The following is a 144,179-nucleotide window of genomic DNA, read 5'->3' as shown; positions in this document are numbered from 1 at the left end:
GGTGGACAACAAGCTGCCCATGAGCCAGTAGAGTGTCCTTGTGGCCAAGAAGGCCAGTAGTGTCCTGGGGTGCATTAGGAAGAGCATTTCCAGCAGGTCAAGGGAGGTGATCCTGCCCCTCTACTGGTGAGGGCCTGGTGAGGCCACATCTGGAGAGCTGTGTCCAGTTCTGGCCTCTCTAGATGAGGACAGAGCCCCTGGAGTGGGTCCAATGGAGGGCAACAAAGACAATTAAAGGCCTGAAGTATGTCTGTTATGAGGAGAGGCTGAGGGAGCTGGGTCTCTTCAGCCTCAAGAAAAGATGACTGAGAGGGGACCTCATCCCTGTCTGTCAGTATCTAAAGGGACTGTGCCAGGGGGATGAAACCAGGCTCTCCCTGATGGTGACAAGCAATAGGACAAGAGGCAATGGGCAGAAACTGATGCACAGGAAGTTCCACCTGAATAGGAGGAGAAGCTTCTTTACTGTGCAGGTGACTGAGCACTGGATCAGATTGCCCAGAGGGGTTGTGGAGTCTCCCACGCAGGTGTGAGCCCGTGGCTCACCCTACCACCCCTGATATAGTACTGTACCTCCATGTAAGTTCACACAGCAGCAGACACCACTGAAATGCTGCAGAACTCCTCCCATGCATTCCAAGCAGTTGCTGTAGGACCAGATTGTTTCTTTTCTCACTGCTCTGAGCAAACAAAGTCATCCCTGCACCTTCCCCCACATTACATGGTAGCAAACAGCTTCTCTGTGAGAAGCTGTCCCTCTGAGCAGCATTGTTCCCACTCTTCTGAGCTGCATCCATGCCACCATGCTCACCCACCAACCCCAGGAGAGTGCGAAGTGATTCACCTCAGTTTTGCAGAACTGTAGAAAACTCTCCTCTGCTATGCTGCCAGTGTTCTAAGGCCCTCAAAAGTCCAGAAAAGAAAGGATGAGGAGGGATTAGTATGACCAGGTGATATCCAAGCCCTGCTTCTCGCTGTTTATTCTTGCTCAAGGACAATTCCATGTCTGCCTTCAGGGCTGTGATGTACTGCAGCTGGAATAACACTATATATTCCTGTATATACCAATGTATACCTAACTTTTTATTTTAATTCATTGTCTGACTATACCTCTCTAATAGAACATGAGAAAACAATCTATGCAAATATGTAAGTAACATTTACTGAGGAGTCAGTAATGATAAATGCAACTCAAGCAGTGTAGACATTCTCACAATCAATTATCACAATCAGTATGATAGATGTAACAGCACAAGACAAAAACAGAGAAATTAACAGTAGCTTCTGCAAAATTTTAATAGAAAATAAAGGTTCCTAAAATATTATTCAAATCTCTATTAGATATTTATGTTTTAGAATAGTCTTTAAAAAGAAACTCAAGGCATATTTCACATTCCCAGCTTCTAATCACCTACTTATCAAAAATGTAGAGAGTACATTTTAAATTTGGGATGCCAATGAGTTGCAAAATTATTTTCTGAATACTTTTTTTAAAATACATGTTTAAATAAATAAAAATATATGTTTTGTATATATACATTACACCTGCATACATGCACATTTACTGATTTATGTTATGTCATAGATAAAGCTTCTTTAACCTAAAGAAGCAAATAGAAGAAAATCTCAAAAGTGTGGAAAGCACAAAATGAATTCTTTATCTGAAATTAGAAAGTGAGTTGATACTGGCAGCTATCTTTGAAACTGTTATTCTTGGCAGGTTATTTTATCTATTTATTTTCTTTGTGACTGGAGATAAAAACACTAAATCATCATCCATAGTTTAGTTGCAATCTGCTACTGATAAGCCTTTACACATCTTTATTTGTTGTAACTCATTTAGAGCTCTTTAAATCTTGTACCTTTCAAATAAATAATATTTTTACTTGGGGTTTAGTGTATTGGGTTTTTTTTTCCCCACCCAAGGTATTTCCGCCATGTAATTCTGAACAGAAATACAGTATTAATATTTAAGTGAAAAAAACCTTTCTCCTCCCTTATCATTATTTTTGCCATTTTGAAAAAAAATATGGAAACCAAAAATCCCAACAGAGTACCTCTACTTTTTGAGACAAAAATGAGTATGTTAAAATTCAAATTATTCACTGGAAATATACTCAGTGAATAACAGTCTACCTTTCTTCCCTGAAGTAATTGGTTTTGACTGGGTAGGGTTATTTGTACTTGAAAATTTCATAGCAGGCAGAGTCTTTTAAAAACATTACTTGCAGTTGTATACAAAGAGAAAATTTGCAGCAACAGAAATATATTCAAAGTGATTTTTCTGAGAGTCACTATTTTAAGGAACTAAAATCTGGGTCTAGCATGAGTTGTTTGTACATAAATTATTCTGTGACTCCTGCCATCCTTCCTTTCAGTATACATTCCCATACCCTTTTTCATTATGAGCACTATATTTTCATGCTGTAGTCAAGATAACTTTGAAACCTTGAAATATAGCCATATTTATATGTCAGGCACATACCTAACTACCAAAACCATTGATGACTAACTCCATGCATCTCCCTCATTAATAGCTACTCTAGGATGTCTGACAGAAAAGTTGAATGGGAGAACAGAAGCAATTACAAATTTCTCTTAGTTCTTCCCGAAAGATCCAGAAGTCACCTTTTGGCTAATCACATCATTTTGAAATAGAAATCTGAGATTTTGTTATTGAAAGTGTTTTGAAAGAAGTTCGCTGCAAAATGAGAGAAATAGCCCCCTTTCCACCTCAGGATGGAAAGCAGAAATAATGAACTCCAAAGAGAATAATGGAAGGAAGCAATAGTTTCCGCTTATGCATTCTTTCCTTCTTTCATGTGTCCTTCACAACCAGACCAAACATTTCACCCAGGTACCTTATTCATCATCTGACTCCAGCACTCCAGAGTTTCACTCTTTCTTTTCACCCTTTTATCTCACATTTAATCTGATAAAATCTAATTTTATCCATTAGAAATCTTACTATGCTAGCACTCCTTTTTCAGAATGCAAAAAACCTCTTTTTGTTTATCTCATCAGAGATCACATTCAACCTGCTAAAAATCTGAGTCTCTTCTGGCTTAGAGAGGGAGAGAATTAGAACCAAAGACCCTTCTTTTTATGGCTCTATTTCTTCCACACCCTTAAAACAATGCTTTTCTTCTACTCAACACTTAAAAGTATCTCTACATTTGTTTGGGAGTGTGGGCATGTGCAATTGTGCAAATGGTGTTTTATTACTATCATGGTGTATTTTTCATTAACCTTTCCCCCTTAAGACAATGTCTTTTTCCATCTCAAAAACAGTTTAGGAGATAGAGGTCATAGCCTCATAGGTGCAACAAAAGGAAAGAAAAGTAGAATGGATTTAAATATCTTCAATGTCTTTGGAAAAGTTTCAGTGTTGTCATTAATCACCACCTGAAGGATTTGGTTACCTGCTGGTGGGACAGGAATGTTTCAGGCTGAAAGCCTTGAACACTTCAGTCTGTACATTTAAATATCCAGTGGGAGAGGATCATCTCATCCTAACCTGGTATTAAACCTGGAGTAGATTCAGCAGTGGAGTTCATGAGCACACTGACTACCGCCACCAACTCCAACCGCACTACCCTGTAGCCTATACTAATACGAGTTTTCTTTTGAGAACATTGCATGAATATAAAGAAATTAAAATCCATGCGTGACCCAAGCTCAAGTAGCTGATTTGTTGAACAAAAGTGAGCTGGCACACCCACCCCCTCTGCTGTTCATGTTTGTCATGCTATTTAAATTGGATAACCATGATGTAGCCAAGTCAGGTTCCCCACCTGGCAAACATAGAGGGAGAAAGCTCCTGCAGGTAACGTGGTTCTGGTCAGTGGGAGACAGCTAAGTCCAGTGCTGTCAAAACTAAGGCAGATTTTATGTCCATCCTCTATAGGCAGCCATTTCTGTGGGGCATTTGAGGATTACAAGTTTCAGGTCTGGTATTTTGAATTATAATTTGCTTGAGTTCTAACATCTAATACTTCTGTGTCTCTGCTTCATCTCAACCAAGCTGTCAGGCTGTTCCAGCCCCCTCAGTGTGGAGATGTTGCCAACATTCTTTCCCACTTCTTCATAATTCTATTAGCTGTCTGTAAAAAAATGAGGTTTGGAATATGAATTTGGTTTAAAAAAAATCATTCTTATTTTTCTTAGAGTAGGAGGTTACACCACAAGCTGGCAATGAAGATGAAAAAGGAAGCAGGGTGTCTGGTTAGAAACAAGTAGTTTGCAGGGTTGCAATACTGCCTTGCCAAACTCCATTCCTAACACCAGAGGGAGCTGAGCAAAGGGATAAATTCTGAAAACCCCCTTCTTGGGAAGCCCAGATTTTGTTGGCCCCTGAGGCTAATACTGCCATTCATATAGATTCAGAACAGAAAATAAAATTATTACTTATCTTCATAAGGAGACCATCCATTTCCTTCTGTTTGAGGAGGAGTAAAAAAATATCTTCACAATGTTTGCCCAAAAGTTTTCTTCCTTTCTATTGTTTTACTGAGAACTTTATCAAACTCCTTATTTTTTTGACATAGCATCCATTTTTAAAAACTAAAGCTTTCACACATCTACTTCTTGGGCAGTATTGGTAGTCTGTAACTTATATTTATTTCATACACAGTTATATTTTGCCCAATCTTAATTACTGCTTTTATAATAAGCCACAAATGTTTCCTTTTGCTTCTTCAACTTTTCATAGTTTTGCTATATGGATATTTTCATAGGTTTAATATCATAATCTTATTTATCAACAGAAATCTTACCTCTTCTGTAGTTAATGGTGTTTGGCTTTTTGTTTTTGTTTGGTTGATTTGGTTTGTCATTCATTTTTATGTTTTCCCCACAGTTTTAAACATATACTGTAATATAAAAACCTGTATGATCAGTATTCAAAACTCTTGAACTAAAAATGTCTTAAAAACTTTAAAAAAAACCCAAACTACCACATTGTCTTTAGTTTTGCTATAATTCTTCAAGAAAAATAAAGGATCTGCTGATCTATCAAGCTTGCATATACACAGTCTGTGATTATTTCAGTGCTTGTCATCAGCATAAATTATGACATGGGGTATCTCTATTGGCAGATGAAAAACCTCAATCCTTTCCAGGCACATAGCTGCAAAAAAATGTAGAGACTCCCACTGTATTCAGAACAAGTTCAACACACGTAGTTTGAGCCAGTAGTTGGGTACTAGCCTATAAATTGAACTTTAACATCCAATAGTTCCGTTTGGGGGATTTTTTTATTTATTCAAAACTCACTTTTTTTTATTTTTTAATATTTCCTATTGACCTGAGCACTCTGTCATTGCTCATTGTGATATCCTGCTGGATGGAGAACTTTCATTTTTGGCTTCACTTGCAATTACTATGCTGCAATAACTCTCCTTAAACATTTACCTTTTATTTTCTGCTCTGACATTTATGTACATCACACCTCATTTGCTGCCCAGGAGTCCAATTAATTTTAAAAATTACCTTTTCATCTGCATTCATCTGTTGCTGATCATTTCTGTGCAACAAGTTCAGGTCTGTATGAAACACCACCAACTTGATTTTAAGCAAGCTCAGCCTGCAGTTAAATTACTGATGTGTATGCTGTGTTTCTGAATGTGAAAGTGGTCATCATCCGTTTGCATTTGCAATTATCCATTCCACATATACCATCTGCAGGTGAAGGTTTCAGGGGCCACAGTGGTCATTTCACATCCAAATTAGATGTTGACTGCACTTGCACATTTTACATGCAATTACTTACTTAAGGCACCTAAAAATCAAGAGATAAAATTGCTTTTTACAATAAAGGCAATGATCAAGTCGATCAGCCTGATGAAGTTCTAATAAAGATGTAACAGTGTGAAATCTTGAGTCATATTACCATTGTGTTTAAGTGTTATGCCAGTTATGCCAAAGCTGCTGCTGCAAAGCTTTGTAGCAAATCTGTGGATGGATTAGGGCATTTGAAGAAACAGTAGCTGATAAATGGAAGGCTTTGATGCAAAGTTTGACTTTGTGAAAGAAGTTGAGGTTCTGTCGTGAAGAATGCAAAATGAGAGCATAGGTTCAGTTTTAGGGGAGGGAGATGTAACCCGTTGCTGAGTTGTAGAAGAGCAAGTCTTACAGTGTTAAATCCATTGCAGAAGATGTTGACCAGCTAGTCTTGAACATGTGGCTGTTGGGCCACTGACATTTCACTGTTCAAGTTGCCTATATGTCAAGTTTAAGCATCAACATATATCAATGACATTGATGCTAAAATCCATCAGTGAGTGAGGTGAAATAAAGGGTTTTATCCTCACTCAGAAGAATTATTTAATTTTCTATTCATAAAAGAATGTCTTCATCAGGACCTGCAAAAGCAGCAAGAGTGAAAAGAAAGGATCAACATAGATGCCCTTGTGCTTTGCTGAAGGAATGGGAGTTTGTCCTACATTAACCCAGTGAAGAACTTAGCTTCTTCCATTAAAATCCAAGGCTAATTTGGAATTTGTTTGGTTCCATTCATTGGAAACACCCTCATCAAACTGTTATCCCATTTGTGACTGTGAGAATTCCTGTCTTACAGATAAGTCTCTTGTAAAACATTTCATATTGAGCAGTTTTATTTCAGTCAAATTATAATGCACATTTCAACATCCTCTTTTCCATAATAATAGTCACTGACATTCCAGAACTTCGTGACTCTTCTTTTGTTAAAGGACAATATGGTGCATGTTTTTGCTGACACCAAATTTATCCTTGTCAGAGTGTTTAAATTTTTTCTGTGGCAAAAGAAATTAAATTTTCCTGTGGTCACAGAGAGCCCCTGAGCTACCCAGCAAGCTTCACTTGTACAGACATAACCTAAGCAGATGGGTCTCCTGAAAATTGAATTATGTTCCTAACTTATTGAGTAGGAGTACTTCTATAGCAATCTAAGGTCACGAGAGAGACAAGGTTTATAAGGAGAAGCAGTATTTTCAATCAAAAGATTTAATGCAATGTTGTAAAGAAGTGATACATTTGGGGTTCAGAATGCCTTAAAATAAGCATCATTGAATGACCAGTTTAAAAAAAAAATAGAAAACTGTGGGATAATGAATTGTAAGAAAATAGAGATGATGCTGCAGGCAACCTTGCCCCCAGTGAGTTGCAGTTGAGCTAATTACCAAAGAGTGGAAGCAGCCCTGCCCTTAATAGGTCACAGCTATGACCAATAAGGATGGGTACTATAAAAGAGCGGGTTAGCTGATCAGGAAGGAGTTGGCTGGTCATAGAAGAAGAAGGAAGAAAGAGCAGGAGGAGGAGTTAGTGTTGCATGGTGCTGCCCATGGGAAATTCACAGAGAAAAAGAATAAATGTTTTACTGTAGGATAGTAAAGGGCTGACACTTGTCACCACCTCTGCCATCAGTCATTTGAGTCCACTGTCAGAAAACTATAAAAAATAACAACTGTTATTAAGAAGAAATACTTGATTTTAAAAGAGGACTAAAACAGTTTATCTATGTATAATCTGTCCTTGTATATTCTCCTCCATTACACAGTACTCATTTTTGTGATGTATTGGAACGGGTGTTTAGTTTGTTAAAAAATAAGACTACAAAATAGAGGTATGGAACTAGATCTGTCCGGGTCACCAGGTCCAGTCATCATTTTGTCAGGTAAACCCTTTCTTAAATGTATTCTGCTTAAAACTGATTATGCTCCTTGCTTCCCCTTTTCCCATCACAAAAGTGTGGTTTAAAAACACACTGCCCCAAATCTTTGAAACTTGCTCCTAAATTGTACCTCAAGCTGGTTGATGGGTCATTTGTCTTGTGGCTGAAACAGCACAGCTGAAACAGCTTTTAGCTTTCCCAAGTTTGTAGTTGACCTTCTTATTTTACTTGTCCAGAGTAATCATATCTGGTAGGGGTTTGCTCACCTAAATAATCCAGATTTTCATATTTTTCTTCTTGGAAGAAATAAATTCATTTCCCTGATTGTCTCACAGCCTGTGTTGGCTGCATTTTAACATAACCTTTGTTAACATGGGGACCAGAACTGGGTATGCTACTGCTGCCTCTATCGGCATACTACCTATCTGCCCTGAATTGCTACATCTTTTAACTTTGGTTGTCTTTTTTTTCCTGACCACATCCCTTCAAGGGCTCACAGTCATCTTGTGATTACTAATGCACTCAATATATTACACATTTGTCATGTGGTGTTTGCTCATTCTGCTCATTCTCTGAGTCTTTTTCCGGAAGGAGAAGCATGTCCAGGGATGTGTCAGTCTTTAGTAGCAATTTTTTTTCTCACTCTTAGCTCTGTGGTATGTGTCGCTGCATATTTTTTATTTCCTGTCTTTTTTTCCATTTGAAAGAAAGTGTGAGGACATTGGTAATTTTTAATAGTTCCTGAGCAGCTAAATCCAGCGCCTCAGACCAACTACACAGATTTTTGTCCTTCACGTAGAAAAATTTTGTCCCTAGAGCAAAATGTTCAAAATGCACACTTATTGACCATGGTCTTACCCTGATATTCTCTGATGGCTATTCAGGTAATTTGGCAACAAAAGAGCTTGTCACCAAAATCTTGAAAATTAGACAGAAATCTAGCATGAAATAAATACTGTTAACAGCCCAGATGACAGCTATGAGCTGCTTACAGAAACCTTTAATAGTACAGAAAACATTCTGCAGTATTTCATAGCACCCATGAAGACTTCATACCTTGTAGCCCCATACAGCTATACTGCCTGGATACTGTCAAGAGGAGAGGAGTGCATAACAAACTACAGTTAAATAATTCTGAGACATTCTGAGACCATCTGCAGTCTCTTTAGTGAGAGCTAATATAGATGGTCATGCTTAGAGAGGTAGATCATTGATTTTAGCATGAATGAGAGATACAGAAAGAGGACTCTGTTATCCACAGAGAACAATGGCAGACAGAAGAGTCAAATGGTCTGACTCCTGGAAACTTGACTGACGAGGAAAATAAAATATTAGTTTCACTTTTTTTTTAAATTGAAACCTCTCTTTTCAAGAAACATAAAACCAACTGAAATTTTCAGGTTGTCAGTTCTGGGAACTTGAATTTTGATATTGGTAATGAGGATATCTATGCATAGAATTCTTAATATATTTTTATCCAATGACTTTTAATTTGTTTCTTGGCAGAAAGAAGGGATTCACTCAGAACCTCAAAACAAGTTAAAATATGCAAAAGAGTAAAAAATACAATGAAATGCAAACCTCAGATGAGATTATTTTAAAAATAATGAGTGAGGGGGAAAAAAAGATCACTTTAAAATGCCTTGATGGGTTTATTTTAAATATTGGGTGAATGATGCAGCCTGTTTTCTTGTTTTGTTAATGAAGCATCAGGACCTAAAATATATTTAGTGTTTCATGAATATGCAATGAATTGCTAAATATTTGCCAAGAGTTTTGGCAGTGTGAACTTTCCTGAAAACTTACCAACCTGAACACTTAAAAATACTTTGAAGCAGCAAGAAGTCAAACACAGGAGCAGATCAGCTGCTCTCTTTCCTTAAGGAAATTTCTAGTGGCTTTTGGTTTTGGTCAGGGAATGTAGAGGAGCAGCCATCATGGATGAAATCTTGACCTCATTCAAATAATGTCTTGATCAAATTAGAGATGGAGCTGTTCAAAGGTTCCCCATGTAGGCTGATAGAACTGAATTGTAGTAATTATTATTATAAGACACAGTTGCTTGTTTTGCAGCTGTCACCCAAAACAGAACCTTTAGTACACTTGGAGAGTTTGAAAACATTTTTTGGCTCTATTAAACACCAATTTATTTATAAAAGACCAGTAATAAGTAGAACTAGACTAATTACAAAACACTGTAAAATGAAAGCAGTTTTGCCAGACTGAAAAAAGAAAAAGAAATCAGCTTGGAGCTCTCACTTTACTTGGAGTTATGATTGTAGAATCAAATAATGGCTTGAGTTGGACTGGTCCTTAAAGATCACTTAGTTCCAACTCCACTGCCATGGGCAGGAAACCTCTGGGCTTTGTGGTTTTCTGACCCCTAACCCTAGGCAGAGCAGCCAAAGCTGCATGGCAGTGGGGCTGGTGCCCCTCAGGAAGATGTGGAGGAAGCCATGTATTGGAGGTCCCTTGGCATGCCTTTTGTGGCTGCAGTGTGCTTGGAGCTCTGGGCTTTGTGGGTGTTTTGAACCCTTACCTTGTTTTTAAGCCTAACCCTAGGTGGAGCAGTAAAAGCAGGTTTGGGCTGAGGCTGGTGTCAAGCAGAATGGTGTTTCCTCACTTGATTTCAAAAATGGTCAGAAAATTATCCAACCTCCCCCTCTCTCCTTAGTAAAACTGTAATCAAATACTTCCAACAGTATGTATTTTTAATTCATGCCAACTCTATTTCATTTCTGCTGCTGGTAGCAGAGTTTTAAATGGGGCTCTGAGTCATATGAGGGCCCTGTGTGGCTGCTCTCCTTGAAAGAAACAGGCATAGCTGCATTAGGTGCCCTTCTGCTGCTCAAGTGTGCAGGCTGTCTTTTTATTCCACACTCCTCACAGTAGCTGTTCATGCAGAAATCACAGACTGCAAACTGCAGGAGCTAAAAGGCAGATATTCTTCCTACTTAGATATGCTGCTGGGAGGGTGGCAGCACTGTTTAAGGAGAGCTGAAGTGGAGAACAATAATCCTACCATCCATTCCAGCCAAATTCCTCTGGGCAATGCAGCAGGACTGGAGATGTGATGCCACACAGGATAGTGGGATTGCTTAAATGACTTGGTTACAATTAGAAAGTTGCCAAAATAAGATGCTCAAATGGCTTCAGACTGTGCACTACAGATCCAAGATCAGTGTCCACCATTAGAGAAGAGGCAGCATATATGCCTCCTTTTTTTGTGCTGATGTCAAGTGCTCACTTGGGAAATCTCAGGGTTTTTGCTCTTGTGGCCAAGGGAAAAAGAAAAAAATTGCAATGCTTACTACAAATTTCTAATTTAATTTTTCCTTTTTTTAAGATTTTAAGATTCTGTGGGTTAGCAAGTGTGAAAATATTAGGAGTAAACAAAAAGTTGGAGGCAGCAAGTCTAGGCCCAAATCTGTTAAAATATACACTTCTGTCATTTCTGTCATTCAAAATCAAAAAGGACATACAACTTAAGAAGCCAGGCCAGAGTCACAGGTATCTGCTCTATGACAAACCTAACTAATGTTTTCAAGCACATATTAAAAGTACAGAGATTAATCCCTAGCAAATCCAAGGGATTAATGCAAAACCTGCTGAGTGTCACTGTTCACACTTGAACCTGTACTTTGGTAGCCCATTGAAGTTTGTGCTGCTACATTAGAACAGTTTTTATAGAAAATAGCAAACCTATGGTGAAAAATTCAGCATACAGTGACTGGTAGTTAATTAAACTTTATTTATTCTCAAGTGTGCTGTGCTGGCTCTAGAGCTGTCAGTCAGGCTTTTAGGGTACCTACATTCAAGCAAACTGCACAATCTATAATCTAAGGATATTCTTTGATGTATAGAGAAAACACACAGAACAAGCTGACTGGAAAAGTTAGAAAATTGTGAGGATGGTATTCTAAGCTATGGTTGCAGCCTTTTGCAGGTTATATTACATCTTATCGGACAAGCATAATTTCTAATAGCAAAAAATATATAGCATGCAAATCCCCCTTGAAAATGATAGATGAAAGATAGCTGGTTTCTCTTACATGCAAAGAGGATTTCAGGTTGTTCCTGCTTGAGTTACTAAAAGTTAGGTTTCTTGACACATGGGAAATCCTGACAGAAGCCAATATTAAAGGCATTCAAGTGAAACTTTTAGTGCTTTCTTCTTCTGAACAGGCAGGGCAAATGGTTCTTTTCACATTTTCTGAGACCATTTTAATTGTATTTAGAGCCGCCAGCTCAGGTCTCCTGAATTCAGAAGATCCAGTGGAGGAGAAAATACCAAACGCTTTCAGACTGAATGAATTATCAGCATAGACCCTGATCCCTTAAAATGTTCAGTGACATTGATTCCTGTTTTAAATCACAGTAAGCTGTGATTGTTCAGTGTAATTGGCCCCAGGTGTCTGAGGCACAAGGCTGCCCTTTAGTATGAAGTATTTCCATCTTGTTAGCACTAGAGCAATGCTAGAAAGCTGTGTAATTCTGTAACAGCTTGATTCTGTATACAATGGGACAAAGAGAATGCTAAATCATAGGAACTTATAGACATTCAGGAACTGTGTAGTGGCTTTGGAAAAGCATACATATCAGGGTGATAATATTTGCAGGAAGTATCTAATTTCAATCTTCTTTTCCTTAAGACAGTCTATCAGCATAAATTACTGGGTCCCAAGATTCATCCAGGTTATGTGCTCACCATCTAAAGGAATCCAGGAAAGATTATGCCTGCTGTCCCCAAAACTGTGAACGAGGAGGAAATATTAGACCTGTTTTTAATAGCGTGATTCAAAATGTTTTTCAAATTCTGAAATTCCTAGTGTAACTTTAAAATATTCTCATGCATGAATCCATAAGCACTGTAAATATTTCAAGTAGCATTCCATGTACAACAAACCACCATTTCCTCAGGTTAAGTAAGGTTTATTTGCAGCTCTGAGGTCCAGTGGTTGACAGACAGAGTACCAAAGGATTAGCTTGAAAAATAGCATTTGAATACATGCAGATTTCCCCAAATAATAGGAATAAATACAGTCACTTTACCACAGGAATACTCCCTTCTTGTTTTCAGCTATGTCATAAATCTTTCTATGGTACAGAGGCTCATTAATCAGAAAAAAATCCAATAACTTCTATGAGCATAGCCACTCCCCCTTGAATATCTGAGTTCAGATGTGATCAGGAGTAAAATTGATGGTCTTCCTCTAGAAATGGTGATGCACTAAAATAATCAATAGAACAACAGGGTGGTATGATGATGGCATGCTTGTAATATGTTGTTTGTACCAATCACACCTGAGATTTAATTGCATCAATTTAAAGGTATGAGGAATCTCACTGTCACTAAGGATGAGAAACGTGCTAATCACTAGCTGACAGCAGAGCCACCCCAGCTGTCTGCTGTCATAGTGCTGCAGCACTCATTGAGCCATGTACTCACTTGGAAAATCTTCCATTTGTTGTTGTAGTTCACTGTTTCTGATTATGCTCTCCCTTAAAAATGGGCTTTGGGGTAAAGCAGGTTTTACAAGCAATACAGCTGGACTGTGTTCTCCATGGGGCATCTGACCTGTGTCTCTAGTATTGCTGCCAGGGTTGTGCAACCCAGTCTCTGAGGCTGCTGGGTGTGTGACCAACTGCCCCATGCCCTGAGCTCCTCTGTGCCAGACTGGCAGAGCTCCCACCTGGGATGAGATGCAATGCCTAGGACTGGCAATTTTGGAAACTCCTTCTACGCCAAAGTCAGATGTGGCCTCAGGCTCTGAACAGTATGGTGGATTGCTGTAGGTTTTTTCCATGTTCCTGGTGTCTCCTGGTGCCTTTCATCAACTTTCCCCTTGTCCTTTGACAACAGAGTCTGTTTGTTTCACTCTAAGGTAAAGTAGCACTTCCATAGGGCACCATCTACAGAAAAAAATATTCCTCCTTGTGGTGTGGTGTATTATAGTAGTCAATACATTGTAGCATTCAGGGACCATTAGGAAAGATGTATGTCCCTCTTATATCTAATTCAATGCTTTGATTTCTAAAAGGTGCCAAAACCCTGCTTCACACAGGGAATTTAAAAGAACTATGACCTGCAGGGGAAAAAGAAAAAAGATTAGATGACAGAAATTTAGGGGAAAGAGAAAACCAAAAAACCAAGCTAAACATGGAAAGGAAATTTTATGTTAGGTTTTACAGTTTAAGTAGGGACAATATGCATAATGGATTGTTTTTTTCATTTAGAGGCATCTTTTAAGAATGGCACGCATCAAGCAAAGCAAGAAAAATAAATGCAAACATGGCTAAAAATTAAAGTGCTAGCCTGAGTGAATCAGTGAGGAACAATAATCCAGGATAATGGGCAAATATTGCACTTGGGTCTGAAGATCATACAGGGTATTTTGTCAAGCATAAAGAATCCATCTTAAAAATGTGCAGATTAGTAAGATTTCTGTCCAAGCAGAAATAATTATCTGACAAGAGCAGGACAGGCCTGAGTGAAATACTTATAAGTATTTAATATTATCAATCAACAAAACCAATAAAAATGACTGCTTCCCAGCAGGTGGCACTGAAGCTAATGAGTTCTAATTCACCTCAGCATTTTTCTCCAATCTTCATAAAAATTGGTAGATTTTCATACTGAAAGTGTTCCTCATTCTCTTTCTAGAAGGTCCCTATTGGAGATCTTAAGGAGTCGGAGAACAAAATAGGGGCCAACAGAAAAATTTCAAGTATCACAAAATGCTGCCATTAAAAACTGTCTGGATAAATAGAAGGAGCCTTTTTCTCTCATAAATACTGGAGAAGAAAATTGAACAACACTGCAGAAACTTGGCTGTATCATCTTTGCTTCAGAAGTCATAGATCATGTTTTGCAGCCTAAACCTCTAGCTAGTCCCTTCAATCTACTTTTCTTGAAGCTTTGCAATTCAGACTAATATTCACCCTTTATATTTTAAAAATTATAGGCAAAATACTAACATGACAGCTGACAAAGGCCCATGAATGTGGTTAGTGTGAGATATATGGTGCAGCCCCGTGGAAGCGCAGTGTGATAGATGGATGCTGTGCAGGCTTATCAGCCATCCTGATTTGTATGCAGCAATTCTGCCCTCATTCTGAGACTCCCACATTATGCCAGGGATTATGATTGTTCTGAGACTCCTGATCCCTAGGAGAGGCATGCAGAAAAATATCTAAAAGTGCTACAGTGAGGCAAAGTTGTAAAGGAACAGCTGGAGGGACCAGTCATTGACAACAAAACAGGGAAAAGACAATCCCATAGGCCTTAGAGAGATAATTGAATGACATCATCTGTCCCTAGCATTCCAAATATCCTACCATTCTTTTCCTTATCTATTATGTCACTGCAAATAATAACCCTGTCTTTAATAATATAGAAAAGATATGTGCTATGACTATTTTAAAGTTTTATAAATCATCCTACCTTCATCATTTGTCTACTGCATCCTTGAAATTCTACTGAAGAGTGAAAAATCCTGTTAGCTGACATGGTCTGTTGTAAAGAAATCTTGGTTTTTTCCTTTTAGTTGTTTAAATTTTAAAATATATGTTTTTAAATGTTATCTGTATTGCTGTCCCATTATATAAAAATATTTAAATTTTAAAATCAATTTACAAATTACTCTTCTGTACTCTCTGCATTAGTTCATTAATAATGGATTTCCATTGATGCTTTCTTATTGCTTTTTTTAATGGAAGAAATTTAGCAAGTTGCTCTCCTAATTGTGACTTGATTATGTTCCAGTTTTTACAATAGACTTTCCTAAGATGAACTTAAACACAATTAGCTCTCTCCAATGTCAGCTCCTCTGAAAATGTATATCTAACTGGTACAGGAGGACTGCTGCTTGTGCATTCACACAAGAAGCTGTAAGCAGTCCAGCAGAGAAATTGTGAATTTGGGAGGCTATGTTTGTGAGAAGTGAATGCAGTAGTGAAGCCAAGCATGCCTGCAAAGAATAATATTTCAATCACAAAACAGGTCAGTGAAAAAACCTTTTTCAAGGTACTTTGATAGAGAAACAAAAATCTCAAAAGAATACAGAATTATTTTAATTAACGGAGGAGCGTAAAATTCATCTATTTGCAAAAATGAGCTAAGGCTAACTTCAAAGAGAATACAATTGCACAGATATACATATATTCTGACCAAAATTGTTGCTAAAAGTATTGAAACTGTAAATCAGAGTTTCTCAAAAGCCTGGAAGTGATGGAAATAAGGTTTCCTGTGGAAACCTGTGTATGTATTATTCAAAGTGTTTTCCTAAAGGAGCCTGGTTCATGAGCCTCCTCTCCTCTTCACAGGATCAAGGAGGGATTCAGATACACAGCACAGTGCAATCTAATGCTTAAAAGGAAGGATTAGGCCATCCCTGCAGGAAGTTGTTCTCTTCTGTATGGATCACCATGCAGAGGGACAGAACCATGTAGCTGGCAGCTTGGCAGAGTTTGCTTTATGGCAAGGGAATGTCCAGCACTGTGATCAAAGAACCACTCAGTTTCTGAAGGAGAGTGGGTTTGAACTGTTCTCAACTCATCTTCTCTTTAGCTTATCTTTATTCCCCTCCTGTGTTTCTTCTGTCTCTCCCTTTCCTCCTCCTTGTCTAATCTCCTCCTTTCACTTTTTATTAATCTATCCTGTCCCTTCCTACCTTCTCTGTATCCAGTCAGTTAAACCTCTTTGCTAGAACTTTTCCTCATTAGTTGGAGCTGATTGGAAACATGGGAACTCAGCTGCAGAGTCTGAAGCCACAACACCTCTGAAAAGGCAAGAGCAACAACAGACACAGGAATATTCTTGTAGTCAGGAATATCCTCCTAAACATCTGAATCCCCAGGATGGATATTTGGGGAGGCAGGGACAGGGCTATAGTTCAGGAGGCAGCTACGAAGTAGAAATAACAGCATCTTCAGAGAACAGAAAAAATTAGTTTTATCAAGTCATACATAATCAAGTTAATAATACTTCAAAAGCTTTATAGTTTATTCAAATCTGGAGAAATTTTCCTAGAATCAGCAAAAAAAAATCTCGTTCTTTTTTACCTCAGAAATCAACCTGACAAATGTCAAGTTCTTGCTCCATAGAACAGAGACCTAATAGCTACCTTTAAGAAGACTTTTAAAATGTGTAAAATAATATTAGCCCTGACCCCTGAAAATTTCTGGATTATTTCAGCTAAAACTCTCCCAAATAAAGAAACATACAAACCAGCCCACATATAATATGAACACAAATATTTCAAAAGTTTGATGATATTTTCAGCAACTAGAAAGGAGTCATAGGCTAGAAATTACTGGGGAACTTTTATCATTAGCAGATGTATTACCTTGTCAATAGGGTTGAGGGAAATGACCCATTACTAAAACATGCAAAAATTACAAAAACTCTGTAATATCTGCCTGTCCTGCAGGAAATTGCCTAACCTGCACCTCTACAAGTAGCAAATAGAATTTTTTGCTAGCTAAGCTGTTTTTAAATATTGATTGATAAAGACCTTTCTGCTATTGATGGTAAATTGTCTATTCTGTCTACTCTGATGATTCTCAAGCTCTAGCACAAAAAATAAGTTTGCCATAGGGTTTTGTATGGTACAAATTACAAAAAAAATACAAATAATAAAATATCAATGCATCTTTAAATTGTGTACAACATTTGCCAGCAATACTTCACTCTTTAGTAAGTGTCATAAGGATAATAATTTTTTTTCCTGCAGATTTTTTTCATAACAACAAAGATATTAATGTAACTCACCACAAGAAAAATACACTTTGTTCCAACCAAAGCACTGGAAGAGCCCAGCAGAGGTTGGTAACACGTACTTTATGGGTTTGGTTGGCTGTGGTTTCATAGCTCTGATCAATAAACTAATTGAGCTGTATCAAATTGGTCTTCTGGGCTTTTACTCCTATTAGAAGTAATTCATACTCAGTTTTGGAATAAACACATAGAGGAGACAGGCACAGTGATGAGTCCTCTGTGAACAGCCTAGATGTACTGCACATCTTCTTTCTGTTTTCTCCTCATAGCTCATTCTGTTAGGATAAATACAGTTTCCATGTCCCTGAAGTTCCTTAAACTTTTACTTGATTGTAGTGAAACTCTTTTTAATCCCACACAGTTTAAACATGCTGTTCTGCTCTGCTAGTGTTCATCACCCACTTTTCTGATCTAAGTCCTTCACTGCCTTTCTGGGGCTGTGCCACATTTTTAACTTTCATTTATCAGGCCTTGCAATATCTTAGTCCTGTGTTGTTTTCACTGTATGTTATCTTTGCTATACTATGCATGTGAAATCCAAGAGTGAGGATCAATAATCTTTGCATTTTGATTAAAAGCTCAAGGGGAGATAATCAGGTACATGACTTTTATTTATTTACTTATTTATATATTTTTCTGGTGACTTTCAGTTGCATTGAGATATCTCTGGACTACATTTCGAAGATTTACAGGAGTCTCTGCTTCAGGACTACTGGGACCTTTCAGCTTCACTCTTGACTTAATAATGTCTCCAGGGTTTTATTTCAAAACAAATTCTAGCAGGCATGCACAGATTGTCAACTTCCAGAAGCATTAAATGCAACAATGTCAGGGAGGGAATTCCTATGTACGATGCTGTACCTACAGTTACTCCAGCATCTCTCTGGTCTTAACAGGTCCTTTTTTATCCCACCTACAGATCCTTCTCATATTACTACTTATAAATGCACAGGTAAGTTTCTCTGGAGATTTGCAGTCCTGAGCACAGTAGTGAGGAATTTCCTTGAGAACCATGTCTGCCAGAGGGGTCAGGATCTGGGTTTGTGCTTCCCTTTTCCTCTGGTCCTCTGCTGTTTTGCATTAGATGTACACAGAGATATTTTCATGCCAAAGAACCTTGTGCAGCAGTGCAACAAAGAGGTATGGACAGATCCTCCTTAAGTAATCAAAATAATATCAAGATGGAACTTAACTTTAGGAAAAGTTCCACTAGCATTTACTCTATTAACAGGAAAAAGTTTAGTCCTTCTGATCAGCTAAGGCTTTAAAATATTTTAATTTTAATAACTACACTAAACTTTTTATGCTGTCATAACTGAATGATCTGTATCATTCAGTATCTGTATGGTCTAATGCTTCAAGTTGTACAGACCTTTGAGTATAATATCATGATTCTTTCATAGAGATATGGGTATTAAGGAAAGGAATTTTCTTTGTGTTTGCAAAGTTCCCTAGGATTTGGTGGTCCAAAAAAGTATAAAATGTTGTGACTTTCCTGGCAGCAAGAACAGTTTCTCAAATTGTTTTCTTTGGGTTTTGGGTTTTGTGAGATTTTTTGGGAAAGGAGACAATCTTTTCCACTTTGCACACTTAAGAAATGAATTTTCTAGTAATTCCTTTTAAGGTCAGAGGTAGGAAGTAAAACTACTTTTGTGACTAATTTATTTCTAACTGCACTTTTTTGGAGAGATAAATGTACCATTTAGCAAATTCACCCTGCCAGTTTTACTGTTCTGCCCACACTTAGTGATTCCTCCACTGAAGAGTTAATTGGAGCTTTTGCCCATCAGTACTACTACCTTTCCTATCAACAAATAATAACCTTTAATCTGCTTTTAGAAGTGATTTAAACCTGCACTAACTGAAACACTAACTAGGAAGGTTGGGATGGGAAGATCCCTGAGTTATTCTCTGAGAGATGCACATTTACTGTGAACAGAGGACATGGAGAAAATCAATCAGCTGTCATTACCTCTCTGGAAACATCCCATAATTCTTGCAAAGAACAGATATGTTGTCCTGCGATTGACCCAATTGATGGGAAAGAGTTCATAGGACATTTAACACAAAAAAAACCTTTCACTTGACCATCAAGGCATATAAGCAGAAGCAAAGAGAATATGGAAACAATTTCCTGAGGAAGAGTTCAAACTTAGAATAAAGTAAACCCTGTGGGTGCCTCTCACCCAGGTTACTCTGCATAGGAGATGGTCTTGTGGACTGGCTGGCTGTGCTACCCTTACTGGTGTGTCAGCATCTTAGTAAGTATTTGCCAACACTTACCAGACTTAGCTCTTTGAGAACCCAGCAGGAGCTGCTTAAAATGACAGAAGACCAGTATCTTAAAGTCAAAGTAGCATGTAATTCCCAAAGAGGGCATCTAGGAAATTTAGGAGTTTATTTTCACAACAAAGAGACCCAATGCATCTTTTTCTGTATGAGCTCAGAGGGTTTATCTATTCCTCCAGTGTGGTCCAGCCTGTTTTTTCCCCTGGACTGAGAGAGATAGAATGCTTGATGGGAATAGATAAGATTCAGTTGTGAATGTTTTGTCATCTATTAAAGACTCAAGTCAACTGATAACTAATGCATCAAAGAATTTTAAAGTAGTAAAATCTATATAGAATAATTCTTGGAAGAATAAAATAAAATTATGAGGCAAAAAAAATTGATTGTTACATATTTTGCATCTAAAAAAAAAAATCATATTTTGTTTTCCCAAAGAACATGGTATTGCAACATTGATTTATGTGGAAATGTCTCACATAAGTTTAAGAATAGAACCAGTCTCCACTCTCCAGCTCAATAAATCTATAATGAAAACCAGTGTAATGCCCAAAGTATTAGTAAAGCCATACTTCTATCCCTTCTACATGCCTTCATTCTTTATTAATGCACAAAAACTTTTCCCCCACAAATTGGAAAAAGACCAATAATGAATAAATCATTCAAATAAGCCTTTTAGCAGAGCTTTATGTTAATGATAATCGTCAATATCTGACATTCTCTCAGGAAGAAAGTCAGTATTTAAAGTTATTTGCTTTGGGAAATGTTTGGGCAACAGGCATTCTTGTTGCTTCAAAACGACAGCAGGGAGTCTGAAGCATACTGTTAACACCCTCTTGAGTAGATGTGACTACATTTTCAACCTATTGAAATTCCTGCTGCGTGTCTTTGTATTTAATCACAGTCTTTATTGGCACTTATTCATTGTAACTGTACTTTATTCATTTATTCACTTAAATGTTTATACAAAATTGAACATCTAAAACTGTGGCAACATCTTTCATGGTCAACAAATAAAAATTAATCCTGCTTGCATTGCATGTGCACGTCTATTCAACAGATGCCCTGTTATTGTTTGATAGATGCCTGTGCCAGAAAAAGAGCTAGAAGCATATTCTGTTTAGTTTAGAAATAATTGGTTCTTAAAAGATTTTCAGTTTTCTATTTATCAGATACACGAACGTATGTTTATGCATACACTCATTTTATAGTAAGACTGTCATTTGTACTTTCTACAGAAAGAATTCTGATTATTTGCCACAGTCAGAATTCTGATTAAAAGGAAGCATGACATATCAGAGTCTTCATTGCTAAAAGTCACTTTATTTTCATTTTTCATAGATAAAGACTGAGGCCAGTATGGGCTGACTGAAAGCATGGCCAGTGTTTCTCATAATGACATTTAAAAAAGAGTAAGTGCTTAATATTAAATTACTTTTGTTTTCCTTGTAATATTTTTTACCATTTTTTGCCGAGAAATAAAACCAGAAAGGTTTCCAACCTTTGACCACCACCATGCAACTAAACCATAGCACTAAGTGCCACATCCTGTTGTTTCTTGAACACCTACAAAGATAGTAATTCTGTGCTGCCCATTCCAGTGCTTAATCACCCTTTCAGGGAAAAAATTCTTCCTGATGTCCAGCCTGAATCTCCCCTGGTCCAGCCTGAGGCCATTTCCTTTTGTCTTGTCACTTGTTGTCTTTGAGAAAAGGTCAACCCCCATAAGCAGTCAGAATCAAAATTGTTATCAGATGAGGGAGAATTGGTGCACTACTGGCAGGACTAAAGATTCCCAAAAGGAATGTCTCACAGCAGAAAGCCTTTTGTTCTGAGAGCCAATGTCTCAAACTGGGTATTGTAAAGAGAGAACATGTTATATCTTCAGTAATGAGACCCATGAATAATTTCTCTGCGTGTAACTGCAAGGCTTTTTCTCTAACTTCTTTCATCTGGAAGGCTGTGTCTGGGAATTGTTTCTAGCACAATTGTTTCCTCTTTGTACCTGCAGCACTCTGGGCCCTCATCAGAACTGAGCTGCTACAGGTACAGTCTTTATCTCACATTTTAAATGCTGATCCTAAAAGAGAATTTCTGGGCGGAAAAATAAGTTCAGGAATCAAGAACAGGGATTTTGGTCAAACAACTGCTTCTTCAGGCATTTAATATTTAAATTGCCTCATGAAAATCACATAAAGACCTTCCTTTTTGTCAACAAAACCCCTATGGTACTTAATTACTTGATTCTGGGCTTCAATGAACAGTTCTATGTTTCTTTTGTGCCTACATCTCAGTGTGACTCACAGGTATCTTTACTCTTCCTTAGCTGTGGCACTGTGCTCTAGAGCATATGCTCTAACCACATGGCATAAACCCACAGGAGAAGGCACCCCTGACCACTCAAAAGTTAACATGTTCACTTTGCACTGATCTTGAGCCAGAAAGACTGCACTTAAATTAGTAGACAAAAAGTTTGAGCGTTGGCTTGGAGTAAATATTTAAAGTATTTACAGAAATCACCAGAGATTAATGTTAGCATTTCACATCATATCCTGCAGCTTGATAGAAAAGATGGAATGAGAAATGGGGGTCGAAATTTCCACCCGCTCTGTAGGTGGCTTAGCCCTTTACACAAAGTTCAGTATGTAAACCCGGGAAAGAATGAATGAGTGCACAAAGGTGTGTCTATCCAGATTGAATTTAGGCTTCTTTGTATCATTGAAGCCAAATTCTTCACTTCAGCAGCTCCTCCTAATTACCTTAGAAATTTTGTGCACCGAGTTTTGTGAATCCTATTTTGAACTACCTTTCTGGTCATTAAAGTATTTCTCTAATCATTGTGTGCAAATTGTATTTACCCAACTTGTGGCTGGGGATGCTGATAAGTAGAACTAAAGAGGCAGTTTGCCTCACTGCTGCTTTGAACAAAAATTTCCTGAGTCCAGGCCCAAGAGATTATCATTAAGCAGGAAAAATCCTTTTGATAAGCTTGAATAAGTCCTTTCCCAATTAAAATATATAGATATTAAAAAAATAAGTGTTCACATTGCTACTAATAGGAATGTAAGGAAACAAGAAGAACAGTAGTTTTCTGAATTAATAAAAAAATTTGAGTTGCACAAGAGGCTGTATGAGTCCAGTATCAGCCAAACACATATTTCCTTATTTCCTTTATTCTTCTATACATCACTGAGATTTTAAAGTAAGTTATTTCTGGAGGTTGAAAGGGTTTTCCTAGTCATTAACAACAACATAACTTTGGACGTATTCCAAAACTATGGCAACTAATAGATATCTTTCACTATCTCAGTTATGCTCTGAGCTTTTGAGCTAGCTCAATGTCTAAAACATGCTCTAAAATACTGACCCAAACAATGCAGTTTAAGATACCTTTTATGACTAGTATTACGCTTGCCAATAACAAAATAGTAAAGGTAAGTGACATCTTGAAATTCAATTTATATACTATAAAAAAGAAAGGAAAAAACCTTCACCTTAGTACATGGTACATAACTTTGCCCAAAAGAAGTTTTATTCTGCTGACACACTAAAATAAATAAGTAAAGAAATGAAAATACTAAGATAATCAAAGAGTCATCATAAAATAGATCAAAATCATATTGTGAATATATTTATATATATTCACACAGTACATACAGTAGCTGATTATGAAATAGTAATGGAGTGAATTTTAGCACTTCAGTGTCTCTCAGAAGATCCAGGACATAGGTCTCTGTCACAAAGAGACAGTCCAGAGACTGCTTCAGATGAGTATCTGGCCTATCACACTAATGTGATGTGATGTTACATGTCCAAAGGAACAAAAATAACTGTCACAGAAAGTTGCCAAGTCATTTGACTCCCTGCTGGAATTTGTTTCAATAAGTTGAGAATGAATGGAGTATCAAAAACTCAGAGATGACTTAAGAAAATCTAATTACACCCAAGAAACTGTTGACCCCTCCTGTTATCAAAGCATAAAGATAAATTCCCAGCTACCCTGTGAAACCTCCCTTATCAATATTCTGAGGTAAGATAAAAGGAGGCTCCTATTGAGTAACTCCTCTGTCACTCTTGCTTCAGTCCAGCACAAATAATTCCATACAGAAAAAAAATAACTGATACTAACCACAGAGCCACTTATCTTTGATTACCCTACCCATGGAGTGGTTTAGAGTTTGAACTACATATGTTTGAGTTTCAAATTAATCTCTGGTCTCCCTGATCAGCAAAACTGCCACCCTCCTATCATCACCATCCTTGGCTTTTGGCATGTCATTATTAACAATGGTGGCTCAAAAGCTGTCATTGAGTATATTTCTGGTAATTTCAAACCAAGCAAAAAGTCCTTTCTATGGCTGTATCCTGAGTAGAGAGATATCCAATCAGCTCGTAGAAAATGCAAAGGAAGGAGTGTCAAATTTTAGACAAGCTTGAAAAAATTTAAACCTGATTTTTGTACAAAAATGCCTCCTGATTTGGCTATCAAGCAGAGTAAAGCAGAGCTTAATTGTTTCAGTGTGAAGTAATGCAGTTCTAAGGTGAACCTTCATTTAGTGCATCATTGTTCTGTGGTAAAATGGTGATCTTCTGTCAAGTAAAGGGATTTGATTGGAAACAAAAAACAGTAAAATGAGCAGAAGATCCAGATTAAAGCTCACAAAGAACAGACAATGTTCAATGAATGTGGTTAACAGCCTTTCTTTGACCAAAACACCGGTTTGCATTTCCAAAATGTATCAGAAAGCATTCTTCAACAGCCAGGAACCTAAGCTATTTTCATTAAAGCTTCATTTGTGATATGAATGCTTTTTGTTAAAATATGTTAAATGAAGAGAAGTAAGTGTTATTTTCAATCCTCAAAAAACCCCAAGAAATTGCAAAGCTATGCCACCAGTCCTTCCCGTGAACAGATTTAAGAGATGCCTGCTGAATAGTTGTCCTCAGACTTCCAAGTCTCTACATATATTGACAACTTCTTCATAAGGATTTATGATATGTTTATTTCTCAATAATCACTGCCTCCTTTAAATCATGTTTTATTACTATCATGCATACCAAAAGATTGATTTACAGAAGATATCCTGGTGATAGTGGAGCCTTGGAAAATGCTAAAGATAGACTTTGAAAATGTTAGGCTTTGTGTTTTCTCAGATCACTGCACCTGCGTAAGCAGTATGATAAATGATATAATTGTTAGATGTGGTGATTGTTTAGTAACTAAATATAATTATTGTATAATCATAAGAAGAATCATGAGAAACTATGTTAGAAATTTAAGGGGGAACCATGAGAAGCTATGTTTAGCTGAAATCTGTGTATACAATAGAACAATATAAGTTTAATAATTAACATGAAAGTTATGTAATGATAGAGTATAAAACACCTTCACCTCGAATGTATGGCCAGAATCAGATTTGGGTGGAAACTACCCCAATTCCCAGAGCTCTTAAATAAAAAGCACCGCATATAATCACTTATGTGATTATGTGTTTTTGAACGCTAACACTGGTGGTGTTCATGTGAAATGTGTAAAATGTACTTCTTAATGTCTCTGTGTGCCTTCTGCAATACCCATTCATTACACAGGAGCAGCAAATGTTGCATATGCTGTATATTGTTACAGTATAAGATGGTGTACAGTCAGTGCCATCAGCTGGAAAGTGTTTGATCTCTGCTCAAAGGTTTGCTAGGGATTGTGTGATCCTCGGGGACTTTACGGGTTCGCCAGATTTGAAATACAGAGACATTTTACACAGGGCTTTGTGGTGCCTGCTGAGTGGTTTTTCTGCAGGTTGCATCAATTCACTACACTAATCAACAGATGACAGTAAACAAGAGTCATTTAATTACTATTAAAGACCACTTTCTCCCTCTGGATCTGAATGAGCAACTGCCAGCGGCTTTAAAAAGAGGTACTAATCTGAACCTGGGATCTCATTGGTTTCACTGCTAGTCCAAGAACCTAGATCATGTTTTCATGTGTCTCTTCATGGCTCCAGCAAAACTACTTTATCAAAACTCTCTATCAGCATCCTCATGGCCTTATGCCCCAAATGCAGATGTTTTCACATACTGAAATAGCCTCAGCATACTGGAAGGTTGCCATCAATAAAGAAAACTACTACATTCCACATGCAGCCTGGACAAGGCTACAAGTGGGAAGATTGCTGCTGCTGATCCTCCAAATAAAAGTCTTTGCAGGGGTAACATGCCAGAACTCTGCACATATTGCTCAGTTTTCCCCTTCTAAAATGTTGCAGTGCTGGTGGAAGTCACTATAAACCCTTAAACACTGTGGTTGACATGAAAAGGTGGAGCCAGAGACTGCCCACACCCTGACAAGCAAGGAAACCACACAGATGTACCAGCATGGCTTACACCTCTTCCTGCAAGTGATCCTCCTACTCTTGGTCTCATGGTCCAACCTGCATTTATCTAATAATTTATAGCAAAGCTCGGGCCAACATTAATGATTAACCAAATCATTCCTTAGAGTCATGAATTTAGGCAAAAAGAAAAAAAAGGAAATTAAAAAGCCAATCTAGTTGGTGAGATATAAATTCCATCTCGCAACTACTGCTGTGGGACTTTCATTCTTGGAAATTCTTAGGAAATTATTCAACAGTAGGTATTAAAATGTTGGAGAGCTCATTATACTTTTAAGATTACCAGCTATATTTGATTTCATGATTGGTACAACCCAAAGAGCTCTGAAAGTGTATCTTTACCATGATTAGTACTCAGGATCAGGCTCAGGAACACGCATTTTGCTCCTCACCATTGGTAGTAGCCTAATCCTAGACCAGCTGTAGGCTGGTCTCCAAAGACTAGATTCACCTAATCTAATTTTACATTCTAAAATGAGATAAATAGTTGTCAAGTACATGCAGTATCCCCATGGCTAGTGACAGATTACAGGTTTTTAAGAACTGCAAGGGCTCAGGATGGAGTTTTTCTGACTCTTCCTGTCTACTCTTGCCTTTGCCAGTGAAAAGGTTTATTCCAGCTTATGCAGTTGAAACTGCAATTGCCTAACGACCAAGTGGACATCGCCTAATTTATTTTAGCCTTTCTTAGTTTTGCATAATTTTGTGTTACAGCACTTATTGCTGTTATAATGTTGATAAATGTCCTGTAAATAACAGATATTGGTTAGAGGTAGCTATTCTGGTAGTTATTCCGAGTAGAACATCTATGGTTCCAGAAAAACAATGTGGTGTAGAGCAATACAAGTGCACAGAAACGTGGCTGGAGTACAGAGGCTTCAGGGCTCTGCACAGCTTGCCTGTTATCCACCTCTGAGCACTAAAGGAATGAAGCTCCTGGAATGAAACTCCTGGAGCTCAATGAAACTGCTTTCAGGAGTCACCAAGAGCACAAGTGGTGTCTGGCATATACAATATACACCATATAGAATTAAATTTAGAAGTAATTTGAAATTGCAAGTTAAAGAAGAAAGACCTAAATGTAGGATTTCTTGGAAAGCCACAGTAGGCCTAAATTTACACTTGCCTGAGGAGGAAGAAACTACCAACATCCCTCTTGTCATGGCAAAGGACTTGAGATGCTGAGTGTTCAAGTAATCTGACTATTGAAATAAAGAGGAAAAGCAATGGCACACAGTGACTGGGTGGGGTGGGGGTAAGAGTTAATGAGTAAAAGATAACTTAAAAGAAAGAATTTTTGTAAGTATTCGACCCAAGACATATGGAGTCTGATTTATAACAGTGCTGAGTGTTCACATCTAAAAGCAAAATATACTTGACCAATGTTGTATATATACAAAGTTCTCCAGCAAACCTAAGTATTGTGACACTAAGGCTACAAGGGTGATATATTAAAATATATTCAGGTACCAAAAGTTGTGCCTATAGGGATTTTCTCAGAAGACATGAGAAATTAAATCCTTTACACCCATGAGTCAGGGTTAGCATATCCTTAGGCTAATGATATCTGCAAACTAATTTGCTTACCTACGCTTTTAAAACTTAAAAAAAAAATCTGTCTCTGAATATGTGAAAGTTAGGAGTTTGAATTTATATTTTTGACAGGGCTGTCAGGAAGAAACATCAAACTAAAGGCTTTGAAACACTCAGAAAAAGAGTGGGAAAGCTATCAAAACATCCTAGCACCTGATCATGGACAGGTTTACTCCACAGTAGAATGGATAATGCAGAAAAAACACAGCTCAAGCTATAGCTAGTCAGGAAAATCAAGCCTGTGAAGAGAATTTTGAGGGACAGGATATGTGTTTGTCTTCTATTTTCTTAAGAACCTGTAAGTACAACTAAAAAAACTTATGAACAAATGTATGATATCCTTAAGAAATTCTTCCAAATATCACTCAGCCAGAGTGACTTCAACACCTTGAGAGACTTATTGTCAGGTTTTCTATCCTGATTCACAAGCTACTTAGGTGTGTCAAACAGAAGTTCAAAAGGCAACTTGATGACAGTTCATAAGAACTCAGAGGAAAAGACTTCAGATTTTTGAGACACTTTAATCTGAGAGACAGCATCATAAAAAGATTCAGATTCTAGGTAAGTTGAAGATAGAAAAGTAAAAACTAGGGAGAAGAGACAGATTTTAGGAAGAGCAGTAATTAATCATTGTTGCAGCTTGCCAAGGTAAGTGGAAAATTTATCATAACTCAGTCTTTAATTCAAGATTGAATGATTTCCTGAAGGATGGGAAGCAAACAATAAATCTTGGTGCTAGATAGCAAAAAGGAAAAAAAACTTCCTGAGGGAGATTATTTTCTGTCCTGTGACATCCACACATCCAGGCTAAGTCCATGGCACCCCAGGCTGCCTTTGATGATGAGCAAGAGGTGGACACATACCACAGGATCTACAGCAGGCATTCACTGAACTCAGTATGGAGCACTTCTCTTTTGGCCTCGCAGTGTGCCTTGGGGTTTTGTTTTGGTGTTTTGGGGTTTTTTTGTTTTGTTTTGGCTTTTTTGGTTTTGGTTTTTGTTTTGTGGAGTTGTTTTGTTTTGTTGCATTTTCCCCCCAAAATTAAGTACAGGTAAATGTTATGAATCCTTTTTTTCAACATTATATATCTGCACTGTTTCTTAATATGCAGAAACTCAAACGCTGTCCTAGACTTCTGTTCTATCATGAATTGAATAAAAAACTGATCAAAGATTGAGGAAAACTACTGTCTAGTGTGAAAATTGTTTACATTCAAGAATATACAATGACATTCTTGTTTTTTACTTCTGCTTGCATTTGCCTTCACTGTCTTTATTTCCAAATATATGCATGTTTTAGATGTTCCAGAGACTATATTCCTTATCAGGGGTAATGTAAATAATAAGAATAGATTTTATAACAGACTTTCCTCCCCCAGAATTAAAAATAAATATATATATATATATATATATATATATATACACACATGTAGAAGTAAAAGAATATGAGCCACTAGTTTGGAAAAGTTTGCATTATTTTATATCAACCATAAATTTACATGTGAATTGGATGTTTCTAAAATTCAGTGAAGCCTAAAAGATAGTTAGGAAGCCTTGACAGAGAACAAGTCTTTCTAATTGAACACTCCCTCAGGGATATTTTAGTCAATTAAGAGTGGTCATAATTGAGATGGTAGCAACAGAAGATAGGGGAAGAGAAGGTGATATGGGAGTGCCACTTCTCTTCCAAATTTATCAGTTAGTTTTGCAAGAGACATTTCCTTTCTCCAGAGACGTTTCCTCTCTTACATCCCTAGATTATCACAACAGTAATTCTGCAAATTAATACTTTTTTTTTTTTTAAATATTCTGACTCATCTTGTGGCTTGAGGTTTAGTAGAACCTCCTAGGTTTTTGGAACATGTTTCCTCAGGAGAGTGAGTTAAGCTGGAATATTGACATCCAGTGTGACTGATCATGTTTTGAACACACAAATGAAGTTCTGGAGTTTGTAAATGCTCAAAATACATTAATTACTGTATGGATTTTATTGAAGTGGGTCTTGGTGGAAAAAAATTAATCATTGTGCAACTTGTTCTTCAATCTTACACACTCAAAAAAAAAAAATGGAAACTTTTCCAAATGTACTTTCTTAAAAGTTTCAATCTTTGTGCCAGCAGATTTTGTCTCTATTGTTTCTCTAATGATTCATAAAGTATACAAGTGATATTATCTACTTAAATTCAAACAACATAATTCAACTTTCTCTGCAAATTTGCAAACACTATTTAAACACTAATTTACCATTATCTGTTATGAAAACCTTTGACATTATGTATACTGGAAGTGGAGGTTTCCTAAGCTCCGAATTCTTTTTCACCACATCTCCTGCATCTCCAGTGGTCAGCACAAAGGCAAATCCCTCTGTGGGCTACTAACTTTGGCTTGTCTACAAACTTTTCACTGCTGCTTCCCACTCCATTGCATATTTTGTCAATATCAAAGGGATCTGAGGCTTTCCATGTGTCCCAGCTGTCTAGCCCACACGATTATAGAATTTGGAGCTGATGCATTGTTGTTATTACTAGCTACTGGGTGGAACTATACGGTGGAACATGATCCTATTGTCCTAATTACTGTAAAAAGTGAGAACAAATGATGGTTTGTGATTCCAGGTACCTCATAGTCCTTCCAGACAAATGAGAGAAGACAGGAATCTAAGAGAACAGTGCAAAAGAAAGAGTCAGGTTTATAATTAATTTTTAACAGTTGCAACTGATACTGAAGAAAAACACTGAGAGAATAGAGGATTAACTCTCACATGGGCAAGAAGACTTTTAAAGTTTAATATGTCCTTTCAAGGACACTGTAAAATGAGTTACTATGGAGTTAAATGTCTGTACTTCTCTCCATTAGTTTGGTCACATGTATAGAGATCAGCCTGTTCTAGTGGAAAATGTCCCTGCCCAGCCCAGGGAGGGTTGCAACAGATCTGTAAAGTCCCTCCCAACCCAAACCATTCTATAATTGTCTTTATGTTTCAAGCAGAAAACATGTCCATTTTTCTAACTGTAGGCTCTGCCCAACCAGACTGGGCTCTCACATGAAAAGGCTGTGTTTCTATTCCCTCAGTGTTAGCAGTAAAAATGGCCAGACCAGCTGGGTCCTTGTTTTCTTCCAGTGATGCATTCAATAACAGTTACTATATTCTGCTGCCAGTTGCAACTTGAAATTCAGCTATGCCTACATTGCAGACTTCTGTGGGCATAGCCCTGTGATCCACTGATATGGAAATGTCTTACAGAAGCTCCTCTTACAAGCATACCCACAACTAAAAAAGAAAAGCTAAACAAAACAACCCACAAAAAACCAGAGCTTTTAGCTGTTAAGTTTGTTCAGCTGCTTAGCTTGTTTAATTCAGAGGTGATCAAATGAAGTATGCAGTACATAAGTTTCACAAAAGAAGGTACATCCTTATTTAGAAAGAGTTACTACTATGGCACATTAGTGTAGGAATAACTTTAAATCATTCCTAGTGAAGACATGGCCCTTAATGAAGAATTCTGTTGATGATACACAGAACAGACAGAGCTTGCAGAGTAGTTCTATTGACTTGGTAGCACTGGGTAATTTTCAAAGAAATTGGTAGATTCTTTGTTTCCAAAACCACCAGATTTAACACTGAACTAACATAGAAACAAATCTGTTGAAGTTTTTGTGCTCCCTTTTCCCTGTATTAAGCTTCCATTTAGTGTACCACCACTGAAATATTTATATATGAAGTATCAACAATATAATACTGGTGCACAAGATAAGAGTCAAGGCAGGAAAGAGGCAGGAGAAATCTATAATTAGATTTTTCTCAGTGCATCCATCTTCATTTATCCAAGAGGCCAAAGTCATTATTATTTACTCAAGAATCTCCTTGGAGACTAGAACTGTAAAGATCTTCTGCATATTATGAGAATCTGTAAGCATTTTGAAGCTCCTTAGTTCAATTATTTGTCCCTTTTACACTTGATTAAAATGGGAAGGAAGTTATACCAGTTGTATACCATATGTTTGGTTTCTGATTCTATCTTCCCTCTCCTAAGTTGTTCCTGTAATAGAAAAGGGGTAGCTGTATTTCAATTCTTCTCTCTCACTTTTTTCACCAGCTGCTATAAGCTTCCCTGTAAAGGTTTTTGTGTTTGGAAAGAGAAGATGACCAAATTTGTTCAGAAATTCGTGACAGAAAGTCTTAACTAGAATACTTGTAGTTTTCACAGCCATCCTTTGAGCTCAGTGGAGTTTGAGGCTTAGATGCAGCATGGTCCCTTTAAAGATAGTACTACTTCAGACCATTCTGGATTTAAGAATCAGGTCCTTGCTTTGTCTTGGCCTGTTAGAGCAAAACACTTTTTCAAGTCCTATGAGTCATAGTGCAGAGGCATTTAATTTTAAATTTTAAATCTGATTATCCTGTATAATGTGGAACTGCTGCTTAGCAAACAGCTTTGGTTAACAAAAATGGTACTATGCACATACCCAAAAACAAAACCCCAAACCCAAGCCCAAAGCCAAACCCAAACCCCTACCTCAAAAAAGTAAACCCCAAACCCCCAAACCCCAAACCCCTACCCCCAAAGCACCCTACTTCACAGCAGATTACTTATTCTTAATCTTGGGCAAATAAAATTTCCTGTGAATACAAGAAAGCAGTAATATAACCTATTATCTACATTTCCATATAGAAAATATTTTAGTTGTTTATTTATTTTATTTTCTCTAAATTAAAGACATTAACAGACAGTTAATGTGGCTAAAAAGAGAGACTTAAACCACTCAAGAGTGTGTTCTGAAAGCATACAGTTCTTTCTCAGATTCAATTAACAACATTGTGTGTTGTTTGTTAAACTTAATCAGACCCAAAGCCTCACTCTGGGTTCGGTTCTCACGGTACAACCCAATTCTGGTCCCAGCCTAGGATCCTACTCCTTGTCCCCAAGTTTGCAAAGTGCGTCAAGCCCCTGTGCTCATCAAGGTCATTCAGGCTGATTGCATAGCTCCAGGTGCTGGCATTGGGCAATCCAGGCACAGAAACAGGGCCAGGCCTAAGGCAAGCCATGACTAATGAATGTCAAGAACAGAGAGCCAAACGGTGATAGATTTTTAAATGATGCACTTAACCCCTAATCAATTGCAAATAGTTAAATGCACACAGGACTCCCACAGGCATGGGTGCAGGATCCTTTAAAATAAATATGGACAAAAAGAGGAGGCCTATCCCTGCAAACACTGATGGGATTAACTTTATGGAAACAGCACCAGTGGAAGAGCACACATTTAGGTACAGCACGTAAGAATTTCAGTAAGCTCTTAAATATTCTTCCTTTAGAAACAACTCATGTAAATATTCAGATCATGTTAGATTAAAAATAAATAATTTTCTTTTTTTACATGATTTTGATAAATAATCTACTTTTACAGTTGGAGAACTGATTGAAAATGGAATTATTTCTTTTGTTTTATTTTTGTAATATTGTTCTGTTTCTTTTGACCCTGACAGTATCGTGCTTTTTTGCTTTAAAAATATCTATTAATATCCACATTTCCCATTATGTGGGTAAAACCTATTACTGTGCTCTCAGAAAATATTTTGGAACCTTCAGACAGAAGACAGCATGAGTGTGTTTCCAGTCTAAGGTGGCAAGCTCAGCAGCCAGCCTTTGCAAAGACAATTTATATAGCAACACTATCATCACAAAAAGCTTACATTTTATCTTCAATGAGCAAAAATATTTACTGCAATTACAATGGTTTTATAGAAGAGATGAAACCCAGTATCTAAGACTAAACCAGTTCACTACAATGACTTTGAAATGTAAAGGTTAATATTTGTATTCTTCATAAGCAAAATTCTGCTATAATTTAAAAACAGCTAAATCATTGTACATAAACATAAATCCTTGCACAAATATATAAAGAGCATGCAAGAATCTGAAGCAAGTCCTGTAATTTCCTGAAGAATTGACCAATTGCCAACAAATTAATTTTGGTGAAAAAAACTATTCAGTGGGCACATACAAGCTTGCTTTAATGTAAGCTAAATTTGTAGTCAAAGATAGAAGAGCTAAAGCCATTCATCTGAGGAAAGACAGGACCTCAATGGTTCATTTCCTATTCTGAATCTCAGTGAAAAAAATGTGTACACTCAGCCTCTCATTTCTCAGGAATGACTCTAACTACCAGACTACTATTGTATTGTCCCTACTGAAGTCATTCATCAGCAGAGAGCAAGTGAGAAACAACAAAAAAAATCTAACTATATTAAAAACTACATGAAATATTTTAAACTCCTATCTTAACTATGTTAAAAAATATAAGCCAATTCCTTTGCCTCTCATACTATATAAGATGATGTCATTATCTATACAGAGCCCAAATCTTTCCCACTGCCCTATCTCCCTTCTCTGACTACTTCCATTTCTCTTAGAAGCCTAGATCCTGTGCTGGAGAAGGCAAAGAGGAGGGGTGGAGGGACAAATACAGGCAAAATAGTAAAAATCTGCAAGTTAGAATGGTGCTTAGATCTAATCTCAGGACTGAGACCAGAGAAGAAAAGCACACTGAAAGATTAATTTGTTGAGTTTCTTTGCAGGCTGCAGTGGTTCAAAATGAAACATTAAGTTCTTCTCCTACTGACTTTAGTGATGCCCAGAGCTGGACCTGTAATTTCCCTCCCCTTTCATTTTTGTATTTGGTAGCTTGGTTGAGGCTACAGCAACACAAGACATCCTCCAGCCAGGGGCTGTAACCTGCCTTCTAGTACATATATTTTGCCAACAGCTGCAGGGAAACAGAGACAGGTCCCTGACCTTCTCTCAATAATCTTATGAAAAAGATGCATATTTTAGTACCTTTTCCTGCTCCCTGGGAGTAATTTTTCTTGTTCCCAGGGAGTTCTCACTAGAATAGCTGCACTCAAAAATACCTTCACACCAGCAGCAAGCTCACAGGGGTTTAAACCAATTCCCACCATGGTTATAGAAATATTTGGATTGTCTACAGTGAATTTTAGGTCAGGCCTCTCTTTCTGAATAAACCTGCTAGAAGACCAGACCTACTCTCTAAATGACTCTAGCCCTTACAGCAAATCAGCAGTTTGTGGAGCTACGTGGAAATCTACCCAATCTCTCTCTTTCCTGGCTTCACAAGTGGGAGCTGTTGATACCTGCACAGCTCCTGGTACAAGGCAGAGCAGAAGAGCACAGTAAGTTAATCCACAAGCCATTCAGAAACGTCTAGGACAGAGACAGTGACACCAGGGAATCATATGTCTGCACTGAAAATCGAGCAAATTGTTTACTTGGAGGGTTGATGAGAAACGTGCAAATGAACCTCTGAAGCAACTACTTGTCAGGTAAGGATACTAATGTGCTCTAATAAAAAGCAGAATGTTCTCATCATTGCAGTATCTTTTCCCCAAATGTACTTGCAGCAGTTTATCAACATTATATAATGCAGGGAGAGTTCAGGACGAGGATAAAGAGTTGATAGGCAGCTTTTGGTGTGCTTGTTTTTTTTGACTCACTTGATTCATAGGTCTCATCTTTACACAATGTACTTTGAGCTGTTTTTTTCTTTTATATTTAATGATCGGCATTATTTTTGATCCTAAATAAACATCCAGGAAATCCTTTAGGTTTCAGGAGGAGGCTTGAAAGACTGCTTTTAAAAACTAATCCAGTGTAAGGTTGGTTTCTCATACAGTCAATGATTATTGTATTTTATGTTTCTCCCTTGTTTACCCCCTTTTTCCCTACCACAGAACCGTTTTTTTCCTCCGGCCGTGTAGGGGAAAAAAAAAAAAAAGAAGAAAGGAAGAGCAGGAGAGCAGGATAGGAAAGCTCTAGCAGTGCTTTTTCTTTAGGGATTGTGGCGGGAGTGGGGGAGCGGGGCTGGGGATCTCCTGTCCTTCAGAGGAGCAGGTCGCCCTTCCCGGGGGCAGGAAGAGGGAAGGGGGAGTGTGGATGCCCGCGGGGGCAGCATCACGCCTGCCGTGCCCCGGGGAGCTCCGGGGACACCCTGCGGCGGAGAGCGCGGGGAGGGGACCGCGGGGGGACGGCGGCTCCGCGGCCGGGGAAGCGGAGGGGCTGAGGAATGGCGGGATGGACGGATGGATGAGGGATAACGGGTGGAGGGGTGGAGGGATGAGGGACGGATGGGTGGGAGGATGCGGGATGCAGGGATGAGGGATGGAGGGAGAAGGGGTAGAAAAATGAGAAAATAAAGGCTGGGGGACGAGGGGACGGAAGCGCCGAAGGACAGAGCGAGAGCCCGAGCTTCCCAGCTTCTCCCCCTGCGCTGCGCGCCCCCGCGCCGCTCCCGGTCCCCCCCCGCTCCCCGCTCCGCCGCTGCGCGTGCCCGCGCCCGGGGCTGACTCTCCCTCGCATCCTCCTCCGGCGGCGGCGACGGCGGCAGCGCCGGGGATGGGCAGCGAGAGCGCGCCCAGGAGCAGCCCGGGCCCCGCCGCTCGCCCCTGCTCCCGCGCCCGCTGCTGCTCCTGCCCCGCAGCCCCCCGCGCTCCGGGGGCAGCGCCGCCGCCGCCGCCGCGCCATCCGCAGCCCCCGCCTCGGACGGGTGAGTGACCGGGCCCGGCGCCCTCGCCCCGAAAAGCACCTGCCCTGCATCCCCGCTCCCGCGCCTCCCATCCCGGAGCGGCCCCGGGGGTGAGTGCTGGCGGAGCGGGGCCGCGGGGGAGGCTCCGCGCTCCCGCCCTGCCCCCGCCCTGGGGGAGCGGAGGGTCCCGGCCCGGCCCGCTCCGCCCGTGCGGAAGGTCCGCGGGGCAGCCGGGATGTCCCCGCCGCTCCGCCGGGATGTGAGCAGCGGGGCTCCCGCCCTGCTGCCCCTCCCGGGCACCGCTGCCCGTTCCCAGGGGGATCTCCCATGGACGCCCCGCAGCGCCGCTCCCAGCCGGGGCCAGGAGCCCCCGAGCCCGCACCCCCGGGAGCCCGGGGCGGCTCGGAGAGGGGGCAGCGCCTTAACTTTTGCGAGGGACCCTTTGGAGGTGGGGAGGGAGGACCCGGCTCGGCAGAATCCGCGGCTGCCCCGGAGTGGCCCCGGAGGGAGGCGGCGGAGGGTCCCGGTCCCGGTCCCGGTCTCCCTCCCGGAGCCGCGGCCCTTCCTGCGGGGCTCGGGGGCGGCTTCGGGCAGGGCTCAGCGCTCAAATGGACTTTTCTAACACTCCCTCCACCGGCATAATTAAATAAATAAAGTGACGGGGGCAGGGGGGTGGCGGTGGAGGGGCTGGAAGTCTCCGCTTGCTCTTCTTTCGCTGCCCAGAACCGCGAGTGCAAACGGCGGGATGCTGTCTCTGAAAAGGGTTTTCTGGTTTTTATGTGACATGATGCACACGGCTGGTGGTAGCTAGTATAGTAACTATCTGTATCCCAATAGTTCCCTGTCGAAGGGTTGTTATGGCAGCAGCGGTCCCCGATGCTTTTATTTTTTTTTTTTTTTTATCTCTGGCACAGGGTAATGTTAAAGACCTGGAAACTGCCTTAATTCAAAAGGACAAGAAAAAAGAAAAAAATTATCAAAAAGATAAATAAAGCAGCCTCGTGCCTCTTTGCCAAATAGACAGCAAGTACAAATATAAGATTCACACTCAATCTTCACTCCCTTCTCCAGAAGCGGGTGCTGTGATAACGCTAATGACTGGAGGAGGCTGGGGGAAAATGTCTTCCCCCCCGCACCTAATTTCTGCTTTTTGCTAAATTTTGTTGTAATTTTAGCTTGATTATGGCTTGTGCTTTTTCATGTGTTTCACTGATACTTTTTCATAGTGTTGTTTCTTACTTGCAGAGAATTTCTTTAGTTCTGCTTTACACTGGGTAAAGGGATTCAAGTGTTCTCACATATAAGTAAAGCACATCATTTGAAAAATCTTGTAACTGTAGATTTTGCTTTTCTGTACAAGTCACAGGATGATAGTTTTCTCCTTGTAATGCAGAGAGGAATCTCTATGAGAGTCATCTGAATGATTTCAGCACATCTTACCTGCCACAGCTGGTGGCAGATTGAAACAATAAGATTTAAATGTTATTATGGAATTAAGTTTCTCTATCACCTTTAATGGTCAGCCTATTCTCAGTCAAAACACATATAGTTCTAAGGGAAACACTCTGATTCTGATATCAGTTTAGTCGGGTTTTTTTGGACACAGTGTTTAAACCCTGAAACCATTGAGGAGGATGGATGTTAAAACTCATAAAATTGGTAGTGGGCTGTACTACTTTGACATTTTTTACTCTGCACTTTTGTAGATACCATTTGTTGTCTTCTACCAGAGTTTGCTTGGGTAGAGATTGGGCAGTAAATGATAGGGACAGAGAATTTTTTGTCCTGGTAGCTCCTGCATTTTTATTTCCATCAGAATATTTGAAGACTGATATTGATATTGCAGAATGAAATGTTATTGAATTGTGATATCTTGTTTCCAATTGTACATTTTGAAATGTTTGGCTTATCAGTAGGAAAGCAACACAAACATGTCAATGTTTATTTAAGGATGAAAAAATGCTATCCCAGGATGATTCATGTGTAGAAACAGGCTAGATTCAGGTTAAATAAGTGAACTAAAATAATGTAGTGTAAGTGATCCATAGTTAATTTTCACTGCTAATCATGAAAACAGGCACTCTTATCTTCGAGTTGGAATTTAGAGACGCTGGAAGAGAGAGGAAGAACAGCAAAATACATATATTTAATGACAGACAGAACTCTTGAATAAACATCAAGTATTTCTGAGGGAATGCAAGCCCATTTCGTAGTATAACCATCGTCATGATTCTGATCCCAGCTAACTCAGTATGAGATTCTCCCCAGGCACTGCTGTGAGCAGAATCAAAGACAACCCTGCTATCCATTTTTGAGGAATGGGGACACAAAAAGATCATTTGTATTTTTCCCCATTATCATAGCTGGAAGGGTTTATTTTGTATCTCATCTGGAATATTCCACACTTTACCCTCCTAAGCAGTATTAAGGCCTACAGCTCTTACCTGCCCAGACAGCCCAGCTGAGATAATTCTTGTGAGAAAGAATACACGTTTTGCTAGGGGCAGCTATATTGTGACCAAATAATAGTCATGTTAACTGGAAAAAGGTTTGACTTTGAATGATATTTTCATATCTAATACCACTAAAATTTCATATTAGGGAGTGGGAATAACACATTTCTTAAAATGGCATTATTTGCTTTAAGGTTCTGACACGAAAGGACTAGATTAATTTAATCAAGATGAAGGGTAGATGTTTCTATCTTTAGTGATTAAAAATATCCTTAGTGGTTTAAAAATAACTTTAAGTCATAATGAAGAAAAGACAAATTTGGACACTCTGAAAAGGGTTACAAATAAAGTTATTTGATTCAAATGAACCAACAGATTGCACTTATTTAACACTAGACAGTAGTAAAATGGAACAAAAAGGAAAGCTGGCAAAAACAAGACATCATGGGAAAAGCACAGTATAAATCCTGAAAGAGTTGCAAAAATTGCCCAAGAGACTCCAATGTTGACTGTTTGAGTCCCTTATGGGAGTCAAATGGAAAAAGCCCCATTGACTTCAGTAAACACTAATAGCATGAGTGTATGCTAAGAGAAGAGATGGGTATTTCAACTAAATACCACAAGAATTCAGAGTGATAGTTGCTGAAATCAGATTAGAAATGTATGGGCTTTCTTCAGTTAGAAGGAAGTCCTGACTTTGCTGAGAATGAGTTGGAGGCTTGCTATCTATTTCTCAGGGCCAAAATGTCAATCTGAGAATAATGTTTCAAGTGACTTTTAAAAAACGTGGCACATGATAGTTAATCTGCTTTTAATTTGTGTGATATTCTATTAAAATGATGTTACCTTTGCCAAGCTCAAGTTATTAATTAGTTATTGGTAACCATTTTCCCTTTCTTTTTGCATTTTTTTAAATGTCAGTTTTGCAGAAATGGCAAGAAATACAAAACAGTCTTCCTGCAAGACTGCACTTATAAGCTGAATAATTCAAAGCCTGTACCGTCATAGTGCAATCAAATTTTTAATATGATGCTGTCAAAGTCATAAAAAAAGAAAATCAAATGTGACATCATAGAAGACAACCTATATAACTGACATGACATCCAAATGTTTTAATTTCCCCACGTTCTATTTAGTGGTTAATGAAGCTAGACTTTTCTTTCTTCCCTCTGAGGAAACTCCTAATACAAGATATTAAATGTTCATTAAAAAACTACTTTATTTTCATATAAACATATGCAAGTTTTGTGAAGATAAGTCCTGAGCATAAAGGAGATGCAATCGTTTAAGAGATAATGTAAAGCCTTCCCTTGGAAACAGAACTGAGATAATTTTTGGATGATGAAAAAAAATATTGTCAGACAAATTTTCTATAAATGGTAGGTATGATCTCCATAAACGACATTTTATTAACTGTTCCTAACTATGGATGAACCTCTGTCTAAATAAAGAGACAAAGTCACCCTTGCCCTCAAAAATACAGTCATTTCTTTCTGCTGGAAGAAACATTTTTCTGCTGTTTTTCTCCCTAAATTAAGTATAACTAATGCCAATTGAAAGTACAAAGTACTAGATTACCAGAATTGGAAAATGAAACTCTTTTTTCACCCAGCCTTTGTGGGGCACAGGAGGCAACAGTGCAGTGTGGTGACCCCAGAATGATCTGCCATTTCAGCCTGGTTTCACTAGCTTCTTGACAAGGAGAAAACATTTGCCCACTGAGATCTTCCAGGTGCCTAAGGACCAATTTGCTCCAAGGGATCAATGTACTGAGGAAATTTGTCTGGAATGGGATTTTAGTTGATAACCTCAGCCCTGGTTGTGACTCTGTGGGGGCCCGCCTGGATCCTGCAAGGAGCTAAGCATCAGTGCTTTCACAAGTGCGAGTGCCTGCTCAGGATCCTCTGAGAAATGGAGTGAAATTCCAGTTCATTTCACACAGGCCACAAACCAGCTTTCAAATCTCGATGATTTTCCACCACTACTGCATGTTGGCTGTATTTGAATCAGTGAACTAGAGGTGAAAGGCTCCAAAAATGTGATTACCAGTCCCCTGGGACATTTAGTTCTTCAAGGAGAGCTTACTTGAAATACTTATTTGTATTTCAGAGACTGGGGTAGAGGAAATGAATTAACTACACACAAATATTTTTCTTTTGTTTTAAAAAGTTTTTTCACAGATTTTTGTTTGGTTTGGTTTGGTATTTTTTATTTTGTAGAGAGACTATAAATGCCAGATATTTGATTCTGGAATACATACATAATCTATGAGCAAACAGCCTCATAGATTTTTATTTCTTTACCAAACAATGCTTCATTTTTGATTTGATAGTAGAAAATTATTTAACCATACACTCCCATACCTGGCTAAATTGAAACATTCTAACACTAATGTTTGGAGGTTTGGGTTTTTCTCCCCTTATCTGCCACTAAAAGATCAAATAAATACTTGAATGTAAAAACAAGTGTAGAGAAAATAGACATCTGTTTTTTATCATGGATCTTTATGTAAAATGGCTTATTTTGTCTAATTTAAGCCTAGTACTCTTTTGGGAAAAAAATCAGCTTAAAACTATTGTAATCATTTTATGCTACAGTCCAAACCTACGATGTAAATAATGCTACTGAATTAAGGAAAGCCACCAACACTGAAAATGAATATTTAATTAATAATCCACCTGTTCAAAGGTCTCTTGTCTTTTCTACAGATGTCTTCTTCCTCTTAGTTTATCCAGGACAGCTACTACAGGAATTTCAAACTGAGAAAGTGTGTTAGAACTGAAACTGCAGGAAAGCCTGTTTTCCCATTTCAGTGTTAGAACAGAGGTGAGAGGCAGAGGCAGGGATCCATAAGGTCTAAGCTTTGAAGGTCACAATGACATAAAACATATGCTTCCTTCAAAATTATTTTTCTCTTTGAGGCAATGAGTATGGGCTTTTTGAAATATGGAATGGGGGGGGGGGGCAATTTGTATTTGTCAAGAGCCTTTATTTTTAAAATTAAGTAAAATTAAGCAGCATTAACCCCCTGTATATTCAAGGACTTTCTTCACATGAGTCGCCACATCTTGTGAAGTCAGGTACCAACAGCAGTGCCCAGAGCAGATTACTGACCAAGGACAGATGGACGCAGGTGGCAGGGAGACCATGCCAGACACCACGGGGTGAAGCAGGCTCACAAAGCAACAAAACCAGTTTTCTCTGTGACATTTCAAATTTCAAATCTCTCCCTTTGAAATAAAAGGCACAAATTTAGAAATCCTCAAAAAACAGTTTATTCACCAAAACATTTTGGATAGAATAAAAGGTGTTGTATGTGTGTTGTAATACACATACCAGCATATCAGAAACAATTTAAATATTTCTGGTTTTAAATCTTCTTTTTTTTTTTTTCCTTTCAAACTAAACCCAGCAAAGTTATTTCAATTTTGGGAAGCAAAATGAGTGGAACCTGTATTCTGACAGGATAGGATTTCAGTAAATTTTCTTCCATGGCTTAAACTAGAAAAGAAACACCTTCCTTAAAATTAAAGTTGTGGTGAATGAAGGCATCAGTCCTAAAATTATTTGTGAGAATGCAGAGCACAGGGAGTGTGTATTCCAATAAATTGACTGATTTTGCATATCAAGTTACTCATGTGGCAAGTACTTGAATTTATCAGAATTGAGCCCTTGTTTGGCAAAGCAGTGAAAATATTGTCTTAGAGGGAGAGGGTAGAACTTTTGGTAGAAATTGAGCTGGAATTCTCCATTAAGATTATTTTTCTATGGAAATAATTCATGCTTTGAAATTAGAATTGGCATCAGTGTGGGTCAGTAACAGAAGACTACTTATTTATCTTGAAAAACAGAAAAACATAAAGTTATGCAACTTAGAATTTGAAATGGTAAATATTTTACAGCCACTGCTGCTGCGTATTGCATTTAAATGGAATAAGAGGACACCAAACTATACTTAAAACAATTAAATTATTGCCTGTATGTTATGTTTAGAATAAAATTTATCAGCCAAGGCTCTCGACCTAGGCTATACTGATTTTATGATTTATTTAAGCTGACAATAGAAGATTTTCACAAACTAGCTGCTTAAGACTGTTGTTCAGCAGTTCTAAATACCCATAGTTTAAAGGCCAATGTTTAAGTATAATGAAGTAAGATTGCTCTGACACAAATGCTAATTAGTTTCTTGCAACTACCAGACTTAAAAAAGAGTTTTTAAGCAACCTCGTTTAGATGAATAGTATCCAACAAATGGCTTTTGGGAAGGTAACAAGCTTGCTAATTCTAGAACTTGCAATAATTAGGAGAATTTCCAGTGAGAATGTTTGCCACAAACACCTCAACCAGCTACACTGAGACAGCTGATGTCCTACATTCAGTATTAGGACTGGTATTAGAGTTGGAAGGTAGCAGCTCAGGGAAGGGATTGAGCTTCACTGCTTGGATGGTCTCCATGGCTTCCCTACAGATGCTCACCAGCCACCCTTTCTGGGCAGCTTGCCTGGTGAGCAAAGGAAGGACCAGCTGCCTCCCCAGCAGAGCTTCCTGGGGAACACAGACAAAATCTCCAATTATTTGACCTCACTGAGCCTCAGTACTGTGTACAGAGCTTCCTGACCTGCTGGACCTCCAGCACTGGCCTGCATGCCCACCTGCCACAAGCTGACAGTATTTGAGATTCAAACTAAAGTATATTCAGGGAGAAAGCTATGAGAAATTTTAAAATGACATTTAAAATATTTTGGCAGTTAAAATGCATATAGCTAGAAGTATTTTTCCTTAAGGCCCCATTGAGATGAAAAGTCTTCTTTCCACAGACATCCTAGAGAAGGCAAGCACAAATGGATGAGAGCATCTGTATTTTTAAAGCAATCATAATGAAAAAAAAAATATAACAACAACAATTACATCTGTTTTAGAGAGCTTTCCAGACAATAGACATTTAAGCCTTGCATGGCAAGTGGTTCCAATGTTCAATGGGAAGGAACTCCAAACTACTTGCACTGGAGTGAAAAACAGCAGCACTGCTATGAAACTCAAGGCTGAGAATTTTTATACAGTCGATAAAATCCAGCATGAGCTTGAAAATAATTTAATTTGATTCAATCAATGAAATAAATAGGAAGATGGCTGCTATGTGTTTGCACATGCAAACTACAGTATGAATGAATCAACTCAATTCAATAAAAGGACAGAAGTAGAGTCTGTTACATTATCAATGAAGCACTCGGCCATTTGAAAACATTATTTCATTTATGGAAATTTTACAGTTTAACCAGTTCTCCAAAAGAACAAAAACAAATTGAATGTTTAAGAAGTGAACTTTTTTTTTTTCAGTCAGTAATTCTGCATTAGGTCAACTAAGTGGTAGATAAATTTAAAAGATTGATGATAAAACCAAACCAATTTGTTACTTTAAAATGGAAAAGACACTGCAGTGGAAAGGTATTTCAGAAGAGAAACCTTACAAATATACCTCTTTCAAAACAACATTTTCTTGAAAATTGCACAGCTCCAAGATTTTTTTTTTTGGTGTAAAAATACCAAGCTGTCTTTCATTCTTCCTAGATAAATTCATGCTTTCGATCTTTAGATGCTTTTAGAGGTTTAGATCTACAGGAATTATATAATGTCCTACTAGAAGTTACTGGAAAACCTGCAGTTTTCTGTGTTAAGGTGTATAACAGCAGTAGTTTAATCTGATGGAGAGAATCACTGTGTCTTAACCACATAATTGCTTTGTATATATATAATTCTTCAGTGTATACATACATAATTACACATACATATATAGAGACACACTTACAAAGGAATATGCATATATATCAAATTATACAGATGTATATACATACAAATATATACTTCTGTTCTTCCTGGTCTGCAATAGCAGATGATCTCCTCAGGCACCCTGCCTGGTTAAAATCCTCCACCCTGAAACTCATCAGTTTTGGGGTTTTTTGTTTCCCAATAGAGCAATCTGCTGTGGTGAATTTAAGTGAATTTTTTTTCTTGAAATTTTTTGGGTTTGCCTAATTGATTGGCCTAATTTGTATTTCTTTTTGCTCACATTACTATGCAGATATTTGTTCCTTTCTTGTTATAGAATAAGTAATTTTGATGTTTGTGCCCTGTTTTTGTAAGTGCTTAATGCCTTGTAATGGTTATGGATTATCTATGGTTTTCAGGTAGGTGGAAAAAAATAACTCCAGAATTATCCCTCCCTGGAGGTCAGAGAAGCACAGCTACAAATGGAAGCCAAGGCTCTAAGTTCCCAATCCCCAGCTTTAGCCATGCCTCCTCATATAGTACAGAATCAGTTAAGCATAGATTTTCCCTAAAATATGGACAACAATTTTGATGCCATGAAGGGGAGGCAATGTGTGATAATCATAGGCTATTTCACCAGCAATGAGTAAATGCTGGTTAGACTTGGGAAGATAGTCTCTGATCAGTCTAGATAGTTGTCTACTGGTATGTATACATTTGAATGTACAAAAAAACCAATCTCTCTCTATATATGAAACACATATTATTTTAAGCTTTCTACAAACTATTGCTTCAAAATAGCATTTTCCTCCTGATTCATTACCACCTGTTTTTCTTTCTAGTTTGTTCCCTCTTAGTCATTACTTAACCTTTCCTTACTCTCTGTGAAACTTTCTTCCTGCATTTTGTTCCTCGTATTTGTTTTATTTCAGTTCTTAATTTCCACCTTGTCCTTTGTATCATTTCCCCAATTATTCCTTCTTACTTAATTATTGAAAATTTCTTTTTTTCACCCTAGGGAAAAATAAATGGGGGAAATTTGAAGTTTTCACTAACAATTACCTGTGATGAACAAGAGCAAAAGCCACACAGAGACTTACAGCTCTGTAGAGTTTTTTATGCAGCAGAAAATGTGACTTGGGTGTTTTTGTCTGTATTAGCAACTAATTCAGCCCAATAGGAGCAGAGCAGTAGATCAAAGCATCTGGTATGGAGATCCTTATATTTAAGCATGATCAATATGTTTTACCACAGACTAGATCCAGTTTCCTGTCTCAGACAAAATGCTATTACCCTGAAAGTAGTTTGAGGCTATTCAAAGGACTAATTAGTTCAGAACCTTTTGTCCCCACTGCAGGTTACAGTACATTTGGTACAGACTGTAGGCAGAGCTTCCAGTTTACTTTACTTTACTTTACCAGCTGGATTATCTTGGGCATGGATTTAGCTGCTCCCAAACCAAACCATTGTGAGGCAATTGGGATTCACTGCAAACCATCACTGTGTCTCCCTGTCCAGGGGCAGTTTCCTAGGTTCCCAACAACAAACTCCACCACCTTGTCCTGAAATTGCACATTCCTAACTCAGTTCTTAGCCTTGAAATTTTTATTTGCTCCTGTCCCCTGAAGATCCTTAAGTCTTCTGAATATTGAGCAAGTCTGAGAACTGTAAATATTTCATTGTTCTGGCTCACTGACCAAGTACTGCAGTCAGTTACTCATTCCTTGGGCAGCTGTGTCCGGCACTAGACTAAAGAGCCATTCACTCCTACTGTGTGGGCAAATAAATACTCATTTCCCCCATTCTGATCATGGTTCCTGCAGGTGTGGCCAATGTTTTATCTCGGTACAGTCTCTGGGAGTAGCAGTGTCACAACTACAGCCAGGAATCAGCAAAGTTGAACTCAGACTGTCAATATTTTGGCCAGCAAATCTAATCACAATATCATTAGGAGAACATCAGCACATCTCTTATCCTTTTATTTTAAAAGAAAGCTTGATTCAATTTCTTTTTACCCTCCCTCCAGTTTCTAAAAATAAGTTTACTTGGCTAACAAAATCTGAAGTCTGAACAGATAGATGCATCTCTTTTTAATCTTATACAGGTTGCTTAACTTCTGGCTGGGTAAAATTTAAAACAGACTTTGTGATTAACACTCTCCTCTGTATCAAAGTTCCTTTTCAGTGCCATGACATTACACAGCTCTCTGGGTTTCCCACTACAGTGTGTACTGCTTACCTTATGAGGGATGCCCATACACCTCATAAATACTAAAATATGGATGCTCCATCCAGCATGGGGGCAAGACATCAAAAGTGATGTGTGGATCAGTCTGCTTTTAGCTCCCTAACACTTCTTTGAATGCAACCATCAAGCATTGCAATGTTGATCTGACAGGGGCTTTGTTTATAAAGATTTTCTCTACCCTGAGTTAGGCTTCCTGCTCAAAGCACAGGAGATAGATGGCTAAGAGGGGCAACCAGAGAAATCATTGAGCAGAAGGAAGAATAGCTTCAAGAAAATGTCATGGGACAGTAATAGACATAAAACCTACACTTTTAAGGTACCTCCTTTCGGCACTGGGGAGGTCTCTATTGTACTATGAAAATAAATATATAAGACCAACCTGCCTTTTCTCCAAAATTATTAGAACATGCTGGTAATTGATGCCCAAATATCCAGTAATTAGAGCACTTACCACTGAGGTGGATGACCTTTTAAACACATAAACACACTCCTGAGTTGAGAAAAAAATTTCACTCATAGGCACTTTCAGGTCAGAAATGTGCCCTAGCTACTCACTGAATGGTTATTTTGGGATGAAGTTAGTGACTTTCTCCTCTTGAAACCTTGCCAATTTGGATAATTGATTAAATAGCTAATGGAGCAGGAACTTAAACCTGACCCCCTTTCTTCACAGAAGAGCAGACTAACATTGGTCTGTGGAGTGAGTTGCTTGCTATTTGGCTGAATAAATATTTAAAAGCAAACCGAATAGTTCCAAGAGGGGAAAATTAAAAAGTTGTCTTGTCAAATAACAAATACTTTCTGGTTAATAGGAACCTCCTGGGAGGCAGACAATCTTAATTCTTATACTCTCTGTAGATCAGATAAAGTGTCAGTTTCCTGAGAGGAATTTAATTTTCTGCAGTTTCAGAAAATTATCTTTTATTTCTTCCTCCCATGCACGTGGCATCTGCTCTGGCAAGTGTGTTCTCAGAAAAGATAGTGGTTCTCTCTGTGGGGTTAGACTGTGAGACTGCTACCTCTTGAAAACAGGTTTGGGGTCCAAGTACCTTGGCAGGGTCAGGGTTTGAGGGAGCTGGTGCATGAGCACCCTGAGCTGGGACTGTGCTGCACTTGTCTGGAGGATGGAAAGTGTTGGTGGTGTCTGAATGCTCAACTTGGTATTGAGCAAAATGGCAACTGAATCCCTTGATAGAGTTGGTAGTACATTTTAGGGCATTAAAAAGCAACACTTAGAAATACAAGAAGGTACTAATAATTGAAACATTTTGTAAATGTAACATTTTAGAGCAGGATCTTAGTATCCAGTTTGGGGAACTAAAGATCTCTCTCCTTTCAAGTAGGAGATAGTAGAGTGAGTGATAATATAGCTTTCCATTATTACTTCACCACTTTGTCTCCATTTATTGTCAGAAGGTATTCAAATGGCAAAAGCATAAAATAAGTTAATGTTCAAATGAATAAGTTAATGTTTTAGTTAAGGGAATTAGGCTTCAGATGAAACTTGATATCACTTCCCATAAATAGTCCATTTTGACAGACTATTTACTCAAAAGGGCTTTACCAGTCCTTTACCAGTTGCTCTTCCTATTGAAGACTTTTAAGTCTTCATGGGTCCTGTGTCCCAGAAATCACCTCAGGATTAATTTGATGGTTCAACTTAATCTAATATAGTTATTACATTTTTATTTTACATAGGTTTCTGTAGCATTAAAACTGATTTGCTGATGTCCTTAAAAATATAATTTATTCAAATTCAGCTAGGCATTCATAGTTCCTAATGCTCCTTGAGGAATTTTCAAATTATAGATATAATTCCAGAGAAAACTCTAATGTTTGTGGTAAATCTTCCCTGATATGGAAAATGGAAGAAAACAAACCCTTGGCATTTATTATTCCCTGTTTAGAAGAAAACCTTTCTGAAGCAGGATTAAGTTGACAAGAGCATTAGAATTTCCCAAATATTTATTTTGTCAATGTCTGCAAAAATATCTGCAATCTGTTGGTGGTAGGCAGGCAGTAAACTGCCTTCATGCATTGACCTTTTACAACTTGCTGTAACCAAGTGCAATGTGATTTCATCCAAAAAAAGGTATCTATGTAAGTTTTAACAGGTTGGAAAATTTTATTTTTCTGATTATAATGTGTAGCTTCATTTTTAAGTGTGTAATTTTTGGATAGATCAATTATTACTTGTGTTTTTTCCTGGATTTACAGTCCAATGACTAGAATATATCTATTCCGCAATGTGTTAATCTTTCAGATTATTCTTGGGTTTATGTCTCTGTGAGTTCTGCAAAGTCTATCTTTTCTTTCTGAAGCACAGATATGCTAGAATGGTCATTGTTTCCTGCTAGAGTCAAATCCTCAGCTATGGATTGAGTGCACATTAATATGTGTGGGAAAGCCAACTTTAAATATTTGCATTTCGAAATCCCTGAGTTTTCTTTAAAGTCTGTGAGTTAAGATAGAGGTGTGCCTCTGACAGTTAAGTATTTAATTAATTTGAAAGACAGCCTAACCTTCCATATGAAGCCACCTAAATTTTAGGTTTAAGTATTTTAATCCCAGGATTTTTTTCCTCCTTTTTGTTGCTAGTAATCTGCACCTTTCTCATCTTCTGTACCTTCCCATCTTTTCTAGCAATATTCTATCACTGAGGGTCATGATCTTACTTGTAATGTTATATATAATTGACCCAAAGTTGTGGGCCTGGGGAGGTTCAAAATGCACTCATGAGGGATTTTTCCCTCAGGTAACTTTAGCCACTGAGAATTCAGCTAACCTTCCAGAGTTCTGTAGTTAGTTGAGAGAAAGCCATCCCAAGAGGGCAATTCACTGCACTTTCTGGACCTGTCTCTTAGACTCCCTCCCTCTATAAAGGAGAGAGTCTATATAGCACTAGAGAGGGGCTTCAGTGAGTCCCATGGAGAATATGTACCATAGAGACTTCTTTTTAAAATATGATGGCATTACTGAAGACTATAAATTATACTTCTACAAGACTTTCAGTTTCCAGTGTGGTTGACGTGTAGAGAGCAGGAAAGGAGCCAGATGAGCTTGCTGTGCCACCCCTGCAGCTGGGAAAGTGAAGGACTGTGGCACACAGATATTTGAGCTGCCAGCACAGAAGCCATTGTGGAGCAGCACAGCTGTGTTCATGCAGCACTGCACACTGTGTAAAGAAACACTGCTGAAACCAGCCTAATTCACTGGCAGAATGCAAAAAGTCGTGGGAAATTTTTTAATAGCAAGCAGACTAGAAAAGTCCACATATTTAGCAAGTTTCTTCCAGATTACCGCGTTGTTTCAGTTTCTAACTTGGTTTTGGACAGACCATCACAAACCTTCAGAAACATCTTAGATACATCTTGTACAAGCTATTTGCTGCTACAGAGTACATGCTCTCCTGAGAAGCAATGCAATCATTCCTTCACCCTCCAATTTCTACATGTATACACATCTATATTAAAGAACATGTCAAGAAGGAAAAAAGTGAGAACATCACGATATTCGGTTCCAGAGGAGTAATTAAACCTAAATAAATTATGGAAAAGTCCTTTTGTTATTTTTTGTTAATGAATTCAAGCTGAACGCTAGTAGACAAGTGCATGTTGTTACTCCTAAATCAAAATACACAACCTAAATTTTGCAATAAATGCTCACAGTGCCCTTCCAAATAAAATTTTCTGAAGGTTTTCATGATATATAAATACTTCTTTTAGAACTGCAAGACTATGGAGGATAAAACTGCAATTTTTCTGAAAGCTGGCTTTCTGTACAGTTATTATCATTTTACCAGCTGAATAGATTTCATTTAAGTTAGACCTTGTAGTATTAGTGCTTCATAGGGTTTTGCAAGAGAAAGTATTTTGACTGGATAGAATCAAATCTATGTTTGCCAAGAAAAATATCTACATTTGAATAGACTGGTCTCTGTTTTGGTTTACTACTCTTTGTCACAATATAACTGTGTTGTTTCACCTAAAAGTACTTCTAGGTCAGGAAATGACAATCTGTGTGTAAGGGGATCCTAAACCAATCAAATCAGAGCTCAGCTAAATGTACAGCTGTCATTCTCAGCAGAGATGAGCTGGGAGCTGTCCTGCTCCCAGGGAATTGCTGGTGCTCCTCCCTGAGAACTGTCAGGACAGCCCGAGCATGTGAACCTGTACTTCCCTGAGCTGCCTTTGCACCAGGAGAAAAGCATGGAGACAGCAGGGGTGAGATCCAGCTCTGGCTTCTTGGAGCAGAAAGCTGACTTTCATTCTTTCACATACACATTGGCTTCTTAATGGACTTCTGATTTAAAAGTAACAAGCACACAAAATAATGAAACTAGAACTGGTTTTATAGCAGCAATATCTTTGCATTGACTCTACTCCTAAAAATTCACTGCATAGTTTTCTTACCACTTATGGGCACATGAGAGGGCTGGTGATACCTAATCTCATTATTCTGTGATATATTCTATGATTTTTTTTCTCTTAATGCTCCAACTTAGAAAATTATAGCCCTGCATGAAAATCTCAAATGCCATTAGACAGGGAAAAAATAAAAAGAGAGAAAGCTAGAAATACACACACAGTAATAGTATACTTTTTTATGCAAAAACCTTTCTAGCTACCTTTCTAAGCATATTATTGTCTTCTCAGTTCTGTTAGCAAACAGATACCATATAAAGCATTTAGGTTACACTAGATATTTTAACCTCAATGACAAAATAAATTATGAGCATGTACTAATGTGAGAAATTGAACTTCTGGATCAGAGAAATTATAATTTTCAGGTGACAGGATGAGGGTAGATAGAAGTTAATCAAAGTAATCATATCTGTAACCAGAGCATGATGAAGGATGATGTGTTTCTGAATCCTTACTTTCTAAATATCATGAATGTAGACAATATCTTCAAAAGGCATCCTGTAAGAAAAAAACCCAAACAAATGGAACAAAAAAAAAGTAAAGCATATTTTAAAAGCATTCATGTGTCTTTCTTTTTGATTCACATAATTTTTGGGAACACCTCATAGTCTCATCTCATTTGAGCTACTATTTTGAGCTCTTTTTCAGTTCTACAAAAAAATCTATGCTACTGGGGTAATTCAGGTGGAGAGTGATAATGAATTTGAGTGAGTACACTGAAGTTGGATAAAACTGTGCTTCAAAAATGAGACGGGCTTTTTTTCTACTTTATACATACTCTTTATGTAATTTGACACATTTTTTAGTAATTTTATTTTTCTTGACCCTTGTCAGAACTATGAAGTTGTGCAGAAATAAAGGCAATTTTTTTGGCTTATAGAAGTTTCACTTCTTGTAACAAAAGGAAGGACAGTAGGAATAAAATCAGTCCACTTCTATACAAAATAGTTTTCATAGGCAACCTGTTAAGAAATTGTCTTTTTGATATATGTAATTTGAACTATCTTAACCTTGGTGAATCCTAATCCAAATTTATTTCCCATAGTTGGATGATCATGTACCTGAGCAGGTAGTGCTGTTGACACCAGTGTGCCTACTCACTGTGGGAATTTAAATCAGGGTGAGTAATCAGCATGGAAATAACTAATGCTGGGATTATAATCTTACACAAACTAGTCGTCCCCTTGACTGTTCATCTTGCTTCATAACTGAAGAGAAGCCTTATGCTTGAGCCTTTGGTTAGCCTGTGTGTTTTTTGATTATGGGGTAGGGCGTGGGGAATTGGTGATGATGACTCACTGTGATTTGATGTCGTGAGCTGCAGCTCTCCCAGAGCAGCTGCTTTTTCTGATAAACGTAATGCTCTACACTAGGCCTTTGATTTTCTGCATATTTTACTTCCTCATTAGGGCTTGCTCTTTATATATTACTGCTTCATTAATCTCACCTACTCTACTGTACGTTCCAAGATGGTCAAGTATTTCCATCTGTGTTTTTTATTTTTCTCCAGCAGAAATTGCTGTAGGTTTTATAAGCATGAGTGAATGCAGGTTTAAATTATACCTCAAGAAAACAGTGGGAGAAAGGTGTGACTGTAACAAAAATAGCTGGGTGGGGGACAGAATACTAAGGGTGTACACTTTTCTACTGCAGTTTTGAGAACTAAATCAGTTGTACAAAGAACTAAAGGTCTGCTGCACCATGAGTATATGCCACTTCTTGGAAACTGTTCCTCTGGCTATCACTTTCCCTTGGAAAATACTCAGGTCCTTGGCTGCATGCTGCCAACATCCATTCTGGGCTCTCCATATGGACAGAGGAGGCATTGTTTAATATCTTCTGTATCTGATGCTTGTCCACTTTCACAGGAGAGGTTCTTGTTTGAGTTTTGCCAAAGAAAAAAGGTAGTAGTAATTCTATCACTTAACACTTCATGTTTACTAAGTAATTTCTTTTATCATTAATCACAAAAGATTGTATCTGAAATTTAGCTTTATGTATTATTTATGTTTTAGGAACTGTTAACTCCATAAGCATCTGGATTTTCTTCATGTATTATCAACATTGTTCTGTAACAGATTAAATATATTATCTAATGTATAATTTTAGAAATTAATGCGTTTTCCTATTTTCCTTGGTAATACAAACAATAATAATTTTCATTTTGAATTTTAATCTCAGACTACATTCTAGAGCATAGTATTCTAAAGAATTATAACATCAGTCATTTAATGGTCCTACCAAATACAGCATTTTGTTTCTAAAATTTTCAGGAAAACTTCTGGTTTGCTTTAGGTTATTGAATTTTAGGTCACACTGTGTTTGATTTTGGTTTGGGTTTTTCTTACAGTCTTATTAAAAAGGGGTCTAGTTCACAGACTTTTTTCCTTTTTTTTCTTTTTGACAAATGGGTTTTGGAAATGGAAACCCTCAATTCAATTTATTTATTGTGATACGTAACTACTTTGTAGGCCAACAGTGTATCCTCTACATGACTTAGGGATCACAGTCCTCTAGTCCTATGCAGATATATATTGATTTCTAGATGAATGTCACTCTTTTACTTTTGGTACAAGACTGAGAAAGTCCTTGAAGAATTTTGAGCATTGGGTTACCACCCTTAAGAGCCAGCTCTTATGTCACTGGATGAGTTTGAGAAGATTAATACTGGAGCACAGACTTCAGAGAATATTCACTTTGGATATGTATTTTGGAACGTTTTATCATCTGGATTGCTAGTTGAGGTTTGCAGTTAACACAATTTTGCTCTAAGCTCTGGCATGTAGTATTAAAGGAAATGTTATTTCGCTTCGCGCTCTTCCCGTTGTTTCAGATTAGAAGTCTTGCATTTAGGGAGCCTCACAAACACCTGGAACAAGCATCAGGCCTCCAGGGAACACCTTCACAGCATCACTCCCACTGCTCTGTATATGACCCAGTTGCCTTGTGCAAGGTCAGAACACCACAGATGTGTTGGAGCATCCAGAGAAATAAACAATCCCTGGTGTTCTAAGGATTTGCTCCTCCCTGCTGCTGTGAAGCTGGAAATGCTGGGCTGCAGCAGCCAGCACAGCTCCCTGGGTACCCTCCAGGCTTGTCTGCAACCTCTCATCAGCTGGGGAATGTTACAGGGAACTTACCACAAGAATAAAGGGAAACAACCTCACAGTCCTTCACAACACCGTGAAAGGCTTCCAAAATAGGCTTGGAAGATCTGGAATAAAAACAGATCTCCTTCTTCACAGACACCACAGAAGAAACCCTGCTTTCAAAGGAAATTAAAGGAGATCTGTAACACCTGTCCTCTGAGAAATCCTGAGCATACGCTGTTCACACCTCCTGAATAAAATTGTTTTCTAAACTCTTTTCTAATTTAGGAAATGTATTTTTTTTTTGCCCAAATAAAAGAAAACCTCATCCCATAATATTCCACCATTGGCATTTGTCATACTTGTTTAAAAGGATGTTTAAAAGACCTCAAGTGTTGCATTCAATGCAATTTGATTTCTGTCCATTATGGTCACTGTAGTGTTATCAGTCCATTCTCCAGAACTTGCCAGTTCTTGGTAAAAGCAGTAAATTTCAGTCCTTGGAAATGAGCTTAATTTTTAAAACTGTGTCAAGATGAGTAAATTGGATCTAAAAAAATAGGTTTTCTTTATATAGATTCGTAGTGATGCTAAATGAAACTGAATTATGCTGATTATACATATATTTATTTTAAATAATGTGAAACTGCATGCATATCATTAGATCTTTAATGCTAATTTTACAAAATTGCTTCAGTATGGTCAGCATAATCTATTTTTTTATTGGCACTTCAAATTTATTCTGTTTTTGAATCTTACTATCTCTTTACAGCATCAATCATTTTTATTTATTTAAGAAAGTAATTAAACAGTTCAGCATATATTTTTAGAGGCAGTATAAAAAGCTCTTGCTGTGATACTAAATATGAGACATATTTCTGGGTGAAATTATTGCACTAATGATTAAGAATCTATTTTTTTATTCCACATTTAGAACTTTAATATCTATACAAATAACATCATTTAAAAAAACTAAAACAGTTCCTTAACAAGTTCCTTTGGAGTGGAGGAAACTTATTCTGCTTATTTACACAGGCTGTGTTCCTAAAAATATTTAAGCTCCATTGATTGATAAAGAAGAATAAATAGAATTTCAATATTTAAAAGAATGAACATTTTCTTACACTTTATCTGAGATTTGGGAGAGTAAATATGTGTTACCTTGGCTTTATTTCAAGGCACAGAATTTGTAGTGAATAAAAATAAGTTTGGGATGTGACTTTTCAGTTGTCTGTAGTTAATCCTGGACTCCTCAAATTTTACTGTAGTTGAATGATTATGAACATGCCTGCATTGCCATTTCCTCAAGGAGGGAGCATTTTCTTGTGAACCCAGCCTCAGGAAGTTTTGGGTTGGTTTGTGTGTGTTTTTAACAAGATTGAGAGAAACTTTTTTAATGAATGATAACTTTATGTCCAAGAGGATTTTTCTCTCTATGATTAAAGATTTTTATCTTTAGAAAGAAATTATGGTGAACTGATCATTCAGAATGGGTGATTTAATGATCTCCCCAAGTTGTGCTAAGATGCAGGGAATAAAGCTTTTTTTAAAGACTAGAAATAACAGCAGCATGTAACAAAGTGAAAATGTTCATCCAGAGAAGGGTCATAAAGGAAATAGTTAAAGACAGCAAAATTAAATAAAACCCTTTTATGCTGAGCAAAGACAGAGAAGGAAAAAGAAATGTTGAGGACTGCAACAGCCACTGCAGATAAATTGTTGAAAGCACAATGTCTGCATTACACAAATTATTTCTGAATGTATTTCCAGTTAGAGAAATAGAAGTTACTTTTAAAATTAGCAAGAAAGGGAAACACATCTGTAAAAATTAAAGATTTTAATAGAAATTCTAAGGGACTGGCGATAGTTACTAAGACAGGTGCAAAAAGCATGGTTTATGCAGCCTGATTTTTGAATTATTGAGGTGCAATTTTCCCCCAAATTCCATCCAAAGCCTCCTTATGAGGGTAGTCACATATTAAGTGCTTGAAAAGACTGAGCTGGACTTTGCTAAAAATAAAAATAAAACTGGTGTGACTGGCAGCAAGTGGTCATGTCCAAATCCATGACATTTATGGCAGTATCACCCAGGCTACCTCCTTGTACAAAGAAAATCACTTTCCCTTTGGCCTTTCCACTTCTGAGAATGGGATCATAACTTGTATGATAATCCCATTTTCCATCCAGACATCAATGAGATGACACTTATTTCAAATATTTAAAAATGATTGCTTGCTAGCTACCTTGCTTTGTATGTATTCCTTATTTCTCTTTTTCAAAGGGAATAGTTGAATTAATTTTTTTGCTCAAAGTGGGTTGTTCATCTTTAAGAAAACATGGAAGTGGGCACTGTCAGGCAATAGGACTATATATAATTTCCACTTAGATAGATACCCTTCTTTCATGTCTGTAGGTATGGACTGCTGCCAGTTTAAAATGAAGTCTGTTCTCTTGGCATGCACAGAGCTTGATTAGCTAAATACTCCACAGCAAACCTGTAGGGACCTGCAGTATATGGAGTCCAATCATGGGCTTCAAAAGACCTTCCTAATTCAGGAACCCCAACAATTTTCATTGCTCCATAAAATTTAATAAATACTGTCTCTTCAAATATATTTAACAAAATCTGTTCATGATCTGGTGTAGGAATTATCGTACTGAAGGCTGTAATTCTTGTGTCCTGCTCATGAGTATGAGGAAAATGTTCAGAGCAGCTGAAGAAAACAGAACAAGAGGGAAATGGCCAAACAAGGGATGGTATTTGACCCTATGAAATTTTATCCTTGAGCTCCTTACAACAGCACATAACTCTATATAATTAAATGTGTCCAAAATTAATAAATAATAAAATAGCTCTATTTAAAGCCAAATATGGCAGGTAGAGAATTGTTTCTTTTAAATCCTAAGTAAGCAGCCAAATTAGCTCGAGGTGGGGGCTGTATTTGGGTACTGAATTAAGCAAAATAGTGATTTCTAACTTTTAAATTATTAGCAAAGGCACTAATTTTTTCATCTTCATTTGAGTCTTGCAGTTCTTACTATCAGAACTGTCTGCCTAATGTCTCTTCTGCACTTATGACATTTCCAGTCTTCCTTGTTCTGTGTCTTTTTTTATGACATGATCTTAAAAACAGAGGAAATATTACATCATCTCTCTGGACACACCTTCTTTTTATTGTTTGATATTCAGCTTTATTATCTCCTACCTTTAAAGGGTCAATGCTGCAGCCTACAACCAGTCTTTCAACTTGGGAAATCTGAGGCTCTGTTAGGGCATTCTGTTTTGTTCTGTTTTGCTGCCCTTAGTTGTCACTAGGTAAAGCTTTTCCCATCCCTGAGAAGCACAGAGCCTCCTGTGAATAGTTCCCTTATAAAAGCGCCCTTTGTCTAAGGTCTTCTCACTCAGCAGAATCAGCAGTATAATAAAAATGTCAGTTTAAGTTTTAGTAGGAAATGCTTGACTTTTTTAACAAGAGAGGAGCACTCAATGTTGAAGCAGTCGAGAAAGAAAATGTCTTTTCATGACCACTGGAAATAGAGGGCAGGGACAGTGAGGAGGAAAGCAAAGGGTGGGAAACTGGCTTTCTTCCAAAATGAGAAAAGCTACATTTAAGGACATAATTGAATGATTTGGCATTACTTTGAAGAAGTAATACAGCATATCCTTTTAAAATTAATAAAATCTAAGTGTATAATAATCCTATGTGAAAAATGCATAAATGTTTGAAGTATCAGTGGATGAATTTACAAATATTTTAAATGGAGAAAACAAGTGACAACACAATTGCCATCTGAGCTTAAAACTACAAGGCCAATTATCTTCAATGAAGTGACGTTAGAAAAAATAAATGAGGAAACTTGAAAAAAATTAACATCTTGTCAGCACACTGACTTCACTGCTTGCTTAATAGAAAAGTCTGTTATCACTTTTATTTCCTCTGAGGATAGCGAAGAAGCTATTACAGTGTAAAATCCCTCGTGCCTATGAGAAAAGAGCTGAAAATAGATTGAAAAATGTGGGGGAAAAGCAGGCATAATCAAAACTAGTTACTCTGCAGGAACACTTCATTTTTCTATATCCCAGCTAATGATACATTCTGCACATTTTTCTGTTTACCTAAAGAAGATGCTTATAGTATTTTATGTAAGCACAGAAAGGAAAGAAACTGAATTATAGGTGGTTTGAAGAGAACACCAATAATTGCTGCATAAGGCATACTTAAGCAAAGATATTCAAACCAAATAAAACTGGGCATAAATAAATACTAATAGTGTCTAATTACCAAAGAATCATAGCTGAATCTGTGACATACCGCAAAGGCTAAATATTGTTTTGTGTGCCTAGAAACATGTGTGGGAGGAAAGAAAAATAAGAGCTGTTCATCACAGAGGCACAGTGAAACTTGTCAATAACAACCTCTCAAAGGGCACAACTTTCATCATCTCTGTACCCAATGGCTGCATAATGTAGGATGATTAATGTAAGGCATGGCTCCTGGGGACGGGGGTTTGTGCTTACGATAGGTAGAAGTGACTGTCAAGTGACTGGTAACATTTTTCTTGTTCTAAGAAATATTTTTTCTTTCCCTTTTTGTGAGCAGGCCTGGCATAGCTCTCTGCTCCCAAATATTGAAAGCCTGTGTGATGGCTAGATTTGAGAACAACAATATCAAGACACATTTCAAGTGGTGGTCAGCACCAAAATGGGAATTTGCATCTATGTGGCCCAGGAGGCATAGATGCCTCTGCTACTGATTAGGGCTTTTTACAGCAGGAATAAGACTGGAGTGTTGAGTTATTTAGCAGGGAATGATAAGGAGAAATATTTGGGATGTCATGGAAAGGCACATATAGCAAGAACGCCAAACTTATTGTTCTCAACTAAGCCTTCTCACTTCTTCCTCCAGGGCTTCCTGCATGAGGAAGTCAAACATAACAGCTGGCTTAATATAGATTTTTGTATTATTGTCTTGGCTGCTTCCTGTGGCTGCTTTCTCCATCTCTTGTATTATAATATATTTTCACTGCAAAGTTCACAATACAGCAGGAAACAAAGCACAGCGGAATGTACAGCATAAAAATTGATTGAAAAGATGTTGGCAATGAAAAATGGAACAAGTCAAGCTAACATAAATACAACAATAAGCAGGGAAAATTAGCCAGAGAGCTGATAGCTGTCTTATCAATTGCTATTGAATAAAAAACTTATTTTGATTGGAAGTGCCAAGAAACCACCACCATTCCTCAGGGAAATTCCACGTTGTTTGCTCTGTTCCAAAGAAGAAAGTATGAAAATACTACAAATTATTTCCACTTTTTAACTTTTAATGTTGCTTTGCAAGTGCTCATAAGTTTCAAGTTAACACATGGTGGAGTTCTGCTTTAGTCTGTTACAGCAGAATGGCAGCACACTTTTTTGGTTATCAAGTACAGTAGGAGCTGAGTCCATCATCTTTGACCCAAATTACAATAGCACAATTTCTCTGAGCAAATGGAAACACTGCTGTACGTAATGGAATCATAGAATTGTGTAGGTTGGAAAACCTCTAGGATCACCAAGTCCAGCCATGAACCCAGCACTGCCAAGTCCAACACTAAATCATGTCCCTAAATGCCACAGATGCATGTCTTTCAAATACCCCAGAGTCTGACTCTACCACTTCCCCAGGAAGCTTTTTCTAATGCTTAACAACCCTCTCCATGACTGAATTTTTTAGGATACCCAATCTAAGTTTCCCTTGGCACAACATCTGGTTGGACCTGATCCCCTGGTTGTCCCCCAAATGCCATGTGATGGCTCTGAAGATCATCTTTTTGTGAGGAGAAGCTCCTCAAATAAACCAACAAAAATACATAGTCTAAAACAGGTAAACAGACCAAAAAAAACTCTTTAACAGGCAAATATCTACTACAAAGTGCCCTGAAATTTTATTTTACCATGCTTTATAGAAGTCATCCCCAGTTCACTTGAAATGAAAGCAATCACATCTTATGCAGAATATTATAAGATATATTCCCATTCATAAATATCTCTGTTCTACATTGCCAAACTTTCGGTGATTAGCACATAGTTTTAGGTTAATAACTTATAGTCTTGTTTTATTATAGCATAAAGATAAACAAAAACTAAGACAAAAAAAGGCATCTTTATTACTTAGTTTTCAGTATCTTCTGCAGCAGAATGTTCCCAAAGAACCTGTTTTGCTAGCATGGTAGCAAGGTCATGGTAGACTCCATGTATTTTAATAACTTAAGATTTCAGTTTTAGAGGAACCTGAATTCCACGTTAGATATGTGACAAAAGGAAGGATAAGTACTCCTCAAAACCTGGAGAAGCTATTGTTTGATACAGAATGAAACAACCTAACCCTTGCCAACAATATTTTTCTCCTTCCTTTTGCAAAATGAATTTTCTGCAAAATTCAGATTCATCTGCACTGCTTGCCTAATAATAGCAATTGTCTGTGTAATTGGGAGCATAAAAAGAGGTGGGTAAGCCTTTGAGGAAAGCCAGCTAAGCATGCAAATACTGCTTGTAATTGGTACATAAATTTAGATGGTCTAGTTGCATATGTATTTCCTATTTAATGGCAATATTTAGAAACTTGATACTTGTTCTGCTTCCCAACTTTCCAGGCCCTAATCCTTCGATGCATTTGATTTAACATAGCTTTTACAAGACCCTAAACCCAGAGCTGGTTCTTAGAAATTATACATATTTCATCCATCTGCCTTTTGCACAAAAAGTAACAATGAAAAAGCAGGAACAATACGTATGTATGGAATGATACTTGGCAGATCATGCACTGTTTTCTCTTGTGTTGCTTCAAATTTAGGTTTGAGCTGCTCAGATTGAGATTTGTCTGAGCTGTCCTCTGCAAAAAGTAGTTTTGAGGACAGATGTGACCGCTTATAGACAATGTATCATTATTCTTTTTCAAAATACAGGTTCAAGGTTGCTTCCTTCCATAATTTTCCTTCATTCATAGCACAAAACATGTCTAAGTGGTTCAAATACTCAGAAGTTTTTTCAGGATTCTATTTTCATCAATAAAATATATTTAATTAGTCTTCATTGAACTCATCAGCATCTTCCAAAACCAGATAATTTTTATTCTGATGCTAACTTCACTTTGTTCTTACTATCTGGAACCCCATATCCTTCCATTCCATCCTTCCATTAAATTAATTGATTAATTCTTCTCTGTCCTTTTTATCTGTCTTTTCCCTGCTCTTTCATATTTCTTTCAATTTCCCAGATCATTTTCATATTGATTTCCTATTTCTGTCACTACTATTTCCAGTTTATCCAGGTCATTGAGCACTAGTAAGTCCCAAACCAGAAGTGATGGTGAATCCTAGAACATTGATAACTGGTACTATCCTCACAAGGTAAAAGATGGTAGCAGTATTTCTGAGACAGTGACTGCAGGTTCTGGCTCCATTTCTGGGCTGCACAGGTAAAGCACTTTCTGTAGAATTTTGCATGGAAAAGCAATTATTTGGTGAAGCCAAACCCAAAAAAGATATACCTGTCTGTTAGCCAGCAATCTGAAATTGTGTTCACACCTCTTCTTATTGAAACCAAAGCCCATACATACAATAGAAGATTTGCAGAGAAAATACTAAATTGGGATGCAGTAAATTGGTGACAGTGCTGATGACCATCTTTATCACTATTTTTTACAGGTAGCAGCAGTTACATATTTAGTCCCCATTGTTATAATTCTTAACTGTGATTGTCCCACTCAGTTTGTGTGCAGGTTTTAAATTGAGACATTATCAGTTGATGAGTACATGTTCCACTAACATCTCAATTATATCCACTGTCTCCACATGCAATCATGAATATAATTGTGTGCATGAATACTGGCATTGACGTTAAATTGTGTAAAAACTGATAGCTTAGAAAAATAACAGGCTGCCTGTTGTTTTATTTTACTACTTTTCACAGCTATTGTCACTCCAGGATTCTGGACTCTGCTAGGGTTCACAGGAGTTTTATTTTTTGTAGCATACTGTGGCTGAACCATTCTATGTGGTTTTCACTTGATTTAAAAAATACTTCCATGTTACTCGATTGTAGCATAGATTTTAATTTTCTGAATAAATAACATAAATCTATGATGTCTTCTAGAAAGACAGAATCTCATTTTAATGTTGAGAAATGTGTAGGAGAAAGGAAGAACACATAGAGGACTGATAAGACAACTCTTTATTCATCAGCTTAAGTGAAAAGAACCCAAAATATGTTATCATGAGTAATATTTGACTGAGTTCTTGCAAGGGCTTTTATGTAGCACAGGGTCATGAGTCAGGTCCAAAGTTAAAGCCCAGTTCTCAGCTGCACTGAGAGAAACCTGGAACCTCAACAGAAAAGTTTTTTATGATTTAATTAAGTATATGATAGCATATTTGAAGAATTTATTGATTAAATTACCAATGGCTGTCACCTTTCAGTTAAAGTATTTTTTATCTCCCATTTTTACTATGATATATTTGTAAAAATTCACCACAAGCCCTCTTATTCTCATCTTTATTAGGTCTCTTAACTTTTCCTAAAAAAGAAACAGCCTCCTTCAGATCATCATAGTATGGCTTGTTACTTCATTTTTCTGAAGGAATAAATTTTACCTAGATGAAAGGAATGAAAATTTCTGTCTATAAAAATTTACCAAGGAGAATTTTATTTCCTGAGATAGAAATATTTTCTGATAGTAATGGGAAAAAAAAATCATTAATTGCTTTTTAAACTGGGACAAATATGATAGCAAATTTCCTGATGAAAGAATCTAACCCAAAGATGATAGACAAATAAACATGTGAGATTTAGATGCTGTCAGATGTTATATAGACATTACAAAAGATGCTATCACAGGAAGATTTTGAAGGTGGCTGTTGTAAAACACACCCCAGTGCAGATAGATTTTTATGGGATTAGTCCTCTGAGACTTGTGTTGTTACAACTGGTATAAATCAACTGAGAAACAGGAGAGAACTGAAACAAACTTGTTTTTATTCATTCTAATGAGAATGCAGTTGAGTATAAAGAAGGATCAGAGAAGAGGACAGCCAGGTAAGAAGAACAGCAGCAGATTTCCAATTTTTTTTTCTGAAGGTAGAGTACTTTTGACTTTTCCTCTTACGTATTTCCCCAAGTAGCCATTTTTGCATTTGCTCTATGGCAGCGATTTCTGTAGCACTGAAGTTTTCAACACCTCTGTTCACTCATAGTGCCTGCAGCAACATTATTTAATTAAACCATGGGACCCATCTGCTATACTGTAGGGAATGATGGGTCCTTCACTGTCATCATTTGATTTACTTGTAACTTACTGATGAGATGAGAAAAACTTCCATCTTAGAGGAAAACATCTGCCAACATAAAAATGCATTTAGTGGTACAAGAAGGCGTGCAAAGGAATCTTAATTTGCCTTTATATATCTCATTGATTATATTTTTATAAACATAGGACATTAAAAAAACCACATTATTTTTTTCTGTAGTGTAGTATAGTATAGCACACAAAAGTTTATTTTTATATCCTTTCAGAAAAGCAAGAATTTCAGATTCAGTTTTGACAAACTAAAATATCTATTAAAATTTAAAGGAAGAGCAGAGAAGAAAAAAAGTGTTAATCTCTTAGGGTAGTCATAACTTTTCTCCTGAAAAATAGTTGTAAAAACCTGATTGATCCATTACCTTCTCCTTTGTGTTTTAAAGATAATTGCAAGTTGCAAAGGAAAAAAGACCAAAAAAACAACATAAAACCATGAGAAGCTGTTTGCCATCTGAAAATGAAGACAAATAAGAGCAGTATGTATTAATGAGCACTGATCCACTCATTGCTGCATGTAGGTAGTCTTTTCACTGAATTTGCTAGCATCTGCTGAAACCTTTTGTTTTCCGTTTTGCTAATATGCAAATACTGAGCCTTATGGCCATTCCAGATGTTTTAGCCTGTGCACATGGTCCTGATTGCTGTAAGGCTCATCTCCAGAAGTTATGCCATACCTTCAGAACTCTTTATGATACTGACTGTTACCAGGAAAGACATTGTTATTGCAATGAGAAACATTATGTGCTATGAAATATAAAATACACAGTAATGGCAGTAATACAACTTAAGTATAAAAATGCCATAAAGAGTGAAGTAAGCACTTTATGATGAAATTTTACAATTTATAGAGTACAAATAAAATAAAGATAAAACTGAAATCAATATCTCTTTTATACTTCCCTTTTACAAATTTGCTTGCAGCTCACTACAGATCTCATTAATTATTAAACAATTCTGCATTGAATTGAAAACTTAGCAAAGGTATTTCTTTCAATAGTTTTCTGCAATATATCAAAATAAACCAGACAACAAATCCCTTCTTTTCCTTTCCACCTATTTTTTTTTCCACCAGCAATCTGATTTTCCTGTTGGGGCCTGTGTGCTGCCAATCCTTGTATTTTTCCTATTCAGAAGCTTCCTGTACAAGCAAGCATTGCTCCCAAAACACAGGCCATCCGAAAACCCTGTTGCTGAAAGTCAATCCTGGTCACCCTTGCAGGTCACAGCAAGGGTATGTGGCAAGAGGAACAATCTTTGTGGTAGTAGCCTGGTGAGGAGTGGGGGATTTCAAGCTCTTCCAGCTGACAAACAACTGCTGTGGTTTACAGAGGGTGATTTCCAGCCTCACAGCTACTGAATTGGATTCTAAAGTTACACTGTGGTTTCTTGTGACCAGCACCCAGGGTATCTAAATTGAAGGCCCAGAATGAAAGGAGTGATTGACGATTTTGTTCTACCGGCAAAGGAAAACCTTTCCAAGGACGATAAATCTTATTAAATGGAAAACAGTGTTTATGCTGGGGCCAGCCTGAGATTGAGAAATCGACTCATGCAGGAGGCAAGGTCCGGAACAAGTTGAGTGCCATCCTCCTTTCCAAGTTCAAATTAGATTTTCTTAACCTTTCCTTCTGCAACATAAACATTTAGACAAACAGTCAGACAAGCATTATATGTTGTATAACAAAACATTACACAGTAGACACATCTTCCCCTGGGGAGAGGAATGAAAGAATAAACATGTAACAAGCATTAGTCACATTACTTAATGCACTACTGGAAAGCACTCAAATATTCATTGTGAGTATGCTATAAAGAGATATATGAAGTATAATAAGTGTGCTATATAACTTGTCAGATAATTTACTGCACTCTGCATCAGCCTGAGTTAGAATAAATTTTAAGAGTTGTTCCATGTGCAGTTGAGAAAAGCATCAAAATCTTGTCAAAAAAATTTTGCATTTGTCTTCCTAAGTGCGGGTGTGAAAAGCATTCCTGATTTTTTTAAAATGTAATTCTTTAGCAGCACTTATAATTGATAAATTGTCAAAGGCCATCTAGATTGAAAAACTGTAGAGAAATATCCTGAATAAGGGATACTGTCCTCCTCATCACCATCATCTGACTGTTTCCTAGCAACCTTTCAGTATCATCTCAGTTTATTTCCATTTCCATAGGGACTGAGACAGCAGCAGTTAACAACTACAGCATGTAGATACAGACTAGGAACAGAGAGCAGCCAGTGGAAATTGAACAGAAGGAAATCAAAGGTACTGCCGTGCTCAGCAGAAAGTTTTGGGAAATGCATGGGGATCCCTTCTAACTTTGAATATTCTATGATTCTATTATTCTATACATAGAGGAAACTTCCATCTCTGGTTGAAAGTTCATATTTGCAGTCAGTCACTTGCAGTCTATGGTTTATAAGCACTATTTTTAGAAAAGAATAGACATTTCAGTTGGAAACACAAATTAGTTCTTCATACATATAAACTGGAGACAGTAAAAAAAAAAAATCCACTGTCTTGAGTTGTCCACACCAAGACAGTTGATGGTCTCAGGTATGGAATATTCAAGACAAGTGCATTGAAAATTCATCAGCAGTCAGAGGTTCACTCTGTGATCTGCTCTGCTGCCAGAATTCAATTTTCTGACATAATGAAAAAGTTTTTGATGGAAATAGCAGGTCTGCAGTAGATTCTAAATAGAAACAGTTTTCTAAATATTTTTATTTGGGTGGGGGAAATTGTTATTAATTTGTTTGCTTATTTATTTTGCTTACATGGAATATTTCTCTGTTTCTCATCATGTCTTACCCCCTGGCATGGGATTTTCAAACTGCATTAGAAGGAAGTCAGCTCTGTCATAATTCCTTCTTTAGACCAGTCAGTGGTGAGAGGTGAAGCATATCACATCTTACCAGGAGTGAATCCAAACTGTCCTAGTTTTCCACTTTTCCTGTCACTGGCTCATATGTTGTCATCTTGAATAGACTATAACTTCTAATGTGGGTTCCACTGCAGGCACTGCAAGTTGTTCAGTATCTCATTGTGTAGGAGTAGCTGAGACCGTGAGCTGTGGCCAGAACTGGACAGCAGCTCCATGTGGACAGGTCCAAAGTGTTCAGCTAAGTGTGCTTCTCTGAGCATTTCTGCATGCTCTGGAGCATGCTGGGAATACAGACCTACCCTTTTGGCTGCAGAGTTTAGGGGCTCACCTCTGTTTCCTCGGTCAGAATTGCAGAATTTTACATGGGGTCTCCAGTACCCATTTGATTCAGTTCATTTGGCTTTATTGAGTGGTTGAGGAGACCTGGCAGAGTTGCCATTGCTGAGGAAGAATCTGGATGCATCATGCAGCTGCAGTGCTTCTTTTCACTTCTGAGTTCTATAAGCTGTGTGTTCAGTTAATTACTCAATATTGTGGTGCTGATGGTGCCTTAGTGGTGACACAGGAATTTTGTCCAGGCTAGGCCCAAACTTTTCTGAGGCTATGGAAAAGAATAATATGGAAAAAAATGGAAAATATGAAAAAAATGTGGAAAAGAGTAGATCAGCAAGCACACTGTCTGCCAGGTAAGATGCATACACTAGTAAGACAACTTGCAAGTGAAGGGGAATGGGAGGAATTGATTCATTACAGCACTTGCAGATGCACTATAGGAATTCCAACAGATATGTGTAATGACTCTTACACAGTAAATTATTTACTCTCTTGCAGAGAGTAAATTATGCAAAGCTCTGCCAGTGTCTAACCTTACACAGACTTCAGTGGTTCCAGGATTTAATCAAGTCATCTCAAGCACCACAAAATTAATGCTTCTCTTTGAAAATCAGCAAATTAAGCTTTGAGTACCTAAAATGTTATACCTCTCACTTGTAATGCATGAATTGAGGCACTAATTTTAGCCTTACATTTACCTTTCCATTAGAGTTAAATCATTATTTATCTGTATATGTTATTTATATCAAAGATGCAATCCTGAGAGTGAGGTTTTGTACAAAACTGTAGGCTAAAGTAAATAACCTTCAACTTCTCTTGCAATTTGGTCAATTCTGGTTTTATTTCTCTCTTTCACTTTGGAGAAAACTTTGAGCATCTTCTTGTACAGAATCAGTGAATCCTGTAGATGAGAAGGGACCTCTTGAGAACAGATAGTCCAATTTCCTTGCTCAACTTCCCTTTACCATAGTCATTATTACTTTCTACCCTCTGCTCCAAGCACTGCAAGTACATCATCCACAGCCATCTATTCTGAGCTTTCTTCCATTGTAAATGTTTGTGACTCAGCCACAGGCAGCCATTGATTCCACATAGGAGTTAATCCAGTTTAGAGCCTTTCCTGAGAGCCAGGAGGGAATGGTGCTGCCACAGGCTGACACCTGCTGTCCCCTGGGTAAAGGCAGGCAGTATTAGGTGCATCAGATGGACAAACCATTTCTCAGTGGGTGTGCAAACACTGGAGGAGGTGTGAGGCAGGGGAAGCTCTGGGTGCAGAGCTGAAGTCTGGGGGCCATGGGATCTTTTGTCTTCTTGGTGCCCAGCTCAGGGCCCAAAAGGTGTGAGCTCACTGACAGGGTGATGCACAGGCCAGCATCTTCCTACAAGCAGGGTGGTGATGGCAACAGACCCTGATGACAGGTTGATGAACACCAGCCAAAAACCAGGAAACAATTCAGGGCCAAGGACAAGCCAGGAAATCAAAATAAGGGGTCAGGAACAGGGCTGGAGACCCTGCAGCACCTCTGAAGGGTGCTAAACTGGGATCCTGGGCTGTGGTTTGGTTTAGGGCAGCTAGGCAAGGACAGTCAGGTCCATAATTCTTTCACAGCCCTGCAAAGGTCTCTTTTTAGGATGCTTTAGGATGCGTTGTGAATAAAAATTAAAAATGACTACTGCAAAGTAAAAAAGCATTCACTGAAAGCTGAAAAAAATTGAGCAATGCCATTTCATTTTTGTTAACCAAAAAAAACCAGCTGAGAAAACATAAATTATAAGAAAATGGTTTGCACTGACAAATAAGTGATACCACTGAAACTGCAAGGTCTCATTAGCAGCATGATATTCTACAAGCTTTGCAGAACAAAAGTATTATTTAGAAAGTTAAAATATATCTCACTTAAAGCGTACTGGATTTTGCTCTGATACTGTATTCCCCAGGAAGCTAAATTATTTGTTGATTTGTTAAGGTGAAAAATTATCTAAATGCAAGAACTGAAGTGTATGAAATTGAGGTTCAAATGGAGGGTCATTAACCCACTCACTAAATTTTAGTGCAGACACTTAAATTGTTCCAAATATAAAAATAAACTCTTTTTCAGTATGAGCCTTTCCCTGCCAAAAAGTACATTTTAAAAATGAAAAAACTTTGTTATAATTTTTTGGTTTAATATCTCAGTCTGAAAGAGCAATAAAAATTACTTTTAGGATGACCCAATACTTGCTTACTTAAGATTATAATCTGAGACTGTATTTTAAGTACTGCTATAGATATTATAATTCATTATTGCAGATTTTCCAGCATGTCACATTAGAGCACAAGCTCCAAAGGAGTAAAGTGATGGACCAATTTCAAGGCCAGAGAAAAAAATGTGAATCAGTATGTTTTGTAGTCTGAGCATTGGGAGGGTTCAGCACATTGTGACTTTCAGCTGCAGTCAAGGAAAGAAATTTATTGTAAATTATATGCCTTTAACCTTTGAAAGTAACTTTTCCTTTACAGGAGTTGTATTCCACCAGCTCCTTATACTTTCAGTTCCTCTGAGTAATTGAGAATGTTAAACTGCCTCTTAAAAATTAATTTCTCTTGCTAATAATGGGAGCATGCCTGGTCTCCAAATGAATAAACTGTACTTGAATTGATTCAGCCTGGAAGTATTGCCTTCTTCCAGTGCTGTTTTTTGTGAGTAAATGATAAAAAAGTATTTGAGCTTTTAAAAATGAAAGGGTTCTCATCTGTTTGACTTCTGCAAGACATAATTAACTTAATTCCTAGTTTGAGCACTTTCTTTTCTTCATTTCTTCACTCTTTGCAGGTTGGTATCCCTCTAAAATGCTTGTGAGCCCCATAATGACATCACTCCACAGTAATCATTACTTGTGGGCTTAAGTATGCTGTGCTGTATGTATCATTCATCCCTGTGTTTTCATCTGCAATTCCACAGGTCATACTTTTAAATATTCTATGAGGAAAAAGAACAAATGCAAGCTCATGGTATGGTGTTATCAAAAGCTTTCCTGTTTCTAACATGTATTCATTATCCTTGCATCCCCCTCCCTTTTCTGTTTCCCTTTCAAATCTACCTCTTTGTGCTCTTGTGTGGCCTCTTTTTTCCTTTTCTCTTCATATGTGGTTTTCTCTGTTCTTTTTTCATTTTCTTTGTCTCTCTCCAGGGTATCTAGTATCTAGGAATATTTATTAGCAGTAGAATTTGGACTTCCTCAGCTGATTTTGCTATAAACTTGACAGACGTACATGGAAATGCTCTTGTCCATGATCACACAAGCGGTCATACTTCATTGTAGCAGTTCTAGCTGGCATTCTTAAAGCATCAATCTCCTGCTTATTTGAGGAAAATCAAATGACAGTTAAATAGAAACCTGGGATTCTGACAGTTCAGATCCAATTTAAAATATTCTCATGTGTTAACAGAGATTTATTTTGATTTTTTCTTCCATTTATTATGGATTGATTGCATCTTGTAGATCCTTTCCTTATCTTTAGTAAAGGATAAAACACCTGTATATTCCACAGGTTACAACTGTGTTTGACTGGTCAAAAAGTCCTGTGGTCTCAAATCTGGCTATAAGACGCCCATGTCTTTCTTACATGATTTCTTGTGGGTGTTGAGACAGGCACTAAACCAAGATATTTTGCAAAAATTTTAAGAAATATATTTGCAAAGATTAGATAGGAAAAAAATTCAAACAATATAATCATTAGTCAATTATTTAATTTGTTGATATCTAGATATGGGATATTTGCTTTATTTTACTTTATTTTTGACTCTTTAACACACTCCTCCCAACGTTCATTTTAAACACATGGGTTACAAAGTCCATGTTGGATAATGACATTCTTAATTTTAAAAGCCAGTGGATAAAGGGTCATTGAAGCAAAAATGTTGTGACCTTGACATGCAGTGTACAGTACGGTATTTTCAATTTTGAGTGAGCATGGAATTCAGCCACAGGAACTGTCCTGAAAAAGCTTGCTATCTGCAATACTTTGACCTTAGAAATATTTAAGCCTATCTTGAAGATTACATGAGAACCTAGAACCTGCACTGCAATAATTGTCCCTTCAAACACTAAATTGTGTTAGTTGATGTGATCACCTTTTAGAAAGTGAGCCCACTTCTCTTCTATTCTCCTCAATTCTCTGCTCAGTTTCTGCAGTTTCAGTACAGCAACAGAAAACAGGATAAAAAAGCCCAAGTCAGCAGTGACACTTCTATAGAGTAGCCCACTAAAGCCACCATTTACATTTTAGTGTGGGTAACAGGAGACATTGGGATTGCTGCCCTAAATAAAAATAGATTCTGAAGAGTACAAAACTGCAAAGCATATAAGCAAACTGAGATTTTTTTTTTTGTCATTTTTCACTCTACTTGTATCTCCCTTATCAAGATGATAAATTCCATGAGCCATGGCAGGAAAACACGATTCAACAATAAGTATTATAATTTATTGGGAATTCATTAAAAAAAGTGACTTTCTGCAAAGATATGAAGAGCTTCCCCTAAACTACAGATAAGCCCTAATGAAAATACATCTTACTTCTTTATTTCTAGCTTAGTTTGCAACCTCCTAGAGATTCCTTATCCTTTGCCATTCTAGAAGAGCCATTCCTAAATAATTACTTCCACTGGCCAAACCTATGGAAAATAGAATAGTACAGAAGGAAAAATTCTAAAGGAAGTGATTAGTGAGGTCTCCTGATTTCTGGTGACGTATTTTAAGAAATGGTCATCCCTTTTTATTTGCTCCAGAATTTTTCTGCCTTAGTAGAAGAAGTGAATGTATATTATCTTCTGGATCATGACATCCAGAAGACATCATACCATTTGAAACTGAAATGTGTGGCTTCTGTGGGAGTTTCATAGGTTGTGAACAGTGGCAGCTCAGAGGGCAATGCCCTTTCATTTTTTTTATCAGCTACCAGGACACCAGTACCTATAGGAAGACATTAAAATCTTAAAAAGCCACTGTTGACCAGTTAGAGCTTTGGCTCCCTACTGGTAAAATGAAATTAAAATAAGGCTCACCCACCTTTTGCAATGGCTCACTATTAACACAGACAAGTCAGCATGGGCAGCAAAGCAGTAAAAGACTCTTCCCATGAATAAGAACAGAAGGGTATTGGGCATCTAAGACCAAAATTACCTAGAAAAGGAGAAGTGGTGTGTGTCTCACTTGCACAAAACCATAAAACAGACAACTCAAGTAGTAAGACTAACAGAGAAATGTGGAGAAAGAGGCAGCTTTCAGACAGACATCCTTTGTCACCGGTGGGTTTCCTGTATCCCTGAGCATCTCAGCTGAACTGCTATTTTAGAGGGTTCTGTTGCCAACTGCTTCCATGAGCTATCATAACACATATGTATATTAATTGCCAAAGGTGTTAAACAAATCTTTCTGCATCTTGGCTTTCTTACACATGACAGCCTACACAGAATGGCTTTTTGCTTTGTTACAGCCTGCTATACTTCAAGTGAAATAATATGCTGGACTTGTGCCATTGACTTACACCCTGTGCATCCTACTTATGCCAGTAGATTTATGCATTACTGACAGCAGGGACAGACCATAATCATCTATTTCCCCTTTCCATTTTAGTGGAGAAAAATTAATATATCTGATTAAAATATCTTCACAGAATGACAGGAACAGCAGTATCCGTACAAGGGAAATTCTCATTGTGTTTAAAAATTACCTGAGGGGTTTCAGATGGTCTTTTAATTAATTTATAATAACTTCTGAGTATAAATGACAATACAAAATCAAATCATTGAAACAAAATGCCTGAATGACATTTGAATTTTATTTGGTATTTCAACAGGCCTGCTGAATTGGGCTTGCCTCATCATATGGCAAAGATTCAAAGAAATTTCTACATGGAATAAATGACCAGGATGGCACTTTGCACATTAGAGTACTCAAGACATTTACCTATTGGAATATATCTATTACTACAGGCCTAATTCTAAAGACTGTGTTCTTGCACTTGTTTCACCAACACCTGTACATTTGAAAGATAATGCCCAAATTACCATCTTGAGTACATTTGCTGGCAGGTCTTTACACCCATTTTGGACACACTGGAGGTGTCTTCACAGTGGTACCAGTATAATTATACACTTAAAGCAAATAGCGAAAATGTTACATGTGCAAATTTATTTTAAAATTAGATTTCTGGCAAGTACATGAGAAAAGACTCAGAGTATGTTAAAATATCTGAAAATAATTGCCACTAAGTTTAATCAGTTATGTGAAATGTGAAGTCAACCCAAGGTCACCTTAAAAAGGAAAAGAACTATTTCAGCAGCCATTGCACAGAACCAGATGGCATGACTGGGAGGTTAAAAACAAGAAAGGACAGAGTTCTTCAAAACTGTGTAAATTTGTTAATGTATGCAACTAGAATCATGTAAATGAAAGATTCACTGATTATTTACAAATTAAATTCACTAACTTTATAATTGATGAAAAATTGAACGAAGATAAGAAGCTTAAGACACATACAATGGTTTCCAATTCATATGAATAAAAGGCCCATATATTTTCTTTGAAGGATTTTATATCGTTCATAGAGATCTCCTGCTCTTCAGGCTCCCCCTACTCATTTCAGGGTGTAAAGAAGATCAGGCAGGCTGCATGTCTCCTCCAGCCAACCTTTCTACAGAGATCTTCAAGGTTATTTCTATTTTCTATCTTTTTATCCTACATTTTTATAGTGGTAGAAAAATAGTTATCTAGTAATTAGGCATGTATAATTTATCCTAGGCTATCAAGTTTACCCTTCAGACTATCAGTTCCCCTCTCACATCTGTACTCCAGATAATAACTTTACATACCTTTAAACTATTATTGACTTTGCTGTTGCTTAAGACACTTGTCTTTCATGGTACCAAAGGCCATTGCATTTGTAATTTAGCTACTATTGTATTAGTTAATGAATAGGTCATAGTTTTAAGCAGCTAAAAGCCAAATGCTCATCAGAGACATCTAGCAGAGTACTGGACCTGAAGGCAAGTACTGCTTTGGAAGCAAGCATAGCTATAATAGATAAACAGGCACTGCTTGAATAAAGCAGAACCATGGTTCTTAGCTATTTCATCTGATTATAATAAGATGCAGAAGGACAATTTTCAAGGAAGACTCTATGATAAATGTGGAGTCCAGTGTCTATAGAAAGCAGGACAGCAACATTGCTCTGTATCTCACATCCCCAAGCACAAACAGGGACTTAGAGTAACCTTCTGCTCTTTGAGATAAGTAAAATTGGCATAAATACAGCTCAGAAGCTAGCTGGAATGTGGCTTCATGGTTAGTGTGTGTGTGTGAATGTATGGGTGAAGGAGGAAAATATCTAAATACCTATGACAGGAATTTACAGAAAATGGCTTCTCCAGGGGAAAAGACATGGTCACTACTACAGGGGTGAGATTAAAGAAGTGACTTGTCATTTAAGAGTCCCGTGCTATGATTAGCATTATGACTCCATTTATTACCACCATTTACATTCCCTGATAGGATGATATTCCTGTTTCACTGGCATCTTAAAAACCAGGCCTCTTAACCCAAGAAAGGCTCCTTCCATAGCACTTAGGCAGCCTGTGTGGGGGACAATTAGCTATTATGAAGAATTAAAATCACGGCATCAAGGATGGAAGAGTCCTCAGAACATTTATCATCCAACTCACTGTTTTCCAGAGCTTTATCCAGCTGGACCTGGGAAGCCTCCAAGGATGAAGACAGCACAACCTCTCCACACAACCTATTCCACTGTTTCTATTTACATCTAGTCTGAACATTTCATGTTTCAAGCTATGACCACTGTCTCTCACCCTTCCATTGCTCACAACTGTGAGGGCCAGCTCCACTTTCTCAATGACCCCAAGTAGCTAACAGTGGGCTGCTGTTCAGTCTCCCCAAAGCTGCCTCTCCTCCTGCTGAGCTCCTTCAACCTCTTCCTAAAGGACAAGTGCTCCAGCTCACTGTGCACCTTGGTTGCCCTTGCTGTGCTGTCTCCAAGTTATTGATGCCTTTCCTGGACTTTGGGGGTTGAGGGATGAGAATTGCTTCCTCCAGGTCACAGACAAAAGTGTTGAGGAGAAGGGGTACCCAGTTAGACCCTGTGATGATCCCTTGTTACTCTCCTTCATGTAGAGTATGACAGATTAAATGCCTGCCCCTCAGTCTGACCCTCCAGTCATCTTTCTACGCTTAGATTTTCGACTCAGTCATAAAGTCCTCACTTGCATACAATAGCATTGAGAGAGACAATCAAAAGCCTTGCTAAACCCCATGCTAGTGGCATCCACTGCTCTGTCCTTGCCCACAGGTCCTTTCACTTTAATATGGAAGGCAATAAGGTCAGTCACATGGTTTACCACCTGCCTTCATGGACTACAAGTTTAAATGCACTACTGCCCAGATTAGATGCTTTTATGCTGCAAAAATAAGGTTTAAAAAATCCTAAAATTAGTCTTTCATGGTCCTAGGAACTTTTTATTTATGATGTCCATTGCAAACACAGAACTGTTTCCATCACCAACTGCTTGAACACCGTCTATGAGTTCTTACAGCAAATTAAAGAGGTTTCAAGTGACAAAATCATGGCATTGCTGTCAAAAAAGAAGGGCTTTTGACAGACAGGATGGTAATTGCAATATCAGGTGTCCTGCTGTTTTAGGTTGGCTCCTCAGTACAGCTCAACTTGGCAGAGTAAACATTGACACAAAAGCTGATTAGTTATGGTTAGATTTTTTTTGTCAAGGTTGCCATTTATCTCCCATTAGAGTAATTGATAAATCTTCCAGTGCCTTCTGTGGAAACTAGGTTATGCCATAAGAACAATCCAGAAAATCTGGTTTGTCTCATTTGGTTTTGAGATGCTGGAGAAGAGCAGCTTATACTGGAAATTGGGTTGTTCTGAAAGAAGAGAGAAAAATTTGCTCAGAAAAAAGAATATTCAGAATCTAGAAACTAATTTCCATATCTAGAATACTTTATTGGCCCTAGTCAAATAGGACTTCTACAATACATTTGTGGAACATGAAAGGACATAAAATTACCCAGTGCATTTATTTGAGGGGTTCTCAAGAATATTTCAAGTTCAGACCTAATTTTTAACACTTAATAATAAAAACATCAACAACCCCAAGGAACAAGCTAACAAACTAACAAACTAACTAACCTTGCTAACCACACACTAACAAATCACATTTTTAAATTTAAAGAGTCTCCTATCCTAAATAAAAAAATACATATTTTGCATTTCTAGCAATGTTACATAAAGATATTGCTAGTGCAGTAGGTGTTATGGTCAAGCAAACATCATGTATTTTGGCACCCTCTTACCTCTTTCCTCCTGGGAACCTCTCTTTCTGCAGACCATTAGATAGTTCAGACTGGCAAGGAAGCCCCTTCAGACTACATAACTTAAATATAGTTTATTTGCTTCGTATCCAGCCATCTGTAAGTGCTGTCCCATTTGCCAATCTGCAGGGGCTGTTTCCATATTAAGACATAAAATTGCAAGATCCACCATCATCTTAATAAGATTCTTTGATATTTTTTAAAATTATTTTTACATATCCAGCTGAGTGGTTAGTAAGATTCAAAACCGTATACTGTCTCCACACATGAACTAGTTCCCAGTTTCAAGCAGTAGTCTGAAAACCCAATTTCTAGCTGTTACTCAGAATGAATCATGGGACTCAAAGGCCCCCTCACAGGCAAATACTCAAGGGGACAGTGTATCCATGGGGAGGAAATAAAGAGACTGACCTATAACATAATAATGAGCTAGGATGCAGTAGGAGAGGGCTAATGGATGCCATGTTATTTATAGCTACAACAAAACTCACTGCCTACAGTTTATAGATAGAAAAATTCAGAGTGGAAATATGAGACATGTTTCTACCAGTGAGAGAAAATAGCCATTGGGCCACTTTATGAAGGAAAGTAGTAGATTTTCTGTCCATCATGCAACATTTTAAAATCAATAATGGGTTTCTTTCCAGAGATGTACTGTATTAAACCATAAATTATTGGATTTCATATGGATGTCATTGGTGGTGTTTTACCTCCTATGTCACATTATGTGTCAGACTAAATGAGTGCAGTGTTCTCTCCTGGCCTTAAAAGCTATGAAGTGATCAATGTCTGTTTCAGGACCACAAGCATGGAAAAAAGCAATTATTACTTATGGCTGAAGACACCATGTGTCCTGATTGGCCTGGTCAGTCAGTGCCAACCTCTGGAGACTCCCAATACTCCTAAGACAAAAAGTAATCAAATACACCTGAACTGTGCTTTCTGCTTTTTAAAAATTCAGTATCATTTTTGCTTTCCTGCATAGGATGCAATGGGTTCTCTTAAGATGTCATTTCATTTCATGGAAAGATGCAAGTACTCAAATGAGTGGCATTCTAATGTCTATAAACAATGGCTGTCCTTCCTGTATTTTTCATCACTGGTCTATTTTACCCTTTTTCTGATCTGAATACCTCCTTTCCATCTGAATAGTATTTCTCATGTTTTCTCCCTGCTCCCCCTAGCTGGCTTTGAACTAATGAATCATTTACACCTTTGCAATTATTTATGATTAAGGAAAAGGTGGCTGAAAAAATAGAAGGAAAGGACTGATGAAAAATAGAAGGAAAGGACTGATGATTGAATGATATAACTCAGCAGGAATGAAAGTGCATCAGAAATTCATTATTCTTTGCTTTCTTAAATATTTTGTATATATTGTGATGCAGATAAGTTTTGTTTTTTTTAAGAACAAACTTAAGAACTAATGCTTTGTTCAACTGAAAAATTCTGGAAAGACCATAGTCTTATCTTGTATATTATCATAGTCAAAGAATTGCAGAATGGTTAGGGCTGGAAGGCACTTCTGGAGATCACCTGGTCCAATCCATCTGCTGAAGTAGGTTGCACAGGATCACAGCCAGACAGGTTTTGAATAACTTCAGAGAAGGAGACTTTACAACTTCTTTTGGCAACTCTGTCAACCTCAAAATAAAGAAGATTTTTGTCATATTCAGATGGAAATTCCTGTCTCAATTTGTGCCCACTGTCCCTTGTCCTGTCACTGTCCTGAAAATGTGCTGTTTTATTTTTTTGTGCTATTAATTATGTGCTATCTTAATTAATTTAGCTCTAAATTAACCTTCGGGATTTGTGTGCAGTCTGTCTAGAAGATCACTAGAATACCAATGAATTCTTTTGTCTTCTTTAGCTATTCTGTGTACAGTAGGCTGTGTGGTCAGAAATGACTGAACTTCCTTTGAGACATTTACCTCAAAACAATTTTTCTTGTCAGAAATATGTATTACATGGTGTTCAAGAAAAGTATGTGGTTTAAAAATATGAATAAATTCTGGATACTACTTATGAGGAACCTTCATTTTGTTTTCATGATGAAAATCAATTTCTCCTATTGAGTGCAGAGAACTGTGACAAGATGCTAGTGGAAGATGGATTATGTATAGATAGATATAGATATATAGATATGGATATATAAATAGTTCCATGATCCTGAGAGAAAAGGAGACAGGAGGATGGAAGGAATATCTCATAGCTGTCTGCAGCATCATGTTGTTGGATGGGGAAGACTCTTCCTGTCCCAATCTCATTCAAATATTTTGTTTCAAAAATTGAGTGCCTGGGCTACACCTCTAAGTTGATGCCTTTTCCTGTTTTGTACCTTACAAAAACATTTCTCAAACAGCTGGCTAAAAGGTTCTTGTACATGCATGGGAATTTTGTGAAAGGGATTAGTTTCTTATCATGATGTACAGTTATAAGAATCCCACCAAAATCCTACCCATCTTAAAAGAGCTGAAAATTCAGATTTGTAGAAGTGCAGGTAAAATGCTACAGCCTTATTCTGTGTCATTGTATCAGCAATGTGTAAATTAAATGATTCTTAGTATGCTTTGCTATAGTACAAAATGACAGGTTTTCTTCTAAGGATTACAAAGCATTGTATCACTCTGTGCTGTTCCTGTCTATGTAGAATGATATGCCTTTAAACTGCCAGAGTAAGATGTAGCTCATCTTTTGTACACCAAAAGAATTGATAAAACTCCATGAGAAGTTGAACAGCATCGTTTTGCCTTCATTTAATTGCAAATTCCACAATATGTACTGGGGAAAAAAAAGCTACAGAAAAATGTTGCCTTTATATTTGTTGATCATGAACCCATATAGCTCAAATTCTGAAGGACTAAATTTAAAAAAATAAGCGTGAGAATATTATCTGATTAATTATTCTGAATTTCGTCTAAGTTTCACTGGCAATTGTAACATTACATAGCATCTGTAATAACGATTTGAGAAGAAAAATAGAATCAAAGAGATGTCTTCTGAGAGCTGTTGCTATCCAGTATATCAAGAAATTTAAAGCCTGAAATTTTTGCAACTTGTGTAAAAAGATCAAAACAAATTCCTCTTGGAAGAAAAAACAATTTAAGAAAACATCTTCACATCTTATTACTTAGTAATAAGGAAATATTTTAAAAGTTGTGCAACCAAAATGCAGACGTGGTTCAATAATTTGAATATATTTTGATACCCAGTCTTAAAAAGCAGCTTTAGATGTGGTCTGATCTCTGGAAGTAGCATCTAAAGCCTAATTAGAAAACATTGTCTCACTATGAGCAAGATCACTAACATCAGCAGCAGCAGCAGCTTAAACGATATAACTTGTTATATTAAAAACGTTAATTGCATATAAAAGCTTAAAAAATATAATTATATTATTTTATATAGAGATATAAAAGCTTAAAACTTATAATTCAAGCATCACTTTAAACCTTAAAAGCCTTATAAGTGTAAAACTAAAAGTGCTTTCAGTCCTGAGTGTTTGGTTTTGAAGACACTGGTACTCAAAGAAGAAAACAGCATATGCATCCCAGCCCTGTAGGGCAGCCATCTGTGGAGGTTCCCTGCTCCAACAGGCAAGCTCTGGAATGGGAAGTATCAGAGAGGCAACATCCATGTTAGCCAAATGCCTGAGTAACCATCACTGCAAATCAGGAAAGGAAAAGCACCTTGGGGTATTCTCTGCTATTTAAAGGCAGAGAAGGATAGCAAGAGCACTAAATAAAAGAGAGAGGTGAGTCACATGGACGTTTGATGACTTGCCACAGATTTCTCTATAACTTCTGTGGAAAACTAAGCTGAGACCTTTCCCAGTACTGACCTTACTGTGGTGAAAATGAACATAACAATTCTTCTCACCTGCTCAGATGCTCTATTGCCAGTGCCTTTGTACCCAGGGATTCAGAGTGATTGTACTGAAAGGTTGAGCTGATCTTCTCAGCCCTTTTCTATTGAGCAGAAATATTTACATTTTGCTGAACTTCTGAAAATTATAGCCCTGAAAATGAAGGGAAGACTGGAATGCAGGACACTACATCAGCATTAGCTAAACAAGCAAGTCATTATCATCATCTTACACTGGTTAGTTTTTAGCATGTTCCCTGCCTTAATTTTCTCTGGAGCTAAGAAATGTTGAAACATGGTTTGGAGTCTGGCAAAATACACAGAGTCAGTTTTAGCCAGCAATATTGATAAATCTGCCCCACTTCAGGAGAAAGAGGTTTGTCCATGGCCATGTGGCATAAGTTACCCTCAGGCCCTGCCTTGGGTTTTGACCTATAAGTGTGATCCTAAATTCATTGCCATCAGCCATCTTTCTTTAATCAAATACTTGAACTGGGTTTCAATATCTAACCTCAGCTCTCTCTAATCCTATGTTAAATGTCATTTACACAGGAGGAATCTGGTCATGCTCATGCCTCTGACCAGAATTTTCATAACAGAAAAACAAAACAAACAAACAAAAAAATCGTTGAATGTGTTGTTTCACCAATTTTGCTTCTGAAAACTCGTGATTTTCTTATATAAAAATATTGAATCCAAATCTGCTCCAAAGATCTCCCTGCTTTGTTTCAAGAGCAAAACATTTTTACTTTTGAAATATAGGTTTTTCCTTCTCTCTATAAATATTTACACCAATTTTATTGTGAACAGGAAGTAAGAATTTATTTTACACTGTTTTGATCTTTCAATCACAGATTACAAAGTTCTAGGTATTACTGATCAGTCATGGCTCATAATTTTGAAAAATGAGACAAAATATATTAAGTCTTGACTAATGTTATTTTAGGACTTAGCATTTAGACATACCCAATAGTCAGAGCCTGGCTTTCAAAGCTTTTGCAACACTACCACATCCTAACATAAGACTTTGTTGAAGCCATAGATATATGTTTAGATGGGCACTGCCAAACATTATTCCAACATAAGAAATACTAGTCCAGTCCATCAGCTGCTTTCATTAATCTCCTATATTAATTTAGAGCTCATTCCTCTAGATATCCCTGGTGCTGAGATGGTGTGTAAGGACAGCATGTTTATCCATCAGTACTAGCAACAGACAGCATCCAAAACAAAGCAGAGCATTCAGCATAGCTCAGCCTGGCAGAACATAGCATAGAAACAGAACCTTATGGACTTTCACATCTTCACGACCTTTAGCTCTGATACTTCCCAATCCAAATATTGTGGAATTTATACATGGCTCAAGGCCTCAGAAAATACCCAAAAATAGAGAATTATGAACACATCCTCACAGTCAAACTCAAATTGCATTTTCATATTAAAATGGTACCTAACAGCATGTGTACTTTGGTTTCATAGTCATGACTTTTATCAGTACACGCATTCAGAATGTACTAAAGCAGAGCATATATCTCAAGCATAAGAGATCAATTCAGAAACTGAAGTTTCTTAAACAATTTTTTTATTTTAACACTGCTAGGAATTTACCACGTCTACTGAAGCAAAAGAAGAATTGCCTTAGAGTATCCTAAAAGCAATTCTGTAGGCTGTGTCAGTGAGTAACTGGGGGAAAATGAGGAGAATTCAACTTACAAATCAGAACAAGCCAAAGATTTAAATGAGACTGAGATGAAATAATAAATAATGCATTTTAATTCATCAGTCATGGCAGTAGCTTAATTCACATCGTATTCATACAACTAGAGCATTCCACAGCCTCAGAACTATTGATCTCAAAGTTTTAAGATGTAGAACTTATATTTTACTTATTTAGAACTTAAATTCTATTTATTTCTCAGGCAGCTAGTTTACTTGAAATTTACTGGTAATATTGCAGGAGAACGTTGCAGCTGATAATTATATGCTGAAACGGATTATTTTAATAAAAATTTTTTTATCAAAATAAATTTTATAAAATGCAGTGTAAATTAATCTAGATCAGTTACACCTATAGCTGTTGGCTCTGAACTGGAAAAGAACTTCAATAGCAATAAAAAGAACAGCACTGAATATAGAATACACAGCACACACACTGCAATTTAATTTAAAAGGATGAGTGGTTTCTCTCTCGTTGGTTACCCTTTGGCATGTTCAACTAATGCACTTCCCTCTCTGCCTGACCCTTTCACTGTTCAAGCTTTTTCTCCTGATGCAGAATGAAAACTGCAAGGCTTTTTGAATAGTTAAGTGAGCCTGTTTGACAACAAGTCTAAAATAATTCCCAAAAATACACATTATAAAGGAGCTCCGCTTCTTTTAAGTTAGAAATGCATAGTTTGTATTCTAAGCCAAATGGAATTAATTTCTGAAATTTCATCCAATGCACGGAATTTAGTAGGCATTTAGCTTAGTGGGTATTAGGCTATTAACCTAAGGAACTTCAATTTTGATCCAAACTTAAACTGGCTAAAGGGAAGGTCTTTGTCTCCCTTCACCTTTATTACCATGTGTTTACCAGTGCAAAGTAAAAAAAAAAAAAAAGACATAAACCAGCAAGGCTCTGATCTTTTTATACCAACTTAGCAGACTTGTGATTGGTTACATAAGATATAATATAGTGAGAAAAATCCTGAGATTACCAGACTGACATTATTTCTTGTGTCATACAATAAAAAGGGAATAAAAAACAAGACCTACCATCTTTATTACCACTGCTACTTAGAAACATTATGATAAGTCCTGAGGCTTCATGTTTTCATGTTTTGAGGCTCAAACAAGTCTCTGTGAGATCTGGACAAAACACCTAACTGAGAAAATCACATACATTATGAAAGAAAAAAGAGAGAGAGAATTTCTTCAATCTTTCTCTAAGCTCTATAGCACTGCTTAAAAAAACCAAGACATTGCCTAGCAGATTCCTAGAAATCTGCTATAGAACATCAATTCCTGGTTCATCTGTAAGTGCTTTAAATTAAAAAGGTTATTTTTTCAACTTTACTCGTATGAATGAATAGCCTGAATAAGTAAAGAACATAAATGTGAATAAAAGTACAGATGTGAATTGAAGATGAAGGATTGCCCCCTTATTTAATGAGTACTAAGTTAAATGAAGCCACAAAAAATAAACAAAGATCATTTTGGAGTCAAAATGCAACAACAGATTGATGACACATGACAGCAAAGTAAAGATGTTAAAAGGTGAAAAAGGAAACCCATCTTTTCCAGCAGAATTGCAAAAGCAATATAGACACGAATTACCCACATCTAAATTGGCCAAGAGAACAATATTAAATTCATAAAACTCAGCTTAAATTGAACCTCTTTCTGGATACACCTTTACTTGTTTTTAGTCATTATTGAGGCACTCGAGAAAATTTACACTCAATAATTAAGTTCTCAGTAAATTGCTCAGTCCATGTGACATGTTGTGGTCCAGAATTTGACTTAAAGAGGAAATAGAATTTCAGAGCTTTAAAAAAAATGAAAATTTGCTCTTGAATTATTTAACAGTGTTATTTCAATTAAGAGGTCTCACTTGCTGGAACCAAAGATTTGGGGCAGGTGTAGAGAAGGGCTGGGACAGAGACCAGGCATTCACTCCACACCTATGATTCACTGAGCAGATGAATAAATTTATCCTCATTATAGCAGCAAAGCAGAGTTGATTGCAGAGTCCAGATAGGTATGGAAATGCTTGTTTGCCTTCACAAGATCAGGTTTTTGACCTAAAAGAACACAAGAAATAGGACTGGTCTAGATAAAGTCTTATCTTTGTGTACTTTGTAGGTCACTGTCCTCCTATTAGAAAAAAACCCAAAACAACTAAATTATTTGAAATTCAATATTACAGTTGTAAAAATACCATACACTGAAAACTACTCATCCATGGCAGAATAAATACATTGCAAGATTTGTGTATTCTTGTAATGTTTTGCTTTAGAATAAGAATGCTGAAATCAAACATTATTTCAGGCACTATTTCATCTTCATCGTCTTGGCAGTCACTTATGATGCCTGCTTTTAGGGGACAATTTTATTCCATTCCCAGTAAACCATTTCTGTGAAAAACCTCAATAATCAGTCTGAAAGTGAAGCACAGCTCCAAGTCACTACATGGAGCTGTAGAGAGTATCTATATGACAGCACACTTTAACTACAGAGAGCAATATGTTTGGAAATAAACTGTATCTTCTCCAGAGCTATTTTCCTTGACACAGCTGTCTTCTTAAAACATGAAAATTAAATAATGCTGTGCCTTTGCACCATTTCTTTCTGTTTCTGTTTTTGTCATACAGATTAAAAATCTATGAGTGCTTGTCACTGTATTTATTGTTACTCCTTCAGTTCTAATTCCTCTTTGCCATTGTCAAGGTTTGTGCCCTTTTTCACTGCCATTAGGATTATGCACATTTGTATGCTCTCCATTCTACCAGCCAATCCTCCAGGTGCAGATTGCAGTGGTGGTTCTGCTGGCACACTCTGCAGGCACCTCAGCTGCTTCAAGGTGGGTACTTTACCCTCAAGTTCTTCTCCTTTCTCCCATGACCCCTTCTTTCCCTTATGATCTCCTTTTACATCATTCTAAAACACCTACAGGGCTCCTACTCTTTTCTTTAAAGCCCTTCTGATCAGCCTGTTCTTCTGTGATGCCTGCAAGAATCTCATCAGTCATTTATCTACTTGGATGTGTTGTATCTATTTATCTAGATAGCATAATAAATAATCCTGACTTGGATCTATCCTTCCAAACATTAACATAGTTGTGATAAAATATGATCCTGTTATGCAGGGAACTCCTCTGCTTTTACTGTACTGTCCTTCTGCCTTCATTCCTCAGTCTTATATTCATTATGCTACATGTAGCATAATTTGGTATATTTTCTTTGAGTAAGGATCTTTGTGGCTCAGCACAAATATTTGATCATTATTGAGAATCAAATTACAATATTATTTAAGGTTTTGCAATTGGAAACACAAACATATTTTATCTTGCAAAGGCAAAAATGCATTTTCACTCATTTTAATTCCTCTAATCATAAATATCATGGTAAGGATGTATTTCAAAATACTTTTCACTCTTTAGATAGTTTAATAACACTTATTGGGTACTTGGAGAAAGCAGCAGCTAATATTTTCAGTCTAGAAAATAGATAGCAAAGAAAAAAACAACTATATTCAGGCTTTCAACTATACAAAAAAGAAGAGTTATCAAATATTACATTAATAGGTTAAAAATCAGATATGGATTTACTCCTAAAGAGAAATATTTTCTGCTAATGGTGTAATAAATGTGCACACTGACAACCACTGAAACACAGACATGAGAACAAAGGAATGATTGCATAAAAGCACAATCAATATAAATCACAAAAAATGTGATTTGAATGTACTTTGAATGTACTTTTGAATGTACTTTAAATAATGAAAGATAGCAGCATCCTAAAAAGTGGGGGAGAAAAGGAACTAAGAAAAATAAATTACATAATTACAAGGTCAACTCGCAGAGTTGCAGGTATAGTAGCATTTTATCTGAGAAATGGCATGTGATCTTACAAAAGACACAAATTATGGTACTTCAGAGGCCACAATGAGAATTTGAGCATTGAACTCCAAGAAAACAATTCAAAATCTAAAAGCATTTTTGAAGTACTGCTTCATCTCGTGGAGAATTTTCCTTTTTGGGATCACAAAATTCTAATCAAAACGTCTGCGCCTGCACATGCTCCAAAATGTGTTAGGAATACAATTTCAAGAAGTAAGTTTCATTTTAGTAAAGCATGTGCTGGGTCACACAACAAATGTCTCTTTCCTTACTCTTTGCCTGCCTTTTATTAGCATGGATCACCACTAGGGTCTCTCTACCAAAATCTCTTATTCAGGAGGACAGGACCCGCCCCTCCTCCCCTGCATTGCCAACATCTGTGTTATCCCCAGTGCCTTTGAGGGAAAAAACATATGGAAAGAAAGGGAAATTGAGATATTTTAGACCATCACATCAGCAGTAGTGCCTGCCAGAATACCAGAACCCCATGCTCAAACAGAAAGTGGAGAAGTTATTGAGAGTCTGGGATAATTTGTTTATGACAGTACACACTGATATCTCATCCTCCTCTTCTTTAAAGATGTTCATAGAATATTAATGAATGGAAAAAGGAAAAGATGACTGTTAGAGGTCTTAAAAACAAGAGCTGAACAGCATATATGATTAAGGTCTTTTGTGCAGGGCAGTTGTTTGCAAGTGTCTCTGTGGAGCTGTATTGTGTTTTTCCATTCTGAGCTGTAACTTTCTCATTATTCTGAGAATTTTATGTTTAAAAAGGTTTCTGTTCGTGGTATATTATCCCAAACCCTCTCATGTTGTTCTTTTTTAAAACTAAATTATATTCCTGCTGTGAAATTTCAGTATCTATGGCCTAAACAGTGTACCTGTATTGGGCAGCATTTCTTTCTTTCAGATATGTGCCTGTCACTTTATTTTTGTTGAAGCATGATCCCAAATTCTTCTGGGGAGCTGGGCTAATACAAGACCATCAGAAATAAGGCTTTATATTACACCCATGGCAGTAGGGCACGACCACCTATTCTAAAAAATTGGCCCAAAGATTAAAAGCTTTTTGCCTGAACATCAAACTTGGAAAAAGACACATCTTGTTTTAAAATTACAGCAGGTCACTGTTTTGGAAACCACCAGTCTGAGACAAATCACACATGGTGACTTATGCAGACCAATAACATCTGTGTTTCTCTAACTTGGTTTATTTCAATGTTTTCAAGAGAAAGCATACAGTATTTCTATAATATTTTATATGTGACATATAAGTACTTTAAGTCCTCATAAAAAGTAGCCTTTTTTTTACACTCCCTGCAAAAAAATCAGTTCTTCCTATACTGACTAAATCTTAGTAATTTTTTGTATTTTCTGTCAAAATATCTTCATTATTTGTGTCATTTATGCATATTATCCTTGATTGCTTGATAGATTTTTTTTTTAAATCCCAAGTTATATAGTTGGGAAACTTCTCACCTTTAAAAAAAATAGATGTTGCCATCTTTAATTCTTGAATGTGATACAAGATTAATTTCAGTCTCAGAGAAGTGATACCTTTTGTCATTTTACAGTCCAGGAGACAACTCTTCTACTGTAATTATATATATGTGTGTGTATGTATGTATATATGTATATTTATATGCATGTATATATATATGTAAAACTCTTCTAATAAAGCCTATAAAAGCATATGCTTTTATAAAGCATATAAAACTCCTTATATAAAGCATATACATATTGCATATGTATATATATACAATATTCTGGTATTTGAATATCATTCCAGAATCACAGTTTTAGTGTGACTTCTTAAGATAGTTTGATATCTGGCTTTTTGTGTAACTTGCAGAGAATTAAAGTCTTGTTCTTAGAATGAAGTTAAACAGTGCCCTGATTTGTGTACTTTTATGATTTCATATTCCAAGGGGATGCATTCCCCAATTAGAAATTTTTAGCATTTTCCACAGCCAATTTAATTTGCACATTTCTCATTACTTTAGGATAGTCACAGTAGTTTCTTAATTATGCAGACTGTGGTGAAAGCATGCAGTTGTTAATGGAGACAGTCTTTAAAAAGAGATCAATTCTGATATCAAAATACATTGAAAGGAATAATAGAGATTTTTCCATCTCAGAAAGCAGAAACACAAAGAAGGGAAATATAACAGCAATGATAATGCATGTATATGTATATATATGTAACTTTTTTTGTAAAATATGACATTGCCTTTCTCCTCCTTGTCTTGAACATCACCACCACAACAGCTGCTCTTTGCTGATGATGTTTAATTGCACTGCTCTTTCATCTGTCACTCCTAGACTCCTGATATCTAAGGTGCAGTGAGGACTGCCCCCCTCCCATAGTGAACTTCTTCAATTCCTCTTTCAATAGGTTGTGTGCTTCTGCCTCATGTCTCATGAGATATTACAGATTCCATGAGGTCCTCTTTTAAGAGTAACAAATGTCAAGTCATGGATTGGAATAAGAAGGGAGACAAATGTGTAACAAGGAAGGAGAAGGAAGCAGAGAGTTAGAGAATAATTAGGGAAGAAATGTGCATTTCAAACATAGAGACAACTTGGAGAACTTCCAAAAGGTAGAAGGAGGAAGGAAGACAGAAAGGAAATATTCACAATGTAAAAGGAAAATTAATAGACAAAAAAGATAATTTTAAACCATGTTTATTAGTGGTATGGAGACTCATGACCCAGCACAACAAACATAAATGGAAATATGCATCCACTCCAAGTTAATACAGTTCATATAAACTTTATAACCTTTGTTATAATAATAATGTATATTAGTATAGATAATGTACAGATTTTAAAAGTAAATTTTCCAGGTATGCCATAACTGTCTTTCATTTCAAATATAATATTTTTTTCAGCAGAGAATATAGCCATGAAAAAAAATCAGTCGGCTAGGTAGAAAATTGGTAACCTTGACAAAAATAATTATAGGACAAAATTGATGTCTTTGTATTTTAAATAATTTCTGAATGGCAAATCAAGCAAAAAATCCATAACATTTATAGTTTCTGTAGTATGTTGTTTCTTTACCTCCAAATCTTTACTTAAACTGGAAATGACTGCCTTGCTTGCTCATGGTTGGGCTTTTTGGATTAAATAAATTAGATTCAAAATGAAACCTAAGGATCATGCTGCTGTATTGTCAGTCACTTGAACATTATTAACTTGCCTTTTAAAATGTTTTGGTAGCATATCCAGACTTCTGTATTCCTTGATTAAATAATAAATTGAATTATTGGAATTATTCTTGTTCAAGGGTTCAATCCATTAAAAAGTTTTTTGTGGGTTTGTTTTTCTTTTTGCTAAGACTTTTTGTTTGTGGATTTTTATAGATTTTATGAATTATACAGGTAAACAAGAAGAGAGCTATATGAATTCCATGTGCAGTTCATTTTCCCTTGGTTGAGCACTGTATCATTATATTTTATTTGTTAGTGTTATGGGACATCAGTGAATGTACTCATCTTTGCACATGAAAAATGTGAACAAGCAAACACTTAAGTCACTGTAACTGTGAGCAGAAACTGGCTAACTCCTTTTTTTTCCTTTGAGTGGGTGGTACTGAAGTGTTTATGAAATCTGTGACACATTTGATCAGATTTGATATTAGGTATTAAACCTAGTGCTCCAGTAAATTTGTTAGCTACAGTCCCCTCTGATTTCAGTTCAATGAAATTCTCATTTAAAGCCTTCAGTAGATTACAGCTGCCTAGACCATGCAAGACCACCCAACTGGCCTGGCAGTGTCATTGAGTAAGAATCCAAGAGTTACTGAAGTGGAAATGGACCTTGCAACATTTCTAGTCCAATGTCCTGTTCAAAGCAGTCTCAGATCTGAGATCAGACCAGGTGTTCAGGTTTGTGTCCAGCTGAGTCTTGTAAATCTCCAAGGACAGAGACTACTTGACATGTCTGACCAGCTTGGCTGTCTTCAGAATGAAAAATTTTCTCTTTTTTTTACATTTTTGTCCATCATGTCTTGTTCTCTCTCCAGGTACCACTAGAGAGGATCATGGCTTTAGTTTTCTCAGGGACCACCTTGTAGGTTTGAAGAGCTGTTGTGTCCCCAAAGCCACCTCTTCCCCAGGCTCAAAAGCACTATTCCCTCAGCTTCTCCTCACAGGGCATGCTCCAGCCCCCCGAGCATCTTGGTGGTCCTTCACTGACCTGACTCCAGTTTATCAGTCTTGTGCTGGGGGACCCAGTACCTTGCCACAGGATCTGGGTGTCATCTGAGCACTGAATAGTGGAGGTTAATAATTCCCTGCATCCCCAGATGCTGCTGGCCTTTCCTGCCAGGGCAGAGATGGCTCACATCCTGTCTGCCAAGATCCTCAGCTCCTTTTCAGCAGACCTGTTCCCCAGTCATGACAGAGGGTCTTCTTCCCAGCTGCAGGACCTTGCATTTGTTGTGGAAATTTGCAGCCTTTTCTTCTGGCCCATTCCTCCAGCCTGCTTAAATCACTCTGAATCATAGCCCTGGCCATTAGCCCTTACCCACTAACTTGGTCAGCAAGGCAAAAAAAAAATCTTACCCAAAACACTTTTTACCAAGAGACATCTTAGTTATCTAAAGACAAAAGATGGTCACTCACAAGTCAACCTAGAAGTGAGAACAAGAGAGCTCATGAAAGCTAAGCCATTCTTAGTCCAAATTAACCTATTTTTTTTTTTAAATGGTCATTTTTAGTGCCCTCATGTGACCTTCACTGCTCATTTAGTGCAACTTCGGCATTTTCTTAGCTTCTGAAAAGGTCTTCTTGAGAAGAACACATGATCTAAACCACCTTTGTTGAAAGCAGTACCAAGCTTGTTTGAATTGTCAAATAATACTATTTTCAGTCTTTCCTTATATACTAAATCCCACTCATAGTTTTTTCAAGTGCCAGAAATCCTGGAGCCAGGATTATCTTTAGCAGACAGGTACATTCATAGACATGCTGTGCTTTTTTTCTTCACTAGACTATACAGGGATTTTCGTGTCATCAAAAAGAGAAAAAAGTAAACATATTTCTGGCTTTCTTCCCCTTCAGATGTACAAATCAAACTCTGTAATTCATATGGTAAACTCAGGGGTGCCCTTTTGGAGGTAGGTATTAACACCTCTTCATCAACTCACACACCAGAAAATTTCTTCAGTATTTCATTTATATATTCATATATAAATATGAATATACTTCATTTTGGGTCAACAAGAGTTTCTTTCCAGTTGGATGGCAGTGTGTTTGTGGTCACTAGGGTGAGGGGTCATTGCTCACACAATGGCAGATGAGTCAGTCACTATTAAGAGTGAGCAAGGTTCAATAATTTCCACAGCCCCGTGCATTGAATTTAGGCTGAATGAATATCTTGTATATATCCTGCCCCATAAGCTGCTTAGCTCCATAGACATACATGATCCTTACATTTTCCTTGCCCAGTGTGATAGGGATAACCATGGAAAAAAGAGGATATAGGCTGAGGACAGCCAGTATAGCAGTCAGCATGGCCAATTCTTTCTCCCAGCTCTGGTTCAACATTAATATGCTACTGAATTTGAAATTAAAAATCTCGTTATGTTGTCTCTATCACCTGTATTCAATTACTGCCTTTTCTATTTCCATTGCTTTCAAATGTTACTCAGCCTACTGAGCTCTTTTAGATCATTTTGGAATGAGATCACTGGGCTGTCAATCCCCAAAAACCCCTATTATTCCAGGAACATTTCCCTGCATGACTATAAAGCGTGCCCACATCCATTGCTGTCTTTCATCCTCAGTCACTGATTAGCAATAGATTTCTTTTACCTTTCTGATCTTTCTCATAAATCAATGCCTCCAGGACTCCTTATCACTTTGTTTCCATTTCATGGTCTTGCTCTCTTTTCATCAATATCCTCTGAAGCTTTCCTGTCCAGGACTGTGTCCTCCCACAACTGCTACAAAGAAGCATTGTATTTTTTTTTCTATCTGATGATGCCTTTACAAAAAACAGTCCATGTTATTTCACTTTAATTTAGTTTATTTATGACTATCTTAGTCTGAAAAGAAAAAACTCTGAACAAATACTGAACTGGAACATATTTCCGTAGTCCTCTGGTAACCCTGGCAGCGTCTATTCTCTTATGGATTGCAGCCTTGTTATTTTCTTTTCAAAGTAAACACTTTATTTGCTTTATTTGTTTGTTGACTGGTCAAACATGTTAATAGCAACTCAGGAGAACATTGCAACAGTAAGCAAAGTTATACAGATTGAGAGCTGAGATAGCAGAGTTGATTTTGCCATGAACATTCTAACCTGAATTTTGCAATAGCTCTCTATCAGATTCTAGAGACCCTAGACAAACACCCAACACTTGCTCACAAAACTCAAACTGGAAAAGAAACCTGAGACTTCTTCCCATTTAGATTTGGAGGAGTGGCTGTAATTTTCCAAATTTTTTTTTCATTTTAAAGATTTACAGTTTATTTTTTTTTAATTAAACTGAATTTAAAAAAAAAGCTCAAGTGAAAAATTTCAAGGGTCTCTATCATCTTTAATGATCTCACTTCTCTGTGATTAAAAAGAAGACTGTGTTAAGGGTCTGAATAGAAATCAGAACAGCTAGTTCTCTATTTTGTTCAAAACACTATTCCCCTTGATATGAATCTTCTGGTCACAGCAATGTTTCCCTAAATCTACTTGCACTTTGTTCAATTTTTTTATGTTTGGAAGGCATTGTATAGGAAATTCTGAGACTATTCCTGCTGCAACTTTGAGCAGATGAGAGAAAGTGTACCTCATTAGTTCACAGTGACAACAGGACGTTCTCAGGCACTCGAATACAGTAAAGCTAAATTTTATGCAATGCCTCATAAAATGAAAGAAATGCCATGTGTTAAGTTCTTGTCAATTCTTCTACCAAAGGTAATGATTTTACAATAATTTCTTCCCAGTTTAAAGTGTCACCTTTGTACTCTGTTTTAGAGCTCTTTGCTGCTGTCCATTTTACATATGCCATCAGTATCTTTTCATCTTTGTCACAAGCTCCACACCTCAGTCACCTGAGCTCCTCTCAGGCAGGAAAATTTCTCATAAAGCCACAAGGGACCTCTATGCAGTTAATGAGGACTTCAACAGCATATTTACTGCTTTTAAGTGTTCGAAATCATGGCCTTAATATTACTCCTTTTTTATGCATTGTGAAATTTTAGTGAATTAAAAAAAAATCAAATATCCTTTATATCTGTTAATGTTTCTTTCCTTATGTTTAGTGCTCTATTTTTATCTTCTCCTTTGTGTTTCCTCACTGCATTGTGTTTTATTGCACATCAGACACAATAATGGTCATATGCCTCATACCTGACTATTTCTATGCCCAAATTTGTTGGAATATTTACTGGAAAGTTTCCAAAATCACAAGGGCACAAATAATCTTCATCAAACAGAACAGATGGCAGAAAACCTTTGTATTCCTTATGGCATTGTTGCTTTAGAAATTTACAGGTCCAGATGCTAAGAAAAGGATGGAGCTTTGTTCACTGAGACCAATATCTGCTGCTTGTTCCACACTGTGTTAAAATTATGGTAAATATGTCATCTTTTTATGACCCAGTAACTTGGGTTTATGTGTGCAATTGCCTGTGGGCCTTTGTTTCCCTACTTCATTTTAATAAGAAAATTGTGGGCTCAAATGCAATCTCAGAATTGTAGCAGTCAGAAAAATCCCACCCTATTCATTCTGTTCTTAGCTGATGAACTCGTATTGAGTTCATATCCATCAAGCCAGGCTAAGTGCTGAGAACTGAGCAAGAGTTCTCACCACTCACACCTTGAGGTCTCAGCTTCCTTAAGGCAGGATAGATACAATGGAAGAATTGAAAAAGAAATGGAAGATTACATGATTCCTAGGATCTTGTTTCCACAGATATTTTTAGGAGTATATTTTTTACTTCAGCAAAGTTTCACCTGACAGTCTCTTTTCTACAAAAAACTAGTGTAGCCCAGTACAAGCATACAAGAATCCCTCCAAAGTTGCTATTGCCCTGTTTTTAAACTACAGTACCCAAACACTGATCTACTGTAGACTAACTTTGAAATCCAATGAAGTCTCTTTCCTTTACCTGCAGACTGAAGATATCGATAGCTGTAGATAAACTTACCTGGGAGGAAGATAAATAATTACATGCAATGATAAAGAGCAGAGGAGTTGCCTCAAAGGCATGAAAAGATATAGAATAACATGATAATGCCAAGTCAATGCTTTCTGAAAGCAAAGTAGGGAAAGTTGCTCAGTCTACTTGATGCACAATGAATTCACATTTTTTGGAAAGTTGTGCAACACTTGAATTTAGTTCAGACTATCCTTTCTTTATTTGAATCACACTTTCTACAAATGTTAACTCACATACCAGTACTTAACCCACAAAAATAGGGTAGAATAATATTGCTTGGGTTGGAAAGCTAAAACACAGAGCAGGGAAGTGTCAGAGTCAAGGTTTGTCACGTCAGTCTGCCCTCGTGTGAATGTATGCATTATATCTTTAATTGCATACTGGTTTTCCCAAAGAACCTTGCCTCTCTGGTCACAAAAGTTTGAAAATTCTCAGTGAATGGCAAAAAAAGGGCTCAGCTATTCAAAAGACACTTCTGCTAAAGGAAAGATGAAGACTTTTTGGCCAATAGAACAAAACTGATTAAAAAGGAAGTTACTTTCACTTTATAGAGGTGAAGCAGGTGAATATATAAGGTTGGCATTAAAGTGTCTAAATACTGGTAAGTTTTTAACATGGAAGTCAGTTGGAAGTATCCTGTTTCCTTCCACAATTTTAAAATATTTAGGTATTTAAATGCCAAGAAACTTTAAAGGAACAAGCTGTTTGACTACTTACATTAATAATAGCTGCCCATGCATTCTTCAGCAGCAGCACAAGTTTTCCTCCATATTGCATTTTATAATAGAGATTATAATGCACAGTTTGAAACAAATTATAAGATGGCCAGATAAATTGCACAGATAAGTTATGAAGTAAGCAAATGTTTTTAGTTGTGTTTAATTGGTAGTCAGTAGAGCTACTGGAGGAAAAAAAGTTATGCTAATTTCAGTACTAGGAAGATAGCAACAGAAGGACGAGAATATTGCGGATGATCAGGTAGTTCCAGCATGTGGAGCATAGTTGGAAGATCATTAAGAACAGGAAACCACACTGCTCCCACTCAGCCTCAGTGTGCAGTGTTTTTCTCTGATTATAATTTTTTGTCTTTCCTTATGATTATTCACCATCTGGAAGAGTCTTTAGCTGACCAAAACCAGGAGATGGGAGGCAAGACCTGAGGAAGAATGTCAAGTACTTAGCTCACATACTCGAGAAGAAAAGTTAGATGAATCAAAAGCAATCAGTACCATCACTCAGGACTTTTGACCATGTTCTGAAGACAAAAAAAAGAGAAGTAAAGTAGTAGCCTAAATGTTATCTTCCAAATGCTCAAAGCCATGGTATTTTTGATAGCCAGAGTAAAAAGCACAAAGACAGTCTCTTTTGGGCATAATGTTTTCTAGGTAAATAATCAAGTTGAAGGATTGATGAGAATAAACAAAGATTAATCCACTTTCTATTGTTATATCTATTCCATGAACTGGTGACTTCTAAGCAATTAGATACCATGTCATCCAATAAAGCTCACTTCTATCTGTAGCTAATCAGCAGCTTAAGCTCCACCATAGACAGGCCTGGTCAAATTGATTCTGAGTGCCTGATATAAAATCTGACTACTTTGCCTTCAATCTACAAAGCAAAACTCCCAAATCAGAAAGTCAGTTTTAAAGGCATTTACCTTAGAGTTCCACCTAGCAAACCAGTATGGTATGAATGCACAAAGTAGATGCAAATGAAAGGAAGAAAAATCTTCAGAGGAAATACAGTCATGTGGTAAGATTCATGCAAATGATTTGAAATATAAAGTGTATAAGACTCATTGGGTTGCCTGCACTTTAAAACTCTGTCTGAGAAACACAGAAACTTTTTCCCTGTGTGTGACTCCATAACTTATTTTATGTCCAGTTATGGAGCTATTACAGGTTTTAACAAATAGCTATTTTATGCTTTAAATTGAAATATCTGGGCAATCTTTTTTTGTGCAATTCATAGGCATCTAATCTGCAAGAAAACAATTTTATTTCTGCCTTTCCAGTCTCATTCTAACATTTCTTATGTGTGTGTTTAAATAAGTCTCAGTTTTTATGAATTTCTACCTGACCTGTTGGTTTGACTTTATTTTTCCTGAAAAAATTTCCACCTGCTTTATTTATTGTGTGTTTTTTGTCAAAAGCAGCATAGCTAGCTTCAGTTTTATTTTGATAAATTGCTAAATAAGTATAGGCTTGAACTACAAATTCAATTACAGAAGGTAGGATGAAAAACAGAGCACTTAACAAAGCAATTACAGAAACAGATTATTAAAACAGAAAAGAAACTTGACCTAGGTATGTCATGTTTTTACTGTAGCTTGAAGTTTGAAGCAGCTAAGCTTTGATCCTGCAAAGGCATGCTCAGAGGCTTGCTTTATCTCACTAAAATCAAGGGGGCTCTTTGCAATGCAAAAGAGCAAGCAGGTGCATCCATCTTTCTAGTACCATAGCATAAATGTGCCAGTAATGAAAAGTGTGCCTGGAAGCCCAGTCTCACTGTTTAACAGTTTTTAGAGAAAGTAATGGAAATTATGTTAATCTGAACTCCACATTGTTCTTGATTTGTATTGTATTTGCTAAAGATAAAAAAAGACTGAGTCTGAAGAACAAAAAAAAAAAAATAGGGTACTAAAGAGAAAGAATATAATACTGAAGAGACAATCACCTTCACGATGTGCTTCCACACAATAGTTGCTCACCACAATATGACTTCTGATTTTTTTCTTTTCTTGAACCATTGTCATTACACAGAAATTCATGCAAAACTAATTTAAATCAGGCAAACCATTTACTCTTGCAAACTTTGGATCACTGAGGAAAAATTAACAGATCCACTTCCAAGAAAAGGAGCCTTTTATATTGTTAAGAACTTTGGTGAAAATAGGGCAATGATTATCACAGGGTCGATTCTGACCATGCTTAGTCTCTGCAGTGATTTTTTCCATCTGATCAATTCTCAGCAGTTTAATGGTACCAGATGGCTTAGTAGATAAGACGAAAGATTTTCTCACTCAAGTCTGTGGGAAAACACATATTTATGCTAGTGAAATTAGGCTTTGTTTTGGTTTTTAACTTTCTCTTCACTTCTGGCCCAAGTAAAAAGAGATAATCTCTTGGTTTATGAAGACAATGAGACTCAGGTGGTGTGATTACAAAAAGGTCCAAACCAGCATTTCATGCATCTGCCAAACACTTTAGATGGTTAATTTACAGCTTAACAGGACACCATGAATACTGATGAGTTTAAAGCTATGAAGAGATTATCGATAATCTAACAGATTATCTATTATCTAACTATAACAGATTACCTATAAACAACAGAAGATATTATCTGTAACTAACAAACTACATTTGTTTAAAATGCATTTAATTATTTTATTTAAAACCAAGCATTCTGTCTCTAAATAAGTTGGTAGACACAGAGAAATGCTGTTTATTGGTGGAATTGCAAACCTGAGTCATAGAGATGTTTACTGCTAGTTCTTGTAACTGATGTTTTCATTATTTTGCAATTTTAAAAGTGAGCTGATGATTTAAAAATATTTTAGCTTAAATATAAAGTGGTTTATATATTCATTTATATATTTATATATTTGATTTATTTCACTATTCTTTTTCCCATGCTCTGCTACCAGATGAAAATTAGTTACCAATTCAGTTTTTTGCCCAAAAGATTGGGCAAAGAACCCTTTGGAGTGGGGTTTTTTCAATGGTTTGGTTTTTGTTTTAATTGTGTCTCATCTCCCTTACCCATTTTGTTCCTATATTTGAATTTGGATTCTTCTGTAAGGCAATAGTGTCTTCTTTGGTAGTGCAGTAGTGTCAGTAGGACAACTTCACAGTTCTTTTTCAGTTTTCATAGTGGTTGGATATTCTAATTCCTGTGCAGAGAAAAAAAAAGACCAAAATATTTTTGCAGTGAAATTATTTTGATTAGATAAATGTTCAATTCTACACTAGCTGTGACACTTTTTTGGTGGCATAAATCACACCCATGTGAAGGACACACCAACAAAAGGACAAAAATGAGCTGGTTAGAACTGCCCATTTGCAACATTAAGAACATTTCACTTCAGAGAAAAATTCTATACAAATGGATTACATATTTTATAATTCTCTGGAAGAGAAGTCTTCTGCATATAAAATCTATGCTACATCACCTAATTTTCTTAAGTGGATGAGGGGGAAATGCAGCAAAAAGTCACTTATCTTCTACTAGTTCAACTATTGCCAACTCATGTGTGTCAGTTTTAGGAATAATAACTGGAAAGACTGAGCAGGGAATAGCTCCAAGGTATATAGTTTGCCCTGATACATACAGATGGAAATTCTAGGGCCAAAACAGGTCAGGCTTGTATGATCTAGCACTGCAGAAATACACTGAAAATATAAAGTTGCTATATATTCCCAAGACAAGAGTTCTCAAATGGTAAAATATTTTTACCCTAAATTTCAGCTTCCCTTCACTCTTTGTGTATTCTTTCCCTCTAAGCACTTGTAACCTTGGATACTTTCCAGCCTGCTAGTAAAAATCCTGATCATGCAATCCTTATTCAAACAAATCTGTTGTTGATTTTTATTAAGCCTGTTCTGCTCTCTTATATTTACCTACACATTGCTACAGTGTCTCCAAAGGACACAGGATACAGACATATATGCTGGGGAAAACATAACTCTCGATTTGGGAATTGATCATGAACTTTTCAATCAAGAACAACTTACACAAGAAAAATAGCTTTTTCTTATTTTTTTTTAACCTATTGGCCAAGCTACTCTGTTATTTTCCCACATTACAGCTGTTGAAGGTAATGTTCACTTTTTTTAGATTGAGGTACAAAAAATTTTGTGCTCACGTGTAGGTGTGAGGAATCACGTGCATGTGCCTTAGTCTTGCCTTTTTCAAACCAAAAATAGGGTGCTTGAATCCAAATTGCTTCAGTACAATATTCTCTAAATAACTACCCAAGATGATCATTATCTTAAAATTATTCCTGGGAAATGCTTTTGCCTGTGCTTAACTCTCTACTCGTGAGTAACAGCTCAGTAGAATTATCAACACACATTAATGAAAATTACTTTTATAGCTCCTTTAGAAAACTAGTACAATAAGGAATACCAACATCCTTAGAATATTTTGAGTATTGGAGAAACACAGAGTGATTCTAGTTTAATACAACATGTTTGGCTTATATTGAAAATTATATTAAAATCAGTTTTGTGTCTTGAAGTAGGTAAATTAAGGAAGTACAAACTGCCCTTTCTGCAAGTGGAATAGATTTATATCATAGCTAGTTAGACAAGAGCATAAGAAATAGTTCAAGAAAAATTATGTTGTCAACTAAGATGAATAGCAAAAAATCTCTTCTAGGAAAAAAAAATCACAGGATCAGATTAAACTGGGACAATGAAAAAGAGACAGAAAACTGAAAAAAAGAAAAAGTCAAATTAAGATAACCTATGGATAACAAACACGCAAAAAAAAGCCCTGAGATACAATGAATGCCATTTCATCTGGAAAGATAAAATAAGTTATCTGATGTTTTAAAAGTTACAGAGAAGAACTCGTGGTGGAAATGGCTTCCTCAAATCTTTTGATGAACAAAGTGGATTGACTGTCAATCAATTTAACAGCACAGGAAGAGAAACTACTTGAGGCTGAAGCAGCAGATTTGTATTATCAAAAGACTAGACATTCGCTTTAATACTTTTTTTTAATTACTTATTTTTATATATGAGTTGAATTTGCAATCAGCAAAAGGAGATAAAATGTTAGAAAGTTGTGAAACATTTTAGTTCTAAAGACAATTATGTAGTATTTTGTACCTTTTTGTAATAGAACACCAGTAAATTTTAATCCGTTTTTCAATACTATTTAGATACTTACTGGTATTTTTGTGCATATGTGAACCAAGAAAGAAATTATCAACAAGCAGCACTTTAATGTAGGAAGGCTTTGAGGTCTCAAGAGACTAGCTCTGTTCTAGAAAGTATTATGCTGCCTAATTCCCATGAGGACAACTTACCTAGTGTAAACATCAGTAACCAATAGGCTTTCTTGAATGAAGCTGGAGAAAATTTAAAAAGGCTTTCAAGATTTGCAAAATTCTTTCCCAAAGAGAAGAGGGCTTTCCCATCAGAACAGAAGCAGCTAGGTACCCTGTAATTTGGAACCAAAGTAGCCATGCTGGTTGTATATATGGGTTGGCAGATAAGGGAGACAAGTTTGTACTAACCCAGCCGGGAACTTGGAAAATCCCACTTCCATTATTAAGCATCATATATTTTACCTCATGTCCATACCATCCAAATACTTTGTTTGTGTTCAATGTTAAGGTCATGAGTAATTCTGCTTTGTTTAAGTGTGAACATTCAGGAGGTTCAGATGGAAAAAATAATAATTTCCAAGTCTAAATTCAAAGTAGCATCCGAGCTTCATGGGTGAAGCTTCTGTTTTGAAGATGAGTGTTTTAAGCCAACTATAACTATTCTGGCTTTATGCCTCCTCAGCACAGGAAGAATTTATTTCTTATCTTTTCAATTATCTCCAGGTCAAACATTATATTTACTAAGGACCTACAATTCAGCATATTGGCAGGATTCCTCTAGAACACTCTTTCTTAGGTGTGTGTTGTAACACAAAGTTCTGCACTGGTGAGATGTGGAAAAAATACAATCCTTTTGGCCTCCATTCCTTTCATATTCTTGGCTGACAAAATGCAACAGGGGAAAAATAGAAGTTGTTTCACCAACATCTTTCCACAATGAGTTTGTTGGTTTGTTGGCTAGGTCACTCTTCTGAAAATACTTGCTTTTACTTGGATTTGATGCTCTTGAAGGTCTTTTCCAACCTTAACAATTCTGAGTGCTGTACTCTACTTCCTTCACATCCGAGAAAGGAAAGGCCACTTAACACCTTATTTGGTAGCCAAGGGCAGGGGCTGGGCTTCAGGACCCTTATTCCTGTTTAAAAGAGATGACGCCTACCACCTGAAGATGCCTACTTGTAAGGAAAATGGAGTTGTAGATTGACCCTGCTCTGGACTGGTTTAAGCATCAAACTGTTTCAGCTGCTGCTAAGTGCAAATCCCTCTTGTACACATCTAGATGTTCCATTTGTTCAAGGGAATAGGGGCACATGATTTTATATTGCAAACCCAACTCCAAGTGCTCCCCTTCTCAGCAGCACAATGCACTCCTCAGTGCAAACATTACACTTGGCTCCAAGTGTGGAAGTTTCAGGCATTGCAGCATTAAATTGTATCTGCATGAACCCTTTCCTAGTTCTTAAGACAAGTGAGTCTGAGCATGTATTCTCACATTCTTCAATTTCCTTTCATTAGAAAAAAGTTACAAAATTGCCACAAGATTTAGATTATAAGAAAAGGCAGAAAAGCCAGAAAAAAGTGGCCATATGCTGCCTGCATAAATGACTAGAAGATGCATATGAGCTCAGAGCAGAGGAAATTATTCCTAACACCTGTGAAGGATGTATTTCGAAGAGTGTTTAGGATAATTTCACTTTGGAGATTAATGTTAAAAGGGAAGTGAGTGGTTGCAGGATGGAAAGACGATTTGTGAGTGTTATCTGGGATGGAATCTTTCAGTTTGGGAAAGAATTGTAGATGCCAGGGCAATCTTAGGGCTATTTTGCACTCAGATATCATCCTTGTAATTTGATGGAGAAATGATAGAAAAATGGGTAAGGAAATTATTTAACTCAGGAGCAGTGCAGTTATTGAGACATATTTCATACAAACAGCATCCCTGTTAGTGGCTATAAATGCCTTTTGGCTTCTACTTGTGAAGTATAAATGCATTTTATAACCCTCCCTCCTCACTTGTGTTCTGAGAGGACATATCCTGTAGAAAAGGTCTCTTCTTTAAAAGGATTAAGGGGACAGAACCTTCACTGTGGTAGTCACACTGCAAAAGGAGAAAGAGAAGACAATGCTTGCCTCTGTGGCAAACAAGACATCATCCACTCAAGTTCCACCACTTCAGAGGCTAAGTTAGTTGTCTACTCAAAAAGATAATAAATAATGCAATTAGATTTAAAGATTTCAGATTATTCATTCAGAGTATTCAGCAAGCACTGAGAAAACAAATCAGCCTGGAGAGACAGAAGACCACACTCGAAAATATTTGCTATATAGAATATTTTTAAAGTACACAGGAAAGAAAGGGAATAAAATGAGGGTCAGCAATAAGAACATTGACTTAGTGTGTGGACATAGGAATACTCTGTGTTTTTCTTACCTAGATGTTCCATCCCTTCCCACCATTGGACTGGATTGCCATGAGGCAGTGCTTGCAGATTGTTCAGATAATCCAACATTAAAAACCCAGCAATTTCTTAACTTGCAAGAGAAAATTTTCAGTTCCTCCTTTTCCATTGCCTTTATTGCCATGAAAAAGCCATGTGGTTCCTTCAGATGAGCTTATACCATGTTTTCTTTTATTGCTGCTAAAGCCCACCTCTGCTCTCTTAAGTTTTTGACCAGGCTCCTCATTGCTCTGCTCTGCTCATATAAAATACAGCTGCCAAAATAGTCATGTCAGTTGATATTGCAAGTTTGCTTCTGTTCTGAAGCTCTTTCTCCTTCTCCTGTTTCCTACTACATCAGAGTCAGCCTTTATGTTTTTGCCATTGTGCTCACCTTGGAACCTGTCCATCTTCACATCATTTAGCTGCTGTGGTAGGAAACACCTTTCAAGTTCCCTCTAGGTTGCCCTTTAATGCTACAATAGGCTCCTCAAGTTGATCTTGCCATTAACAACTAAGGAAAGAAAAGTTAAAAAAAACCAAAAAAAGAAGATAGCACTCTGGTATGAATTCACTAGCAAATAGGATGACTGATATAGATCAGATACTTAAAGTTTTCTAAAGCCATTGGGACCTGCATACTTAAATGCATGATCTTCCTTTCTCTATTTTTGTCTTATCATTCTTCTCCTCTTTTGCTGCCATCATTTATTGTATCTTGGCTCAGGCAAAATATTTCTTGTGGCAAGTTTTCCACCTGCAAGGGAATGTTCATAATACAAACACAATTGAATTTTTGTTTTGATGGAGCCCTCTAGGATCTTGACAAAAGATATGTTATTATTATAATATTTTATAAGTTTCAACTAAGTGTTACATAAACCAGTTAAACTACATCTTTATAAAGGAACAGGTTCTGTGGTCATATAATTTTGCAAAATATTAAAAAAATTTGAGCTACCTGATGACACAAATCAAGTCAGTTTGAAGTAGGCTCTGTCCATCCTCTATTAAGCAAGACATCACTCCTAAAGCAAAAGTGCAAGTCAAATTCCACTGAATAATAAAGTGTATTGTATACAAAAAAGTACTTCAGATTTTCAGTTTGAACAAAAATGACAATTTTTCTCATCATATATATCATAGTTTAGAGCCATCAGGAAATAGCAACTTCCTTTTTAGTCTTAACTTTACTATTTTCCACATGTTTTATAGTACAGCTACCATTTACATGTATTTAAGTATTTCTCAGATAATGTAATACACTCTAACACTATCTTTTCTATTTGAAGTAGCTGAAATTTTAAAATAGCCTTTAAAACAACAGCAAAAAAATTAATTAAAGCTGAAAACCCAGTTTTCCAGATGTAAGAACCTTACATCAAATTATTCCATTTAGGATCTCTAGAAGCATTGAGCAAGCTCACTCAGTCCCCAAGCTCACATTTGCAGGAGGAAATTCAGAAACAGCTGAACAAATGCATATGTTAAGCAACCTGACCTTGACTCTGTGCTCTGTACATGATGCTAGTGATGTCTTTGTGAGCTGTTGTTTCAGCTGAGCTAATGAGTGCAATTCCTAGACAAGATCAGACTGAGAGCTCAGGAGAATGCAGGTGACTCAGAGCTAATGCGATATCAGATGGAGCAAAAAAAAGAGCAAAGACACACACTTCTGATTTCTCTGAGGGGGTAAACAGAAACACTGAAAAAAAAAAGTCTATTGGAAGAGAGGGAGTGGGAAAAGATGCCTTTGGTAAGTGTAGGGAGTTAAGAGGTTTTGTGCTGCAATTCATTTTCAATATTTTGTGTAAAAGAACTGCTCAGAGCATCCTCAAGAGTCTCTCTCTGGGAAATCTCACTGTAGCAAGTAGCTGCTAATTCCATTTTAAATTAGAATGTGTTCCTGAAGTACAACTTTGGCCTTTTAAGAACATATCTACTGAATGCTTTAAGCCAAGTGTTCTTCAGCTGCTTGAAGGTAAGGGTGTGCTGTATGCTGGTTATCCCCTGGAGCTGCTCTCCAAGGCCTGCTCTGTGTTTGGTGCAAGGCTTGTTTCATCCTCAGCACACCAGACAGTTTTAATGGAAGCTACAACACTCAGCTGAAATCCTTACCCTACACACCAGCAAGTTGGGAATACTCAAAAGCCTTTGACCCAGCTTTGAAGGAGAATTTGGCATACTGCAGAGGCTAATCAAGAGGAGTTTTACTGAGAAAGTCAATGATAGTGAACTAAGAGAAATCTTTTAGTGCATGAACCAGGTAAAAATCAATTTTTTTTCACTTTTTTTACCATTAAAAAAACAAGAAACTCTTCTATTTAGGTCTGAAAATACCCAAACTACAACTGAAATATTAAATGGATTTGAAATAGCTAGAAAAGGACAAAAAAAGGCTGTGAGTACAAAGTAAGAAACCTGATGTTCTGCGTGTTTGGTTCTTTACCCTGAAGGTCAGATTGGAGAGGTGTGACAAATACATGGGAAAGTTGGACAGCAGTAATTCAAAACAGAATAAACATATTGTGCCTTTTTGATATTCTAATTGCATTTCTTCCTTCTACTTCTTCAAATCACATCTGACACTTATATAGTTAGATTAATCTGATAGATTGTAAATGATTCCAGGGTTGTAAATGTACATGGCACATTAAAAATATGATCATATTGGTCAAAAATATCTGCATCTTGTCCTTCTAAAGGCATTCAAAATTTTTTTACCAGTAAGTTGTAAAGTTTACACTCTTTGCTCCAAACATTATTTAACATACTTGCTACATGGTTTGGATTTGTCATTTTCACTTGTCATGGCTAGTAGCTCTGATGTCCTTAGCATTCAATAATATGAAATAGTACTTTTTGCATCCCTGTATTATTTTCTGTGAATTTAAGACCTGTCATATTGACAAATGGTTAAAAGTCTATTCAACCCTGAGAGGAGACTATGATTCTGTCCTGAAAAAGCTGGTTTTTCTCATCACAGGAAAATTTATTATATTTTGCATGTTACTGATACCATTTTAAATTACAAAGATAATAATTTCAAATAATAAATAAAATAAATAAGTAAATAATTACACAGCAAACTTTATTCCATATTTTATAATTATATTATTTTTTTATTTTCTAATTATTTTATTGTGTTATTTTCTTTACCGTAACATATTCATAAACCATTTTTGGATCTGTGTTTATTGTGCACAGACTTTATTTTCTTTTGGGGTTTTTTTGGTTTCATTCATTTTCATGTTTGTAATGGCATGATGGAATTTATATCTTGAGCTGCTGCTTGCAGTTTTCAAATAAAATGCTCTTCACAGTCTGCAACATCCCAGGTAGTGACACCGCCCTTCAGATTTTTATTTTAAAAAATCTATTTTATTTTAAAAAATCTACTCTTATTTTAAAAGAAAGTAGAGAAGACATGTACAGATAAGAGTTTTATATACACTGTTTTGCACCCTGTTTATAACAGTTCAGGATCTATAGTTCAGCTTATTCTATAGTCAAGGTATAGAATATTTCTGATGTCATTGCATTTTATATTACTCTATATTCTCATATATATATACTATATGTATATGAGAATACATATATGCAAACTCCACAAAGCAAGATTAAATGTAGATAGGAGAGAGTACTAATTTCCTGGTTTTGTTGTCTTGTTACATATTTTGTGTGAAAGCATTATAATTTTCACCATGCAAAGTAAAATTACTTTTATAACCAGAAAGGATACATGCACCCTCTCCTAGTATATGCTGACAAATAAGTCAGGTTGGAAGTTCCACTTGCTTAGCTGCATCAGATATTTGAAGTTGAAGACCTTTGTCCACACGCCCCAATCCAAAGTAACAATACATGAAGTAAGACCAATAACAATAAGAAAATGTTTTCATAAAAAAGATCATTAACCTCTTTCTGTTGAACTATGTAGGAAATTTTTGAAAGTATTTGTTGGCAATTTCTTTTTGCTTCAAAGTAGCAGTACTTGTTCATCACAAGCACTACTCTGCAATTTCTCTGAACAATTCACCAACCATTAGAGAGCATTTGGTACCTATGTAGCCTTTTTCTTGTTAGTTCTGCTTGAGAGGTTTGCTTCATGTTCTGTCCGGGGTACCCAGATCCAGCAGCTGTGTGGGCCAGACCTGTGCTTCAGGAACTCATCACCTGCAGAACAAATCTTGTCTGTTGCCTACGAGCAATCAGAAGCAGAAAGCTGAGGTTTTTTCCAGTCTCCAGGAAGCTGCATGCTAAACCTGAAGACAATGAGTTCTGTGCTGATTTGGGGGCTTTAAACCATTAAATTGCGGTAAATATATTTTACCTGGAAGACACTCTTTCCTCATCTTCCTGTGGAACTGGCAGGTACAATCAGTGGAGGTAGACTGTTATTGTTCTCTATTGCTTTTGAGAGTAATTTGGGCACTAATTACATTTAAGAGGCATGAGAAGGACTTCATATTTGTTGCTCAATACATTTCAGTCAGGGTGGTTGTTGGATACAGGGCTATAAAAAGTAAAGATTTTTGTATGATAAAATAGCTGGGCAAAAATATCAGAGCTTGGTAATAGCAAAAGAATGCTAATCATTCATCACATTCTGCAATCCTATCTATATTCTCTCAGAAGATATAAATACTAAACAATTAAGGCCCACAATCTCTCAGCAAGTTGACTCTTATTATTTCTGTTTTGTAGAAAAACTGCAGGGTACAAAAATGAAACACTTTGGTTAAGGTCACAGAGTAAGTCTGCTGAAGATGTACAAATAGATTCAAACTCTGCTGATTCTTTTTTGGTTTTTTTTACTGAGGAACAGGTTTTTTCTGCAACATTTCTCTCACTCATTAAACATCTCTTGCATAGTTTAAATTAAGAGCATCATTAAGAAGTGAAGTTAATTACCTTCTCTCCTTTTAAAAACTATTTGCTGATTTCTATATTGAAAAGATTCAAGCAGATTTTCTCATGTGTTTATAATGGAAAAATATCTAAACACAAATATGAAAATAATCATGCTGCTTTGCCATGTTTTCATGATATAAACAGCCAATAACACCCACAGCAACTTTATTAAGACAAAGATTAGCAAATATAGGAGTTTAATTGGATTTTGTTTTCAAACATATCAAAGCCCTAAAAAACTTGTATGTACACTATATTTCTTCATTATAGGGAAACCTGATGTTATGAAAATTAGGTCAGTGTTTGACACAACAAAATTTCTGCATTTTTCCAGTGAAGTGGGAGGGTAGTTTTTCACAGTATGTTATGAAAGAATTTCTAAAATCTCATTTTCCAAAGCATGCACAAGGCATGGAGAGGACAGAATTTAAAAGTAGGAATGTTAACAGCTTAATATAATACCCAGAATCTTTAGTAAAGATTCTCCCTCTGGTGTATTATTTGAATTTTCAGGTCCTTACATAAAAGTAAAACATTTAACCTACAGGCACTTATGGAAATATTTCATATAGAACCTAGAGAGTCAAAGTCTCATTGAAGAGGACTTAGGCAACAGCCTCATGTTACTAAGTCCAAATGTTAAGGCACCTGTGGGACATTCCACCCTCTCAGCAGCCGTGTAGCCTTGCTGTCTCTGGAGACTTCTTCATCCAAATTGTTGATGGAGTCTCCAGCATGAAAATCCAGATTGGCTGCTTGGCTCTGAGGAAGCCACAGACCTTTCTACTGTGACTGAGCTACCAAAAGCCTGGGGACATGTCATTACCTCCTAGGATTCTCAAATCAAAACGTGCTCTCCCTATAGTATGTCTCACCCCCTCAGGATTTTTGGATTTTTATGTGGACTGAACTTCACATAAGTCAGCATGGAGAGAGAGGAAGGATAGCTGATTGACATGTAGCTGAAAGCACTGACTTATGATGTCACAAGATGTCCTTAAAATGTGTTTTGTTTCATTTTAAAACAGATATTTGCCCATTCTGCAATCTGTCACATGAAGCTGCTGTATTCTAGGATGCATCACAGATGGAAGATTTTGTCTCCACAGCCACAATGTTCTGGTGAGAATCACATTCTGTTACAGTAGTCAAGTATTTAAGTCTCACCTGTGATGCACAAAGACCCTTATTTCTGAATTCCTCCTTACAGCCTAGTTGTTAGATTTCTTTCCTGGAAGATAAGGACTCAAATCAAACACAGAAGGAATTTGGATTTTATTCTCCAATTTTCTAGGATGGCATTTAATACATGTTCCTTACATTCGCCACCTGCCAACCCAGAAAGATTCTACTCCTTCATCCACTTGACTCCAAAAGAGGATTAATAACTACATCCCTAGAGGAAATAAGAAATAAGCATCTAGTCTTCCTAAAGGACATCTATTCTGTGAATTACTTACTTAGTAGTCTCTCTCCTCAAATATGAAAATAGATTAAACACCCAATTTAGAAAATATGCCTAACTTTTACAAGATTGAAGTCCCAATTAAAATGTCTAGGTTATTTTTGAAAACAGTGATGGTTTTCTGTCACATATGGATGTCAGGTGATTTTTTAAAGTGGGACCTTATTCCTTCCACAAATAGGATGCGTTTTACCAAGCTTACTCTTTTGACTTGGGACTTTGTAGAATTCTGCAACATCTTGTTTAAGATTAAATTACACTTGTTCTCAAAACCATTAGTATGTACTAAATAAAGAATTTAATGTGGCCATCATCATTAGACTCACATAGTGAGAATTAACAAGTGTTTTGTGTGTAAAAGAGTTAATTTCTTTAAGATTCTTTATATTTATTAAATGGCTAGTCCAAAATTAGGTGATTTATTTATACTCTGTGTAAAACAGTTATAAAATACTCTGTAAGAAGCTTTAAAAAGATAATTTTATATATGTCTTTTCAGAGAAATAGAAACACTTGCTGACACTTAATATTTAATCTTCTTATTGTCATAACACCTTTTTTTAGCTCTTTTTTCTTTAGCTCCCACAGAGAATGGATTCTGAAAGAAAATAGAAATAGGAGTCTTCATTCATCCTTATTATTCTTATAACTAAGTTTATAAAGCAATATTATGAGCTTACTAAGAGCATATTAAAATTATAATACAGAAAAAAAATATCTGTGATCACTGTTGTAGTTCATATGTCATTAAAAAGATAACTCTGAATTGAAAATCACGTTTTGGGAAAATAATCTGAAGTACCTGAGAGAAGAAAACCGAAGAAGGAATTTGAGGTAAATTTTGCCTCAGAGACAATGGCACAACCGAAAACTTTTAAACTTTCTCAAAAATAACCTTTGTTAACTAATTTTAATAGCAATGGGCTACAATGGCATAACTACACTGATAATGCAGCAAGAAAAAAGAGGGTAACATGGGACAGAACTACATAAATACTTTTGTTTTCTTTTTTCTAATGTGTAACTGTAGTAGTCTACTTCTTCTTATTGATTTCTTTGGGTTTAGATCCATGCCACTAAAAAAGCATTTGAAATATCTCTGAAAGTAATGAATAGATTAACAGGGACTGCTAATTCTTCTCTACTACCAAGCCTCTAAATATACAGTATATAAAGGCAGACAAAATGTAATAATAATAATAGCTGTACTGCATATCAGCTTGGGGTATATTTGCCTAGTCTGCTTTTCCTCTCTGCCCATCAGTGTTATCCTTCTTCATAACACCTCGAGGCTAAAAACTGCTTTTTCCAGGCTTTGAAGTCATACTAGAATAGAAACTGTATTTTCTCAGCTTAAAGAACTTGGTGTCAATAAAGGAAAGTGCATGACAGTCTTTCAAACAGGAAATCCTTTACACACAAGGTCCATGCAGTGCATTACTATTACCTGTACGTGCCTCCTGTGAGCAAAGTTCTGACCCCATTGCCCTTTGGTGTCAAGTAGTAGGAGTGCTAATGCATTGTGATTCATAAGGACTGCCACAATGTCTATGCTGTGTAAGATCTTTGCTGCACAGTGGATCTGGCCATACTCAAGAAGTGAGTCAGCTCTGCCCCATGTTGTTTTGCAGGGCACCAGTGCAGCCAGCCCCCCTAAAGCCATGCTGAAATGTTGGATATATCAGCTCAGGTAACTTACAGCTGGTGCTCCCATGATATCCAAACTAAAATTATTTATTTTGTTCTCATTTGGAAAGCAAACACATTGAGGCTATGATCTGGTGATCTGGACCTACCAGAAATGCAAATCAGAGTTTCTTCTGCAATTACTACAACCTACTATGTGCACTTGACATGACACTGAGATTAGGAAGTAATCTGATAGATCACTTTTTGATTTTTGCTTTTCCAGTCTGCTGAATCTCATCTGCGCTGATTTGCAAGCCCAAAGCTGTCACAGACCCCAATTACTCACTTAACAGAGGATTCAGTCAGTACAAGAGAAACAGTTACACGATATTAGTTACATGATAATTTCTGTACCTACTTTCAGAATGCTGTACAAAGAAGGTGAGTCTCTTTAACTCCATTTTTTGTTTGAGGAATCTAAATCAAGGCATAAGATCTGACTTGCCATTGTCCCCATCAGCTCTTTCAACATTCAAGCAGACCAGCTAAAATGTCATCAACACTCAAACTTATAATAGGTCACTCTCATTTCTAATTTCTGTCAGAAGTGCCATCACAGCTTCTCTTTTATGGCAATCTGAAGATATTTGTGAATGTAAAGGAATTAAATTATACTTTTAAAGTGTAAAGAAGTTTACAGTGAAATAAACTTGCTCCTTTTGGTGTAGAGGGAGATTTTATTTGAGTAATAAAATCCTTTATAGCAAAATTAAATATAAGACTAATAATTATGCTTTCCACAATCTCTTAAAAAACAGGGTTGTTTACAGGTAACATATCTGGCTATACCAGGATTTCCAAAGCCAGGCAATTGCTGCAACACTCAGCAATGCTTTGGGAGCAATGCTGGAAACTGGTACCTTGATTAAGTAGTGAGATTGACAATCTGAGGAAAAAACTGGGAAAGAGACTAGAATGTGAATGGGAACTCCACGTGCATTTGGGAAGACTTGCTGCAGATCAGACAGCTTTGATGGTTCAGGATGAAGCTTTAGCTCAAGAACAGATTCTAGATCTGAGAGCTCTGCAAGGATCCTAACCTTTTTTTTCTTTAATAACAGAATAAGGAAGGAGACACTTTCAGTTATTTATAGCGTAAGTAGTTCTGAAACCTTCTTTTAGACCTCAGAATATCTTTCCCTGGTGGAATAAAAGCTTCATGTATTTTTTGCACAAAATAAACATATTCTTCATATTTCTTCATATTTTAGGAGCAAGGACAGTACTGGCATACCACAGTCATTGCTTTCTTCACCAAAAGTGCAGACAGGAATGTGTATACCATTATCGGGGAAGAAGCTTTTGTTTCACTAGTGCTCTCACTGGTAGAGATGTCAACAGAGGATAGGAGTGTAAAATTCATGGATCATTTTAGGAGAAAAGCAAAAAAAATGAAAACACCAAAATTTGCAGAAAATATTTCACCACACATGCTAACTAACATAGACCTACCATGCAGTAAAACAGGACAGGAGCATCCAATCCGTGGCAAATTTCTCCAAATTAGAGCAGTTATTCTGTAATAGTAATAGTGCTAGAGATATTCAGACCATATTCATTCCACACCTCTCATGAGTTCCAAATCACAGAGAGCATCACTCAAATATTTTTCTACTCTGGATCTACACAATTGCTAAACCAGTTCCTAATGATGTATTGCAGCCAAGTGTATCCAGCACAACTGGCTACACTTTTGCTCCTGACACAAAATAGGCTGCAGTCATGGTTCAGACCCATGTGGCATCAAAAGAAGAAAAACAATCAGAAAAGATAGAAAAGAGCATTTGTTCGAGACTATTTCAAACCTTCCACATTAAGGGCTCTCTGCCTTGAGAGAACAAGCAGCAAGCTCTTTATACTTTATTGGAAATAGCAGTGAAACTCAGGAGCTGCTTTCCTACAGTCTCCTAGTAGGATTTTTTGCAATCAATACTGTATGTTTTGCATCTTAGTTTTTGGGGTAGAGCACATTACTTTTTCATGCTTTGCAGTACTGCTGTGATTTCTAGAAATGTACTCCTTGGGAAAATGGAATCTCTGTGTATTCACAGTGCTGAAGAACCCAGGAACCTCAGGCTTCCTGGATTTAGGTTCACCATGAAATTGAAACAAAACCGATGGTAAAATATTTCAAATAATTTAATCGTGTGGGACTTTTTTCGTGTGTGTGTGAATTCATATACATATATGCAAGCACTCAGGAAAGATACTAAGAGGCAGAAATTATACTGGTTATGCTCTTCCTTTACCATCCTTCAATGTTATAGGCGTGAGGTGCACTGAAGTCTGGCAATTCTCATCCATGTTTGCTGCTCCTCAGCAGCTGTCTAAGCCACAGCAGTTCACAGCATAGGTGTATTTCCTGCCATGTTTAGCTGTTCAGATCTATGTTCTGTAGTGTGTCTGGGAAGTTGAATGAGCTACGATTAGAGATGCTGTTCAGCTGTTTGATTGCAATAATGCTACTTCCCTCATCACAGATATTTTGATTGGAAATCTGCAGCGAGAGTCACAAAGGACAATGTTGATGTAATTAGGATGCTAAAATGACAGTGACAGCATGTTAGTTGAGCAGTGGGAATGACATCCAAATAGTGGGTTTCATACTCTGTATTTACCACCGAAATACACCTTCAGACTTGTGACGCACGATAGCAAACAGCTGCCACCCCTATTACAGAGAAAGTGGAGTAACAACAAGGAGGTTATTTAGGGAGTAATAACAGCTTTCAAAGCAAAAGGCAAAGTGCTGATCAGTGAAGACCAGGAAAGTCCATATTTGTGCTTCACCTATCTTTTTTGCCCTTACAAAAACATCTATCCATTTCACTATTCCTAGAAGCTCTTTGGAATTATTCTCCTTAGGAGACTTTTCCATTAAAGTTAAAAGGGAGAGGGCTAAGAATTGCCTTGTATCATTTATTTATTAAGCTTCCCTTGCTTTGCTTTGTCAAAGTGATTTTCTTCCCTGGCAGCTACAGAAGGAGTTACTTTAGTGTGTTGTACTCAGTTTGATAATAGTTATACTCTATATCATTCTGTGGTTTTGTTTATTATGCTGCTTTTTGTGGCATCATAATTTGACCACTTTGGTGTACAGATAACTTTATAGCTTAGTGGTCATATTTATACTGTGGCAAATCAAAAGGGAAACTTTGAGAGCAGTGATTCCCAATTACATACACATATCGAAAGCTTACAAAAGTATATACAGGCATATTAAAAGTGAGGTCCAGTATCGAACCTCACTAAAGATCAGAACAGGACCAGGTAGATGTTGGGCCAGATGCAGCTCTGGATCAGGCATGTTGAGGGAAAAAGAAGCTTGGTTGAGAATATCATCACTGGTCACAGTGCTGTCACCTGCAGCCAGAGTCTTCCAGAAGATCTGAGAAGCAGGACACTGAGGAAATGGGGTTTGGGAACAGACAGAACTGAACACAGACAGAACATAATAGAACATAATGCCTGTTATTTCAAATTAGATATTTGTGGTGCTTTAAATTTTAGCTTTCATATTTTTTTAGATTCTATACTGCTTTAGTGTGTGACTCTGAACTTCATATATAGTGTTAGCAAGTTCTCTTCACAGTTTAGTTTGACAAAACAATCCTTTTCCAGCTTGAGAACCAAGGACACCATTGCAGCTTTAGGCTCAAGAAGTGTAAACAGTGGTGAATTGAGGAGAGCAATCTGGAAGGATGGGACTTCATAACATAAAGCTGTAATTGGAAAATTGACCCCAACATGTAAATGGACCAAAACTTATAAAAATGTGAAATTTCATGACAGGTTGTGCATCTTGTGTCCACCCTGGGTCCACTTCTGGCAGAGCCATGGCCAAGCTCTTGTACTGCCCAAGGTGTATCCCTTGAAGGCCTTTCAATAAATCCCACTTTATTCCTTTGACTCTGTCTAGCCTCTGTTTCAGGTCAGCCTCTTTAGGCATCATTTGCATGGCAATCTACACAAAGCCTGCAATCACAGGTCCAGAAAGTGTGTGCAAAATAAAGTGTTGTAACGAAATTAATGGGATTTTTAATTTCTGCTCATTAACTGGGTAACAATTACACCTGAAAGCATCAGTGATTAGATCCTGCAGTCATTTTTAATTTGGGGTGTATGCTGCTGGGGTAACAAGGTCCAACCCTAGTAATGAATTAGTAGAGTGAAGTGGTGTGAAATGCATGTAAGATTAAGAGCCTACACAAAATGTCAGGGATGTAATGCACCCTGCACCTTGTCTCCATGAAAGTAACTGTAGCACCCTTAGTGTAAACATGCATAGGCATGGAGATTAATTCTGCATAATAAATAACACAGCAAAGCCATGATTCTTCAATTCTGATTCAATAATGCAGAATAAATAGCACAGTAGGATGTATATATATTATGTCTTTAACAGAAAAATAACTCAAGAAACTGCCTCTGTTCTGCCATCTTTACTCTGGATGAGTCTGGTGATCCTGTCTCTCCTGCACGCTCTTGAAGTCTTAAGGAATCCAGTTCTTAAATGTTCCTTGTCTGACCACTGATAATCTTCCCCCTTTCTCAGAGGAACAGTACACAAAGAAAAAAAAAATGCTATGCTTCCAAGTCCTTTCCTCCCAGCTTTTTCGTGGATCTTTATTTCACCAATTTCCATGTATGAAATAATTGTTGTTGAATTAACATGCTGGACCCTATAAAGAACAATCAAAGTTCTGCTAATGTGTCTTAAAATATGTAAATGTGCAGTAAATTAAAAGGCTCTAAATGAAGACAAAGGCTAGGAAAAGAGGCATTGGCAGTGTTATTTGGATACTTCAGTGAACAGGTTTGTGTATTGCTGGAGCTGACAGATTTCCTTAGTTGTTTCTAATTCTGAGAAATTGAAAGGTTCTGACATTGCCCCCAAAAGAAAAGGAGTAAAGATGAAAACAGGGTCAGAAGAATTATGAAAAGGGAACAGTGGAAGGGAAAACATAACCTGCAGTTAAGAGAGCAGGTCAATCTGGTAGTAGGACCACAGTATCTGAGATTATGACCATAAGGAGAAGCATTGCATTGTAGAAGCATTGTACATGTGCATGTTCAGGTCCCAGCTCTTTAGGACAGGTCCTCTGAGGTGCCCCTACCTGAAATCTTAGGGGACTCTGGGAAGCTCTGGGGACACTGGTACTCCTGTGGGTGCTTGTTGCTAGAGCAACACTTGCTGGATTGTCTCCTGATTGAAACTACTAATTACTCAGGCTATGTCTGTATCAAGGTGAGATACATTTCTTCCCCTCTTTCTTTCTTTTTAGAAGGTAATTCAGCCTTACAGCTCATGAGAGGGATGTGAGGCTGTTGTCATATCCCATCCTGACAGCATCCTGACGTGTGAATCTCTCCTCCAAGCTTGACAGCAGAAGAAATCTTCCAGCCATTAAGGGAACCTTAATGATAGCTGGGATGACTTTTTGTCCTCTGCAAAATTTTGTGATACTGAAATGTTCCCTTTTTGTTCAGAGCAAAATTAAATATTTCAAACTAATCTCTCCCTAATGAGGTACACTGACATGAAAGCATCTTTGCACTTCCCTTAAAAATTGTTTGAAATATGACAAAAAAACACCCTTGAGAAAATGTTAGCAAACTCAACTTTCCCAAGGTAGATTTTTGTGTTGACAAACTTATAACTGAAAAAAGAATTAAACATTCTGTGGTCGAGTCTCTTTGAACTTTCGTAGATCAAAATATAGTTTTGTGCACAATGCATCAAAAAATCATTTTAGAAGCAGTTTATGAAGACAGAATAGGGAACAAAGGACCCAATTCATCTTGTCCAATGAAAATAAGAAATTCATTTCCACCATAGTTTATAGCTTCTATCCAGTAAATCTGAGTTTGTCCTTCACTGGTAGAAAACAGGTTATACGCTGCAGGATTTTGGAAAATAAATTTTAAAAATTTACTCTTCACTTCAAATAATTATTGCAGTGGAAAGGTTTTTATTGTTCTTAAATATTGTAAGTCACTATATTGACTTAGTCAATAAAGCTAAATTCTGATCTATATTTTTCTTCATGCTGTTATTTTTATCTAATTTTCCTTCTATGAGGCAGATAAATAAAACAGTGATGTAAAATCTGAAAGGGAAAATAAATCTAGATGGAATAATCATATTAACAACACATCAGCTCTGCAAAACTCTGTTGTGCTTCCCTGCATAAAATGACAATTTAAAGTATCTTTCCAGAAGTTTCATGGAGATTATTGTATTTTATTCTCTATTTAGGTTTAAAAAAATCTTAGACAACCTATTTGAAGTCTCCGAATGAAATACTTACAGTTCAGTTCAGCATTACATGCCATTTTCAGAGAGGTTGAAGTGTAATTTATTTCATTTTACTTTCATCAGCAAATCAAGTTCATCCATCCAAAACCAGCTTTTCTGGGTACACACATTTCATTTGTTATCATTTTAAGTAGCATAGAGTGCAGTCAAATTCCAATATCTGTCAATCGCACACAAGTACTGTTAAGTAATCTTTTACTTTCTAGTTAAATGCTTACACCATAAACATTGAATAAATGCTTGCTTGGCACTCAAACAAACAGCTTAAAGCAGCAAAATTGCCCTTAAACTGTATAGAATTTTCTAACTATTTGATGGGTATCTGAAAACTCTATTTTCCAGTTAATATTAAATTATTTTGAATCTATTAAAAAGTATTCTGCACTGTAGTTACACCTCAAAAAATCCAAAGTATCTCAATTTTTAAAAATACTCCTCTGATCTTCATATCTTTCTCTTGATTTGTTGTACCAAATTCTACTTACATTTTAATCTTCCCTTTTGGCATTGCAGAGCATTATTTCAGAACAATAAATAATAAAACCGGGTGCTAAGGTGTTGAACATGACATAGGAACCTGAATAACTCAAAAAACAAACAGAAGATGTGTCGAAAAAGCCTTTAAAAGGCTTTATCCTAACATGTTCTTAGAATTTTTTATTATTTTTTTAAACATGCTCATAAATCTTAGACATCTGTATTGACAACTAAAATTAATCCACTAAAAATAGCTTGTTGAAAACAATTGTGTTTGTCTTACTCATCACTAAAAACCTTAAAGAACAGAAGCCTTGAAAGAAACTGGCTGGTAATAAAAAAGAAGTTGATAATAATTGCTGATGCTGAAAATGCAAAAGGAGACAGAATATGAATGCAACTTAAATTGGAATTTAAGAATCCTTTATCTTTAAAGCTTTCTATTCATGTCAGCTGTATCAATAAACATGCTTGTTTGCTTAATGGGGAGTAAATTCACCCAATTCCCCCATGCCATATTTCATCAGAATTCTAGTCTAAGCAACTGCCTTCTGCTCCTTGCTAGACTTTTTCCAGAAATCAAAAGGCAGATTTCCCATCTCCAGTAATTTATACAGAGGTTTCATACATCTCATGCTGTAAATAATCTTCAGGATTGCAAGATTCAGCCTGCTGCTGTGTTTCCTGATGAAATAATTGTTTCAGAGCAATAGGTTCTTTCATGTTATCTCTGACAAAAGAGTTAAGGCACATAAGAATGAAAAATATTTTATTTTTCCTATAATAATATTACCTGTCTCTACTTTCTGCCTCCTTTTCCCATCCACCCCTCCCTGGCTCAGTGCCCCTGTGAATTCAGTGCTCTCTTTCCCTCCAGCACAGGAGTGGCAGTGACTCCAGGGCCTTCTACACCCACTGGCTGCCACATTGCAGCACATCTCACAAGGAGAGCACAACAGCAGCACCTCCCACTGGGGCACAGCCTCCACCCAGGGCCAGCAGCTTGGGCAGTGGTGCCTAAACATTCCTAAGTTCATCATGTCTGGGTTTGTTTCATACTACATATGTAGAGAGGATACAGAGAAATATAAAGCATAATTGATAAATCACATTGCAGGGAATGTAAGGAATTCAGTGTGCTACAAATATCACATATACAGTCTATATATATATATTGGTATTCATAGAAGTATGTATTTATAAAATACAGCAGATGTGAAAGCAGAAACATTTCAAAAAGGTGATTAAATCTTTCCTGAAGTTACAGATTGTGGGTGATTCTGTTATGTGCATGTGTAAGGGAGGGTGTTTATTATTTGCACCTTGTTCTAAATTTTAGATATTCCCTGTACTCTAACTTATATCTGTCTTGCTGTCTCCTGAGTTACCTTAGGATTTTTATTTCTAAGTTAACCTTAAGGAACACAAAGGAATAGCTTTTGAGCTCTCTTTTTTTTTTTCTCTTCTTACATGGTGCTGCAATCCATTGAAAGAACAAAACCCTAACCATACTGAAACTAGTAGGTTTTCCAGTGTTTCTGTGAGCAAAATTTCATCTCTGATACTTCTTGTCTTTCAGCAAATCCAGCTATGCTTGTAGAATTTCAACTATAGCTCTGCAAAGGGTTGGTTTTTTCTTATTTTAAAGATCAAGGGGTCACTGACTTTAATCTAAGTCTTCCATTTCTCTGTAGTAATTTACCTCAATCAAAAATTTTGAATGTGTTTTCAGAGATTTGTAACAAAGATGCATAAAAAAGATATCTGATCTGAATAAATCTGACATGACTACCTTCAGGGGAAGCTTGTTTGAAGAAAAAATTCTATCCCACAGATTCAACCATTTTGATGCAAATTTAAGTCATAGTTGTCAAATAGTTGTTCAAATTTTCATGATATTGTGAAAATTACTTATCTTTCCCGGACTTGATCTCCACCACTCCTTTACTCCACATAGAGCAGTTTCAGGAATAATTTTCTGACTGTGGCTTGATTAAAACTTTATGCTTGCAAAAGTCCAAAAGATTCTTTAGAGAAAGACATTTCAAAAGTGAATGTATTGTTTTTACTAGAGCACCATTTATTTTGCTTCTATGGTACTCTTAATTGGTAGATTTGAAAGTATTTTATTAAAGGAAAGGAGTCTTACACTTTAGGTATCTATGAGACAAAGTGATTTGTGCCTAACTCAAATTAAATTCTGCTCAACTAAACTCAGATTAAACTGATAAAAGAGCCAGGAAGTTCTCTACCACTTTGTTCTGTGTCCTGTGTATGAGATTTCTCAGGGTATCAGCAGGCTCTAATTGCCCTGGTAAATCAGTGCTGTCCAGCAGAGCAACATCCTTGTCAGTGAAATAATGATTTCCTAACATTATTATCATTGCTTTTGATTAAACTTCATTTAGGAGGACTTACAATAGACATATATTCTAGCAGAAATTCCATTTAATTTGGCTGGGAAGAAGTCTTTGTTGTACTTTAACATTTGTTTTTTGTGACATTTGACCACAACTAACCACAGAGATCAAAGGCTGTCCTCAACACCCACCACCTGCTGACCAGTAGCAGGTCTGGTTGTTAGCCCAAAAGCTTCCTTAGGGTTCCTGGAGCACCTACAAAATGTGGACAATCTGTTGGGCACCTACGAGTGCAACACACCACAAACAGTGAAAGAGGCTGCCCAAGACAGAACTGGGGTGTGCCTTCCTCCATCCTTCACCAAGACACTTTCCATGCTCTAAAGAATTGGGTCCTTCTTGGATTCAGAGCTGGGAATCCTCCCTCAAGAGCAGGGATCTAGTCCCTTCCTTTTATGAAGAAGTTAGGAAATAACACCTTTTGAAGCGCAGCCAGAAAATTATTCACCCAAAATAAATACCAGGTTTTGTGTTCTTTCCAGCAATGGAGATTTAAACCCTCTCTTTAACCTTCTCTTTACAGGGTTGTAAACTGCATGGGAAAGGAAGCTGACTCTACCTTCTACTGCTGCAGATGTGCCCCTGGGCATAAATCATTAGGGAGTCAATAGGCAGGAGACAGAAGGAGGTCATAAGAAAATAGTATTGTCTTGATTAGCACCTAGGCCTCCAGTGAGGGGAAAAGGATTGCTCACCTCTATTCCTAAAGCTCTTCACACATTGTAAAATCGACAGATATTGTTGTCTAGGAGCTAGAAAGCCTTTAAGGAAATTTAATCATCGAGATCTGAATCGCTTGAAGTTGAAGAAAGATTCCTATCTAAATAGGTCATAGCTTCAATTACTATATAAAGGGGCTTCATCCTCTGCCTGTTTCCTTTAAGTTCAAACAAACAAAAAGCAGCTGTTACCAGTGCATTTAAGATGGAGTCTGCTCTTGTAGGCACATCTATTTCCTTAGGGCTCAGAGCTGGGGTAATAGCTGGTTTATCGATTTTGAGTGGCCCTTCCTCGTGAAGAATGACCCCCTTCTGGGGATGTGCTGGCACCAGGCAGCTAAGAGCACAGGAGTCTCAAAGGCAGAGGGTCAGAGAGAGTTTAAGCATGACCAGCACTAACAGACAAATGAACAGAGGTTTTCAGGGTTGCAGGATTGCAACATGTCCCCTGATCCCTACTAGTAGAGCCTGGTTTCTGGTTTGGGGCTTCTTAGGACACTTAGGATAGCTAATCAGCTAGGGATTTAGGTTCCTCTTAACATTTTTGTCATCATATTAGTCCTACCCACTATTGCTAAACTGAATTAACTGCATGGATTCTCAGTCTGTTTGAAAAGGCAGCTGCTTGCCATCACTTTTTTTACACCAATTTCCTTAAAGTAAAGGAATCCAGCATTAAGTGCTGCTGACCTCATATCTAGACCCCTTTTTTTAATCTTTTACAGCCTATTTCCCTTGCTCTTTTTCTTTCTCTCTGTGTTTCCTCCTACCTATCTCTCCAGATTTTCTTTAGAAAGTTACTTTCTGAGTAAGATTGCTATATAAAGTCTCCCTTGCTTTGTAGGAACAAAGGAAATCTCTTTCTTTCCACTTTTTAAATGCCTAGTTTTAATAAGCAGTCAAGTTGTGCCAGAGAAAGACTATGGATTGCAAACCTTAAGATGGGAAAAAGACTACTTGGCAATTTGTATTACTAAGATACAGTAAATAATTGTACATTGAATTGTTACTCTAGTGGCAAAACATTCATTAATTCATTATGGAACCTTTTTCTCTATTAAGAGTAGAATAATGTATGACACTAAAATCCAGTAATTGAACTTTAGAATCAAGAACAAATTGAATATTGGAATTAAACTTAGACTTTAATTAAACTTCTCTTTTTAATATGCTTAAAAGGAAGACAATAAGCTAAGAAATAGCAAATAACTTGAGCCTTTTCATAGAAATATGATCTCTGGACTAACTGCTGGCTTTGTGCAGTTTTTTGTCAGCAGTCTGTGCAGAATATTCTTCATTGACATGTTCTAACCTCAAGTTGCTCTCAGAGGCATCAGTGTCTATGTTAACCTGGAGAGTAAGTAGTAAAAAGGAAGCATCACCTTAGAACAGGTTGGTGTTTGCAGCTACTGGAGGATTTTTTCAGAAAATTGTTCCTTGGACCCATTCCTCTTGTGTATTTGCTATTTCTTCACTCAAGAACTTCAGGTTTTTTCTTTTCCACAGAAAAAGTCTCTTCAGCGATTTTGTTAAGCTTTGTATTCTCAGCTTGTTATACTTGTAGTTCCAGCTATCTGCTCTTCCTTTTGTTGTGCACACAAAGAGAAAGTTATGCACACTCCAAGAAATTAACAACTGCTTTCTTTCAACTGCAATTTTGTTTTCTCAGAAGAGTGTACAGTTTGAGAGGTTGAGGGATTGTTAGTTTTGCTGGTTTTATAGTATACACTAGCTAAAATATATATTGTTTTTTAAATATGTTTTTGTTCTTGTTATATCACACTTTAGGTTTTGGGTGATTTTTTGTTTCAGTTTGTGTGCATGCATATGTTTAAACTTCTTAATAGGAAAGTTTCTGAATTTACTTTTTGTGGATCTTGTTCTTTCTCCCTGTGTTTGAGTAAAAAGGCACTTGTATCAGATCTTAAAAGAGATCTATCTGATCTCTTCTGCTCATGTTTTTAGTGTCCAAACTTTACAGTATAGTATAACCTTTATAGTGAATTACTAATCTTGCTCTAGCAAGACAAGTATTTCATTCAAGAGCCTTGTTTTATAATCACCTTCTATCTTACACTTAACAGCTTATTCTTTTGAAATATTTGGTACTACCAACACAAGTAATCTTGAGAACGTAGCTGTCGGTGCACAATGAAAATGATTGGTGCTGGTTTTCTTTCCTTCCAATTAGTGCTGGTGTCCTCACACACACAAGTGCTCTACAATCCATCAATTATTTGAATTGCACTTTTCCCAGATGGAAAATAAGCCTCTGTTGTTTTAGCACTCAGTATATTACAATATGAAGGATTTGTATTCTCTGTGCACAGAATCTAACCTGAAGTTTTGAGTTCCTGGTGGGCTTTTAGGAAAGCTGGATTAGTGAGGAGTTCTACTCAAGGCATCTAGACAACTAGCAGCACCTGGCTGAGGACTCTTGGCTATCCTGAATCCTCTTGACGAACACTTAGTTACTTCTTAGCTCAGAATAGTCCAGAAACCCAGTTCTGTTGATTGTATTTTTAAAACAAATGCCCATCCTTCCATTCTGTGAGGGGAAAAAGTCTCATTTGCAAAGAGTATGGATGGACATATTTTAAAAAGTAAGCCTATAAATTATCACCTCTATTATCTGTTAACATAGTAGTAAATGGCATTCTCCAATTCAGCCACAGAGCAGATTGCAATGGATTTCAGCAGTCCAGTAGCTTTTTTTTCTCTCTAGGGCAGTTGTTGTCTCACTGGCAACTAGGATCCACAGCACAGATTTTTCAAATTAAAGCAAGAATATTGACCTGCATCCTAAAAAAAACCAGTTCTATCAGTACAGATCCCAAACCTAAAGGTATAACAAGTCTCTTAAGGAAAAGGTGCTAGGCAAGCAGAGAAATGAAATGTTAAACAGAAATCAGATTATGGGGAATTTATGGTATTTCTTAAAGGCCTCTCAGGCTTCCTTTCCTGGCTACAGAGCTGTCTCAAAAGTTGTGTTGCCAGTGGCAAAATCCTCAGATCTATGCAGGTTTATCTGCACAAAAGGCAGCATTAAACCTCAATTAAATTTTTGAGCTTGCTTATGCAGCAAGATAGGGTGGTGTATTTACTGCACCTAGCCTCTAATCATATCTACACAAACAGCTGGTGCTCACAGCTCCAAAAGCCTTGCTTTGCCACAGAACTAATACACCCCAAAGTGTTCAATATTATAAGTAGGCATCCTCTGTTTTTTCCTGATTCTGATTTATCTTCTTCACAGGAAGAGGTGTTTTTCCACTATACAGGGGAACTACATATTAGGAAATCAGTCAGAAGCAACCGTGATTGTTTGATGGGGAGTTTAACTTACATGCACAGGAATGCTTGTGGTTCTTCTCCTGCCACTTGATGCTCTCTCTCTGTTTGGCTTTGCTCACATCATTTTCACAGGCACTGTGAGTTAACCAGGGCTTTCTGGTGGGCAGGTGGCCATCACAAGCACACAGTTTGTGCAGGTATGTTATTCATATTTCAGCTGGCCGGCTCCAGCTTTACAAGCCAGTCACAAAGCTGCTGAAGAGCTCTTTCTGCAATTCTGGCAGAATCAGAGAGAACAGCAGTTTGCTGTTCCCAAACCACATGGAAAGAGGGGAGGAAGAGACCACTTGCTTTTGGAGCACTTTTCTTTGATCAGCTTCATTTTGTGCAGAGCCTTTTCAGGGCTTTTGAAAGAGGCAGGGACTGGCTTGTGCTGCATAACTAGGATGAGCTTTATATTCAGAAAGATAAAAAGCTCTTTTCTAGCAAGGCAGATAAAATTTGCTGCTAAGCTACAGTGGTGAAGAACTCCATTTTCTACACCTAGCACAGTATGGAAAGCCATCACCCCTTTCACAGATTGCTGTTGGTCATTAACTAGCTGTGATGTGGACCAGCAAACGTGGAAGTTAAGGTAAAAAAGGTTCTGTCTGCATGCTACCAAGGCTGGCAATGCTGCTGAGGTTCTGATCACTTTGCATGTCATTTATTTTCCAGTTGTGCCAAGGGAAGGAAAGGGTACCTCCTGTACCCTCTGAGACCAACTCATAAGCTCATGATTAGAAAGCAACGCTGCTGCCATGTGGAGTGTCCTGACACCGACTCTGGATTGTCTGGAAAAGTTTCTTGCTGATAGGACTGTATTTTTTTTCTTTTATATGTGGTAGTGTTGGTGGACATAAAGTCACTCTGGTATGGACAGCAGTGCTTTAGCCATTTTCCCCTGCTGTTCTGAGAGACTCTGTGTCCCTGGCTAATGCCTTTTGCTGTACACTGGATCACAGTAAGAAACCACTGAGCTGTTGCATAAGCAGCTGGAGAGTGACAGTGTGTGACTGCCATGGAGAGAAGGAGAGGATAGATGACAATCAGGGGGAAGGCTGGGGGCTGCTGAGCCGTAGCAGGATGCTGTGCCTTGCACAGCAATTTGGAGAAGGAAGCTGAGAATAGGATTTTCTTCAGCAAGGGGGTCAGGATTCAGACATTCACAAAAAAAAGCAGCTGTACTCCATCTAGAAATCTACAGGAAGATTTAGGTTTAGCCTTTAAAAATAGGGACTTTGTAATTGCTGTTGTCCACATAATATTTTGCTTTTCTTCACATTTTCACTCTGTGCCATGTGGCTGTTTCATAGTTCGCAAGACAACTTTGAGGATGGGGGATGATTTTATTCTTTCATTCTGCAATTCTTTGCAGTTTTTGACTGCCAGTTTGTACTCTTATTAGGTTCATTTTATAAGAATCTGTGTTTACTGCCAGGAGCACAAGGCTGGAATGAACCAAGTGAGGTCATTGTAGCCCAGCCCTAGGACCTGGGGGCACAATTTGGTCTCTCATTGCTTAGTGGTGCTTGTCTAACCTTGTTCTTGCCAGTCTCCAGTGATAAGTTCTGCACCATTCCGAAGCAATCTATCTTAATGGCTACCTGTCCTCCGGGTGCTTTTAGGTAATTTTTTTTTTAAACTGTTCGAAGTAAAATTTACCACCACTGAATGAAATGATTCTATACTGCTCTCAGAGTGCAAACACACAAAATTGGAATCTGTGGAATTAACAAATAACTCGAAAACAAAGGAGGTGGAGAGGGGAAGAAAAAAAATGTTGTAAACAGTAGAATAAAAATATGCAGTCTGAGATCAGCAGCTCATTCTGTTTTCAGCCTTTTAACTCTGTGCAGCTCTGTTGAGCCTTTTCATGCTGGGCTGTTTTCAGAAATCTGTGGACAGGCATGGAAATGTGTGGAAACAAGCCTGTGTTTGGATGTTTGTTGGGGGAGAAAAAATCCGCTGTTCCAGTTGCAACAGAGGAAGCTTAACTGGGAGCAGTGAGTTAATTCCAATAAAAGGAGCACTCCTCAGTTTCAGAGAGCTAAAGCAAAAGCCCCCGGGGGCATGTGCATACAGCAGTGACTTGGAGATAAGAAGTTACACACTGGCTATCCTGAGGCAATCAGGGTTTCTTCAATACTGCAGGTGAAAAAGCTCTAGCTAATTGGAAGTGTGCTTTAAGAAAATCCAGCTTTTAGCATAAATGCAAATATGCCCTGGCCAAGGGTGGTAAAATATGCCAGAGGACAGGGAAAGCAATCTCAGATGAGCTTTCTTTCTAACAATAACAATTGTTTGCTTGTGATTCCTATCAGTTCTCACTGCATTCAGCTGTCCTTTTATGGCCCTGAAGTATCTACCTAGATTGTCTGCTTCTAGAGGGAGCTACCTCTGGCACCTCTGTTATCCTCAGAGTCCTTCTGCTCTTCACCCACTCTGATGCCAGGAGTGATCCTTGAGGATCTTGAGGTTAAGTATTTCTACCTGAGGAATCCTGAGACCAACTGGTGGTGAAGACAAGAGTTAGCCCCAAACACTTAAGAATTCTAAGGTGTGAAAAGTATTGTGATTTTTTTTCATGATTCAGTGTCCATGCTTTTAAGAATCTTGGCTTCATTTTCATTTTAAAATACTGTCCTTTCCCTTTGGAAAAGCTCAGTACTAGACTAGTAATGAAAGTTATACCTCTGCAAGTAATGATATATTTTGGGCTACTGCCAAAACCTTGAGAAACTGAAGAAATTGGTGCAAAAAATGCCAGAGAAAAAGGCATCAATATTATTGACAAGAAAGTTCATATTTTCTCCCCACTGCAGTATTGCATAATCAGAAAAAAACCCAAAACATATCTGTCCCTTCTGGAATGACTGAGAAGTCCCAGTTGCAAGGAAAATATGATAAAACAGTTTCCATAAAATTCAATTTTATTTCTTAATAAACATAATGCATTCAAAACCAGACATTTTTTTGCAAGCCTTGCCTGGTAAACTTGGGGTTAACAGGGCTGATACCCCATTACTATCTCCCTGTTTCTGTTGCTGCTAAATGCAGTTGCTCCCTGATGGAATGCCAAGATTTGCACTTAAAAAGAAGCCTTGCTAAGTTTTGTACTGAGAAAAACAGTCTTGTACTGATAAAATACTATACTTTCAACTTGGGAAAAAAAGCACCTAGAAAATACTTGCTACTCCACAACACTCTGAAATGTACTTTATAACAAAACTATCAAAAGTACAGAATTCTTCCAGCTGGCAAAAATCTCAGTAAACACATCTCTTTGACAAAGTTCTCCTTTCAGACTCAACATGCATGGGGGAGGGAATCCACAGAAAGGAAATTTGTCATTCTGGGGTGGAAGAAAAGCCATGAAAGGGGAAGGGTGAACTAAGGTGACTTGCATGGATGGCTTGCAATAAATATCTCCTTAGTGTCACCTTTATAGTGAGAATTACAGTCAGATGTTAATGGTTATCTTGGGCACAAAAAAGAAGGACATAAATAAATATGGAAAAGAATCCTCATTTTGGAGATTATTATGGAAAAAATGGTCCATGAATTCTAGTGCACCATAACCTTTATGTCCTAGTAGTACACACAAGCTAATTCTCAAAATATCTCTTCTAGCCCAGACCATTTTATGATGCTATGCAAATAATATGTGTCAACAAGTGCCTAACACATGCCTTCACTGCACTTACTGCTGCCTGACTGTGCCCAGGACTAAATCCCAAAAGCCATGAAAGCAGAGTTTGCTGGTCCATTCCATGGGTCCCTCAATCTGCCTTGGGAAGCACAGAAATTATTGATTCTGTTAGTACTTCCTGACGAAAAATCGCCACTATTCCCTGTATACATCTTAATAGTTATTACTGTATTCCACAAAATGGAATACAAAAATAGAATTCCATGAAAAAACCCTGTCCAGCTCCTCTGGGTATGGTTAAGTGGTATTTTTAGGAGTCTGCTCAGTTCCTCTGCTTCCTTGCAAGACTCTCATTCAATTTTTTAAAGGGTCCTGCTATTAGAACCCTTTCCCACCATCCCATTAGCAGTAGTTTCAGAGCAAAGCATGACAGTGATGCCAGTACACCTAATGGATCTGTGAGACTGCATAATGAATGGCTGGTTCTCTGAATCCAAAGGATGCAGGACTATAAAGGGCTATAGAGCCTGGATGTAGGTTTGTGTTTTGGTAAAAGGCAAAAACTAGAAACCATGATCCCATATCAGAAGGGGGACATGCCTTCACAGGCCAGCAAAACCAGGAGAGGAAATAAACCCAGAAGAGACAATAAAAATTGGAAAACTCATCTGTTTAACATGGTCAGATGTTGATATTGGTACTTGGGGTAGCACAAACCACATTGGCTCTACACTTCAAAAGCTTCTATACAAATGCAAGAGTCTGGACAAACTAGAATTTCAGGCAGAGGACAGAAGATATAATATCTGGTCATTTCCTATGCAGTAAGAATTGTCATGTGATGATGCAGGGGTTTGTTAGTAGTTAGCAGAAGAGCTTAGTGTAAAATAATCCCTGTCAGAGACTTGAGTCAAAAGGCTTATAACTGGAGGGTGACTATGTTACAAGGCACAATGTTAAAATCCTTTTCTGATTTTTCATCATCCTTTTTAATCCCTAGAAAATTATCAGCTCCTGTGAATAAACGTGTCCCAATCTATTGTTCAAACTCAGCTGACACTCTCTGTTCAGTGATAAGTTATACCTGTGCTGTGTATCACTTTCAAAAGCACAGAAACAAAGAACAGCTTTACATGAATATCAGTTCAGCCTCTTGATTTTTTTTTTTCAGCTGCATCTCCTAGAGCTGTTCAACCTAAATCCCTTCTTCCTTAGAGGTCCTATTCTTACTTTCTCTGTAGTAAGGCAGGGAAGCAGTCTTAGGCTCTCATAGGACATATCCTTCCTTCTAGACATAATTTCAAGAAATAATCAACACAGGCTAAAAAAAGCCAATGTAATGTTGCTGTAAAGCCTCGTTTTTCTTTCAGAGGGATTTAAACTGATGTGGATAAGTGGAAAAGCCATGGACACACCGTTCTCCTCCTTACTCCCCTCAGGATCATTTTGCTGAAATCAGAGGGGGCCTGCTAAACTATGTCCTTCAGTAAAAGGGCCTAGACAAAAGCACCAGACTCAGCATTCCATATATTTTATATAATTGTAGGAGGTGTTTGTGCCCAGGCACTGGCAGCAGGGACTCTGGACAGCCTCTCCAAAGAGCAGCCAGGGCCACCCCATGCCAATTCCAGCATATCCCAACACACCCACTGCAGGGCATGGCTAAACCCTGCAGCCAAGGTGCTGGCACCTCTGGGAAAGTGTATTCAAAAGGCACAAGTAATGGAAAATTAGGGGGAAAACGTGAGAAACAGCCTTGTGAGCACCAAGGTCAGAGAAGAAGGACAGGGGGACATACTCTGAGCACTACAGCAAAGACTCCCCTGCAGCCCATGGTGGCCTGGTGAGGACCTCACAGGAGGATGTGTCCTGAAGCATCCCATGGACAGCCCACTCAGTAGCTAAGTTTTTTTCCCTGAAGGAATTGCATCCCATAGGAAGGACTCATTTTGGAGGAAGGGAAAGGCGTAAGGAGGAAGGAGCAGCTAAGAGGAATAGTTGTGGACTGATCACAAACCTGTATTCCTATCCCTCTGCACTGCTCAGGAGTGGGTAGGAGGTATAGGAGTTGAGAATGAAGGAGGAAACTGAGTCTGGGAATAAGAGGGGGGAAATTTATTTTAATATTTGTCTTTGTTTCTCACTATATAAATCTATTTTAAATTACAATAAATTACATTATTTTGCCCCGAGATGAGCCTGTTTAGCTTATGAAAGTAACTTATAAGTGACCTTCCTGTCCTTACTTCAACCCATGAGACTTTCATCTTTTTTTCTTCCCATATTTTGTTGAGGAGAGATAGTGAGAGAGTGTCTGGGTGGGTCTGACAGCCAGACAAGGTTAATCCACCACGATAACTAAAACCAGAATTAAAAACATCCATATACCCAAAACCAGGAGATATTGTGACAAATTCCCTTTTCTTCAAGATACAGTGTTAGAGTAAAGCTAAGTTAAGGGATGTTCTCTCCTTCTTCCTTTCCTCAACAATGAATGTGAAAACATTTATGTTGTAACTGTAGTGCTACACTCACTACACATCAGTTTTTACACTCACAAAGGCTGCAAAGTTATGTGCTATTTGTGGACATCTGAATCACGTTCTATCATGTCTTCATTCTGAATTTATTGATTTATTTCATAGTAGGAAGAGATGAGCTATGGGAGTGGTTTTAAAGGCCTGAAGTTCACTTTCTGCTTTCTTTGATTTTGATTTATATATATATATATATATATATATATATATATATATATATATATATATACATATACATCTATATAATATTATATATTTTCCTATTTATAGGGGTGGGCTTTTTATAAATTTTTTTTGTGGCACTATCTAGCCAAGGAAACAAAACACAACAAATTGAAAGATGTGCAAAAAAAGGAAAGTCAGACAACATTTACAGTAATTGTAGCACATTTACAGTGTGCCAGTATGTGCAGAGTACTTTTTCCTGGTAACAGACTTCCATTCCTTTTCCCTTGTGTGCCATGGTGCTGCATGGTTGACTTTTCTTAGTTTTAGAACATCTGTGAGTTCTAGGGCTACATTCAGGATCAAAGGTTAGCAATTAACAACCCCTAACTAGGGTTGTTAGGTTTTGCAAGAACCATATGGTAGAGTAGTTCTGGAAAGAGATTGATCACTTCTCTCAGGAGGAAACAAGTAGAGCAAGGACACAGGAGGCTACAGGAGGCTATATGAACTTCTCAGCCCTATCTCCCCATGGGAAAAAGAGGATACCTCATAATGATGCAGCATATCTCTACTTTTCCTCATTTTTAACACATAAAAACATAATTAAATATATAAGAACATATTTTATATTAATTTCTCTTTATTTTTTATGTGGGAAATATGTGAGATATGTGGCTGCATAAGGAAACTCTCTATTGGTGCTTCCTCCCCTAGGTATTTTAGGAGTTCCCTGGAGAAGGCATGAATGTTCATCCCTATGTAGCCATCAGACATGAACTAGTTTTCTAATAAAAGTCTTATTGATTAAACAATTAAAGTTCTAGTCCCTTCCTTTTTCAATCCTCTAATCCTATGTCCTCCACATTCACAAAAATACAAATACAACAAATCTGCAGCATGTTGTCCTTTACATAGATGCAGGGATAGAATTAAAGGGTAATTTTTTCTGTCTTCTGTGTTCCAAATGCTTGGCCTAGGTTCTGAGCAAAAAAACTTCTCAATATGTACTGATTCACCAAGTATGAGACATATTAAAATTTTGCTTTTGTCAGTGAGCTTTTAATGTGAAGAAGAGAAATATTGTCACTTTATCACAGAGTGCAAGAAACCATGCCCTCTCCATTCAAAAGAAATTTCTGAGGTTGCAGTTCAGTGTTATTGAAGTTCTACCTATTGTGATGTCTGATTATTTTAACAAGACATATATATATAATTTAATACCTGATATTATTTTCTCTCTCTTCCTCTTTTTTTTTCTCAGAGCAAATTATGACATCGACATCTAAAGGAATTTTCCGGCCATTTTTTATTATCTTCATTATCCTTGGTTGTTTCATGGCATTTATATTAATTTATATCAAACCAACAAATAGCTGGATTTCTGGTCCTATAGAATCAGCCAGTTCAGTGTTGAAAATGAAGAACTTCTTTTCTTCCAAAACTGATAATCTCAATGAAACTACTGTCTTGATCTGGGTTTGGCCATTTGGTCAGACATTCGATCTAACATCCTGCCAAACGATGTTCAACATCCCCGGGTGCCATCTGACTATTGACCGCTCGCTCTACAACAGATCCCACGCTGTCCTCATTCATCACAGAGACATTAGCTGGGATCTGGCCAATTTACCTCAGCAAGCCAGGCCACCGTTCCAGAAGTGGATTTGGATGAACTTGGAGTCTCCAACTCATACTCCACAAAAGAGTGGCATCGAACACCTTTTTAACCTGACCCTGACTTACCGACGTGACTCAGATATCCAGGTGCCTTATGGCTTCATGATGGTTGGCACCAGTTCCTTCACATTTGAAGTACCAAGTAAGGAAAACTTGGTCTGTTGGGTTGTGAGTAACTGGAACCCTGAGCACGCTCGAGTGAAGTATTACAACGAGCTCAGCAAATACATTGAAATCCACACCTACGGGCAAGCCTTCGGAGACTACGTCAATGACAAAAACTTGATTCCAACTATCTCCACGTGCAAATTCTACCTTTCCTTTGAAAATTCAATCCACAAAGATTACATTACTGAGAAACTCTACAATGCTCTTCTGGCTGGATCAGTACCAGTTGTACTGGGCCCTTCCAGAGAAAATTATGAGAATTACATTCCAGCAGACTCTTTCATACATGTGGAAGATTTTCTCTCCCCCAGAGAGCTAGCAGAATATCTTCTGATGCTTGACAAAAATAATAAGATGTATCTTAGTTATTTCAACTGGAAGAAGGATTTTTCAGTGCATCTTCCTAGGTTCTGGGAATCACATGCATGTCTTGCTTGTGATCACGTGAAAAGACACCAGGAATACAAGTCCATTGGAAATTTAGAAAAATGGTTTTGGAATTAATTTGTGGGGGGTGTGTGTGGGTGTGTGTGGTTGTGTGTGTGCATTTTTTTGAAGAAGCCAGAAAGGACTTCAGTCCAAGTGGAGAGGAAAAGAAAAGAGAAAAAAAGGAAGGAAAAGAGAATCTCACATCATGGTTTATCAGTTATTCTCTTTTGGCTATCCTATTTATATTTTGTAAGAAATTTTAAAAGATCAGCAGAAGCAGTCATCAGTACTCAGTTTCAAATTATAATAGATATACTAATTATGTGCACTGAAGAGTATTTGATTGCTTATTATAAATTTAAAACAAGATTTTCCACATTTTCTGTGAAACAAGTCCCAGTCTTTCACTTGAAGCAGTAATTTTTAACTTTTCTTTTTTTTTATTTTTAACATTATCTTTGTTGTTTAACCTATTTTGAAAATGAGGAAACAATTTTTAAATGTCAGAGAAAATTTTAAGAACATAATTTGTGGTTCCAGACAGAAATGTGTGTAACAGTTCAAAAGACAGTAAAGTTTCTATGTCCATCTTGCATTTAAGAGCACAGTAGAGTACATTACCTAACATTATGGAAGTGTGACAAATTGCCCCCTTTTTAAGGGTAATGAACCTAGAACTATAGTTTTTTAAATGTATTAGAATAGTGGATAGTCTTTGTTTCTAAAAAGGTTTCCTAACAAATGATCCCATTATGTTGCTTTAGGAATATATCTCTTCTTACCCTCTGAAGAAAAGAGAAGTCATATTTAGAGAAAATGACCAATCCTGGTGACCAAAACCCAGATTCATCAAATTTTTGAGTGTATTCAAATGCAGCACAACCTTGGCCTTCAATATGTCTCAAGTATTTTTAACTTGAACCAGAGCTTTACATAGTGTTACACCGAGATAAACAGATTTTTTAAAAAAGGTGTTTGATTACATCAGCCTTATGCACTGAATTCAGCTGGTAATAATGGATTTTAGAAGCAGTTTGCTGAGAAATTTTAGAAAGCTCTCTCATATAATTTCTTGAATAATATTGAATTTTCCCCCAATTCTGTAAAGATCTGTTGAATTTTAACTGTAGCTGGACAATTTGATGTTATGACACATAAGTGCGGGGAAAAATTACTAAGCAGTCAATTTTCTGAGAGAAATTTGCTGAAATTCAGTAAATAAGCTATGAGGCTATATAAACTTTCAACTTACTAAGCTAATAAATTTGGGGGGTTGAAAATATTGTGTATGAGAGGTATTAAAAATGACCTCTTCAGAGCAACAACTGCTATCAATATTTGATAATATAAGTAGGTTTTAAAGTATCAAATTTGCTCTAATAGCAAAACCAAAATTTTGATGATTGTCATAATTTTAAGATGTCTGCTTCAAACATGTATAATTTGATTTTACTACTTTCTATCAGCTAAGACAAATTTCTGATTGCTATATATATTCATATGTACAAGGTTGGTTTAATGACATAAATGCATAGGTATGCTTTAGTATCAAATGAAAGCAAATCAGCTTGGATTTTCAGGTCAGTGCTGCAAATCACACCTGCTACCAGAAAAAAAAGAAAAAAGTTAAACTGGAAAGACTTCTTCTTGTGACATGAATAAGACCCTGATCAAGCAAAGTAGTTAATCGAGTAACTGAGACTAAATTTTCAGACAAAAAAGTTACTGCAGTAAGGAAATGAGAGATAAATTATAAATATTTAGCAAAAGACAGTGGGACTTATTACAGGCTGGAATAGAAACACAAAAGGCTATAAGAGTAATTAGTTAAATTTATAGGACTCAAAACCCCATGGAAAAATTATAGAATTACTTCTGCTCTGCCTGTGGTTTCAAAAGCTGTATTCTGATCCAGCTAGCTTTCAATATACTGTGAATCACCTAAACTCACCAGCATTCTAGTATGCAGCAAGATAAGCTTACCTTGAACATTAATGCAATACAAGGAAACTGAGTCTTCTAAAAACAAACTTCTGATGTGCATGTAATATGAGTAGTATCTTATCATTTTGAAGGCAAGTTTCTTTAGCTTATAGTCTGTCCTACAGGACATCATAACATTTTGTTTTCAGGAGGACTGTGAAATTCTCGGTGACTGAACATACCACTGGTTTGGCTCAATAACCTGATTCCCTCAGTGCTGGAATTTGGAAGTCCTTTGCATTGACCTCAGTGAAAGGTGAATGTGTACAACCACTCCTCACTTCAGATCGTGAGAGCTGTTCTATGTGTTAGAAGGTCTTAGGTGGATTCAGACTGGTTCCTTGGCAGCAAGTTCAGCTAAGTCCTTATAGTAATAACAAGCAAGAATATATAAAATATATGAAGTGTGAAATATTGGTCAGTGTATACACAGGAAAGTTTTGAAATATACTCTGAATTTTAATCCTGAAAGTAATGTCTTTACCTCTGTAAGCACAAGATCCAGCCAGCATGGCTAATCTTAGGCTGAATTTTAAGAAATGGAAAAGTCTTTTGATGGAACTGGAAGGAGTGAAGAGTGTTGTTCTCTTCACAAGAAGAAAAGCTCCACACAAGGTTTGTATATATTTCATTCAGGAAACATTGCTAAAATTGCTTCAAAGCTTAATAAAACAGGAGAGAAATCTAATTCAGAATTGTGCATAAGAATCACTACCAAGTCCTAAAAAATATACATGACCCTAATGCCTCACTGGCATTCTTGAAGAGTAAGTGCTGGAACAAAATTGAGCCAATTTTTAATGAAGATTTTAAGGTGATCTGCAAGTATCAGACCTTAAGCAGTTCTGGATTGAAATATCTTTGTTGACAGAAGATGAAGCAATTTTGGACATGTTCAGCCTATGTAGTAAATGATGTGAAGCAATGGATACAAAACATCTGTGCTCAATGCATGCATGAAGGCTGCCTACCTAGACCTAGACACTTAACTCACCTAAGGCTGCTTCCATTCTGTATCTGATATTCAGCTTTGTGAGGTCTGTGCTTCTTTTGTGATCTACTCCACATGGGCAGCAAGCATAGACACTCAAATAACAAATCACTGTGAAAGAAAATGAGCAAACTTAAGCAACTGTGGAAGGGACTAGACAAAATAGGTATTGTGCTTTGGTACCACTGGCAAAAGAAGATAATTACCTAAAAAAAGTGAAGTAGAAGTTGGGAAATCACACCAGCCCTAATTGTTTTTTCAAGAAATTTCTTTCAGACATTCAATTTCTTTTTTTGCTAGCCCACAGCAATCTTGAGTTTACTTGTCCCAAGTTAACTAAGCAGTCCATGAAGACAGAGGGTAATCACCATCCTTTGTTTTACTTTGGATGATTTTAGGCTCTCTGTCATGCACTGAGCTATCAACACTACTGCTTTTCTCAGTGTGGAAAATAAGACCCAACCAGATAAAATACTAACTGCACATGCATTGCTACCCAACTGAATGTGGACAGTATAAGACAAAACTGGAAGCAGATCCTTCTAAAGTAGTTTTCCTTTCATTTCATAGACAATGTCCACAGCAGATCTTGCTTAGTATGAGATCCCCATTCCTTAGGGAATCCTGTTGCCAGTTTCTTTGAATGCCTCATTCCATATGTCTATACCACAGTGAGCAGCAGCCTGAGTGAAGCCCACTGTAAGTGTGAGACATCCAGCAACATATTTGTCTTTTAAGAAACAGATCAAATAAAATGAAAGTTGGACTGAGAGAGCATCAATGTGGGGCTTTGTATAGTTCATGCAAGCTGAGCAAGACATGGGAAATGGACACCACTGAACACAATAAAGAACTACTTGCTCTCTCTGGACACTCACCTTTTTTTTTCTCAAAATATGCTTTAAAAAAACCACATAATTTTCTTCCCTCTCTAAACAAGCAGTTAAGTAACGAATAACTGCTCCTTTTTATTCAAGAATGGGACTCCTGTTAGCCTTGTATTATCTTTTTTATTAGATGCAGAATAACATTCAGGAGAAGAGAAAGGTTTGTCAGTAAGATAATTCTATTTCTTATCTAGATTCAAGGATCTTTATTCTTATTTTCTTATTTGATTTATAAGTCTTCATGCAGCAACACCTTCTGGACACGATACAAAAAGGCATTAAGAGTATGCAGATGACAATGAGACTTAAGTGTGTCCTTAATTTTAAGAGCATCTTAAATGCTTTAATGCACTGGGGCTCCAGAGAATATTTTCATTGCCTTTAGGAATTGTGCCAAAGAGTGGAATTTATAGACATCAGCAACCAATTTGTGCAGCCTCTTCTGCATCATGTACATAGAGAGTAAAGATTGGCTGAATAGTCCGCACTGAAAACCCTGGATTCATTCTGATTTGGTGTCTAACCAATAAATCTTGGCCCAGCTCTTCTGCTCCTCTACCACCTCAGGCCATCCCCTGAGCACAGCACCTCAGCTTACAGCCTGCCCGTGCTATGCAGGGTCACTGAACTTCCATGTGACATGAGGAAGCCAGAGAGGCTGAGGATGCTGAGATAGAATTTCAAGGCCTGTCCAAGGTGAAAGCATAAAACCTGGTCATGTCCTGAAATCTGGACTCACTGTGCCCTACAGAGAGTCAGTCTCAGCCTCAGCTGATTTTCCTCTGAGGAAAGTATTTGGTTCATTCTAGGTGAGACTGTGAGTAATCACTGTGTGTGCAAAGTGGGAACAAGAGGTGTCTCTGTGTAGGCTGACAAGGAAGCTTCTGACCTATTTAAACCTAGCAGTGAAAATTAAACAAGTACTCAAGTGTTTCCTTGGTCTAAACTAGTGTGTTATTGAGAACAGAGTCCAGGGGAAGTATTTGCATACCCACCTACCAGCTGGTGGGCTTTTTCATTAATTTTGGCTGACAGTTCTGTTTTAGCTTTTTTGTTTGTTTTTAATAAAAGTGATATGAAAATGTTAAAAATCAATCAATATGATTCATACAAGATAGTTATTTCACCTTTATCTTTTGCTTCTTCCTTGGGCAAATCTTCTACCAGAGTTAGCAGGTGATTTGGGAGATTCCTATGCTAGTAACAAAGGATTGAGCCAAGGATGAATGGCTTGGGTAGAAAACCCTGTCTTGTTCATTGAAATTCCCCTTCTGATTTTTGAATGTGCAGTTAGTGCTATGGACAATTCTTCATTAAGAGAATCAATGTAAAAAGCATACTGGTTAGAGATGCTCATAAAAGGTACAGAAATACCAATAAATTGATTAAATAAACTATGCAGTGGCAATTTTAATTCATGGCACTATTGCTAGAGGGTGATACAGATGATAAAATCATCAACTTGTGAGAAATAACTTGGCCTAGAGACATCATCCAGCAGTTTTCATACTGGAGGAAGTCACTTCATTACTCCATCGCAAATGTAATTAATTGGCAATCTTTAGTGTCACCAATTGACTGAAAGCAATCGTCTCTGTGCAATGAATATCTCAGAGGTTTGCTCACATGGCAGAGAGCCTCTCACCCCCAGGTTAACAGCCTGAATTAGGAGTTGCTTGGTACAGGTCACTGTTTGGCAGCCTCTAGCAAAACCACAGCAGGTGGTTCTGTGGTCGCAGGTTTTGCATTGCTGCTTTCAGCCAGGGAAGGCAAAGAACAGAGCTGAGACTCATCTGACACCCTCTTCATGGCACACTCACAGAGGGGTTTAAGACACTCTCACTCCTGTGGCCTATACCCTGCCTGCCTATGAGAATGCAGAAGACTTTGCTGTTCCAAGTAATAAGAGAATTTTCATTTTTTTGAGGTGTGGTGCCAGTCTGTGCAAATGAATTATTGATACTTGGGGGAACTCCTCATTAACATTCTTAAGTAATTAATTAGCAGGAAAATAATTTAATCATTGCAAATTGGCAGCAAAAGCAACTGTTTGTTATTCTTTATTATGAATTAGTCCAGTGGAAAAGAGGATTTGATGAAACTTTATCCCCCTGGCTTGATATAGCCGAGTTGGATCCAGATATAGAAACATGTTTGATAGCAAAATTTGAAAGATATATGGTAAACCAACACATATATATAAAGTTGGGACAAATTTCCTACAGAACCTTGAAACTATAAATAAGCACTTTAGCAGTCACCAGACAGAAAATGTTCCCATCAATCCATTTCTTTATAACATCATAAGAAAAGCCAGCCTGATATATGCTGTTTGGCAAATAAATTAATTACAAAACCTACATTTTCTTTGCTGCTTTGTAACACACATAAGAGCTGAGATTAAAAAGTTTGGAAAGTTAACTCCCTTGGTGTAATTTAATGTTTTAAAGAATCCATGGACACGCTGAAAAGAAGTGAGAAACTTTTCCATCTATACAAAATTCTAATGTGCCAAACTGTTTCCAGTGAATGAACAACACAGTTAAGTATATTGACTTTTTATTAGGATTTACAAAATCTTCTATTAACGCACTGTAATTTTGCACTATTTTGTAAGAAAATTTTAAAAAAAGGAAAAAATAAAAAAGGAACTGAAAAAAGAAACAGAAAAAAAATCTAAAAATAGATGCCAAATGTATAGTTTGTAAAATACTATTTTTCTGATATAAGGTGTCATATTGTGAATCTAACTGTGTTATTGTAAACTGTGAAAAATGTGATGTTCTGTTGTGACACAGCCTATGAAGGGCCATTTCTAACACAGATAATTCACCTGGACTTGTTTATATGAAACATATTCATAAATCTGAGATCACTTTTATACTTATTTTTCTTAGACTATTTTTCCACATTTGCAACACAACTGTTATTTTATATCAAACATTAATTTTGCTTTAAAATATTAGTTGAATAGGTGGGTGAGCGTCTTAAATGTGCCAGAGATTCAAATCTGTAACAGAGATAATTCAGAAACTATTCTTTGCCAAACTGTAATGCTAGTAAAATCAATGATGTTTTGTTGAAAAATGGGCACACTGTCAATAAACATAAGTTTCTAGTCCAATAATGATGACAATGTCACATTTTCTAGGATAAATGCCCGGTAGTTACGAGCTGCATTTCCCTGCTGTCTTTGTGAATGTTGAGGAAACAAAACTGTGTGCCATAGCTGAATGTCATAGACATTCAGTTACCTAAATAATGTGCCATGGATTTTACCTCTGAGATACATTAATGAGGATTAAGAGGAAAAAACAAGCTGTTTGTCCTGATTCAAACTCAGTTTCTGTGATGGGTCACATGAAAATGGGGTGGTTGTCGAGGCAGGACTGGGACAACCTCAGCAGGGAGAGTTCTGTGTGTAGAAATGTGTGGGGACTGCATTTATTGTGTTAGTGCAAGATCAGGACCAAAGTCCCTTTCTTTTACATTTGAACTTGCACCCATAACACTGAGTGAGATCTGATAGGAACCCTTTCTTCATGTTCCCAGCTAATTATATTCCTTGTACTGACAACTTTTATGTGTTTTATATAATATATATATAGTGCATAAATTCATGTGTAAGAAAGAGTAACCATGGCAAATTGAATCTTAATAAAAATAATAGAAACCATTCTTACCTGCAGGCACATTCTAAGATGCCATGTTGAAAGATCCTGTAAAAAGTGTATTTTTTATTTATTAGTGATTGTATATTTTGCCCCATGATCTAGACATTTTATATCAGGGAGGCTACCAAAAACCATTTTTTTCTTCCCTTTGAACACTACCATCACCCTGAGATGCATCTGGAAACTGTAGAGGTCAACCACTGATGTTTTGTGGTAATTTTTTAGTACGATGTTGTTGTTGAACTTTCTTCTGATTACCTATAGATATGTTCAGAGTTTTCAACATAATTTAACTGCAGACTGAAGATACCAACTGAATGAAACTACAGGTTACCATAATTATTTCAAAGACTCTCACCATTTACGTGAAATTAATATTTCAGAACACTGATTCCAAGGTGGTTAACGAGCAGATCATTGACTCTTATTTATTGAGCACTGGAATTCTCCCTAAAGGATAAACACTGAATCATGTAAATAATAGTGCTCTATATAAGCTTAACAAAATATTGTAATAGGTATATTTAAAATAAAAAGAGAACATTCCAAGTGTACTATAGTCTCTGATCATTATTTTATAGGTCTGATATCACACTTTTTCTTCTTGTGGTACTTCTCATTAAGAGCCTGATCTGAAGATTGCTGCTACTCATAACCATGACTTCTAGCAGAGATCTCACAAACAGAATTTTGGTTCTTTTTAAGCTGTTGCACACAAAATTCCTCTAAGTGCTCAAGGTCAGACTGAATTCATACAGACTGTCATGTGAGTTTACTATGCACAGCAACCAGCACAGATGAATTAATATGATATTGTAATTAACGTTACTTTGCCTTGTTTTTAACAATGATCTTTAAATTTTTTCTGAGGAGTGGAATAGTAATTTACATGGTCATATTTCATTGCTTTATCTACCATACAAATAACCTACATTTGCAGAGATTAACTGTATCTAAAATAGCAAATGGTTAAAACAATGGTGTCAGATTTATTTCTAAATATTTATGCAAAAATGGAAATAGCTGCCATTGAAATAAATGTAATGAATAATGCAGTATTTCCAGTAGGAAAGATCATCTCGTTACAGAAATTGCAGGTTATCCAAGACATAATATTATGTCTGACTGCTGTGCACCCTGAATAGGTTAGGGGTCTTCAAAGAACCTTTTCCTTTCTATCAGACAGGAAAATTTACTTTACTTCTGAGGTAACAAACCTTTGTTAACTTGGATACATTCTTTAAAAGTTTATTTAACTCTTGCCATTTACTTAAAGCAAACTTATCATCATCTTGAGCTCATCCTTGACAAGTACAGGGACAGACTGACTTTTCAATAGTATGTGTGACCGAAGTCCCTGCCGCATTTCACTCACACACACAACCCTTTCACATTCTTACATTCAAAATCCACTTTAAAAATTCAATCTAGGGCAGAACATACAATTTTCTGTCTTTAAAACAGGCTTTTTTACTTAAATTATCCACTTCTACTTCCTCTCACAAACTTCCCCTGGATATGCCAACAAAGCCTTGTGTGTTTGGAAAGCCAGGTCCCTGCCCTGGATGTCAGAAGCAGTCAGCTTAATGATATGCTTCTGAAAGCACAGCACTGCAGTGAAACCTGAAAGAGAAAAGGGTCAGGAACAGAAGGTGTGCAGGTTTCTAACCCTGCCAGCAATAGTGTGCTATTACAGATGCTGAAACTACATCTCTGGCTAATAAGGCTGCTGTTGGCACAACTTCTTCATGCAGTGAAACAAGCAATAAGCTCTTCATAAGCTCTACACAGGCTGATACTATAGCACAAAACACTTCATTGAAACAAGTGTGCAGCTAGTGAGCCTGAGAGTCGGCAGCTACCACCACTCAAAATACAAAACACTCCATGTCAATTCTCACACAGACTAAAACAGAAGCCACCTTTCAAGAAATATATCATCTCAACATATATTTTCATTCTGATAAACCCTTTGGATGGAATAACAAATTTTTAGACCAAAGACCTGGTGGTAGTTTAAGATACTTCAGAACAGGTTTCTATAGATAGGTGTACAGAGGAGTATTGAATTCCTAAATTTCCAGTATACATAAGGTAGTCACAAGTGTGAAAAAGTAAATGGGGTCTGAGAGTAACTCAGCTCACCTACTCAGAGTGTTTTCATCTTTAATCCTATCTAAGATCACATTAAAAAATCATTTAATAACTTGCAGTTCAATAACAATTGTTATTGCAATTGATTTTGATGTACAATGAATCAGAAGAAGGAATGAAAATAAAAGCACTTGTGTTGAAATGTGAAAAATTATCAGGTTTCATTTTCCAACCAAAATTAGTTGTGATGTTATGATTGATGGTTTTTTGAAAGATCAAAATTACTATCAAAATTCCTGTCCTTAATCAAAAACCTAAGATTCCAGTAATTGCTAAATGAAATTAATTTGAGAAATTTCACACTAATTTTAACACTTTTTTCTGAAATGGTTCTTTTTCCTAAAGGGGTCTGTTTTTCCATGACAGAATTCTTGAATGAGGAACATATCAATAACTACATTTTCATTCTTCTCTTGTCTTCTGTCATCTGAATTCTCTCATGTATGAAGAACACATACTCAGTGGGATATGGTTAATCAATATGGAAGAGTTGCAAATGGTTTCAAAATAATTTCTATATAGTCACAGACTGTTGCCATACCACAATTATGTTATTCCTGCAATCAGGAGCAATCATTTAATGGCTGATTTCCAGCTTTCAGACATACACACTGACAAGTTATGAACTTCACTCTGCTTTTTAAGCTGCCCAGTCCTGTTACCACAGTTTCTTATATTTGTTGACATTCTGTTCATCTTATATCCATGTCATTTCCTCAGACATATCATTCCCCGTCCTTCTACACCAACTGTGTATCTTTACATCCTCTCTCTGCATTTTGACATTTTAAGAAAATCTATTTTCAGCTACAAATACAAGGCTCTGTAACCTTGAAGTAGCGAGCCCAGCATCCTCGTGCCACTGCCCCTTCCTTGTCACTGAATTAGATTTAACTCACATTAAGTTTAATGCACTGAAATGAAGTGTAATGAGGTACATGGGCAATCGGGTGATTTTTAATCAGTTCTGCTTGTCAAACAAATATATTGCACTGCAATCTGCTGGATGTAACAATTACATCCCGAGTGGTGGCTTTACCCTTGAAACCTTCTACTCAAATGCAGATCTAGAATGTCATGTGGTTATACCACACCAGTCCCAGACCTGAGCTCAAAGACAGCAAGCGATGCTGAGGGCACAGACCAACACCACAGGATAATAATTTAGGCAGTTATTCAATAATCCCTGACTAATAGAAGAAAAAGCAACCAAAATGCATCTAGACATACCATAATATTTACTACAGTCATATCATCCTGCACAGGCTCAGTTTGTGTACAGCAGGGTTTATCAGCTCTGTCTCAGCACAGCCCTTGAGCTTCAGCCGAGGATCTGCCTGGCACTTCTGGCTTCTTTGAATCCACAGAACTCTCCAGCACTCTGGACAAGCTTCCCAGAAATAATAAAGTGCAGATGCATCTCCAAGCATTCCTGAGAGCTGGATAGCACTGCCTGGTGTGCAGGATTAGTCCTGTAGGCCACCTACTAGCCATATGAGAGCTAGATCAACAAGAGAATGTGTTCAAACATGCAGCTTTCTTTGTTTCCATTATTTTTCAAGTCTTTCATGTTGGATGACTGAAAAATTCTTTTATCTTCTATCTGTTTGATATTAAAAAGCTCTGTAAGCAATTGCACTTAATATGAACACTCAAAACCGCTTACAAAAATTACAGAATCAAACCCTTAATCTTTGTAGTGATCTTACATGACTCTGATGCATTAAATTTAAGTTTGTGTTCAAGATGAATGCATTTACAGATAAACATATTGTGTAGCAAGGCAGAGGTCATTTACTATTTTGCAAGGATCAAATATATATTTGTAAATTAAAAAATAGTTTATGAGGTCTATCTTATCAGCAAAAATATGCAGGAATGTGCACCAAAATGATAATAATTCTCACAGCCACCAGCCCCATTCAACCAAGGAGATCAAAGAGTTGGTGAAATAGATCTGACCCTTTAGCATCTATAAAAATGTTTTCTTTTGATGTTGCAAATTGTAGGCTTAAATGGTTTTGAGATTCTTTCCACACTTGTATAAAGCATCTGCACAAATGTTGTCAGAATTACGGCCTTTACTTTCCAGAAAAACTGGTGTCTTGCATAAATATTTTATTTTATAAATATATTTTATTTTAATATAAAATGTGTTATATAAATATCATGTCTTCATCCTTGCATTAAAGAACTGAGGCAGAGTTGATGACTGACATTACACTTGAGCTATCTGGATTGTCTGCACAGCCCACTGCAGGGTGAAGGAGCTCAGTTGTTGCACAGCATGGCTGTACAAAAATACAAACCCCTGTCTGTACTGGCCCAGCAGCTGAGCAAGCTCATTTCAAACCATTGCACTTCTGCAGGGGATCTGCTAAACCTTTCAACTCAGAAAATCTCTAGAATTCTCCAGGAAAGTTAGTCACAAAACAGGCCTTAGGCACTTTTCTAAATT

General features: G+C 37.2%; 1 protein-coding gene across 9 annotated transcripts; it reads left to right on the top strand.

Annotated features, from left to right (window-relative positions):
• Positions 1-34,825: 34,825 nt before the first annotated feature.
• FUT9 (fucosyltransferase 9) lies at positions 34,826-140,121 on the top strand. Of its 9 annotated transcripts, none has more exons than XM_077174742.1 (4): positions 34,826-35,038; positions 108,008-108,101; positions 110,357-110,514; positions 131,020-140,121. In XM_077174742.1, exons 3-4 carry the CDS (start codon positions 110,472-110,474, stop codon positions 132,105-132,107), a joined length of 1,131 nt encoding a protein of 376 aa, XP_077030857.1. In that variant the 5' UTR covers positions 34,826-35,038; positions 108,008-108,101; positions 110,357-110,471; the 3' UTR covers positions 132,108-140,121. The 9 variants fall into 9 exon arrangements, with proteins under 9 accessions (XP_077030857.1, XP_077030855.1, XP_077030859.1 ...); XM_077174741.1 differs by lacking the exon at positions 34,826-35,038 and adding an exon at positions 36,215-36,258; XM_077174740.1 differs by lacking the exon at positions 110,357-110,514.
• Positions 140,122-144,179: the final 4,058 nt, after the last annotated feature.

Source organism: Agelaius phoeniceus, chromosome 3 (assembly GCF_051311805.1).
Source record: "Agelaius phoeniceus isolate bAgePho1 chromosome 3, bAgePho1.hap1, whole genome shotgun sequence".
In the NCBI taxonomy this organism is placed as follows: Eukaryota; Metazoa; Chordata; class Aves; order Passeriformes; family Icteridae; genus Agelaius; species Agelaius phoeniceus.
Note: the sequence above shows the minus strand (reverse complement) of the source record. Positions and strands in the feature narration are given on the sequence as shown.

Bases quoted from the DNA above. Each gene is read 5' to 3' on its own strand.
- FUT9 (XM_077174738.1), top strand. From the start codon at position 36,108: ATGGGCAGCGAGAGCGCGCCCAGGAGCAGCCCGGGCCCCGCCGCTCGC. The intron at 36,259-131,019 runs GTGAGTGACCGG...TTTTTTTCTCAG, and splicing joins GCAGCCCCCGCCTCGGACGG to AGCAAATTATGACATCGACA.